The 109,044-nt window shown below is 38.2% G+C and overlaps 4 protein-coding genes across 9 annotated transcripts; 1 reads left to right on the top strand and 3 right to left on the bottom strand.

Annotated features, from left to right (window-relative positions):
• Positions 1 to 2,617: 2,617 nt before the first annotated feature.
• Positions 2,618 to 6,678, bottom strand: LOC115925177 (zinc finger protein 236-like). Its single transcript, XM_030988596.1, has 2 exons — positions 4,368 to 6,678; positions 2,618 to 3,630 (listed from the first exon to the last, which is right to left on the bottom strand). The coding sequence occupies exons 1-2, from the start codon at positions 6,562 to 6,564 to the stop codon at positions 3,620 to 3,622; spliced, it is 2,208 nt and encodes a 735-aa protein (XP_030844456.1). The 5' UTR covers positions 6,565 to 6,678; the 3' UTR covers positions 2,618 to 3,619.
• Positions 6,679 to 10,194: 3,516 nt separating this feature from the next.
• On the bottom strand, positions 10,195 to 17,855 carry LOC105442538. The gene is made up of 6 exons (XM_030988594.1): positions 17,780 to 17,855; positions 15,049 to 15,437; positions 14,017 to 14,166; positions 13,386 to 13,444; positions 12,349 to 12,612; positions 10,195 to 10,496 (listed from the first exon to the last, which is right to left on the bottom strand). Exons 1-6 carry the CDS (start codon positions 17,797 to 17,799, stop codon positions 10,323 to 10,325), a joined length of 1,056 nt encoding a protein of 351 aa, XP_030844454.1. The 5' UTR covers positions 17,800 to 17,855; the 3' UTR covers positions 10,195 to 10,322.
• A 3,072-nt stretch (positions 17,856 to 20,927) lies between these two features.
• On the bottom strand, positions 20,928 to 84,433 carry LOC585734 (SAFB-like transcription modulator). 5 transcript variants are annotated; one of them, XM_030988592.1, is made up of 8 exons: positions 84,262 to 84,433; positions 59,526 to 59,611; positions 30,806 to 32,671; positions 30,182 to 30,367; positions 29,389 to 29,628; positions 28,548 to 28,612; positions 26,790 to 27,053; positions 20,928 to 23,981 (listed from the first exon to the last, which is right to left on the bottom strand). In XM_030988592.1, the coding sequence occupies exons 3-8, from the start codon at positions 32,601 to 32,603 to the stop codon at positions 23,922 to 23,924; spliced, it is 2,613 nt and encodes an 870-aa protein (XP_030844452.1). In that variant the 5' UTR covers positions 32,604 to 32,671; positions 59,526 to 59,611; positions 84,262 to 84,433; the 3' UTR covers positions 20,928 to 23,921. The 5 variants fall into 5 exon arrangements, with proteins under 5 accessions (XP_030844452.1, XP_030844453.1, XP_003730787.3 ...); XM_030988593.1 differs by lacking the exon at positions 84,262 to 84,433 and adding an exon at positions 61,395 to 61,892; XM_003730739.3 differs by lacking the exons at positions 59,526 to 59,611; positions 84,262 to 84,433 and adding exons at positions 26,160 to 26,218; positions 48,127 to 48,435.
• Positions 84,434 to 86,326: 1,893 nt separating this feature from the next.
• On the top strand, positions 86,327 to 101,918 carry LOC100890150 (fructose-2,6-bisphosphatase TIGAR). Of its 2 annotated transcripts, XM_030988589.1 has the most exons (6): positions 86,327 to 86,434; positions 88,098 to 88,254; positions 89,093 to 89,167; positions 89,901 to 89,987; positions 90,319 to 90,405; positions 100,048 to 100,272. In XM_030988589.1, exons 1-6 carry the CDS (start codon positions 86,403 to 86,405, stop codon positions 100,069 to 100,071), a joined length of 462 nt encoding a protein of 153 aa, XP_030844449.1. In that variant the 5' UTR covers positions 86,327 to 86,402; the 3' UTR covers positions 100,072 to 100,272. The 2 variants fall into 2 exon arrangements, with proteins under 2 accessions (XP_030844449.1, XP_030844448.1); XM_030988588.1 differs by lacking the exons at positions 90,319 to 90,405; positions 100,048 to 100,272 and adding an exon at positions 100,526 to 101,918.
• Positions 101,919 to 109,044: the final 7,126 nt, after the last annotated feature.

Below are 109,044 nucleotides of genomic sequence, written 5' to 3'. Positions count from 1 at the left end.
GCGTGGGGTCCACAGTTTTCAAGGGGCCATAAACCCCCGAAAGCTCGGGGGTTTTAGGTGTTTAATTAGGGTCAGATGAGCATATTTTTTTTCATACTTTATTTGTGACACTTGCGGGTCACTAATTGGCGTGGGGTTAATACGTAGAGTTGCGTAGTGTTGCGTACCAACTACGCTGGCCTTCGTTACTATATGCTGAGGGACGGAAAGGGGTATGCAAGATGAACGAAAACAATTCAACATGTTTAATTTTTTTTCGCGTACTTTCGGCATAGAAACTTGACGCAGAAAGTACGCCTTTTTACGCAACACTACGCTACATGACTACGCAGCAGTACGCTACCCTACGCCAGATCGACAAAGCAGTAAAAGCTTTCCACACAGTAAGCAACCATAAGCAAACCTGTACGCCAGCCTACGCATAACCTACGCAGGGACTATTTTCCCATTAATACGCAGCCTAATTTCTGCGTATTCGGTACGCCACACTACGGAACTTAAAGCTTAAAGAATAACTACCGGTACAGTTGGATCGTTTTTTAAATTTTTATATAAGGCCAAATTAAAAAAAAAACATGTTTAGCATCCTGTTTTTTTCGATAAATGGGAAGGAGGAGGCCCTTTTTTTTTTTTTTCCTTTCAAAATGGCCACTCCGTACATTTTCCCATGACATTCGGGCTATTTTTCAAGATGGCGGCCGACAATTTTTTTTTTTTCATGTTTTTTTTTCTTTCAAAAAATAAAAAATTCAAAATTCAAAAAAAATTAAAAATTAAAAAAAAATTAAAAAAAAAATAAATATAGGAGGCGGCCCCCATAAAGGAAGCGGACAGGACGCTGTTTTATTTTCTTTCAAAAAAAAAAAAATCAAAAAAATTTCAAAAAATAAATAAATAGGAGGCGGCCCCCAAAAAGGAAGCGGGCGGGGACGCTAAACATGTATATTTTTTAAATGGCCTGAATGGCAAATAAAGTTCTTGGTGGTTTTAATTTAAACACTCTCTATATATCTATTTACACCCCCGCCCCCCTCTAAAATCCCGCGGATTTCCGTCCTGCTAGTGTTTATTATATACTTTTTACCAAATTGATACAATTACATTTACATGCAGACATTTGGAAGCCAATGCATACGGTATGCAGGTAATGAACTCCAAATATCAGAGTCGCACCACCTAATTAACTCAACTTCGACACCAAACCAACCAATTCATGGCCATTGGGGGGCAATATAAATTGTTGTTCTGATACTTTATTATGTAGTACTCAAATACTTTTACTTGTATGTAAATATATATGCATATTTTAATGACCAAGTTGACAACATATTCTTAACATCAAAAGCTAGTGTATTTTTCATTCATTCCATTACAGTGGAAGTAAATTATTCAGAAGATCATGTAATAAAAATTGTTCCCCTCTTGAATGACTGATTTGGGAAAATGGGTAATGGTTGGCTTAATGATGTGATATCTAGCATACAAAATTTCTCACATAATAATATCAACAAAAATAAAGCTTTGGTGGCAGATGAATTGTCTCATACAGAACAAAATTAAAAAAAGTTATGGCAAGACTGAAAATTACCCATTTTATTTTAACAATGAAAATAATATCACCCAAACCCTTTATCTTTCTATCTCAATCTGAGTTTCAAGGCACAATTTCTTGGATAACTAAACACAAAATCAGATCATTTTATGTACATATTTACAATAAACTTACAGATTTTATCATGAAATAACAAAACAGAGACATCAATTTAAAAAAAAACTTAAGTACTTTCAAAGCTTGAAAATATGGGGAGGGGTATTGATTGAATCAATCAAAGCACAGGAATATCTTGGCAAGCACATGAAGCAAAGAAACAGTAAAAGCGATTGCAAATAAGTGTACGGCCATAACTGTTACTGAAGCCATTACAAACATCAGATAAACATGTTTTTTATTGTAGGGTAAAATGTCCCAAGGTTAACATGCAGCAGTCAGAATGGAATGATAAGGAGGTGTTATTTACATTTTTCAAACATGACGTGATACATGCATTGATGGAAGATGGCACCCATGAAAAATTACTGGGTGAAAAGAGGACATGAAAATGACTGAAAACATCAACATGGAAGTTCTATTACAGTAAATAAATATATACATGTACTTTATATCTTATCTTATCTTAACTCACAGGTTGTACATTCATAACATTTTGAATGGTTTCACTCATCGGAAGCCATTTTGCTTTCATACAACATTACTTGAATTTCCTTGTAACAGCAAAGTGTTCGAAAGAGAAAAATAATGTATTCCTGTCATCAAATTAACAATATCTGTCTAAATCAGAGGATAATAAAATGGAAATTCTTTAAAAATGAAAAATTAAGCACAGGGGAAGAATTCTTTCCCACACGTGCCTAAGTTCAGTTCACTTATTAACAAAATGAACTTATTCTTTTTAAAGCAGGGTGGCAGTAACAACTCTACAAACTAATGGTTAGTGAAATGCAATGAAATGTATTGAAGCCATGTGAATCACACTGAATGTCCAATGAAGCTGAGGGTACAAAACAAGAATTAAGAATGATGAAATGACAAATATTCTGAAAAAGGCTTAGGCACAAGGAAGATCCATAACAAGGACTTCCTTTGAGAAGAATATGGTGGAAAAAATGCAGTGAAACAACTTGTTTAGGTTGGTTAACTGTGAATATGACAGAAAGCTATACAACGAAAGGAGGACTTCTTTTGTCAAGGATATGGACAAAGAAAAAACTAGCGGTGACACAAACACAAAGAAAGAAGAACAGTGTCTATGAAACAGAGCTGTACAACGAAAGGAAGCACATATTTTGCAACAAGACATGCCACTAAAGACAATGAAGGATGCATACCCCATCCCAGTCCCGTTCATCTTCACATATTTACAGTATATTATCTGTTCGGAGCCAGAATGGCGTTAAATTTGTGTCAAACGTTGTGGACTTTAATGCCCTTCTCGCTCCAAGCAGGTGATAAGTACAACCTTGTGCAAGTCTGTCAATATACATGTAGTTCCATTCAACATGAAAAACTGGTAGGTACGGTGTAGGCCCAACTGCACAATAATCTTTTGACAAAAGATTAATTCTACTTGAAATGCTATTTCATTTCATAGATTCTCCATTGAAAATAAGGGAAATGGAATGTAGACTCCTTGTTTACAGGGTTAAAGAGGTGTCTTCAAACATCCTTTTGAATTCCCCTGTGCATATTACAAGACCGGACAAAATAATTGTAAGTAAATTCCTGCTACGCCAGCATTTGTAACGTGAATGGAAAATCTTAACAGAATCACAGAGAGGTTGTCCAAATTCTTCTTGATTACCCAATATCAAAGACCCATGGAGTCCTGAGAAAAACTCTTAGCAAATAAAACAATTACTGTCTTTTGGTTCTCTCTCAGGCATCATGCATCCATGGGATTTCACCATTCTTTGTTTCATATCTATGCTACAACAACACAAGACGTTTTGCAACAAATATGTGTATGGCTAGGATACCCCCTTATCAGCATCAGCCAGGTCCAACATTACAGACTGGATGTATTCATATAAATCTCCTTCCGCTGATCAATTTAAAGCTACTTTAACATGTAGCTGTAGAGGGAGATATAAAAAAGGAAGAGAAGAAAAAAGGGGGATGGGGTAGATAGAATGAAAAACTGTTATAGAATGAAAGTGAAAAAAATACATGTATGTTGCACCTCGAAATATGAGCAGTGTAAAGTGACACTATTAGATAACCATGACATGGAAACATAATAACATATGAACATAAACCCCAAGCTTGAATTTTGTACAAAAACACAATTATTATAGTATTTTTTTAATATAAATATAATTAGATGCTGAATGATGTTAAATTCTCTAGTCCCTCTAAATAATATTTTATTATTAAATATATATATATATATATATATATATATATATATATATATATATATATACATCTCTCTGAAAGACAAACTTGAAGTTAATTACCGCCTTCTTGCAAGCAACCCATATGATTTAAAGCAGAAGTATAATAAGTATACCCATTCAGTGATAAGAAACATATGGCAAATAAAAGACTGCTGAGAATAAACATTTATAATGTAAATACATGTGTACATAAGAAATAAGACAAAATATAAAAATATCTCTCTGAAATAATGCCCTTTAAAAATTAAGAAAAAATGTATGAGAATAAGATGAATTAACTTATTCAGGCCAAATCATGCGGTGTCTTCTTTCATGACGTTGCCATTCTTCAGCTACCCTAAAACTATGACTACAAAACTGACACTGGTAAATGGGCAAGCGATTAGCTACAGGACCAAAGGTGGAGGACTTACTGCTCTGACTCTTCCTCTGGCTCTTCTGGACATCGCTCTCACTGCCAGAGCTTCCACTTGCACCCACAGAGTGACTCTTCCGACCGTTCTTTCGGATGGCTGTCAGGGATTTGGGTTTGCTGGCATGGCGATGGATGGAGAGGTGGCGTTGAATGGACGCCTTGGTGAAGCAGGAAAAGACACAGTGGCGACACTTGAAGGGGTAGCGATCCGTGTGGAGCTGGAGGTGCCTCAAGGCATCGCGTCGATTCATCAGCTTCAAAGGACACATGTTGCAAAGGAATGGATTCTTGACAGAGATGGTTGTATCCTTGAGATGCATCTCCGTGTGCTGCTTCAAATCTTCTGCGTTCCAGAAGCGCATGTTGCACATCTTGCATATCTGGGTGGGGGCCAGTTTGACCTTGTGCTTCTGCTGCACATGCTCATCCACTTCTCCCTGGCTGCCAGCTTTGAAGAGGCATTGGTCGCAGTTGAAGAACTCCCCACTGTCGTGTATCTGCATGTGAGCTTTCATCTGCTCTTTCCCAGTCAGGTAACCACACTGCGGACACTGCGCTGTGGAGCAAACATCCCCCAAGACCTCCTTGATCTGACTGCTAAAATGTATTTTCCTAAGATGTATGGTCAGTTCATTCTGATCATCCGTCTGATACTTGCACAGGTTACAAGGATGCTTGAGGACAACTGGCTCTGAAGGCTCTTCTGAACTGGCAAGACTTTCAATTTCTTTTCCTTCCGTCATCGACTCAGATGATTCAATGACACTAGATGAAGAATGGCTTTTGTCACGGCTGGATTTCTTGCTTTTCTTCTTCTTGTGGTGAACAATCTGCTTGTGAGCTTTAAAGAGCTTACTGCTGTTGAACACCATAGGACAAAGCTTACACTGATAGACTTTAGGTTCTGGGTGTGAAACGCTGTGACTCTTCAGCTTTGAGGCTTCATCAGTGGTAAACTCACAAAGGTTACAGGTCAAAAGAGGTCGTTGGTGACGTTTGGTGTGATGGCGCTTCAGGTGATGCTTATAAGCAGAAGAATAGTTGCACAGCTTGCATTTGTATGGCTTCTGCTTTTCGTGAATGGTGAGTACATGCCTTAACATGAGTCTCTTTTCTGGTGTCCTGTAACTGCAGGCATGACAAGCCAAGGTGCGGAACTTGCGATGCTTCGTTTCATGTCGTTCCATCGAGTCTTTGAAGTCAGTGGCATACTGGCACATCGAACACTTGTAATTTCTTGCCTTCTTGGGTGATTTACCACCGAGCTCACCTTCTCCTTCCCCACTCCTCGCCGGAGATTCTTGACCAGCTGATGTAGGAACATCTGGTGAAATATCACTGTCAGTATCCATCAAATCTGTGACAACACTGTATTTGTTTTCCAAGCTAGCCACATCGACATCAATGGCTCCTACAAGTCTGATGCTGTTCTTGGGCTTTCTGACATGTGTAAGCTTTCCCGATATTAGTGGGATGGGGGATGAAGTAGGTTCTTCTGGGACATCAAGCTGCTGCACGACTTGGCACACATCTGGCAAACTTACAGCCTGACTTTCCTCTGGATCGCTCTTAACTGTCATATCAAGTGAACTTTCTACATCTGGACTCTCTGCTCTGTCTGTAAAACTCCTTGAACCCATGCTCAAGTCAAGCACCTCATCAACAGAAGTATCAACAACTGGTTTAACAGTTAGATCAAGGGCTTCGGTCTGCTCTCCAGTAGGTTTCACAAGAGAAAGAGGCTCAGGGGTCACCTCACTAAAGCATGTTACAGGAACAAGAATACTTCTTGGTATCTTCCTGGACTCATTTCTCCTCTCTGATATGCTGTTGTAGTTAGCAGAATGAAGGACCATGTGTGCCTTTAGACCCTTCATGTTTACAAAGGACCGCTGACAGATGTGACAGGTTGCAACAGCTCTAGGTGCCGCTCCTTTGTCGGAGTTAGAAGAATATCCCGGTGGCTTTGGTCTTACCCTTCTGATTTTCTTGGAGATCTGACCGTCATGAAGCTGACAGTGCAACTGGTAATCTTTCTCTGAGTAAGTTGCATATCCACACTGCAAGCAGGTGTAGGCCAGGTGGTTATGCTCTGCAAGATGGCTCATGAGGAAATTGTAGTGTAGGAATGTTGACTTACAAGTATTACACACATAACGCGTTTGCCCCTCCAACATCTCCGCTCGGTAGAGCATCTCATTGAATGGTGTTTGACTGATTGTTTTTGCTGTTGGTGTCGAGGTTGGAGCTACTTTTGGCCTAGGTCCTGCGTAGGGGAGCCCTGGGGGTTGACCAGTACTAGCTGGGAATCTAGTATATATATATTTGGCTCACATGATTTCAAATTTGCCCCCCCCCCCCCCCCCCAAGAAATCCTGGATCCGCGCCTGCAACCAATCAAGTAATTACCAATCAAACAACTCTGTAACAAATGAATATATTGGCTGATATTTAACAAACAAGCAGTTCTATAACCATCAACCAAATATCTTTTTGCACCGCACTTCACTTCCTTTCATGAAATCCTTAACAAAAGAACGAAGGAAACTAAAATTCATGAAATGTCAAATAACTTTACTTTGATAATCATTTACTACAAAATTACCTATTTTGTAATTTCCTTTTTTCACCAAGTAAAGGAATAAATACTAGTGACTTTATGATCATAAGTACTCTAGAATTATTTCAAGAAAAAGAAACAAATCATCATCAATCATAATTTGTTTGATAAATTGTCCTGTTTCTACATGAAGGTACAAACGGTAGACCATTGAAAATTACATGAAAGCTTATACGTGTGACTTTGTACATATACACAGAAAACAATCGCTGTCATAAATTTTTACACTTGTACAATATTTACAAACACTGTCTTTGCACTACATGGTTTGTATATTTTACATAACTAAATTTCAAATGGAAAACATAATTGAGTTAAAGCAATAGCCAGACATTTGTCAAATGTGACATTATTTGTTATTGACAGTATGAATGCAGACACATTGCACAAATGATATGTTTAAAGCCCATCAGTACAATTGTAGAGGAGGGATTAGACCACACTGCAAGGTCACTGGCCAGGTGGCTATCTCATCAAATCAGCTCTCAAATAACATAAGAAAAAGAGGATCATGGGGGACCAATGATCACCGATTATGCATTGTCTGTTATATAGAGGGCGCAAGTAGCTATAACTAGTGCAGTGGGCCTTTAAAGGCTTGTTCACATGATACGTTAAAACGTTGCAATTTACTGTGTCATGAGAAAAAGGAGACGAGAAAGAGAGAGAGAGAGCATCGAGGCAAAGACAGGGAGAGAGATATCGAGAGGGCAACGTACTGATAACAACAGCTTTGCAATAGAGCGTGAAGTGTGACATTAAAAAAAAATATCTATTTTTGGAATTTCTCAATTTTTTTTCTTCATTTTCTGAAAGAGCATAATGTCCACATGTTGAAAACCTATTGAATATGTTAAGTATTGGCTGAGATATGACCATCTGAATAAATAGATTTCCTATAGGAACTTAGTGTTATATTGCTCTGGTTCGTAACATTATGAGCCAGAGCAATATAACTCCGAGTTCCTATAGGAAATCTAATTATTCAGATGGTCATATCTCAGCCAATACTTAACATATTCTATTGTCTTTCCACATTTGGACATTATGCTCTTTCAGAAAATGAAGAAAAAAATGAAGAAATTCCAAAAATAGATTTTTATGATGTCACAGCGATCGGTACTCTATAAATGCAGCAACTAAGAAGTCAAAGTCAACAAATCATTTTTGATTGATTGTGATTAAGCGAGAAAAAATGTCGGCCTGAAGGTAAATTTGAATTTTAATGGGATATGTGTGCATTCCTAAGAAGAAATTAGTTCCCTTATTTTCACCATTATCTTTTAAACTAATGGTGAAAAAAAATTAACATCCAGCGAATAAATCTGATTTGACTGCTGTAACATGATTAAAATACCTTTCCCGGTATTTCATGTGTTGAAAGAGTGTATGACAAAAAAACAAAAAAAAGTCAATCAAATGCAATAGAAGAGCTCCCTTGCTTGAATTTCCTAAAAATAGACAGAATCTCAAAACTTCTTTTTAGATTACTTCAATGAATGAAAATATATGCATTCATTTCAGAAATAACTGATTTTTATCCAGTGAAAAACAATGGGTGACTGTTAATAAAGTACCATTTTAAAATTAGTATTAGTAAATTTCAACAACGAAAACTCTCAAAAAGTATTTATTCTAATACAGTTCGCCTCCACACATATTTCATGAACAAAGTGACCTTAGAATTTCTCTTACATCATATCTACCTTTTCTTCTTTTGTTCTATCCTAGTTACAAGAAACATTAGTTTCATTTACAAGACTTGTTGAATACCAAAGTGACAAAAGTGATACCAAACTTTTAAAAAGTTATACAAAATACAAGGCCATATAATAAAAAAATATGCAATAGGCATTCAAGGGGCCTTCTGAAGTGACAAATTTATTTAAGTACAAACTTCAGAAACACAAAATATTCATGAAAGTTAGCACCTAATGGTGCAGTTAAAGACAGCACTTAGTTAAAATGTTACAGATATAAAGAGGGAGAGTGGGAAAACGACATTGTGGACCAAGGGATGGTCATGGATTTTTTTAATGAATTTTATAGTAATACAGTAATATTTGCCCTTTGTCTACAACAATGCCATTTGTGTACAATCACTAACTATATTGATCTCTACCTGCACATGAGAGGATCTCGGCGTGCAGCTCAGCTGGGCTCCAAAGTTCAAGGCCGCCCTCTAGAGGTGAGGGCACATGTATCTCATTTAGGATAGACAGCACCAAATAGTTTGCTTTTTCTCCATTTTATGAAGTCCATGTACAGTTTGGAAAGGCTAAATAGCCTGAAATGGGGAGGTGTCACACCAGGGGGGGGGGGGGGGGGGGGGAGGGGGGGGGGGGGTCACAAAGATCCAAAATTAAAATTATCTCTAGGTTAGACTTAACAATTATGGAAAGCCATTAGCATCTATGAAAATATTTTGTACAAGTTATTTCAAAAGGCATAAAATGTCGATTCAAATCATTTATATTTTCTATTATCAAAGAGATTTCATGTTCTTGATGTGGAATTTATGAAAAGTCCAAAATACTTTTTGCTTTTGAATATATTTTATTTTTAGGCTACAAATTGCTCCCCATAACCTTTAAGTCTAACTTAGAGTTAAGTTCGACTTGGGACCTTTGTGAACCCCCCCCCCCCCCCCCAGGTGTCAGTGTTGAGGAGTTAACAACAAGCGTTCAAATGTATAACTTTTTATTTTTTTGCTCGTTGGTCTCTACATGGGACTGCTTGGGTGACAATTAGTACATCTTCAATTTTACCCCACCCCTAATATCAATCTTGACAAAATCAATGGCTACTATAGAACTTCTAATGGCCGAAACGCCAATAAGTGTCTTATTAGTGTCCTAGTACGTGGTTTGGCATCCTTAGCTACTACAAATCTAGGGCAAAGACTGATATAGTTGCGTACAGTGGTTGCCATTCCTGACCAGTACACCCAGTGCCCCTAACCATTCTGAGAGCCCTCCAATACTTGAGATTGGAGCCCCGCCCCCCCCCCCCCACTCAGTGTTATTTAGGGTACGCGTATGCATGTTCCCTTTTTTCGAAAACACCCAAGTCTGGTGTGTAAAGTTAATACAGGCCAGATTTTTGTGTAGTGCGAGCCGGACTTTGGTGCATGAAAAGTACCCCTTTACTGGACATTTGGGAACACGCATGTGGTCCCTCCGACCCCGAAGTGGCGGGGGGGGGGGCCTGGGATTGGAGACACTCGGGTAACATATACATTGAAAAATTATCTCACCATATATTGGATCATTACTAGGCAATAGCATAACTTTACAAATGAGCATGTGCAGTCCATATCCTTCATTTTTGTGGTTATTTGTTCAGATTTCCAAAGTCACTAGCCAGCATAAATCTGGGTGGCACATACACTTTCGATCTGTTGTTCATCATTGCTTGGGATCTTTGCTCTTCCTTCTTCCTTTGCTCTTCCTTCTTTCTCATTCTTTCTTCTTCAAAATCGGAATCATCAGTCGTCACTACAGAGCCCTGGAGAGCAAAACGAAAAAGAGAAGAAAAACGGCACATTGTCATTTCTTATATATTTGTTTCTAGAACGACAAAGAACATGTTTATGTTTGGTCTAAAAAACGCCCAAGGGCACGCACTTTGTCCCCACAGAATTATTACACAGTTATTGACTGGCAGGGGGTGTTATATAACATTATTTGGACTGCTGAAGGGAGTTATATTTCCCAAGTGGTTATATTTTCCCAAAGCGCTGAGGGAAAATATGGTCACGAGGGAAAATATAACTCCCTTCAGGTCCAAAAAATGTTATATACCCCCTGCCAGTCAATAACTGTTATATTAGATAGTCTTGGTTTGATTTTTTTTTGGTGGGGGGGGGGGAGGGATCGGGGGGTTCCATATGAACAAATTTCGGGCATCTGCTCACGCGGTCTCGCTCTGCGGTCTACAACACGTGAAATCGTCTTTGAAAATGCGCTAAGTGTGCAAAGAAATGCTCCTACGAGGTAAACAAACTTTTATTACACACCATCTTGGGTGGAAATCACATATTCAAATACTGTTCTTTCCACTGATACCAATTTCGAACTGATTTATAGACTGGAAAATAGGGCTTTTTCGTCTTCAAAAATGGACAACAATCGTTCAATTTGTGATTTCTCTATGGAGGTCACAGGAAAATTCGCCTTTTTCACTGGGTGTTGTGAGTTTAAGAAGATAATGCTCTCAACTACTACTTGTTAATGGGTGGTCTCGGCCGCCAAAACATAGAGTATATAATCCCCTTTCGTCTGATGTAACACATAATTTGATTGGTTGTCGAGAAAGTAGGGCCAATTTCAATCCAATAAATATTGCTTTTATAAACTTACGCATCGACCTCTATAATTTATGCAGGTGCGTAAGCAAAGTCTTTAGACAGCGGACAATGAGGCTTACACACCGTGCTCACAGCCGTGCGTATTTCTACCTACAAATTTGACTCAGCTCCGGCGATGGAAAAGACACATTTTACGTGATTTCAGCAATTTACTGAAGGGAATTTAGATATTATGGACGATCTTTTACGAAAAAAGGTGTGTAGGGATTACATTATATCTCTCACGAGTCACGAGACACTGGATTCTTTAGTTTTCCTGAAATTTAGCAAATTAATGGCACATGAACTCGCTGCAAGTGCAGATCTAAATATTCATGATCGATCTGCTAGTGAAGGAATCAAGTATTCATATTGCAGGGTGATCCCGCCCATCTTAGACGGAGGGATGACAATGACATCTACTAGACATACATATATATTTTCCTGATTTGTTTTCCTTTTTTCGGGAGAAGAAGAGGGGAGAGAGACAGAGAGTTGACAAGTCACGCACGCACAGCGGTGTTGCATTCACACTCTCCCCAGTTTTATACGATAAACCCCTATTTCATAAAAATCAACGAGTCTGGTACCTTGGTGTTACGCTAGTGCACCGGAACGTTCGTCGTCTGTGTGGGAGGTACACATTTGACTCATTGAGCTTTTGGCCGAATGTGGGTCAAATTTGTTCATATGTATTTTTTTTGCCAGAAATTTTTTTCATTTTTTTTCGGGGACAATCAAAATTTTACTGAAAATAATTCAAAGAAAGAAAAAAAAATATTGAACAAAAAAAATGACCCTCGGTAATGGTGTAATGTGTGCAATCGGTGACATACAGTCCTCAAGAGGGCGACATGCATTGATTAAAATAGATTCATTTCACCAGCTGGGAAAATATAACCGGCCAGGAAAATATAACAGGCCAGGAAAATATAACAGACTTAGGAAGACGGCTACAAAATTAAGTTTGGCATATATGTCAATAAAAAGGGTTAAGACCCCTTGACCTACCCATCCTCCTTGGCTGTCCAGCCAGTCGGCGAAGTGATCGCTGATGAACCTGACGCTGTAATTCTTGATCCTGCTGGCATTCTGGCTCATGGAGGGGGCGGCCATGAAGGCAACCTGTGTGAACTTGAAGACGATGGCGAGCTGCGACAAGCCAACGTCTTGACCGACGATGAATTCAATGGCGTTGCAGAATGACTTGTAGGTGGCCTTCTTGATGACATACCTGGCCACGCCGTCGAGGATGGCGGCTTGGCTTGTAAAGTCCTGTAGCAATAAGAGGAGGATCAAAAACAGACAATTTCACATGGAAACATTTTTCTAGGAACTTCGGTGCCCTTCAGGGGTGATAGTGAGCACTAAAAACAAAATAGGTTTTTTGTTTTCCCCTTAACCACGCCCCTCTTGAGTAAAAAAAAAAAGAAGAGGATTCGCGGGGAAAAATGGCATCTAACAACATTCTCCCCTTTACGAGTAAGAAAATTAGGAAAAATTGGGAAAAAATAGGGCAAAATAGGGATGAATAGAGAAAATAAGGGGGAAATCAGGGATCGGTATAAAATAGGGAAGAAGAAAAAAAAAAAAAAAAAATCTGGATTTTTTTTTTTTTTTTTTTTTTTTACCGGTAATCGGGAAGAAGAAGAAAAAAATCAGGAAAACGATTTAAATCAGGTTTTTATGAGGCCTGGCCCTTAGAGAAAGTGAAATCATTACTTCAAGAGAGCTCCGATCTGGGATCTGTTTTATAAAACATATTTATCAATAACAACTGCCAAAGAACTATGACATATCTGCTCAATACAGTGATTTAAGTAGCTTTTATGAAAGGGTGTTTAGGAATCTATGCAATCTATAGTATTGTGTAATGGGGGCTCTCCCTCCCTCCCTCCTTACCTCCTTCCCTCAATGCTGCATTTCCTTTTTTTTTTGGTCCACAGAAAAAGGGAAACTCCTTTCAAAGATTTCCATAGCTAATTTAGAGCTTTCCAGAGGTAAGTCGCTTTTTCACAGGGTAAATGTGATCAATATTGTTTGCTTACCACCAAATGCATGTCATCTAAATCAGTCTGGATTTTTTTGCCTATCTCCTCATAGTTAGCTGCATGAAAGCAAAGAGAAGAGCACAATAAGTAGTTTATATTGCGGGAAACGTTTAAGTTATAACAGTAAATTTAATTAGGTTTTTTTCTTAAAAATGGCAACAATTGTATTGACCTCGTGGCAAATTGTTCAACATAAAATATCATTTATCTGGAAGGAATATACAGGTACATGGATAGACACTGCATCAAATAGCATATATTTTCAACTGTTAAAGATCTTGAGAATTTAAGAACTCCAATGCTTTTTTTCCTTTCGAATTTCCCAATGCTATATGTCATAAGACAATGCCACAAAATCCTGGGGGGGGGGGGGGGGATACTCAGATTTGGTTTGGATGGGGTGTGCAGCTCAAGCCTTGTGCCCCCATCCTATTTATAAGGGTCATTTGGGGGGATTTTTCTTGAAGTAAAGCCCTTTTTCATAATTTGTGGGTTTTTGCCATGCAATTTTTGGAAATTTTGACAAACGGACCCATGTTTACAGATTTGTTTGTGAAAAAGTGACCGATTAGAGTGGCACACGCCCTTGTATGTCTTACAATTTTAGGGCTAAATAAAATAGACTCACCACCAATGCTGACATCCCGAGCCGGTCCTTCCGCAACAAAGGTTAAGGTTTCTATGTCGCATGTGTCATAGTCCTCCAACGCCTGGTCTCCGATCCTGGCAAGCCTGTCAGCGATGCGCTTGAAGTATTCCTCCCGCTCTGCTTGATTATCTACAAATAGCAAAGAAAAGAAAAGATCATATCGCTTTTAAAGCAAATTCGAAGTTTTTTTGTTTTTTTTTTAGGGTGGGGGGGGGGGGGGGGGAGTCTTTAAATCATCACAAAACTGATCCTTTCATTTTGATAAAATATATCATAGAATAACATTCTTATTTAAGACAAAACTACGTGTTGATTAAAAGCTGGTCTCACAAAATTGTATACAGACCACAGGTTGTTTTTGGCAACGTTAGGTTCATTTGGCACTTGTGTTTGACCATGCTATCAAAAAAATGTTCAAGACAATTAAAGGTAATACAAAGTTTTGGTATGGGGTCATGAATTTGGTTCAAATGAACATATTGGAAGCATAATTATGCGACAATATCCGGTGATCGTTGTCCCAGTTGAAATCGAGTCTAAAGTTATAAAATTGTAAATAATACACTCTTTATGTTGTATAGCTTCCTCTCAAGGTCAAGATATTAATGAAGCTATAAACAATGTTTCTTGACTAAAATCGACCGATTAGCTATTCCCGTTTGGAAATTCTATATCACAACTACATATTCTGAAATTTTCATGGTCGCAGCTACCATTGTACGGCCGTAGGCTCTATTTGAAATTTACCAAAATTTACCGGGAGCGCCGGTAAATTTGTATATTCAATTTTTCTCAAAAGCAGAAGTGTTTTAGGGGCTAAATTTTCTCGTGCTTATAATACATCCACAGGGGCATCCAAATATATCAAAATTGTAAAGAATCACTTTCCACCCAATTTTCAAAATTTCCCAAAACTTTGTAATACCTTTAATTCAAGCAATCACTCAATGCTCCTGCATCATCTCTCATTTTCATTTGTTTTTGTTCCTCAAAATAATGCCCCACACTGACCTCCACGCTCCTTCTGCACCTTCGCTGGCTCCTCTGTTGGAGCTTCCGTCCCTTGGGAGAGCGACTGATGCCTTCTGAGGTACATCTCCAGAACCTTAGCAGTGTCCTTTTCCACTACAGGAACCCCTTTACCTCTGTTCTTTCGGCTTCCATTCTTGCGCTGAGGCCTTTGCGTCCCTTTCGCTTTCAGGGTGTCGCTCTGCGATTCCGGAGGCTTGTCCTCCGGGACCTCGAAGTGGGCCATGTGGGGGAAGGTGCCCCCTTGTTTCTTCTGCCCAATGTCCCCCTCCATGGAGGTGGTTGCTAGGGTGGCCAGAGGTGCGGTGTGGTCTGGACCCTCCTGTATGACCACTTCAGACTCCGGCAGACCTTCTCGTTCTTCTTGATCGCTGGAAAAAAAGAGACAGAGAAGAAAATATTTTAATGCATTTTATATTCTGCCATTTCATGCAGGATATAAAAACAGGAGTAACAATGCTTTCAATTTCTCTAACACATAATCCAACTAAGAGTAAGAATACATCAATCACCGTCCAATTACTTTACGGAACAGGCAAACAAAAATAAGAGAATCATGAAAATGTCACGCATCGCCGATCTTCGAACTTGGCGTCTCCGAGTATCATCGATAATAATCTATGGTAGATGTGGACCTGTTACCCTGACTGTGCAAATGGCTTGCTAAGCTATTCCAAGCCGACGAGATTTCGTCCAGCAGAATATGATTTTTATTTCGCCGATGGCGATGCTTGCTACGTGTAGCTGGCTGTATACATTAACCACCGAGGAAATTACTAGACTGCGTTCGATCCTTGAGCTAGGCAGGGCTTGTAATAAATGGATTCCGCATCTAAGAGGGCCCTTTGAAGCAGTCCGTTGCACCGAGAGTCTTTTTTCCCCCTATCATAATCCCGTTAATCCCCCACCCGGACCGCACAGCTCGTAAATCTCACTCCCGAAACTGAGTGACATAGGGCTCGCGAAATGCATTGTTGGAAATACACATCGGCTGCTATCGACAAAAATGGCGGCGTACAGTAGGGAAGAGTATTTGGTAGGCGACGATTTAGACTTTCTGACTGATTTTGAGGAAGATTTTCTTGAGCCTGGTGTATGGGAAGTTGGAGACCAATACAAGTTATGCACGTGTGAAATTCCATCAACGGAAAATCTTATTCGTTGCAGCGAACCAGAATGTACGGTTAAATGGTTTCATCGTGAATGCGTAGGCCGCTCCATGTAAATAGGCAGCATTTGAATACATGAATAGTCAATACACTCACAACATACAGTACAAATGCACATAATCATCCCGATGCGGTTGATCGGCAAGTTTGACAGTAGACTCACAATTTTAATTTTTAAATTATTCTTTCTAACATCAGAAAGTTGAACAAATTGTATTTTAATGCTCTTTAGGTGTCATCAATCGTCACTATAGTACTGCCTTTGAATGAAATCAGTTGAGTTTTGTACAGTGGTGTTTGAAATGTTGAGAATCAATAGCACAACTTTCAATACACGGCCAGGGTAGAAATGCAGCTATGTGTGTTTCCACCAACAACATCCAGCATGTACAGCCCAGCGAGCACGGCGGCTTTCGCGTCGCCGGCCCGTACTCGGGGTGAAAAGTGGTGATGAATTGACAACTTCTAACCCTCATTAAACCAAATGCGCAATTATACAACACAGTTTCATTTAGTTATTTTAAGAGATAAACTTATGGACTACCTTCCTAGCTATGTAAAAATTTCGGAAACTTTCGGAAAATGTCAATAATTAGAAGAGAACGTGATGATGATGAGAAACTTGCATTCACTCTAACTCACGATTTCCTTGGTCGATTTCGCTGGTTCAGATGGCTACGTCTTCAGAAGAGTTATCCGAGCACAGCGAAAGCATTTGATAACCAATAGCAGGTTGCCTTGTGCCATAAGTTGTCGATTTTGTATTTTTGTCTGTTATAGCTATATACATCTTCAATGAGTATGACGTCATTTTCTCGGTGACTCGCATGGCTTCAAAGCCTTTTTTTACGACCAAGTGTTTGGAGAGCTTAGGGAAGCAGGCCGCGTTGCGTAACACTTCGTAACATTTGGATCGCCAGAGGGCATCTGTGGTCTGATAAGGGCGGCTGTTGATGGATTTGATGGCTGAAGAGGGTTACATTACTTGCTGTTAAGCCAAGTTAATCTTGAATATCTTTCCCTCGGGAAATTCTTTCGAGACGAAATCTCCATTTAAAGTCTCACCTCCCTGAGCTAGGCGAGCTGGCGCGGCATGCTAAACTTTGCATATGACCCATCTCACGACTGTTGCAATAGCTAGATTCTAGACCTAGAATATGTCTAACTACATGCATGTAAATCTAGATCTAAAAAGTTAGATCTAACGTTAGATCTAGGTTTGCTTTTCCCATGGCCATGCTCAACTTTTCGGGTATTATCAGAAAGCTTTAAAAAATTAACTGAATATTTTTTGAAGACCTGAAGACCCGCGGGCATATATTATAAGACAAAGCTCCCGCCCACAAGTCAAAGTAGGTCTAAAGTCAACATCGGTCTACATCGAAGCGGGAAAGCGGGAGAACGGGAGTGGTGGGACGTACGTACGGCGGGAGAATGAGCGTGGGATCGGAGGGAGGGTTGACAGCCCTGAATAGTAATGTGATTATAAATCTATCTAGATCTACTGCTTTTGTTGGCAAAGGAAAAAACAAAACAAACCTTACCTTAAAACCTCACTTGTCATCTCGAAAACACCAAAGATATGAGAATTTTTTTCACGGCTTATTGACCCTCGGATCGGTAGGTCAGGGATATGTGAGTTTAAACTCACATATCCCTGGGTAGGTATGACTCGACTGTGTCGGCTAGCTCAGATGATCGATAACAAGTAACGCATGTTTACGCAATTATCAAATTAGTCTAGTTATAAGCACACGCAGACCGCTGATCAAGTGCACCTACCCCAACTGACCATATACCTACATGTAAGCCTATACACCTGTCCATAGGCGCCATAAGTTGGGGGGGGGGGGGGGGAGGGGGCAGGGGAAGGGCAGTCGCTCCCCCCAAAAAAAAATGGGGTGGGGGGGTGGAAAAGCATTTTCGCCCCCCCCCCCCCCCCATGACAAAAAATCAGCAGTAAAGGAATTTTTTTTTTTTTTAAAGCCAAAAAAAAAATAATAATAATATGAACCTGAATGAAATCACTTGACAATTATTTTCCATTCAAGAAAAGGAGAGTAAACAGGAATTAAATTCCCTATACATTCTACATGCCCCTATATTTATCAATGTAATTGTTTATGTCTCCTTGTTTTCAGTCATTACGTGTTTCAATAAATGCTAATCTTCTTTGATTGTTTATGTATTCAATACTCTTTTCACACTCATTATTATCTGAGGGGTCCACAATTTACAAGCTTTGCTTTTCAGTGGACCTCTCCATTTCCTCAAAATATAAAGTTATAAATTTATAATTTAATTTTTGTCTTCCTCAAATGAATAAATTACTATGAAGATTTTTTTATTACAAATGTAACTATGTTTTGTATACATTTTACATTGTCTTCGTTATTATTAATGTATTTTGTTAGAAATGAAAATATAATAATCAAATGAAATGGACATTTTATAATAGCGATACGCGCATATCGTGGATAGGTTGTGAGAGGATGGGAAAGCCATGTATTTTGTTAATTATAGGGGTGACGGAGAAGACACAAACCTCTGAACTGCCTGTACTGAAGGGGGGGGGCTGGGGGTGCAGTTGCCCCCAAATAAAATCCAAACATGATTTATTTCTAATTCGATACCAGTGATTTACAAATGTTGCTGACATGACATAATTTTCCAGGATTTTTGCTCAATTATTTTTTGTAAATTTTACTATTTTATGCATTTGTTTGAAAATTACAAATCCCCAAATTTACAGTCAGGCAAAAATGAAATATGCTTATTTAGAAGCCTTCGTGTCAGACTCGAGCCCCCCACCCTTACTTTTAATTAGTCAACTAACCAAATTCTGGTGGTTCTCCCAATCAACTAATCATATAAAAAATAAATATTTTTCCAAACGGTTGAAAAATCAAACATTAAACCAATCACTGAACCGATTGCTCAATTATATAACTAATAGACAAAATTATCAACTCACATACTGTCCAACCAATCAACCATTTATGTAATCACTCAATACATCAGATAAATTACCAATCAAATATTCATTTAAAAAATAGCCTATTGCCAAATGTTTTCTGACAAATCAACCACTCAATCAATCACTGAACCAGTCAAGCAACTATTAAACTAATTTAACAAAATCATCAACTCGTCTAGTAGTGTTCAACCAATCAATGATTCAAGTAATCACTAAACAATTCTATAACGGATGAATCTATTGGCTAATATTAAAAAAATCATCCATTCAAACAAGCACGTCTATAACCATCAACCAAATCTCAATATTCACCTCACTGCACTTCCTTAGAACCTTCAAGAACTCCTTAACAAAAGAACAAAAGAAACTAAATTTCATGAAATTTCAAATAACTTTACTTTGATAATTATCTACTACAAAATTACCTATTCTGTATTTCTCTTTTTTTCATCAAGTATAGGAATAAATACTAGTGACTTTATGATCATAAGTACTCTAGAATTATTTCAAGAAAAAGAAACGAATCATCATCAATCATAATTGGTTTGATAACTGGTCCTGTTTCTAGGTACAAATGGTAGACCATTGGAAATGACATGAAAGATTATACTTGTGACTTTGTACATATACACAGAAAACAATTGCTGCCATAAATTATTACACTTGTACAATATTTACAAACACAAACTTTGCACTACATGATTCATATATTATAAAAACATAAATGAATTAAAAAAGGAAAACATAATTGAGTTAAAGCAATAACCGGACATGTGTCAAATGTGACATTATTTGTTAATGACAATATGAATGCAAACACATTGATATGTTTAAAGGTTTGTTCACCTGATGCGATTTACTGTGTCATGTGTAGACGTGCCAGGAGAATATGAAGACGAGAAAGAGAGAAAGTGAGAGAGAGAGAGAAAGAACGAGACAAAAAGAGAGAGAGAAAGAGAGAGCGCATCGAAGCAAAGACAAGGAGAGGGATTTCAAGAGGGCAACGTACTGTTAACAAGAGCTTTGCCGTAAATATAGTAACTAAACTAAAAGTCAAACAAAGTTTTAAAAAACTGTTTTGGCTTGATTGTGATTATAACTTGCCAAAGTCAAAGAAATTTAGTACTACCTGAAGTAATGATAAAAACAACAAACAGTATCAAAGAAAGTGGCAGCTACCAGTGATCTCTCTATTAAGGAAGTATATATGTATTTTAATGAGAAATGTATCCATTCCTGAGAGGAAATAAGTTAATTCCTTTTACCATTTTTACCATTATCATTTAACTAAAGGTGAAAAAGAATAAAACCTAGCAAATATATCTTTCAATATCAAATGTTATAACATCCCTAGTTTCAATGTATGTCATTTTTTTTAAAAATGTACGACACAAAGCCAAATAAAAGTCATTTAAATGCAATAGAAGAACCTCCTGACTGAAATTGCCTACTTGGTAGATTACTTCAATGAATGAAAAAACGACTGATTGCATATATTTCAGAAATAAGTGATAATTATCCAGTGAAAAACAATGAGTGACTGTTCATAAAGTACTAATTTGTAATATGTAGAGGTTAATTTTCACCCCAAAAATCCTCTAAAACAGTAAAGTATGTTCGAATACAGTATGCTTCCACCCCTTTTACATGAACACAGTGACCTTAGATCTACATGTGGTAAAGAATTTCTAACTTTTCTCTTTTTTTTTCTATCCTAGTTACAGCAAATATTTCATTTGCAAGACTTGTTGAATACCAAAGTGATAAATGTGAATACTGTTTTGAGTACATCTAAGTGAATAAGTTAAATTTCTCAATCTCAAAAAATAAGACAATGAAATGCTGCTATTTAAGAGTGAGATGATCAAAAAAATGTGCTGAGGTTTGCTGCTTTGATAGACTTGAAATAAACAGAAATTGAATATAAATTCTAATACACGTATGTGTATCTGCACCTTCAAGAGAAATGAAGATTTATATTTAAGATTTGTAAATATTAATTTTCCCTGAAATTCCATATCACATAGGAGACGATATATATATCGACTGGAAAGCGAAATACAGAATATTCAGTTGAATTGAATAAAAAATATGAATATTAATTAATAATATTTAAAAAACTTGAAAAAAATACAAAAATTACTAATAAATTCTTTTGAAAATGAGACAGGATTGATATCAGATGTTACACAAGAATAAAGAACAAACAGAAATAAAGTAATACTCAAATGCTGATGGATCAAACTATTGCGCAAAATTATTTGAGTAGATTAAATAAAGATTTAACAATTTTGCAAGGTGATTTTCAATCACATACTTTTACATAGCACAAATAATGCAATGCACAATACACTGCTTGCTTAACTTATTCATGCGAAAAGACCGTCGTACTCAGCCTACAGTTCTTAACAAATTCTGAGGTAAAAAGAAATAGAAACTAAGTTAAACATACACTACATAGCCAAGTATAGCAATATGTTATTACACAGAATTCACACACGTCCAAATCCATTGCAGTTTGTCCAAATGGGATCTACTCACTATTTTTATCACATCTTTTCTTTCCTTCATTTTCTTCAAACAATTTACACGATCGCAACTACTTTTGAAACATCAACTCGATGGCAATTTCAATACCCTATTCATTGTACATGTACGTCCCATAGAACTCATATTCAGTTTATGTATAATGCCGGCATTGTAATTTTCGCATATACAGTCAAACCTGCTTTAGTGACCACCTGTCTACAAAGACCACCGTTTTTGTTTCCCTTGAAACTGGTTTCTCATTGAAACATGTACTAAAGGAACCTGTTCTCAAAGACCACATTTTGTGTTTCCCTTGGGCGGTCGCTATAGACAGGTTTCACTGTATCCAAAGGTGACGTACAAGGCCATTCAAATTGCCTTCGGTTGATTTTTCGAAAAATAGTTGCAGCTGTGTTTATAATCAATATTATGTATTAAAAGTGGAATGACCTAGAACATACATAAAATGCCTCATGCAATCTTGTAAACCTTTTTTAAAACATCAACAGTGATGGTCTATCACTTTCAATGCAAAAAACAGACACAATCTTTAAGTATTACACATAAAAGAAAGACAAATGTCATCAAATCATTTGCAAACAATTTATATAAGTTCATCATGAGAATGATTTACGATGCAATTTCCAGTTGAACTGGAATTCTCACAGAGAACAATGCCAGGTGAATGTCAAGATTACCCAACAATTACCAGAATTGTCGAGAAATATCTTTCAAAGTCAATAAAATGCAAACGATTAACCAAGTTAATGCAGAAATCGTTACATTGCATGGATTCATTACTCGACGGGCTTGAATGTAACGTTCTTAGACTTCGAACAAGGTTTAAAAAAAAAGAAGATAAAAAATGAATTTGTGACTGCTCTCGAATGTTCACTGAATTCGAAGCCCATTCCAGTTCCTTTTCCTACAGTAAGAATGAAAACCTCTAGATAGTGTCAGGCTACAGAACTTGAACAAAACCAACCAAAATGCTCTCTCTTTTTTCATTACCTGACCAATAGCCTAAAAACTTTAAAAACAAAGAAGTTATAAAAATGAAAATACAAGGCCATGAAATGAAAAGACAACCCTTTCACTCGTAATAATATGCAGCATAGCTGTTACCTTAGAGGCATTCATTCAAAAGGCCTTCTTAAATGATGAAATGATGATTTGAAGTACAAAATTCAGAAATACAAAATAAATATAAAAACCTAGCACAGTGGTGCAGTATTAAGACAGCACTTAGTTAAAATGTAACAGAGTTTGAGAGGGTGGGAGAGGTAAAGAGACTAAGGGATGGTAATTGATGGGTTTATTGGTTTCACATTAAAACAGTGATATGTGTTTACTATTTAAAACAATAGCATTTGTGTACAATCAGTAATTTTCTATTCATCTCTACATATGTATCTCATTTATTAAATACAGCATCAAACATACTTCATTAAAGCGTAGGTCCATGATTAAAGACTGCCACAGAAGTCTTAAGAAACAACATTTTTTTTTTTCATTTGAAAGAAACCATGTACAATTTTGAAAGGTCCATAAAGTAATTTGTCAGATCTATTAATGGTACAACACTGATAATACCAATCTACCCTAATATAAAAGGTCTTCTTAAACAATTAATTAATGTAAAGCAAATGAGAGGTGAAAAATATATGAGATCATATGTAGGTTTTTAACAACCTCTTATACAGTGTATATTCATTTAGTTTTGGTATTCCCTAAAAGAAAATTAAATGATGCAATGGACTTCAAACAGAGAACTATTTTATTTTTCCTATACCAACAAATGATTACTTTATGATTAGTATTGTTACCCTTCCCTGTGTAGTGTACTCAATCTTTTAATAATTTTGTATGATTAATCAGAAGAATAAAAACAGCTCAAGAACAGATTAAAAGTTTACAAGGGGGTACCAAGCTGAATCTGAGTTTGGGTCTGCTGCCCTCATTGCTCATAGCAGAGGCAGTGGATGACACACACAGAAACTGTCGCTGTATCAGGAAAGCGCCACCATTTGCTTGTCGCAGCTTGGGAATGTATATGTACGCTGATGAGTTGAATCTTGCAGCATTCAATACTGTATGCATTACAACCTTTGCTCTTCCTTCTTTCTCCTTCTTCCTTTTCTTTCCTCTCCTTCTTGTGATCTTCTTTTCATGTCTGGCCTTCAGTCTATCTCTGATTCTTCGTGCAGCGAATCGGAATCATCGCTCGTAACAACAGAGCCCTGTAGAGCAAAGCAAAAAAAGAGAAGAAAAACAGCACATTAATATCATGTACATTATGTAGAAGCAGTTTTAAAGCCAGTCTGCACTAGTTTGACCAGGAGGGATTAGACCTCCCAGCATGGTCACTGACAGGTGGTTATCTCATCAAATCAGCTCTCAATTAACATAAGAAAAAGAGGATTATGGGGGACCAACGGGCACCGCTAAGACATTGTTTTTTATATAGAGGGAGCAAGTAGCTACAAGTAGTGCAGTGGGGCTTTAATTGTATTGTTCTAGTTTGTTTATAGAACGACAAAGTGGCAAAAATGTACCCATAAATCTGTAATGATTTTGTATAGCAGATCTGCATTATATTTCGCGAGGAGTGCAAATGTTACTCAATGTTTTGTACACCCTTCTGCAAAAGAACTAGCTAACAAAAAAATTATATCAAAGGCAATACAGACAGGGAGTTAGAATCTCAGACAACATCAAGATTGACGGACCACAGAAAAATACATTTTCACCAAGTTCTTGAAGTCGGCCAATGACTTTGTCGGGATAATTCTAATCTGGACTAAGTGGAAAGTACCTGTAGTCCCGTTTGACATTGAAATGTGTGCAAAGTAGGTGTAAACACACACCATGTATCAAATGTGCCTGTTCTGGAAAATGGAGGCCAAGAAAACAAACTGAAAAAAAATTGTGCCACCACAAACTGATCTGTGTGCAAACTTGCAGAGTTGTGCACTCGTAAATGGGTATCCGTTGGGAAGAAAATTCCTTGAATGTTTTAGCGCCTTATTATGGCGGCTCAGCTACAGCCGATCTACAGTAGATCTCATATGGTAGCCGCGATGTATATCATTTGGTCTAAAAACACCAAGGAGAGCATGCATCTTGTCCCTACAGAAGTATCACTTGCATGTATGGCCGAACAACAAAGATAGCATGAATAAATTGAATATATTTCTAGGAATGGGTGAGTTAAAAGATGAGTCTATTTATGAAAGGCTATGTACATAATTATGATGGATGTAAACGTAAATGTATCTATGAGTTGGGGGATCCCCCTATTAATGTCCAGTTAATTCATGAAATCATTGCTGTGCACACGTCACAGAACTCTAGAGGGTGAAAGTTAGTAGCATGCTTAATATGGGTGTCAATCCTCAAAAGGGGGGGGGGGGGTATATCAGATCTCCTCCAACAGCACCTTTTATAAATCCATATCATACGTTTTAAAGCCCCTCTGCACTAGTTTGGCATGGAGGTATTAGACCTCCCTGCAAGGTCACTGGCAGGTGGTAATCTCATCAAATCAGCTCTCAATTAACATATTAAGAAAAAGGGCATCATGGGGGATCAACGGGTACCGCTTAGGTATTGTTGGCTGTATAGAGGGTGCAAGTAGCTATAAGTAGTGCAGTGGGGCTTTAAATGGTCTAAAGGATATTCCAACAGACTGTGGATTAGGTGGTTAGCGGTTCGAGTCCCATTGCAGCACTGATGTCCTTTGCCAAGACATTACTCTGAATTTGCCACTCTCCACCCAGGTGGAGAAAAGGGTACCTGGTAGGTTGTTATTCTGTGAAAGCCTTCACCATGTTAGGGCAACCGAGCTATAGCCATGGAAATAATACTACTCTGTACACACCTAAAGCATCCCCTAAGATGGATATGTTAACGATATATAGGCAGCTGTTATTATTGCTATCTAAAAAGAGTTCCTTGGGCCTACGGTATTCAAAATTGCATTTAGTAAGTATTAATTACCAGTTTGTAAAAATAACACCAATTTGTATTAAGGTAAAACAGTGCTGAAGGAAGCACTGTGTACATGCGAACTTAAACACTGTTTGGGATCATGTATAAGAAGTTGGATAAGAAGGCATACCAGCCCTCCCCCCCCCCCCACCCCCACCTGGGGGGGGGGGGGTGTTTCACAAAGCCTTTTTTCAATGATAAATGACAAAAATTAGTGACAAATCTGCCCAGAAGCAAGGATTTCAGTAGCTTATAACAAATACTGTCATTTGTCACTGATGACAAGTTTTGTGAAACGGGCCCCTGGACACATAAGTGAATTGACACCCATGGTTAGTAGTAGTAGAACCAGAAGCCAGATGACTACAAAGGAAAGCTGTCAAACTGGCAGCAAGAGAAAATCTGTATATATTTTTTTTTTTTTTTACCAGGAGACATTGTTTCAAACATCTGTTTCTGGAGTCTTGTTCTGCTCTTCAACCTTCGGCTGTTATAAAATGCAAAGTTACAGAGAGCACATGAAACAAGATGGGACATTTTGACACACAAGTAGCTTGTTTGAAGATTGTTAGGAGAAATTCATTCAGAGTCTGGCTCCAGACAGACGCTATACTGCAAGGAGTGGGACAGGTTGGAACTCTGATCCTTGAGGTGGCCACTGCATTTCATTTCACCATGCCAAAGTTGCAAACTTTTATCTGCTTTGATTTAAAGGCACAGAAAAGTGTATTGGGTGTCACTAATTACCAAAACTACTGTGAAGTCAGATGATACACCTGTTATTATATGACGATATTGAAATACCGTAAAAGCCAATATTTTTGCTGATGCTATAAGAAAGATATTTTGGCGGGTTGCTGTTTTCATGATAACTATTAGACAAACACAGGCTAATGTTTGCACATGCATTGCCAGCTCTCTTTTCTTTTCTTTTTTCAATTTGCAATCCTTCATGAAGTTCATTTGAAGTCAGTTTGGCACTGTGACTTAGGAAGTAGGCTACAAAGTCAAGTTCCCGATGTTTTGCGATAAAAAAGGGTTATGACCCCTTGACCTACCCATCCTCCTTGGCTGTCCAGCCAGCCGGCGAAACGATCGCTGATGAACCGGACACTGTTATCCTTGATGCTGCTAGCATGCTTCCCCATGGAGTTGGCGGCCCTGACGGCGACCTTGGTGAACTTGAAGACGATGGCGAGCTGCTCCATCCCAACGTCCTGGCCGACGATGGATTGCATGGCGCTGCAGAACGACTGGTAGGTGTCGTTCACGATGACTCCCATGACCATGCTGGCGGGGAAGTAGGCTTGGCTTCTACGTCTCTGTAGCAACAGGAGGGGGGGGGGGGGGGTGGATAAAAACAGACAATTTTACATGAGAACATTTTCTATAAAAGAGCTTTGGCAGACCTGCCATCCTCTGGAGTTCAAAAGCTGTATTCTTTTAATCTCAAAAGTTGTATTTTACTGACAAAAATTATATTCTAAAAAAAGGCATGGATCAATGCCTCTTACAGTTCCTACATACAGGAAGAATTTTTTTCTGGATCTTTGCTTGAATATGCATGATTTCGTCATGACTGGTGTGTTCGATGAACAAATGAACATACCCAAATTGCCGATGTGATATGCGTGTAGGATACTTTACAGGACATAATGGGCATTTTGCCATTGAAAATGTCACACACACACACACACACACAAAAAAAAGATTTCTGACAAGTTCTTATGATATGAACATGAACATTATATTCATGAGGAGGTTTTAATGAGAATCACTCGAGAAATACTTAATTAAATTATTGTTAATTCTGTACGTTTGTACAAATAGTGTACATTACCATCGGGACATCATGTACATGTACAGGATATAATCCTTGATCAATTAAAATATTAGCTGTCTGGTTTGGAGACTAGAGACACTCAGTATGTCTATAAAAAAACAAGTCCATTGCCTAAAGGCTTCATCTTCTACGATAATAAAACTGAAAAAAGTGGTTCCTACTGCCTCCAAGGTAGATGGTCACTTTGCACGGCAAAAATAGGTCAGGAAGTAGTGATATCAAATTACATGTAATGTAGGAAGGTAACTATTAATAACACCTCATCTTAGAAACTGGAGTATTCTTTCTTCAAGCTATGGATGTCAGGGGGTATTGAATATTGTGTGCCAAGTAGTTCAGCAATGTGTTTTCTTTCATTCATCATTTATTGTAGCGATGGCTATCTTTCCTGATTCTATATATATCATCCATCCTCATTATCATAATGAACAATGACAGATCATGACATGTATGATGGTATTTTATCTGATTTTATCTCTTAAAGGTCCCGATCATTTCTTTTATTTCATAATCATCAATCAAAAATTAATATCATCATGAAGTTTACTTCTGCAATCTAGAGTATTGTTTAATGTGGTGGTGGTGGTTATTTTACCTGACTGCTAAGAAAGCATAAATGCTTGTTAGTAAGCAACCACACGGTCGATGGATGTAGGTCCTCTCTGAGAGACCTGGTAATGAGGATAAATGCCTTACCAAAGGGCACTAGCGCATCGCCTTGGTTTCGAACCCAGGTCACCAAATTACGAGACCACTGCTCTACCAGCTGAGCTGTCATATTAATGTGGGCTCTCCCTCCCTCCCTCCCTCCCTCCCTCCCTCCCTCGATGCTACATTTTTTGTATTCATCTATTTTGTTTTGCTATCCACAGAAAATGGGAAATTCCTTTCGGAGATTTCAAGAGCTAATTTGGAGCTTTCCAGAGGTAAATCGCTTTTTCCCGGGTAAATGTGATCAATACTATTTTCTTACCAGCTGCATACCATCTACATCGGTCTGTATCCGTTGGCCTATCTCCATATACTCAGCTGCATGATCTACGAGCAAAGAGAAGAGAACGATGAGTAGTTGATCGAGCAGGAATATACCGGCTAATTTGATCAGGCTTTCTTCTTCAAATTGTCAACAGTTGTATTGACTTCATGGTAAGTTTGTCAACATAAAATATCCTGTATCTGAAAGGAATTAACATGAATAGACACTACGTCAAAATAATTGCAAATAACTAATTTGTGGGGAAATAGAAAATTTCAACTCTTAAAGATCTTGAGCATTTAAGAAGTCCAATGCTTCTTTTCCTTCCATCTTTGCAACAAGATTGGACAAGGTGTTTATAAATCATATCTCTTCTTTCTATTCATGCATCAATGCATCTAAGGCTCTGAATCAAAAGTATACTTAGCCTTACCACACCAAAAATCAGGTCCTGGGGGGGGGGGGGGGTGGGGTTTCACAAAGACTAAGAACAACTTTAAGTTGGACTTAACTATGGCAGACCGTTCATGCCACTGTTTGCTTTCACCATTTGCTGGCAGTGGTCTCTCAAGGGAGGTACAAATCATGGTCACAAATCTACAGAATTTACATTTGTTGATAATTCATTATTGAAGATAAAGATATTATCTAAAGATCATAATTGAGAGACCAATGGTGAGAGCAACCAGTGGCATGAACGGCCTGCCATAGTTAATTCCAACTTAAAGTCGATCTTAGTCTTTGTGAAAGTCTTTGTCTATAGAATTCACCAAATTTTAGTGATAAATGTTTACATTGAACACTGATACGATTGTAGTCGTACATAAAATATACTTACTATGACTGATACCCGGTGCCGCTGTAGCTCCCACAGACACCGAACATGAAGCGTAGGTTTCTGCGGTGCATGTGCTCTGTACCGGTCTCTGCTGCGTTCTGGCGGCGCCAGCGGCACCGTCGTTGAACTCGTAGTCCTCCAACGCTTGATCTCCAATCATGGCAAGCCTGTCGGCGATACGCTTGAAGTATTCCTCCCGCTCAGCTTGGTTACGTTGCTCGAATGGAATGTCACTGCCATCTACAAATAGCAAAGAAAAGAAAAAATATTGAAAATAATGTCGCTAGTGATATTTGTTTGTCTCGCAATGTATGGTCAACAAGGGATCTAAAAGATTACGACGTTTCGAGCACCGCTGCAGCACCTCGTCAGGTGATAAATGATAATGTAAAGCAAGCGTGTTTTATACTCTACGGGCAGACCGGCGTTCGATACTACATCTGCAATGAGTGATATATTTAGCAAAAGAAAAGATCTTATCAATTCTAAATCAAATTCAAAGGGTTTCCTTTCTTTTCTTTTTTTGGGGGGAGGGGGGTCTTTCATCATCATTCATTTTGAAATAAGATATTATAGAATAACATTCTTATTGGAGATGAATTATCAAAAACGAAGCTACATGTTTGATAAAAAGATAAAGATGCAGGTAGTTTTGGGCACTATTAGGTACTAGGGTTTAATTGGCACTTGTGTTTGAACATGCTATGGAAAACTGTTCAAGACAACTCAATGCTCCTGCATCATCTCTCATCGTCATTGGTCGTTGTTGCTCAAGATTTTACGCCGTACTAACCTCCGCTCTCCGTCCACGAGTCTGTCACGTTTCGGTCTGCTCCTTCTCCACCTCCGTTAGCTCCTCTGTCGGTTCCTCCGTCCCTCACAAGGTCGTCCGCCAGCAACGCTGCCGGGAGCACGGGGAAGGAAGTATCCACGTCTCTCCTAACGTGACCTGGCGTGGTGCTATCTAGTCTGATCACATCTATGATGATCATGAGAACAAGAATAATAATAGTTATTTCCTTTCACAAGAGCCTGATGAGGAAACAACTGTTATCTAAAATTTGTCAAAAATTAGAGGGAGATATAGTCATCATTGTTTATCATCTGTTTTTGCTACACTTTTTGCAGACAATTTTAGAATATATTTACGTAAAAGAGCACGTTTTCCTTGCATTTAAAAAATCTTGATTTGAGAAATATTTGTTATCTTGCTTAAAGAGACTCTATAACATTGGTCAGATTTCCATTTTTTGTTCCGCAGATCGGCGCAGGAATCTCATCCTTGGTTTTAACTAATAAAAGTTGAGTTGCATCTACATCAACACCCCTCTGGCTCTCAATAGATGACATATCATAGATTTGACTGCTTGAGTACAGCACTTATTCTTCGGAAATGCTTGACTAATTCTGAACTTACTATTTAATCCTCTCTGTGCTCTTTCAGCTCTAGTCCGTCTGAACGCCAAGGTTCGAGGCCTCTCCGGTCTCTCTGATCCCTCCGACGATGCGAATGACCCGAAGGAATCGTGGGACGTGGCTTCCGAGAGCGGCGGATGCGCTCCAGCGACGCGGTCCAATATCTGAGAATCACTGGCATTTCCTGAGTTTTCCCGCCTCGCTTGACGCATTTCGATTGTCAGTCTCCTCCGCTCCGCATCATTGAGCGATCGTGTATGGTCCACACGTGATGCAAAGTATTCAAAGTCCATAGAGGCAGTGTCCGAAGGAGTCGTTGCGCCTGTGCCGCTTTCGTCTGTGGGTGTCGACGCGCTTTTCCGCGACTTGCGTTTGAATTGGAAGCTGGGCCATCGTTTGGGTTTGACATCTTTGGGTTGCTGGAGTTCGGGAGGTCGTGGAGGGAGTTCTGGTGGTTTGGAGGGTATGTGGTCTTTGGTGCGATGGTGATTATGATGATGACGGTCTCGCGATGACCGTCTAAAGGATTCCTTGAGCCTGGCAGTGAAGCCAGTCTTTTTCATTTCTGAATGGACTACAGTTCTGGCATGATGCCTCGTATGTGACCTCTCCATTTCTTCCTTTTCCTTCTTCTCCCTTTCCTTCTTCAACCTTTCCCTTTCCTTCTCCCATTCTTTTTCCCTTTCTTTTTCTTCCTTCCTCCTCCTTTCCATTTCTTTCAATTTCTCCTTTTCCCTTTCCTTATATTCCTTCAATTTCTTATCTAGCAGTTCTTTTTCCTCTTTCTCTTTCCTCTGTTTTTCCTTTTCCCTTTCTTTTTCCTCCCTTAGTCTCTCTTTCTCCTTTTCTTTTTCTTCCCTAAGTCTTTCTTTCTCGTTTTCCTCTTGCCTTTGCACAGCACTGGGTGTCCTGATAATTTTACGAGAAGTACTTGGTGATCTCATGATGTTTTTGGCTTTGTCTAAGAAACTACGCTTACGTCTCGGTTCCTTCTTACTATCACGCTTGTAGCCATCTCTCGTGAGAGTGGCCGTTCCGTTCTCCTTGTCTTTAAGCTTGAGCGTATCCGTCCCTTCCTTGTTTTCTCTGTTGACTTGCATTCGTAACGTAGAGGGCGCCGAACGCGACCTTGGTGACTGCTCATCGGATGACGACAGTTCATCGTCCGCACTTTGCTCCATGGCTGAACCTTCCTCCATAATCGAACACTTCATTGCTTCATGGAAACTCTGCTGCGTCACGCTTGCTCTTGAAAACACTGTCCTATCCGCTGCATCCGATGTTGTTTGCACAGTCACTGTGGCTTGAACGTGGGCCTCACTGGCTGTGGAGTCCGTACTGAGCGTCGAACAGATCGACACTGTATTGTTCCTTGCGGACCTCCCCCGCTTCTTCTTCTCCTGAGCAAAATATTCCCTGGTGAGAACCGCATCGTTGAGACTCTTGCTTCTCCTTTTGAGGTACATCTCCAGAACCTTGGCAGTGTCCTCTTTCACTACAGGAACCCCTTTACCTCTGTTCTTCCGGTTCCAAGGTCCCTTGAGGCTTCCGTTCTGGCGCTGAGGCCGATGTGTCCCATTGGCCTTCAGCGTCCCATTCTGCGATCCCGGAGGGGTGTCCTCCGGGAGGTCGAAGTGGGCCATGCGGGGGAAGGTGCCCCCTCGTTTCTTTTGCCCCCTGCTCTCAAAAATGATGTCCTCCAAGATGGGGGTGGTTGCTAGGGTGGCCAGAGGCGCGGTGTGGTTCATGTCTTCGGTTTCCATGGCTACCTCTGTTATTGTTGAGTCCTCTCGCGTCATGAGGGCGCTCTTAACTCGCCTGGATGACCGCTTCAGACTCCGGCGGACCTTCTGGATCTTCTCGATCGCTAAACGCGAGAGAGAGAAGACAGAAAAAAAAGATAAAATTAATTTGATGCATTTTAAATTATCATTGCAATAATGCTTTTTCATGCAGAATAAGAAAACACAAGTAATAATGCTTTAAGCCTGTCTGGACTAGTTTGGCCAGGAGGGATGGACCTCCCTGCTGGGCACTGACAGATGGTTATCTCATCAACTCAGCTCTCAATTAACATACGAAGAAGGGACCATGGGGGATCAACAGTCACCACTTAGGCATTGTTGGCTATATAGAGGGCGCAAGTAGTGCAGACAGGCTTTAACCTTCTCTAACACACACTCTAACCAAGAATATTTCAATCAAAGTCTAATTGCTTCACAGTCAGGCATAGAAAGAAGATTTCTTCAGAACATACTTCATGGACACAAATAATTTTGCCTGCGCCCTTCGTAAAGGTACAAATACAAAAATGTATACAGACTGTACATGTTCAAGACTCCATACTGGGGCAAATAAAACAAGGATACCCCCCACTGAAATATTGCATACACTGTATGTCTGTCAGAGGTTTCGACTAGACTGGGAGTCATGCACTGCAGTATACTCAGGCATGGTCGTCAATCATACATGCATGTGCACCATGTAACTCTGCATTCTAATTAGACAGGACTTTCACCAACATGGCATCTTAGGCACACTATACACAAAATGATCCTGCCGCAATCCGATTTTTCAAGAAATAGCACTTGCATTATTTAGATGTGGAAAACTAAACAAATATCATCTTCCTGATTTAGGTTCTAATCTAAATAATGACAAGAATTCTAACAACCTGAATTTTAGTGCATGCCAGGCCTTCTAGAAAGAAAACAGAATGGGCTTCAGATCGTAAACAGTCGCATTACTTTTCTGACGTCACTATGATTATGAGCCAATTTAGCTTGAAATTTGATTGAAATTTCAATGTTATTAATCATGCGACTTTTCATATCCTCGACCATTGATGTTTCACAACTTTGACATACACTGTATGTATATGAAATGATATTCCAAATTCTTTCCTAATGGATCGTAGTCAGATTGTATGGTGTGCAGTGGACTTTTACAGTCTATTTTTTACAATACATTTACAATATAGACTGTATATGTACATGTACATGGCTTGGTTGATGAGATCACAAAAAAATATTCCTGCAGCTTTGATTTGTGAGTTTATATACCATATGTGTGTTGTATTTACATATTTACAAGATCGAAATATGAGTAATGAATGGAATCAAATGAAGTAATTGTTAAAAGCCTTCCAAATAATTTGTGGTTTCGACTCGAGATGGGGGTTATCAAATCAAATGAAGCTTTGTTTCAAATCAGAAGAGGTCGAAAGCAAATGCACCAGGTTCAATATTCCAAAAATTGCTTTCTGATTGGAACGACGTTACGGTGGAGCTCGGACGATTATATTTGCAAATAAAATCTTGCAGATCATTTGTATGTGAGTCGTGGATTCATGTGTAAGATCTATGAGTCACCAATGTTTATCAAATGCAACGGGTCTAACAGACTGAGAGAGAAAAGTAGAGAGAGAGAGAGAGAAATAGAGAGAGAGACACACACAGAGAGGGGGAGAGGGGGGGGGGAAGAAGAAAAAGAGGAAGAAATAGCCAGCCAGACAGACAGACAGAGAGACAGAGACAGAGACAGACAGACATAAAAACCAAAAGAGAGAAATGAAGCACATGAACAAACAGATATAAAGAATACATGTACATTGTTACTAGCTAATAGAAGAGTATAGATATCATTTTCTTTTAATGCTGCAGTTTAGAGATCATTTTAGAGCCAGAGAAATATACTTTTAATTACATGTAGGCATAAATATGACCATACACTATATGAAAATCTAGAGAGAAAGAGATGGAGGAGAGAGAGAGAGAGAGAGAGAGAGAGACAAAATATGTGAAGGAGGGCTACAAGCATGTACATTGTAGACTGCAAGAGAAATAGGAGAGAAGAGAATATGAGAATGAGGGGAGAGGATGGGCGAAAATATAAAAATTGACATTTTAAAGGGACAATCCAAGGCAAATCTAATGAATGCAATCACTGTCTCAAAGCTCTTAATGTATTTTTGTTTTCTTTTTAAAAAAAACTACGCATGAACATATGAATTTTTTGACTTTTCTTTTACACATGGTGGCAAATATGAAAGAGAGATATTGTGTTACAGTATGGGGTTTGCAATGGGGCGGGTACGTGATAGCAAGTCGGAGAGAGTACCGTAAAGCAACTGCAAGGACGGGGCAACTATTCCAAATTCAATTTCTGAAAGTCTAAAAAATGCACTCGGCACATTTGCAGGCTCAAATACACGAGAGGGATTTCGTTATCCCTCAATATACGCTCTTAGCTGTAGTGCATTGATGTAATGCAATCAATAAATTTAGATGTTCACCAGTTCATCCATGGTGCAATGTACAAGTATGGCTCTATAAATCTCTCAGTCTTTTTGGTTTCACGCTCTTTTGCTTCTCTCTCTCTCTCTTTCTCTCTCTCTGTATCTCTCTCTCTATCTCACTTACCTCAGTCAAACTGCACCATGCAACTCCAAACCAACTAATTTTGGGCCATTTGTGGTAATGTAATTGTCTGTCTGGTACCGGTCTGGTGTTGGTCTAGTGTCGACCTGGTGTCGGTCTGGTGTCCGTCTGGTGTCGGTCTGGTGTCGGTCTAGTGTCAGTCTAGTATTAGTTTTGTTAATGTGACTGAGGTATCTCTCACTCTGTCCCTCTCCTACTCTCTCTCTCTCTTCTATCTATCTCTCCCCCCCCCCCCCCCCCCCCTCCTCCCCTCTCTCTCTCTCTCTCTCCCCCCTCTCTCTCTCTCCCCCTCTCTCTCTCTCCCCCTCTCTCTCTCTCCCCCTCTCTCTTCTTCTCCCTCCCTCCCTCCATCTCCCTATGTTCATGCATGTACGTCTACTCTTTCCTTCTCCATTTCCGTCCACATCTTTCTTAATTACAACAGGAAATATTTCAAGTTTTAAATATAAAGCTCTAGAACTGGATTAATAAACAATAAAATCCCCAAGATTCCAATTGTATAGAGAAAATCAAATGTATTTACTTACAAAACATGAAGTTGAGACCTCAAGATCAAATGGTGACAATCTATGTGCACATGTATACATCTATGTATTGGTCTATGTTGAAATTTGAGTAATAGAGACACAACACAGTTTGACGTACATGAACTGTCAACATACATTGCCGGGTATGCTCGGTATGATATCATTGGTCATTCAATTATGAATACATGACGTTCGTGCAAGTCCCAACAAGTTTGTACCCAGCGTCGACTTTAATAAAGAGAAGGTCTAGTTCTGGAAAGGTGAACAATAATTTGTGAGCTTTTTCATTTTTTTGTTGTTGCAAGTCTGGAAGAATATCAGAGGAAAAGATTTCTCCTTAAAAGGGATGGCTATTCAAATCCCCTATGTAACATATGACAAGCAATAGCTCGAGTAAGAAAATATTTAGCATTAAGCAGGGGGGGGGGGGGGGGGAGCAAAATTATTTTTACTCAACAGGGGGAGGGGGTAGGGGGTAGTGAACAACCCCCCCCCCCCCCTCCTTCCTTTAGCAAAAAACAAAAAGGTAAAATTGTAGTTACCATCTGTTTTTAAAACCTTATTTTTGCAAGGGTTGGGGGACCGGGCCCCCGTGCCTCCACCCTGGATCCGCCACTGGTTTGTGTAGTCCCATATACGCATTTCTGTGTACAGTGCACATGACTTTCAGCAAGTCACTGTCAATTTCTTATCATTTTGATGATTCCAAATCCTCCCAGTATTATTATTAGTGCACTACAAAATACGCATGAATAAAAATTGCTAAATAATCAAACATTTTCAAAATGCTAAAGACTATTTCTGTCAATTAAACTCCAATTCATGCCCAGAAGTCGACATTAACTTTAACGCCCCAAGGTGTAACATCGCACTAGGGGGTTGTCGCAGGTGAAAATAACATCAGCTCCAACGCAGCTCCAGTGCACCACCAGCTCACCATCATCCCCCCTCTTTGTTTTCAAATCACTCCCATTTGCTGGGTAACACTGATAAGGCGATGAAAAATTAATGAGGGATTTTGGGAGGGAAAAAAGAGTGAAATGGATGGGAATACCATAAGCGCAATTTGAAAGCGATGTTTGCGATGAAAGATTGAGTGATTGAACATAAATATTGCCTGTCTGGGAGATTTGGAAGGGGCTGAGACGTGAGAGAATGGGTAGTACATATTAATGGTGACAATGGGTGGGTGAATTGAAGTTTCTGTTATAATAAATTACAAAAGAAAAGGGAAAAGAAAGGGTGATTTTAATTGAGCGGGGAGAGGAAATTATATACTAAAGGATGTGAACAAAAATTTGTGGAATACAAAATAAGAAAAGAAAAATTGTTGGAAAGGGAATTCTCACAAGGGGCAGAAAAGTTGAAAAGGAAAATTAAAAAATGATCAAAATGACGATGGTGAAAAGATAAGTTCTACATTGATTTGAATAGAAATATGTTCTACAAGCTGCATATAAAATTGAGTTCATGTGTGTTAAGGCATGGATGTACTAGATAAAGACCAGTTATGGTCATGCAATTGCATTGTGAAAGAAACGTTGTGGAATCGATCAGAAAAGGTTGATCATCTAGCATATAAGTATTGGTGTGTACTGCAAAGTTCTGGAATCATCAAAATTATAAGAAATTTGGCCCAGTCTTGGTAAAGTTACATGTACAAGCACTGTACACAGAAAGATGTATATGGGACTAGGCACACGTGTGCGACATGTGCGTTATATCTATCAGGCCCAAATAGATATAATAATTTACCAAATATATCAATTAGTAGGCGGTTTCTTGGCAAAATTTGTATGATCACGTGTTAGTCAAAACATATTCTTTCACATTATTGGTAATAAGAGCTTCCATTTAATTTTTTGAGAGTGGGGCGTTTCCAAAACTGGTCGTTACCTTTAAGGTTTACAATGTCACCTACAGGACCTCACATACGATGTACATGATATGCCTAGGGGGCTTGATACGAGCGTTCCAATAAAGGACATTCCATTTACGGTCTATTGCACACAAAAAGTTGCATATTAATGACACAAATTCATACATATTTTATTCCAGATCCTATCAGAGGACAGTCCAAATACCAGTCTCTCTTTTGAAACGACAAACATCTCCCTGAAACTTCGCACACCTCTCGCAAGGCCCTGGGAGTAGTAGTCTACAGGAACAGACTCTGATTGGACACTAAAACATAATTCCATAAGCTTCAAACCAAGCCTAGCTCTTTCTGTCTCTGACTGTGTCAGGAGCCGCTAAAGTACAGAGGCTATGGTGTGCAGTATACATTGCAGTCTACATAGTCTTACAGATCAGAAACTGTCTTACGCACAACCAATGAAAAAGGTCTGCACCTCCCAGACTAAATGGAAGTAGCCGGGCCTCGGAATGAATTTAGTGCACTCTGAAGCAAACATCTTCACCCGGCAGTTGCTATGGAAATCCCATCCGCACGCAAAGAGCAATTTCGAGAGCAGGTTGTCCAACGAATGACTAAGCCGTGAGTCATCGCCGACGTGCACCGGTGACTGACGAATGCGGCAGAATTCAGTTTTCCCGGTAACAGCCTCTCTCGTTTCTTTGGACGCCCGCGGTCCGGGATGAATCCACGCTCCGGATTAATTAAGTTGATCCCGGCCCAATTTAGCATTTAGGTGGTTTCTTTATGCCCCTCTACCATCTGAATATTTCTATTGATTTATGATTTAAGGAGGGTTAAGTGTTTAACTTAATCAGACCTTTTAAGTCCCGTATCGGGAGTGCTCATCAACAATTGCTCTGTGTGCAGTTTCATGACCTCTGCGATCCACTACCATTAATTAATGAGAAAGTGATTGGATTAAACTAATTATGTTCAGCCTGCAATATCCAGGGTTGTTTAAATGACTGGTAATACTGACAAGGGCAGAGTAAAACATACACACTTGATACATTCAACAACAGTCACCAAGACCTTTTCAAATACATGTAATAAAAAATTATATATTGTGTAGTTCATGGTATATTATACCATTTTACAATCAATTCAACTTAAGATTTCGAAAAAGATGTCTTAATTTCTACAATTATTAAAAAAAACAATATATATTTGATACACTCAACGACAGTCAACAGGACCTTTTGAAATAGATGTACAGTTCATAGTATATTATACCATTTTACAATCAATTCAACTTAAGATTTCGAAAAAAATGTCTTAATTTCTACAATTTAAAAAAAAAAATGCATATATGTCTTTAAATACAATAAACTGACCATAAAATCTGGGGCCCATTTCACAAAACTTGTCATCATTGACAAATGACAGTTTTTGTTATAAGCTATTGAAACTCTTGCTTCTGATTGGTTATCAGCAGATTTGTAACTGATTTTTGTCATTTATCATTGCAATAAGGCTTTGTGAAACGGGTCCCAGATCTCAATGTACACATTTATAATCATTTATGTACTATTATGGTTGGGCAATACAATGGTAAAAATGCAGGAAAGAAGAAAAAGGGAAAGGAATAACTAAAGAGGGATGAGAAGCAACATAAAAAGAAATGACACACCCTCCCCCACACCCACACACTCTCCTTCCTCACCACATTCAAATGTACAGTAGCATTGTTCTCTCGTACATGTATTTCATCGACCTTGTGATACAGATGCCCGCCCCCATAAAACCAGAGCCCCTTTAATGTCTACACTACGCCACTGCTATAATGCATAAGGTACATTCATGACCAGACAAAATCTCACCCTGCCTTGAGTCCTACTCTACGCAGTCCTTGCTTCATTAAACTATGGATGAGACAAGAGTTGAAGAGAAAATAGGCCTGTCCTCATCAGCTCAAGATTGGCCAATATCCCGCTATTTGAACTATCCTGATCGCAAATTATCATCCTGAAGTTGCAATTAGCGGGATATTTGGTTGAGATAATCATCCCAAGATATCTTGGGCTATAGTTTGCAAAATATCCTGCTACATGTATTTGTCTGGTGCGGCTTCACCAGCCCGAAGACTTGCACTATATGCACGAACATTGAGCATAATATCTCGAGCTAATTTCTTGAGCTCGAGTTTCAAGTTTTGAGGTCGAGTCTTGAGGACGCGATTTGTAACTTCAGGATTATTTCGCAAATCAGAAATAGCGGGCTATTTGGCAATCTCGAGCTGATGAGGACAGGCCTACTGAGAATTTTGATTCCTTCCCCTCCGCAGGTATGAGTAGAGAGAGGGCTTCTAGCCACTCTCGACCCCTCCTCCGGCCCTCTACTTGCACCTTTCTCAGGGGGTCCTTCACAAATGGAATTATCAAGCGCAGGTAAGCGTGAATGATTTCTGCTTAGCCGTGAGGCCTTGAGGTTTGTGCAAGGTCTCATTCGCACTAGAGATTCTCAATCTCAAAATATTTAAACTTTTTTTCTTCTTCATAACTACTGAAGCGCATCATACAGTGGCAGTAGCAGGTTTTTGGAAGGTGAAAAGGGGGCACCCGGCCAGGCAAGTTGCTCAAGAAAAAGTGTGTGAATGATTTTTGTTTTGATGCAAGGCCTCAAGGTTTACAGGACCCCATTCCCACTTGAGCGGATTTGAGATTCTCAAACTGAAAATAAAATCGCTTTTTGCTTTGTTAAACATGTATAAGTGTTAGTGTAAGTGCTGAAATGCTTCATACCGCACAGCAGCAAGATTCTTAAGGAAGGGGGGGGGGGTGGGGCTGAGACTGAGTGCAAGAAAAAATGTGTGAAAGGTATATATGCTTTTAGTAGTAGCCAAAAGTCCTTGAGGTTTACAAGACCCCTTTCACACCGTAGGATTGTATTATAAATATACTGGGCAGTAGCATGATTTTGAAAGTGGGGGGGGGGGGCAAGAGAAAGGCATGATTCATTACTAGTTAGGCCTTCTTCACATGTAGCTTGATGTACAAGGCATTGTTTACCCACCAGTATACACTGAAAGATTCACAAAATTCAAGCTGAAAATATTTTCACTATTTTTACTCATTTCATACCGCGCTAATGTGGATACAACAGTAGCAGCAGAGTTAAACAAATCAAGCCCCCCCCCCCCCCATACATGTGATACACAAAATACATGTACTTTGCTGAAAAAAGGGGGGAAAGGGAAAAATCCCAGACTTTTCCTCCCCCCTTCCCCCCCACCCCTTTCCACACACACACAGTGCCCCTATTGTGTGTAGAAGTAACAATCCATAGCCCAAATCAAGAGAATCCTCCCTGTCATTCATTAAAAATACCTGAATATATCTCATGAACTATTCAAAGTTCCTGAGAACAACAATTTCCAGAAGACTCGCGAACATGAACCGATCAAATGACATCTCCAGATAATTGAGAGGACGATCGCTTTAGCATGAAATATTCTTTGGTTTCTCGGTAAGCCACAATGTGCGCAAAGCTTCCTTGTTTTGTGCGAAGCGTTAACGATGCATGAAGAAATCCTGGAATACCGCAAATTGCATGGAGCGAAATGAACCAGAAGTCGGATAAGGTTCAATCAAGAAGATAATGATGCGACATTTAAAGCCTATCTGTACTAGTTTGGCCAGGGGGGGGGGGGGGGGGGCCTCCCTCCCTACAAGATCACTGACAGGTGGTTATCTCATCAAATCAGCTCTCAATTAACATAAAAAAACAGGGGATCATGGGGGACTAACCGGCACCGATTAGGCATTTTTGCTATATAGAGGGCGCAAGTAGCTATAAGTAGTGCAGTGGGGCTTTAATAAAGAACCAATACTGTATCACAATGTGCACATGTACACGTAGACACTCTAGCTGGCACACATACACATTGTATGTTTTGAGACTGGAATTTACACCTTGGGTAAATATTGCTACCGACATGTATTCAATGGATATGTTTTTCTTTTACTTTTTCTTTTTCCTGATACAGTACTTGCTATTGCCAAAATGCAGGTACTGTACATGTACATGTGCACTAATATTTGTTGACAATAATATTTGTACTGTATTTCGCAAATAATATCATTTATTTATTTATTCACACAATCTGTACCAATTTTACTCTTTTTAAATACACTAAACACAATATACTAGCTAAAAAGTAAAAGGCTAGGACATGCAATCTGTTACAAGGCAAAATGCTACATGAACTCATAAAGGAATTATTGTTTTTAAATCTCTTTCGGACAGGCTTAACATTTCAGCACAAATGATCCCAATTTTACATGCATATTCTAATATAAATGAAAAACAACTATTACATGTTATTATTTATCATCTTCTAAGTTTTCTTTAAAAAGTACTAGCATAGAGCCAACCATTTAATGATAAAATCACAATACATTTGTACCCGTAGTTATATATAGAACTCTTCCTCTCAAATATACTTCAATTTAAAAAATATAGATAAATAAAAGCAGTAAGGCTTACCAAACATCATGCCAAACATCATGACAAACAGCTAAGAAGTTCCCAAAATTCATCCAGAGTAATATTAAACAAAAATGTTCCAGCCCTCAGAGGCAAGATTTTAGAATGTGCACATTAGCAATATCTTCTCCTTTTAAATACTGCAATTTGCGAACGGTAATTGAATTTCTTTGAAACCTTGATGTCATCAATTGTTTAGTAGGGCGTGTAATCTAAAGATAATGCGTGTGTGCGTGTGCGAGGATCCTGTCACAATGATAGGGCACTGAACTTGTAATAGTGTTGCAAATTGGCAACACGGGTTAATCCATTTTTCTTTCAGGGGTGTTCAGAAAAAAGACTTAAAAATGAGACTTTCAAACTCATCCAACATCTACATGTTGTACTTGTACACAAAATAAATGTCATGCTTGCAGATATCTTGCAATTGTTCATCAATCTGGTAAAAAAAAATATAGTCTTGAGATTGTAATGAATAGTTTGCTACACTTCCCCCCCCCCCCCTCCCCCCCCCCCCCAAAAAAAAAAAAAAAAAACTGTACATGTAATCACTAATAATCACTAATAACATTGTTTTTTAAACAGTAATATTTTGAAAAGAAAGGGTGCCTGATGTGACAATAATCATTACATGAATTATATGAATATTACAGGAAAAACATCCCAAAATAATAAATGTACCATTGGTCCAGTGTTTCATTCAATATGTGAATAGTTTTAATACAAAATAAGATTGGTCTTGTGTTTAATAGATTGATTGTATTAGTTTTGTTTGTATTAGTTAGTATATGAAGTACATGTGCATGTACATGTAGGCTACTTGGAAATATGTGTTTACATTGCGAGTAAACAGGTTACCTTTTTTCCCCTTTCACCCTTTGAAATCATTCTCTGAACCTCTCTCTCTGAAAAGGCGGTACATAATGAACTCAAAGATAGGAAGTGACTTGTTCCAAGTTATGCGCAGCAATAGTATATCAATTATGATCGCTTAATGAGGCAAGAAATGCTTTCATTTTGAAAAAGGAAGCAAAATTTGAACTTCTGAAAAACAAACAGTAAGAAGATTTGTAATCTGTTTATCTTGCAAAATTAAACACGGATCGGGCCTTTATCTACAGGTAGGGAAAATCCAGAATATAGCCGCGAGCGCTGTTTTTCATAGAAATGTTTTCCAAATTAATTTTCAATCTATGATGTGGGTGATTTGGGTGTTGAATGATGCGTCAATTTGTTTAACTTCCCGAAGATTATTTAACGGAAGTGTGCATTAATTGTGAAGCCTAATTGAGAAGCCTAATTTGAACTAATTTGTGTAAAAAATGTGATGTACATGTAAATCACTATTGTTATTATGTTTCCTAATACTTCTTCATACAATCCATGGAATACATATTCTTTCTAATTTCACAAATTGAGCAAAATTAAATCAGTGCATTGTACATTGGCAAGTATAAATGAAATAAAAATTGAACCCCTCTCCCCCCCCCCCCCTGAATGAAAGGTAAAACAAGGGGCCATATTTGAATTCAAATTCTTAAACTGTGATGACCTGTTAAATTTGTCTCTAAAGTTTAATATGTATATCCCTTCCCCGGGTCCCCCCCCCCCCCCCCAAAAAAAAAAAAGAAAAAAGAAAAAAAAAGGAATTTAATATATTTGCAATGTCAAAATCTATTTTTAAGGAGAATTCATGTGCAATAACATTAATCTGGAGTACAACATTTACATGTACATTTAGGCCTACAAGTAAAACGTATTAATGTACAACTACAAGAAATATCTGTCTGGCAGTCTAGTTCTGTAATTGTAAATTCCAATAGAAAAAGTGGTCTTGGGAAAAAATTACAATTTCTATGGAACAAGATTTCTCACATATGCTAAAATAAAATTTGAGAGTAGGCTGACATTGTTAATGAGTGATGTAATACCAATGGAATTTCTTGAACTTCTTAAAATATAAATCAGTAATTGATACCATCCTCATGTTGATATGGTCTTCACCTCTGACCACTGGTCAACATTCCATTCAAATGACTTCATGCCACTGATGACACATGACTGACCATACGAGCCACAATCTGGCTGACCACATCCATAGACAATACATTAGACTGGTAAAAGAGACTAGCAATTAGCAAAGGTAAAAAAAATGGTCAAAAAAGGTCAAGACATGTAGATGTATGTTATGTTAGACAATATTGGTAAAGACCAGTATTGGAAACGCCCCAATTTCAAAAAATGAAATGGAAGCTCTTATTACCAATCATGTAAAAGAATATGTTTTGACTAATATATGATGATAACAAATTTGCCGGGAAAACACCTACTAATTCATATATTTGGTAAATTTGTTTCTCTCATGGTCTGTGAGAGATATAGGGTAGTCCCATATACATCTTTCTGTGTATAGTGCTTGTAACTTTACGAAGAATGGGCCAAATTTCTTATTATTTTGATGATTCCAGAACCTTGCAGATGCTAGATGCTACATTAGATGATCAACCTTTTCTGATCGATTCCACAGCGTTTCTTTCACAATGCAATCGCATGACCATAACTGGTCTTTACCTTTAATAGAGGACAAATATTAACGATCGCTACTTGCAACTTGCAAGTGCTATTTTGATGAATACTTTTTGTAACAATCCAAAGGACAAGGGAAGAAGTGATGGCTTTATTTTTGGTTGAACGTCCAGACATAACATGTACATGTACAATCCCCCATCATGTCCGTAATTTGGTAGTTTCAAGACTCTTTGAGGATTTGGAAGCTACCTTGCCAGAAGAAGTACAATTAAAGTGACTTGGTAACATTGTTGAAGGTTGATGAAAAAATTGCTTAATTTTTGTATAAAATGTTACTTACTATATTCCTTCTACTGTACTAACCCTCTGACATGCAAAAAAACCCTGATTTTTTCTTCAAACCACGAAGATATCTATAGTTTTCTTTGAATGAGTCGATGTATGACACCCTCTGACCGTGATTATCATTAAATTCTCCCAACCATTTTTTAATTTTCCCAACCATTTTTCCATGAAAAAAAAGACATAAAACAGGCTATAAAAAATCTGTCAACACTTAAATGTCTGGAATGGAATGTAGAGCCATTTTATTGCTTTGTGACGATTTCCATTCACCTAAAATGTAATTAAATTGTAATAATATAGTTGGGAGAATTAAGGAATCGATCAGATCAGTTTTTCTTGATTTGTACTATGAATAATGGTCCGTTTTCACTCAAATTTTCAGATTATCTTTAATTGTACATCTAGCATTGAAGTCACTACCTTAGCACCACTATCTCTCATCTGAACAATGTTACCAAGTCCCTTTAAACCAGATTCTATTTTCTCAACCAAGAATAGGATTCACTACATCTACATCTTCTACACACCTTACCCACAACCTTGCCATAACACCTGATGCAACAGTCTCACTTTAATAGTCTGCACGCACAGACTCTAGTTTGTCAGTTTGACAGAATCCCATGGAGCCTCAAAGCTGTCTGTCACAACTTTACATTTCAACTTTTGTTTTCATTCATATTTTTCTCATGATGGCACGAATGAAAATATGATGGTAACCTCAACTCTCAAGAGGTTTTACTTCACAATGTTTATACATGTACATAGAAAATTTTAGGGAAAACAATGAAAAAACGTAAATAAGAACAGCTACGGCTGTGTCACTGTCACGAGCAGCTACTGTACATGTATAGTACAGAGGCCTATGGTGTGCAGTAGACCGTGCAGTCTGCAAAGTCTCCCCACTAAAGACACTACCGGTATCTTACGCATAGAGACGGACAAAGGTTTGCGCCTCTAGAATAGGACTTAGGTCTGATTACTCCAACTAAATATTGATTTGAGGTTTCAGACTGACTGAGCATACAAAAAGTAAACAAAACCAGACAAAAACTGATATAACTAGACAATTAGTACATGTAGGCTGTGGAAGGTAGTGGCTTATGTGTTTGACCTTGAAAATGACAGTACAGTTCTTCCTGGATATTGTGTACATGTACATGTACAATGTACCTGTACATAATAATTGCACTTTGATTGTATGTTTCACTTTTACAAACCAAACATTAACAATTGTTCATATGTACAAATACCACTACACCGCAATGTACACATAATATTAACTTTATTTGGTGACATTCACACCTGTATTGAAAAGTGACTGAGGGTGTGATGAGCGGTCTACAGTTTAGTAGAGACTAGAGTGGATACATTTATATGACATTTATATGACATATATTGCCAGTGCAACTTAGAGCTTGGAGAAAAATTCAGAGAGGGATAAATACATGTACATAGAGAGAGAGAGAGAGACAGACAGAGACAGAGACAGAGAGAGAGACACACACACGCACAGACAGAGAGAGACGGACAGAGACAGACAGAAAGAGACAGACAGACGGATAGAGAACGGGTACATATACGTGTAGGAGGAGGCCTTTTAATATGTACAACAAACTATTAAATAACAGCACACATATACATGTACATGTATGCATACAATTTAGGCAAATACGCCTACATTTTCTTATCACTATATTTTATCTTGGGATAATTGTTTTGCAAAACAAGCCAGCTCTAAAAATAGTGTGACTCCCTTGTTTTCAAACAGACCAAATATGACCAAACAGATCATTCAACAAATGCCCCAAGATTGCAGAGACTATGTGCATGTCTATTACAAAATCTACAAAGTGATAACAACAACGCAAAATACACTCATAAACCCCCTGCTGCTTGTACATTCCATTGAGGTGACTACTGTTATCAACAAGAAGACAATGCTTCTACAAAGCCTATAATTGATTGACAGTTTTAGATTAAGCTGTGATAAATTAAAGCTATTATTAAAAATGATTGATTGACAAAATAATTGTTGACAAGGAAAATCAGTCATCATTCAATCATTGTAATGGCTTTTTTGAAGAAAAACAATTGTTTTGTTTGTTTGTTCGTGTTTTTTCGTTATTATTATTATTATTGTCATTATGAAACAAGCTACATGAAAGCTACATGACCAGTTCTTCTTGCTTGAAAATAAGTTAATGTTTTTTTTTTATTTTCATACAATTCTTCTTGACTGATAAGCTGTTATTTGTGGATATTTTACCCAAGAGGTGACATATTGATGAACTAATTATATTTTTACCCACAAGAACTCAGAAAAGTGCAGCAACATTCAAATACATAACCTGTATGTGCACTTTTTTCTCTCCTTATTTTGTTTTTCTTTCTGTTTGTTTGATGTGTGTTTTGTTTGTTTTTGGAATTACCTCTAGACTGTTAACACCTGCTATGAAGCCCAAGTTGCGCAATACCTATCAAACTCACTTAAAAAAACAGGAAGGACAACTGCATTTTGCAATTCAACAACATGTACAAGAACTATCAAAAAATTATAGTTGGCAACAAATCGCCCTCAATAACATGTTTTGTTAATAACATGTTTTGTTATTAGAGATCTGTACAATAATAGAATGATGTACATGTAATAGTACTCAGTTTTTCTTTTCTTTTCGAAAGAAGATGAAGTGGAAGAGAATGACAGTGGAAGAATGAAAATGAAAATGATGGAATGAGGGAAAGAGAGAAAAAGAGAGAAAAAAAGAGAAATAAAGAGAAAAAAAAAAAAAAAAAAGAGAAAAAAAGACAGAGAGACTATACAGTGAAACTTGAGAGTGAAATAAAAGTAGAAAGTGTGAGAGAGTGGGAGAGAGAGAGAGAGAGTCTGAGAGACAGAACAGACAAGAGAAGGAGTGAAGGTGAAAGAGGCTACAGAGAATATAATTCCAATTAAAACTGAAGAAAACATAATTAGTGCCATAAATCAAGTACAAAGAGATTAAGAGACAGAAACAAAAAGTATGAAACTCGCATCTTCAGATGAAAAACGTACGCCACTGCTGATATCCCTGTTTCCTACCTTGAGGTTCTGCCGTTGACACGATATACTGGAAATGGAGTTTATCCGTAAGACTGAGACCGAGGAACGTCCCCGGAGTCTCGGTCACCTTCAACAGCTCCTTCGGTCTCAACGACCCGCACCACGAGGGGAGCGTGGTGTTGTACACGTACGCCACATTCGCTAACATGATGATCAAGAGTTTCTAGCTCACTTGAAGAATAAGGTGTCCGTGTATTTGTATGTGTAGGCTATAGCCCACCTGTAACTTAAGTCTTGGCAGATCAAGTCTGCAAGAAACGATACTGTGATGGCAAGATTCTTGTCTTCTTGCGTTTTCAAACGACATGTGATGTGCCAAAGTATGTTCCGGTGACTATTTCCAGATTAAATCAAAACCAAAGACATTGTCAAACCCCAACAGAGTATGGATTCAGAAGTATCTCCACACTTCCATTGAACAGGGTAACCCAATATGTGAGCCATGCTCAAACGCTCAAAGTTGCAGAAGTTTGAGTCATGTCTATCACACTAACATTCAAAGTAAACCGGATCAATTACATGTAGGAACAAGAATTAATCCAGTATTTCACTTAGCATTTGGTTTGGCAAAGCTCATCCAATTGTAAGCACAGTCTCAATTTTCAGAGGAGTATATATCGATGTAACTTCCTTATATCACAGACAGGTCCGCATGATGACGTCCACTCCGGAATCCTTCCTCCGTTATAATGCAAGAAGAAGGTGCTGGTCTCTGCAAAAAGTGCTATTCAACATGTACATGCAATACACAAACACGATCTGACATTGCTGTATTGATCGCTAAGCCGTTTTAAGGACATTAAACAATGAAGCTGTGTCTTTCATTCTTAACGGAAGGAGACGGACAATAAAAGACCATTGGAGATCCACCTTTTCAGAGAGATAATTCTTTATGAGGAATGATAATTTGTTCACCCTTCAAGGTACAATATGAGGCAAGGAAGAGTTTATTTACATAGTCCTCGGCACAAAATAAATGTTTAGGAGGTTTAGCGATGTCAGCAACAATGAGATCTGTATCACAAATGTGAATCAAATCGTATTTCTTAAATTTAAAAAAATCACATCCTCAAAATTCTGCTTTCAGTATAAAACTTCTAAATATCAGAGAACTCTTGATAAATGTCACTTTGTCTTGGAAGAAAGTTTCCTCTTAAAGTGTTTTCACTTTCCCCTTTGAGCCTAGAGGGGTGAAGATCTATCCTCACAATTCAATGGATGATACTGGTGCCTGGTGGAAAGTTAAGATGTTCAAATCTGATTCAAAGTGGCTCATTTACAGAGATGTAGATGACTAGAGGTGTATCTCCCGAGTTCTCCTCATCACTAAAGCATTAGAAATGGCCATGCCCTCAAAGCAAGAGGATGCTTTAAAAAATCACTGGACAGTTTGGTAACTGATAAACAGTGAAGCTATTGATAGCCTCAACAGTGCGTATGTGAAAGACGAAACACGAAAGATGTATGGAGGATGGACGATAAAATTCTGGGCAACAGTTATGTGCAGTAGCATGCAGGCTCTGAACGGCTTCTACGAGTGAATATCGTCTTCTGCCATACACTGAAAACTGTTCTCAACAAATTCCGCTCTGTGAGTTTCTAGATCAAGAACTTCTGTTGAATCACTGCCTCACAGAGCAAGCATCTTTGAAGAACTGTTACCTCTTCTTCTGCTTCATAACGAACAGTCCTCTGATGTTTTCTCATACAGATATACCTTTGTTACGTATCAGTATTGCTATGTCAAAGGTATTCGTAGCGTACTGCATGTACGGTATATCATTCCAATATCTGAGCTACAGAACATCCCACATCTATAACCACTGTAACTACATGTACATAATCAACTGACCATTAGAAACAGATGTTCTAATTATTCATGTATCTGGAGCAAGGGGAAACTGTATCACGCACACAGCTTTATAATTTACTAACACATCAGCGATTCAAGGTCACTTTTAACGAACATACAAGTCGTTCCCGTCTTGGCTCGTGGCAATAAATCAATACCGGTACGGAGAGAGCGCACACGTTTGTCTCCCCTGGCCAGCCTCCCTGTAACGATGATGATGGTGGAGGCCTTGAGCGATTACATAACAAACAAATTAGCAATAGACTGGAGTGCGAGTGCGCTAGACTAGCTATCTTGAAATAGTCTTAATCACAGACCTTTGCTTTTATGAAGCAATATGTACCGAGTGCATGTACATTTGCAAGAGCAAGTTAATAACTCTTTAGATACATGTAATAAAAATAATAATAATAATAATCTTTTAAAGTCCACTCCAAATTGTATTAAGTTAAACCGAAAGTGGAAATTCTTTTTGCCCAATTAAATTGATTGTGAGCCCGGCAGCCACTGAGCAGCGCCAGATCGAAGTTGCTCTAGAGATTTTGAATAAAAAAGAATGTAATCTCAATGGAGATTGGACTTTTTAACAAAGTTTGGGGACAAATTTGAAAAAAATCTATGGCTATTTTTTTCCATTCTTGCAGCCCAAATATCTTGCACTGTTGAAGGGATACAAAGAAAAAGAAAAGAAAAAGGGTTGGTAAAGAATCAAGTGTCCCCAAATCACTCAACTTTAAAAAGAACTCTTAAATGAAAATGAGAGCCCAAGTTCCCCCCCCCCCCAAAAAAAAAAAAAAACAACAACAACAACAACAACAATATAATGAATATATGAATTCAAATAATTCCACCAATTTATGGGGCTTTGTGTCAAATTTCAAGTTTCAAAATCATTCCTGAAATTTGAAAGCTATTTGCCCTACTATCAGACCTGTCAAAATTTTTGTTCATCTGCCACAGAATTACGACTGCGACTCAGAACTAGCCGAGAATCTCACGACATGTTCACATGCAAACTACTTATTAAAAATGATAATTAGCCGGCTCTGACCAGCCAACCTCATTTATAAGAATCAAGAAGAGGACGAGAAGAACGCAAACGAGTCTTGACCATCTCGAGCCCCCCTGCTGGCCGTCTTCTATTTTTGACACTGAGGTCACTCATGCGATTGAAGTGCCCACTGCATCACGTACGCAGACACTTCTGTATGAATCCATCTAGTCTTGCCGCCAGCCACTGATAATAATTTTTATTGATGATATTCAGTATTCCCAAGTGAAAAATTATAGATTTTAATTATATTTGTAAAATGATGTGGAAGGCATTGAAATCTTGCTTCATACATGTAGGTGCTGGTGGTACAGATGTACATGTACACTCTATTAAAAAACAATCAATTCTGCATTTGCAATTTTGCGATTGGTTGATATTCGTTTAAAAAGTTTCATGCCGCAAAATTATTGTATCACAATTGACACAACGTAAAATTTTTGCCGCAGTTTCTTGCCATGGAAATAGTTGTCCACAATTCACGAAAGTTTCAAGTCACAAAAGTTTTCTAGTTTTAAGGTGGTGTGCTAAAAACGTCAAAACTAATAGTGAAAGCCTTGGTGCAAAGACTACACATGATGGGGAGTATTGCATAATAAAGCCCAGACATCCATCACGATCCCTTTCAACCGGTCTCTGAAGAGCCACTACGGAGACAAAAACTACGGTAGTCAAAGAGGATGATTCAAGGTCCTACGTGACAATGAACAGTTACGTGACAATAGTCTTGGGACATACGCCCCCATTGTTTGGCCAGAGATAAGTGTATCATCTTCGCTGCTTCTGGCTATCTAAAGCCCTTTCAATGCTAGATGAGGACTTCTTCTTGCTAAGAGCAGTATTGTGGAGGGTTGATTAGGAACAAGAGGGTTAACGTGATCGACATCTCTGAAAGTGTATCAGCGTATGTTCTGATTTCTCTCTCTCTCTCTCTCTCTCTCTCTTTCTCTCTCTCTCTCTCTCTCGTTAAGTACATGATCACTGGAATGTTAGTATCTCACGTCATGATTTATTAGCAATTTCCGTTATAGCTTACAACTTCATACAATGTACCTCTTTCATTCAAGGAAAACGTGACAAGTTGCAAGCCATTGAATCCAACTTCATCGATAACCATTTACCTATTAATCATCATGGAGCATAATGCCAACCAAAAATATTTGGCAGGTGGTGTTCGAGCAAGAGAATATGTGCAGGTATGCCCTATCTGTCAACCTGAACTTTTCTGCGTCAAATGAGGATAAAATTGGCAGACCCCATGTTCGTAACCTACATTTCATATGTATGTTCACAGAGCTCAAAAGATACAGGGTCTTAAAGATGAAGTTGAGTTCTGGTCATGCGATTGCATTGTGAAAGAAACGGTGTGGAATTGACTAAAAAGGTTGATCATCTAGCATATAAGAATTTGTGTGTATTGCAAGGTTCTAGAATCATCAAAATGATAAGAAATTTGGCCAAGTCTTGGTAAAGTTACAAACACTGTACACAGAAAGATGTATATGGGACTACACGAACACGTGGTGTAAAAATCCTACCCCCCGAGTTTTACGATGTTACTGAAATATTTCGAATATAAAGGCATTTGAAGAGCCATGTTTTTCAGGGAACATGTCTTATCTGATGATCTTCCACACTTGCATAATAAGAATTATTACGCTCACAAATTATTTTTCACCTCTTCCCAGAACTCAACCTTCTCTTTAAAGTTATCTATTTGTGGATTTCACTTTTCAAAGCAAAATACACATACACTTGTAGCAGGCTGACAAGATTGGAACAGAGTAAAGGAGAAGGGGGAAGCAAGAGGAAATAAAACTTGTGATAGAAGATAGAGAATGCTAAAGATAGAAATCATAACACTGCAGACTGTCTGTAGGCGAGGAACTGCATTTACCACAGAAATAGGTCAGTGACCTTCAAATGTGGGAAAACCTACAAAATTCATGTAGGCCTCCAGTTATTCAGTAACACAGTAAACAAGCAGATAACAAATGCAAAAACTCGAACTACTGCAGGTATACAGCATTAGTTTCAATGCTTTGTTATATATTTATATGTTTATTTAGGTAAACTATGTACTGTATGACTTTGGAAAATACAGGGTGAAAATTGAAATAAAACAATTAATGAATCCAAAAAGGAAAGCAGGATTTTACATGAAAAATGGTGTTAATAATCGTAAATGTAATCAAGGTATGGAATTCCTTTGAATGAACTAAAAAAATATGATTTTAGTGGAGGGGAAATAAAGTAATGATGAAATAATTATTTCCCTCTGTTCAACACTCACCATTGATATTGTTCTTGAATATCCAACACAAATCAACGGATGGCTAAAATACATTCGCATTTTGCAATATGACAAATTGTTTGATTGTTCCCTTTAAGTTCGTGAACAGATTTGTACACTTGACATTGTGAGCAGATGGTCTGTCTGTGCTAGTTAAAAACCAGTTGAGTACTTCCCCATTCATATAGATGATTAGCATTATGACTCATTAGTAATTAGCAAAAAAACTGACATCCCAAAACCCATTAATGTTGGATGATTTGTGGCACCGAGGATGGTCTCGAAATCAAGGCAATACAGGGAACAGAGAGAGAGAGAGAGAAAGGGAGAAGGGTAGAGAGAGAGAGAGAGGGAGACAGAGAGACAGAGGGAGAGGGGGTACAGAGAGGGGGGTAGAGAGAGAGGGGGTAGAAAGAGAGGGGTTGGTAGAGAGAAAGGGGTAGAGAGAGAGGGGGAGAGAGAGAGGGGTAGAGGGAGACAGAGACAGAGAAAGAGAGAGAGAGAGACAGGAATAGAGAGAGAGGGAGAGAGAGAGGGAGAGACAGAGTTAAAAGACATAGTGAGAGAGCAAGGAGGAGAAAGTGGAGAGATGCAGAGAAGAAAGGAAATAAAAAACAAAAAGCGAGGTCGAGGAGAGTTAGAAAGACAGAGACAGGAGGGTGGCGAAGAGACAGAGAAAGAAAACAGAGTGATAGAATGAGGGGGAAAATAAAAGTAAGAGGAAAAGAAAGAATTTGGGCAAGAAAATGGTACAATAAGAGCAGACAGAAAGCAGGGAAATAACGTAGAGACATATTTGTCTTGGACTAACCAAAGCCAAAGGCCTATCACATTGATGGATAGGTTTGAGAAAGCAAAACAATTTCTATTTTGTGTTATCAAAATTAATGATCACAACCACAAAAAAAGATTTGGCAAAATTTCAGAATTGGAAACTATATTAATAGACACAAAGAAATAATTGCCAAATTACAAACAGACCTACATAATACAAAGAGCTTGCTACCAACAATCGCTGACAGAGTGCATGTAATGACTCGTTAACAAGAAATAACCCTTCCTCAAACAAACACACCAGCTCCAGACAATAGGCATTCCATTCCAATGACATCATCCCATGGTCAACCAGGCCAAGCCAAGTTGATGGCTATAGCTTGTTAATTAGTTCATTGGTGGTGGTAATGAATGACCAGTCATTCAATGACCTTACTTGACCTTTTGTCTATCCCTCTTGTTGTTGATAATGGTTGTACAACTTCGAGTGCTTTCGTGGTAACCCATTTGGCCTGCAGCAGTTGTTTTCTCAACAAAGTATGCGTACTTGAGAAGGGAGTGTGTAGATGAATTCCCCTTCTTCCTCCTACCTCTCTCTGTTGTGGTATTTTTCTTCTTAAACTGAGATGGGAGGGGGCATAAGTGGGGTCTAAAGCCCGGCTAATATTGCGTCCTTCCCCCCTTACCTCTTTCCTCTGACTTTTTCATTTCAGGCTAGCTTGAAAATGTCAACTACCATGAATTCATTCCCCTTCCCCTACTTTTCATTTCTCCTTCTTTCTTTTTTTTCTTTGAATGTTTTATTAAAGCAAAACATGAGATTCACATGTTTACAAGGTCCGATATTATGGAGGGAAAAAAAACTAAGATACAAAATACCCCCAAAATACCAAAATAAATATAAGAATAATTTATGACAGGGTGCTTTTGCCCCCTTTCTTCTGCCCTCTATTCACATTTTATTTTTAGAAAGGAGTAAGAACGTCACCTATTGTAGTTGAACTGCTCTTCATCCAACCAATGTACTGGTAATATACAACTGTTTTCTCTTTTTTCTGCCCCCCCCTCCCCCCTCCCCCCTCCCCCCCCCCCCCCCCCCTTTGCTCCTGCCCCTTTCCCTGAGAGCATGTACCGTTATTGCATCATGAATTAACCCTTTTTAATCCCTCTCTTTTTTTATAGCTACCCTCCTACCCAAGCCCCTTCTCCTCTCCCCTAGTGTACTGGGTTACCCCCTTTTTTCTGAGAATATTTTTCCACATCACTCATCATTCCTCCTATTCCTCCTTACACATCAGAAATCCACAAAACCCCTCTTTCGTCTTTGCTGCTCCTGCACCCTTCTCCTAACTTAAAGATAAAGTTGAGTTCTGGTCATGCGATTGCATTGTGGAAGAAACGTTATGGAATCGATAAAAAAAAGTTGATTATCTAGCATACACATGTAAGTATTGGTGTGTACTGCAAGGTTCTGGAATCATCAAAATGATAAGAAATTTGGCCCAGTCTTGGTTAAGTTACAAGTACTGTACACAGACAGATGTATATGGGACTACACGAACACATGGCGTAAAAATCTGTCCCGCTTTGTATGATGTTACATGCCATATTTAGAATAAAGGCATTTGAATAGCCATGCTTTTCAGGGAACATTTGTTGTCTGATGTTCTTCCACACGTGCATAATACAATGCTGACGCTCACAAATTATTTTTCACGTCCTCCTAGAACTCAACCTTCTCTTTACATAGTTTCCACACCCTTTCCTCCATTTTCTGAGAAAGTGCGTGCGAAGGAACTACAGTCAAGGTCACTTCCCAAGAGTCTTGGGGTTTCTTTCCAAGAAACCCTCTCTCTGGTAGACGTTGACATTGGCATTGGCAAGGAGAGCCAGAGGGAGCAAGTAATACGGATTGGACTTTAGCAATAGTTTTCCACCGACCAGCTCCGGTCTAGCGGCTGTAGATGTTTTTCTTGGTTTGGCTTGGCTGAGCTTTTGCTTCTCATTTCTCATGCATGGCTGGTTCAGAAAGTGCAGATCATCACCTTTCTTTCTCCCTCTCTCTCTCTCCATCTATCTATCTACATGTACATGTATATCTCGCTCGATCTCTCTCTTCCCTTTCCCTCTCTCTCTCTCTCTTTATATCCCTCTCTCTTTCTCCCCTCCCTTCCTCATTCTCATTCTCTTTCTTTCTCCTCTTCCCTCTTCCACCCCCCCCCCCCTCTCTCTCTCTCCTTCCATCTAACTTCATCTCTCTCTCTCTCTCTCTCTCTATCTATTTATCTCTCCGTCTCTCTTCTCTTTTCTTTTTCTCTCTCCCTCTCTCTCCATCTATCTTTCTCTCTCTTTCTCTCTCTCTGCTCTTTCCTTATCTTTCCCCCTCTCTTTATCAGAATCTCCCTGAGCCTGGTTCCCACATTAACCTACATCCATCCTTTTATAAACATGAAGGGAAACCCCCTTCTGACTCTCATGCCTTATTTCCTCTCTCTCTCTTCACATAAAAGTTCGTTATATATTTACCATATTATCTATTGAGAGCAAGAAGGGCATAATTTAAGACACAGAGTTAACCCCCTTCTGGCTCTGAACTAACAATATATCTCTCATTGGACCCACTCATTTAAATACAAACAAAACAAAACAAAAATGGATAAACCAATATTTAACATCAAACCTTATTAATAATGCCAACCCCATCACAACACATGGTCAACAAATGTGCAATATTTGCAGGACGAATCATCAATCATCTCCCCGCAGCTAATGCCACTTGCGGTCAAATCTGACCGGTCGCGCATCGTCCCCTAGGTTTGATGATAAGCGATTAATGATATTAACAATCCCATTAATTAATGGGATGACTACCATGAAAGCTCGTTGGGACAAAGGATGAGATCATGGAGTGGAATGCCAATTAGTCGATGGGGGATTATGGTTTGGGTTATTTTTTCAATTTAATTGTTTTTGTCTTTTTTTAGATTGTTGGTGGGGTAATGTTTCCTTGTGAGGGTCAAGTACCTCTGCAGTCCGTCTGTCTGTCTGTCCGTCTGTCTGGCTGTATGTCTGTACTGCATGTATGTCTGTCTGTCCATCACCTCTGGTCTGCTCTGTCTCTCTTTCCCGCTCTCTCCTTCTATCTACCAGGTAGTAGTCTCTAGGCTTTTCATAATCCTTATACATCTCTTTCTCTCATTTTCTTCAAGTTTTCTGTTTGACTATCTCAAATCTCTTTCTCCCTCCCTCCCTCCGTCCAGAGTCTCTCCCTCGCTTTCTATCACTCCCTCTTTCTCTCTCTCTCTCTCTCCCTCTCTCTCTCTCTCTCTCTCTCTCTCTCTCTCTCTCTCTCTTTCTCTTTCTCTCTCTAACTCTCAATCACACACTTTCACAATCACACACACATTCCCCTCCCTCCATTTCTTTCAAATTACCACAAATTCGTCACCTTCCATCCACAACTGACAATGACATCCAATCAGACAGTCACTACTGCATTTGTTCCGATCCACCCATATCCAGACAAATGCAAATTATATTTTCTCAACAAAAAGATTTGAAAAATACAAGTGTAGCCCTGGTGTCAATCTTTGCATTTAAAATGATATTTCACGGTTGATATCCAGTGAAAATCAAGAACTCGGCCCAATCTCCTGTACATCGCTGGATTCACTGCATATATATAACTTATCCAGAAACCCTGCTTGTCATGGCTTCGCAAAATAACAAAATACATTGTTCAAAATTACAAAAGAAGGCTCTACGTATTTGTACAGGTAGTGATTATTATGCCCACTCTGCTCCGTTATTTCTTCGTTTAAAAACCCTAAATGTTTTTGATTTGTTCAAATACCATACTGCACTAATTGGTTTTTATTTTTTTCAAAATATACTTCCAAAAAGAATATCCTCCATATTTTTGATCAATAACCAAATTCATACTCACAATACTCGGCTTTGTAACACGTTTCATTTATGGAAAGTAAAAAGTTCATTTTCTAAAAAATCAGTAAGAAATACTTTGCCAAACATATGGAACACTCTTCCTCAAGTCCTCCGCTTTTATAAAAACAGTTCAATATTTAAAACAAAAATGAAACAGACCTTTTATTCTGAGTACCGTTAAATTTACCTTCCAAACCTTTTTGCCCCCCCCCCCCCCCCGCCTCCAATTTTAGATTATTTCATACATATGTTTGTAGTTTTTTGTCTTTATATTGTATTTATTGCTGTATTTTGTGTTTATCGCTATATTTTGTGATATCTCGAACTCATATATGCTCAATAATATAAATAATATAAATTATAATATTCGGGGAACTTTTTATACAAAGCCACCATGGGCCTTTCCTATGTTCTCCAATTTCATTTTAAACTATTGTAATAACTGACCATTCCTTGTATGTATTTATACTTGTATGTTTATTTGCATTTGCTGTGTTTTTTATGGAAATGAAATAAATAAACGAACTAAATAAACGAACTTGAACTTGAAGGTCAAGTTGGAGAGCCATTATACCCAAGACCTTACACCTTCTACACTAAATTTGCATCTGGGCCATTCCATGGTAACTCGCGTTACACCTAATGGGTACATTGACACGATAATGTGCCTATATCTTTAGAACTGCTAGGATCTGCAAGATACTTTTTTCAAACATGGACAGGGTAGATATAGAACAACTGAATGAAACAAAAAAGAAAATTGAAGAACAAACATTTTTAGATTCTTGGATTATTGAATTTTGGTAACTCGCGTTACAAAAAAAGGACATGGTCAATTCTATGAGACCCTCTTTTGGCAAAGTCTCCTCATACTAGACAATCTTGACAAAATCTTTCCTACGTTGATAGTAGGTGGAGACTTACTAGTATAAGATCACAATATTAAAGATAAGAAACAATGGACTAGTAAAATGCAGGAAGCAAATATGTCGGTAACTCACGCTACGGTAACTCGCGTTACATTTTGTCCGGAGGCCATTTTCACCCCTATGTAATAGATTAAATATCCCAGGACCCCTTAGAAAAGGCTTAAAATATGGAAATATATTCATCTTTTTCAATTTAGCGAAATTTTCAGGAAAAAATATTACAAGAATCCTGCGTAATCTGCAATAAATTGTTTTTTTTTCCATCTACAGTCCCACATGTACGTTTTTGATGATGGTTTGAGATCTTAGGAAATCAACAAAAATGAAAAATAAATTGTATTGAATTTGAAAGGCCCTAATGTTTTATGAACATCCATGGCATAAGGTTAGTGATAAATCAAAGAATTAACATAAGAGGTACATTTCTTTTTTTGATGTCATGTCCTTCTTCTCATGGAATGGCCCATCTACATGTACATGTACATATTCCAAATTAGTCAAGCATACAATTATTACGTATAATTATGTACTTACATTTGTTTGAAATTTGTTTCTCTTGTCCTTAACTAAAGTTGTCAATCCACGCCAAACGGCAATTGGATGGTAACATCATCTTGGCTCTGGAAAGAGGAAAAAAAACAGATTGCAAAACTATGAATAAAATACATCAAACAATCCAATTGAAATAGAAACTGAAGTTTGTTAAGATGGAGAAAAAAGTTACATTGATGCAAATGTAGCAACATATTTATGAATATATAATACATTATCATAAAATATGTATTCCTTTGTAAAGTAAAAATTTGAAGGTAACATCATCTTGGCTCTAGAAAAAAAAAACATATCGTAAAACTTTGAATGAAATGTATAGAAAATCTGATCTAAAAAAGAAATTGAAGTTCATTTCGATTTGGAAAAAATGTACATGTTTTCTTCAAATTTTCTGTTTGACTATCTCGACTCTCTTTCTCCCTCCCTCCCTCCCTCCAGAGTCTCTCCCTCCCTTTCTATCACTCCCCCTTTCTCTCTCTCTCTCTCTCTCTCAATTTCACCTTCAGTCCCTCTCTCTCTCTCTCTCTCTCTCTCTCTCAATCTTTCTCTCTCTCTCTCTCTCTCTGTAACTCACACATTTACATTGATGCAAATGTAGCAATGGATAAAAAATATCATATCCTCAAATATATATTTCTTTGTGAAGTAAAGATGGTTCTAAGTTTTTTATAGTGAAATATGAATGCCTACCCATTATCCAGTACATTATTGTCAAAGACAGACATGTAAACATGTCCTGTCAAGTACCGGTATAACACAATCTCAACTACCGGTAAAGCAATTTCAATAGCCTTGCAATGACTGTCACCTATTGCAATACGTGTGAACTTGACAATGAAGTATTACATGTATGTACATTTCTGATCATGATAGAGGTGTCTTGGTCGAGTGGATATGTCACCGTACTGTGGATCACAAGGTCTGTGGTTCGAGTCCTGCCGCGGCACTAATGTCCTTTGGTATCTACATTTGCCACACACGACCCAGGTGAGGTACATGTAAATGGATACCTGGTAGGGTTATTCCTTAAAATGCACTGTCCGCTGATAACATTTGCCGGAGCTAAAGGCAAAGCTAGGGTTACTATTTCCAAAGCTCTTTGGAAGCGCATAGGGACACCATATGATGTGATATGCGCTATACAAGAACTGAATGTCATTATGATTTGTATTGGAGTTTAGCTGTATGATAGCTGCCATCGGGATTATCTCTACAAGTAATTGGAAATGGTATTGAAACTGCCCCTGACTGTCCTTTAGTTGATTTGAGTTGATTTAAAAAATAGGTGCAATCGTGTAGTATATTGAGACTAGTACAGTGAAACATGTAAGGCCAAATAACAAAAATGAAGTGTTTCTGTTTCCCGCTGCCTCCTTTTTGGCCGCCGCTTCCTTTTTGTTTTTACTATCGTATTTACTATTCAGAAGATGAAACAAAAAAACAAAACAAAAAGCCAAAAAGAAGAAGAAAAAAAAAGCCTGTGATATACATTTTGTTTAAATAGCTTCTAAAGTGGTACAAATCATTTGTTTTGTCATACATATTACATAATTGCATCAGTATACTCACATAGCACAATATCTGTGAATAAATAGGCTTGGCCAGCTATAATTAGCATGCAGCCATCTTGGAAAAAAATGGCAAAGAAATTGCAGAATAGTAAATAGTGATGCTTTGCCTCCTCCTTTTTTTTTTAAAGTCTGGACGAGAAACACATTATTTTTGTAATTTGGCCTATTAAAGATAACCATGTCATCCTTCATGAAAGTACAACTTACATGTCCAAAGTAATATCATCCCAAACATATTTACATATATCAAAATGTAAATAAAGTGATTTCATATTCTTACCATAACTTTGAGGTGTATGAATAATAATCCAATTACAATTCATCCAGTTTCCAGGTCACCACAACCAAAAATACAATTTGAACAGAAATGTTAATTAATCACAACCATCAAGATAAAATTTTCTAGTTTCTGCTGCTCAAATTGGCCACGAAAATCAATACTCGTTGTAAATCAGGTACTTCAATACGTCTATAATATATCTCCTTTGCTTGTTTGCAAATAAATTCCAAATCAGAAAATGCAGGCTTGTACACATCTGCTCCACAAAGCCAAGTTCACTGTTTAATACTCCTCACACTGAGTCACTCAGTGTATAACCATGGAGTATAAGAGGTATAACCATCCAGTTGCGGTGGTATCGTAGTGGTATATGAGCGTCTCGGTGCGTCTACACTTGTTTATATCGGCGACCAAGTTTACGTTTGGGAACCCCTACCAATTAATCAGCCAGGGAATAATGACACACGAGCTCCCTGTATTGAAGGCGCCTATGGGCAGCTTGGAGATTGCGTAGGGGTTATGAACGGAGTAATCTGTGTGTGTGTATCTGTGTACAGAAAGGTGTGTGTCATTTGGGTTTATTATTAACCCAATAGGGGTGACATGTATTCTGTAGTTTCAGACCCTTTGTGTGTCTTACAAAATTGCTTTTGTTGTAATACTACTTTACTAATACTAGGCATGGAGAGTCATATAGAGTGGTGAAGTGTGATGTCATCAAAATTCTATTTTTAGAATTTCTCAATTTTTTCTACATTTCCCGAAAAAGCATAAAAAACAATTTAATAAGTTAAGTATTGGCTGAGATATGACCATCTGAATAAATATATTTCCTATAGGAACTCAGTGTTATAAATATGCTCTGGCTCCCAACCATTAGAATAGATTTTTATGACATCACAGCTTTGGTACTCTATGCTTTAGCAAAAGAATTACCAATGTAATCATAACTGATGCCTACCTATACGGTAGAAAGACAGGAATAGTACATTAGCTTTACCGGTAAGAGCAAGAAGGACACTAACTCTGTTTTAAATTATATGAGTTAATGCCTTTCTGGCTGGAACAGACGATACCAAGTTCTAATGTTATACAGGAGGATTAGCAGAATTTTCAAAAGTATTATGCATTGAGTACAATGCGGATATGTTAATTTTAAGACTTAAAACATAAACAAATCATTTCCAAACAGAATGAATGCAAATAATCATGAAAAATAATTCACTTGCATTGAAGGTACTCTACTTTTCATACATACATGTACATAAAAGTTAGCAATTAAACATCCAGATTCCATGAGTCCATGAGTTTCTTTAATGAGACACTGTTTGGCTTTAACTGGTCAAACACATTCTTAATTAATGATAAACCAGTTTTTAACAAAGCACCCCCCCCCCCACCAAAAAAAGGTAATAATAATTATAAATAAATAAATAAATAAATAAAGATTGGAATCATTATTGACATTGGACTACATGTAAACCATTTTGAACACCCCACTAATAAATGAAAAAAAGGTCTGGATTGATAAGACTATCTCACGAGTCTATTTTCTGAAAGCGTGCATGGGCGCTCGGACATGCTTCAGTGCACACAAATGTGTCATCCCTGGTAGCGTTATTATCATCATGCTAGCTTGTTATTGACATGGGTTGTTATTGCCCCCTTTGGCAATCACAAATTATTGGCCTATAGAAATCTTGCATTGAGGGGAAAATATGGATGTCATTATGCAATTATGCATCAATGGTATTTATAATCTGTAATGAGTTTACATGTACGTGAAGATTTGGGGCATTCACCTTTTATTATAGGAGATTTATTTTTGTCCATTTTATTGGGAAATGTGTTTGGGTTCAAAGGAAGTTGTTTTTGACAAATTTGGATATGGCCTCGATTTCAACATGACCTTACATGTATGTACATGTACTTCTGTATATAGACATGTACATGTACAGATTAGAAATGAACATAAACACATAAGGCTAATGATGTATATTAGATATGAAGCACCCACCTACATGTACATGTATACAGGTTATTAATTATTATTATATAGGTTGTTAATTTCACATCATCTAATATCTGCTATTGTTGATTAACATCATTGTTCATAATACTGGTAATGTCTCTAAACTTACCCCTTGTAAATTCCTATTTATAGCAGCAATTGGTATTATGGAACACAAAGACATCATTTTTTTTGGCGATAAATATATATATATATATATATTTTTTTTTTTTTACAGCAGCTTTGAATGCCATTTCCTAACCAAAATGGTCATACATCAACATTACAGCTAGGGTATTCCCCTGCAAAACCAGCTTGACACCAACAATGAGGTGACATATAAAACGACAGATGGGTTGAAATACATGCAGGAAGTCTCTTCAAATTATGCAACAACTTGCACAATGACTTTTGTTAGAGTGTACAATGAAACAATAGGATGATGCGGATTACTCATACAAAGCCTATCACTGATGTGTTGCAATTATTGATTTGGAATCTTCAAGAATAGACCCATATGCAATGCAGTACGAACATCATGGTTTTACTAGCATCAACATGCTTGGTGATAGTTGCTAAGCAACCAGCGACTGCACAAAATGTGTTTATAGCAATATTAAAAACAAAATTCAGTTGAACATGTCTATTACGGTCACCCAAGGGAAACACAAAAAGTTGCCACTGTAGACAGGTTGCCCTTATAGACAGGTGATTCCACACGTTTCCTTCTAAAGGGTGGCAATACAGGGGATCACTATAGACAGGTAGCCTTTATAAAGAGATGGCTGCTAAATAAAGACAGGTTTGATAAGTACCGGTATGAATTTCTGTGAAGGAAGAATCTCCTCCACCCCCCCCCCCCCAAAAAAAACAGATCGACTAAATATTTGTTGACATTCCAAGCAGGCTGACAAGGACAATACCTGGTAATAAAATTGGGCTTTCTAAACCCAGAACTCTGTATAACAATGGCAACAAAGGAGGCTGGAATGTCAATAGAAAGCTTGGAAAACCGGGGATTGCATGATTTGGGGTAGTTGAGTGATTATCTCATGGGTATTTTTTTTAATTGAGGTTTATGATGAAAGTGATGTACATGTAAATACATGTTAATAATGGGAATCCAGATGTGTGGCAAGGGAGTGCGTGGATGATGAATCCAATCTGTTTGTCACATTTTAGCAGTGTTGACATTTGGGGATTTAAACTACAAAGCAAACACCTCGTAGATTACAGGGGATTCCCCATTGTCCCTCTTACACCATGGCATGTACACTGGCAAATAACACGAGTGACACATACTCATGTGACGATTGCTTTGCAGTTACCAGTAATTCCTACACTAACCCACGACCCAACACCATTCAGTCTCAACCGTAAACCTATAAACCTGAAACCGAATTGCAACCTATAACCATAACCCTTAATTAAATTTGAAGTTACATAATGCCTCCAGCAAACCTTCGCCAAAGTAAAGGCCAGAACACCAGTCTGGCCCACGCTTAGCCCTAAAACTTAGATTAGGCCTTTTTTTTTCTTCATGTTTAGCGTCCTTGCCCACTTCTTTTTGGGGGCCGCCTGCTTTTTTTTTCTTTTCTTTTTTATCCATTTTTTTTTTCCTTTTTTTTTTTTTATGAAAAAACATGAAAAACATACTGCTAAAATGATCTTTTCCTGAAGTTTAAAAAAAATGCTGGCAGCCATCTTGAAAAATAGCCTGACTGTCAGGGAAATATGGACCGAGCGGCCATTTTGAAGAAGAAGAAGGAAAAAAAAGGCATCCTCCTTCCTATTTTTCAAAAGGGCTGGACGCTAAACATGTTTTGTTTTTTATTTGGCCTTGTGTCACTGACCCCTTGATTTCTATAGATTATATGATAAAATTGAGCCAATACTCCAGTGGCAACCCTACCCTAGCCTTGCCGAAAACCATATTGCGATACTAACAGATGCCTAGTATACTTTTGATGAAACAGCGATCACCAAAGCAAATGTCAGAGCACGCCACGTACCACTCTGGCCGACACTTACTCCTAAATTGCAGATCATGTTGTGAATCTCTTGAAATCCATACTGTATGTTACAAAAGCATGATACCAGTGGCAGTGGTATGTCTGTTAAAGGTAATACAAAGTTTTGGTATGTGGTCATTTGGTTCAAATGAACATAGTGGAAGCAGATGCAGTCTTACAACATTCAGTGATCGTTGTCGCGGTCGAAATGGAGGCTTAAGTTATGAAATTGTAAATAATAAACTCTTTATGTTGTATAGCTCCCTCTCAAGGTCAAGATATTAATTAAGCTATAAAACAATGTTTTTTTGACTGTGATCGACAGATTAGCTATTCCCGTTTGGAAAGTACATATCACAAATACATATTCTGAGATTTTCATGGTCGCAGCTACCAATGTACGGCCGTAGGCGCTATTTGAAATTTATAAAAATTTACCAGGAGCACCGGTAAATTTTTATATTCAATTTTTCTCAAAAGCGGAAGTATTTTAGGGCCTAAGTTTTCTTGTGCTTATAATACATCCAAAGGGGCATCATACTATATCAAAATTGTAAAGAATCACTATCTACCCAATTTTCAAAATTTCCCAAAACTTTGTATTACCTTTAACACTAAGCCTAACTTAGAGCCTGAGCCCCGTTTAACCATGGACCATGGTTTAACACTTCAGTCGCTTTCTTCGCTTCTCTGCGTGGTCACTCATGTGCCATACATGCAATTTTGGACAAACAATAGGCAGGCATCAATAGACGAAAGGATTACTTTGAGCAACACAATGGCTTGGCAAATTTACCAGTATCCTGTCTTGATTAGCTCCATAACAACCCTTAAAACACCAGGGGGGTGTTTCACAAAGATCCGAAGTCAAACTTAACTCTAAGTTGGGCTTAAATATTATGGAGAGCCATTTGTAGCCTTAAAATGAAATATACTCATAAGTGGCAATTCCAAGTATTTAAGACTTTTTATAAATTCCGCATCAAAAACATGAAATCTCCTTGATAATAGAAGATTTGAATGATTTGAATCAACATGTTATGCTTTTTAAACTAACTTTTACAAAATATTTTCATAGATGCTAACGGCTTTCCATATTTTTTTAAGTCCAACTTAGAGATAGGTTCAACTTAATAGGATCTTTGTAAAACACCCCCCCCCCCCCAGTATACCTTAATAGATTAATCTTACACTGGAAACAGTTAAAGGTAAAGACCAGTTATGGTCATGCGATTGCATTGTGAAAGAAACGTTGTGGAATCGATCAGAAAAGGTTGATCATCTAGCATCTAGCATCTGCAAGGTTCTGGAATCATCAAAATGATAAGAAATTTGGCCCATTCTTCGTAAAGTTACAAGCACTATACACAGAAAGACGTATATGGGACTACCCTATATCTCTCACAGACCATGAGAGAAACAAATTTACCAAATATATGAATTAGTAGGCGGTTTCCCGGCAAATTTAGTATCATCATGTAGTCAAAACATATTCTTTCACATGATTGGTAATGAGAGCTTCCATTTCATTTTTTGAAATTGGGGCGTTTCCAATACTGGTCTTTACCTTTAATAGATTAATCTTGCACTGGATAAAGTTAAAGTAATCATCTACGGTAGTCTTTGCCTATCCCATGATAAATACAATGTGGCACAAGGGGATTATCTGTGAAGCATATTAAAGATAAACTTGAGTTCTGGTAAAAAAAGAAAATTAATTCTCACAGAATCTAACGAAACTTACACTGAATGTTCAAGATTACAAATAAATGTCATGTGCCAAACAATTTTGGAAGAAAATGTATACTGGCTGAGTAATGAGCATAGAAAGATAAGGAAATCAGGGTAGTACTAGCCCCGACACCATGTGTGTTGTCCCATATACACCTTTCTGTGTAAGTGATTGTTACTTTACCAAGACTCTGCCAAATTTATGATGATTTTGATGACTCCAGAACCTTGCATTACACACCATTACTTACATGCTATATGATCAACTTTTCTGATCCATTCCACACCTTTTCTTTCACAATGCAATCGCATGACCATAACTCAACTTTATCTTTAATCTTACACTGGAAACAGTTAAAGTAATCATCTACGGTAGTCTTTGCCTATCCCATGATACATACAATGTGGCACAAGGGGATTATCTGTGTGGCATATTAAGAGTTCAATAATATCCAAGACAATGCCCCTATATTATTGGTATTCCTCTTCCCTTTTCTCGAGGCTGTTTTAAAAACAAGATTGTTTACGCTTCCGAGCCAGAGACAATAGGCGTCCGCCTGATTGGTATTTGATTCGCGATGTCCAAAAATACCCTCGTGAGTAGGCGCATCTTCATAATCTCGAGATTGGCAAATGGCCCGCTATTTCTGTTTTGGGAAATAATCCCGAAGCTCCAAATTCGCGTCTTCATCAGCTCAAGATTCGGCCTCCAAACTTGAAACTCGACCTTGAGAAATTAGCTCGAGATATTTGCTCAGCGTTAGCGCATAGTGCGAGTCTTCGGTCTGGTGAAGACACACCGGACAAATAGCTGGATATTTTGCCAAATAGTAGGATGTTTTGCAAACTACCCCAAGATATCTTGGGATGACAATCCCGACCAAATATCCAGCTAATTGCTACTTCGGTCTGATGAAGACGCAAATTAGCTGGATAGTTTGCGATCGGGATATTTGGCAATCTCGAGATAGTGAAGACAGGCCTATTGTCCCACGATTGACCATCATCGGGGTAGGAAGGTTTGCGGACGCTCATCAATCAATTTAGCCATCTCAATCTTCAATAATGCAAGACACGGAGCCCCCTATCCAGACTGATTCTATTAACCTTTTCAGAGCGGGCAACAGGGGCGTAGGGGAGGTTCTACCCCAGGGGAAGGGGGGGGGCAGAGAAAGGGGGCTAACTTGCTATTAACTTGGTCAAGCAGAGCTATGGCAGAAGAGAGTCATAAAATATAGACCTGCTGGTGAGAGGTTAACAATTATGGAAGCATAATTAAACTTGATCCGCTGCGACTCGAGGCATAAGGACTTTAAACTCACATCATAATACACAGAGTCAACACCTTTTAGCTCTGAACGGATGATACATGTATGTAATCATTAACGCCCTACATGTAGCCATACAGTCCTGCTGATACTAATTTCAGTTGCCCTAAATACTGTACATACTGGTACACAATAAAATATTGGCCTGGATATTAGAAAAGGAAAGAAAGCTTGAAGTATTTTGCTACTTGGGCAAGTATTATTTCAATATGCTTGCCCATTAACAATATGACTGCCCAAGGGCGAGCAGACTTTTAGGGTCATTATTTGCTTCTTCAAAGAAATATAAAGAAAACTTGAAGTATTTTGCTAATTTGGCAAGTATTATGTCCATATGCTTGCCCATTAACAATATGATTGCCCAAAATGCTAGTAGACTTGTAGGGTCATTATATTAATACCTCATAGGCCCATAGGCAGACAATTTTCTTTCAAACTACATCTTGGAGAAAAACATTTTGGAGGGGGCGGTAAATCCGACGGGCTACCCCCTTAGAAAAAAATTCATCGGTCATCCCTATGGGTCATCTAGAGGGCATGAAGATATTGCTGAGACCGGTCTGGAATAACATTGGATGATAAGGGGCCATTATCTTGAGAAGGGATGAACAAAAAAATGTCATGTTATGCATGATCCATCACAAGCGTTGGCTTTCAAAACCATTCAATTCTGCAATTTTTTTATTTTGGGGTTGGCTTTTGTTTCGTTTTTTTGTCTGTCTGTATGATTGTTTTGGGTTGTTGTGTTTTCAGTAGTCTAGTTCGTTGTTGTGATTGTTGCCTCTCTGATAAAACATATATACAATACATGTACATTTAAACATATTTGTGGCTTACACCCAGTACATAAATAATTGAAATTTCTCCCAGAAAGCATTACATTTATAATACATGTACATTTTCAAAATTGCGTTTTGAAGACAGAGTTTCATTCATTCTTTCATTTTTGTATTTTTTCTTTCTTATGTAAATGTACACGATTCCTTTGTCATGATGTAATGTGTTCCCTAATATTTTGAAGCGCCTTGAGCATTTGATTAGAATGGATAATGGGGCTATATAAATCTTGTGTATTATTATTATTATTATTATTATTATATAATATAAGGATATTTGTTACCAAACAGTGTTTCGAGAGCCAGGGATTGTTGGCATTTTGTAAAAGAACAAGATTTAATTAAGACCCTCCTGGCTCTAAAAGACAATAACGTCACTGGAGTATTCCAAAGGATAACACTAGGAAGAGGCTTCATTTAGATAAAGAAAGTTAAGAAACTATTATATAAAAGGCAAAACTTTAATAACAAGGAAATACCGTGTAGAGTGTGGTCATGAGACATCACTCTGACAGAATTTACAAAAGAAAAGAAAATACAAACGGACTGTCAACAGTATGGCCAGGTGGTAAAAAAAATGAGTCATCTCTTATTTGCATATACTGTAATGTACATGTACATACACATAGCTTTCTATTTGCAACAAAAAATAGTAATAAAGATATGAAAAGATATGCAGTTGTTCTGTAAATATGTTGCTGAAATTTATCAGCTAAAACAAAAAGACCTTTTTGGGGGCGTAATGGTATTTGGGGCTTATGATACAAGCTGGTAAAATAATAGATGGAAGAGATGTTGTGGAAAAAAGAACCTGTAAAATTTATAGTTCAATACAATTTTATTGTACCAAATGTAAGGTGAAAATTTGGAAGAATTAACAGTGTCTCTAATTTGACGCTTTTTTGTAATTCAAATTTCAAAATGTACCGAATTTTTTCTATTTTACATTACAATAATTAAAGAGCTTGAAATTAACATTTCATTTTTAGTCTGAGTCTGTATTATTCAGACCTGCATTACAACAGACCTGTAGAAATTGACTACAGAAGTCTGTGAGCAAGACTACCACAGGTCGATGATTCAATGCCAACCTTATCGTGCTACTTGAGGCCAAGGCTAATCAAGGAAAATTATTATTAGATACAAATGTGAACGGCCCTAGCTTACTGCACGGGCATTCACCTATCGATGCACATCCAATCATCGTCCAAGGAATACCAATCAGTTACGAGAACAATAGAATATGGCCTTATCGCAGGTCACCGACTCCACATAATGTACGACAGTGGGGTTTCGATGATTACTTACGGAAAGTGCCATTTTCCATCACAAACAAAAGATAGGGAATGTGAAATTGGCAGTTACGATGAAAACATCCAATCCATTATTTGTTATTGGAGTGAAGTGCTTCAAGTTCGTCGATATGCTTGAGCCTTGATGTTAATAAATGATTGGGTTTTATTGCTGCTGCCAAGATAATGCATCATCACTTTCAACTCTAGATCAAAACAATGCATCATTAAAAAGTAAACTACATTTCACTTCTAGTTTCGAATGAACTTGGATTTTATTTTCATTTATCGATAACAAATGTGTTAAGTTTTCTTTTAAGGTTAAAACACTGCAGGATATTTTTTTTTTCAAATTTTGCTATGATTTTAGGCAAACACTTGACATAGTTCAGAACTGCATAATTTGTCACATTTTCATGATTTGTCAAAAACACTTAATATTCTGTTAAAAAAATTCTCTTATTTCTGAATTTGATTTTATAAGCGGAAAACACAATTTTTTCAAACAGCAAGCATGTTAATATTCATAAACAAAAGGGATTTTATATATGTTGAATAAAAATTACCAGTATACATAGATTTTGTATCTCCAAGTCCAAGTAGCTAATGATTGTTCTCTCCAATATCATTAGGATAATTTTACAAAATATCTCACACTATCAATCCTAAAAAAGTTTCCATCTTACATCATAAAACGCCTAAAAGTGACAGGTGCTGACTCATCCTTCAATTTAAAAAAAAATTAGAAGCACTTCTCCATTAATTAGTATACACCGATAAATAGAAGCTTAAAGAGGCTCGAAATAGAAACCGCTAGTTTCTTACCAGTCTCTACTTTAAAAATCGCGAGTACTATCCAGGCTGCAGTTCCAAAAATTCATAGGCATTTTCCTGGAAACCATTTCTAATGTGAGACTGACTCACCAATACAGACGTGTTTCAAAAGTGTGTAACACAACAATAAACGCAGAGGTTAACGACCTCCCGGTCATTGTCCTCAGTCAGACACAGTGTAGGGCCATGGATGAATGGAAGGTCATATTTTTTGTGGAGGAGTGAAGAGTTTTTTGGCTCATCCCCAGGTGAAGGAAAGTAGAATAAAAAGTGGCAGCTGCCGGATTTAATGAAGTTTCATTGATTCAATAGTTTTTCTCTTCAAGGTAAATGTGTGCATATGTGTGAACTAATGGATGTTATTCATCCAGTTTTCTGTGATGGAGAAATTGCTCTTTTCGGAGCAATTATAAATATATATCTGCCAGCTAGGATCTGATTGTGAATAGATAGTGGATCCATGTCTTGTATGGATGTTTCAAGGCCTTTAATATTTTCTTTGTATTGCTCCGACTGTACTTAAATACTGAATTTATGTAAATCAAATAAATTGATCTCTCTTTCTCTCTCTGTCTGTCTCCCAATCACCTCCCCCCCCCCCCCCCCCCGACAACAACCATTTCTCTCCCTCTCTCTCTATCTTTTTTCTATATCCCTTCCTTTCATCCTCTTTGCCCCCCCCCCCCTTCCCCACCCCCAATCCTTTCTGTCACTCGTTTTCTGTATCTCCCCTCCTCATTTATTCTTTCTAATTCTCTCTTTCTGTTTTACTCCCCTTATCCCCCTCCCCTCTCTCTCTCTCCCTCCCTCTCTCTCTCTCTCTCTCTCTCTCTCTTTCTCTCTCCCCCTCCCCCCCCCTCTCTCTCTCTCTCTCCCTTCCCCCTCCATCTCCCTCCCTCTCTCTCTCTCTCCCTTGCATCACCATTTTCCTCCAAACTATCCATTTCACTCTTGGCACGATATTGACATCACAAGAGGACGAAAAAATATCCAATTTGCTCATTCCAAGAACCAATTTGCATCCTCGACAATCAAGGCCAAGTATACGACACAATCTAATAAGGAAGGAGCCAATTTCTAAAAGTCTTTTTTATTATTTTTTTCACGAGACGCTGGATTTTGATGAGGTATTGTGTCTGAACCAGACTCCACGACATGTGTCCCCCATATGTAACAGCTCTTTTCTATGGAGATTGTATTTATATGGGTGATTGATAACGTCAGTCGTCAGAGTTGTTGTTTTTATACTTTCAAGTATTATAATGAAGTATTGTTTTCCAGATGACTCTTGATATAGCTGATACTTTGTCCTTGTCATGAGGTTTGTCATAGAAAAATAAAATATGTTTTTGTTTTTCGTCTCATTTCATTGACAATAATTCTTTTTTTCTTCAATTTTTTGCATTGTGCCTTTACCACAAAAATTCACTTATTACTTTATGACAGGAATTAATGATATCTCTTTGTTGCCATTTATGGTTTTCCAAACAAAATTATAGAAAACGACTGATTATAGACATTTCATCTTTAAGTTGGTGTTCATACATGTAAATATGGTGTATCTGTAAGATTGATAATATTGATAATCATTCAGCAGCCATGACGCTGGGTCTACTAAACTTTGCCACTAACTTTACCATTTCTCTTTCAAATTCACTTTGTATAAAAATTGCAACATGTACATGTACATTTATAAGGATATCAAATCCACATATAATTCCGTTTTTCATGAAGGCAATGATTGTATGCTCTAGGTTGCATGACTATTATGCATAGTATATGATCTACATCTAAACCTTATTTTGATACACATGTCTTGATGTATTCACAAACCCAAGGTCTGAACGTTTCTCTTGCTTTAAATCTTTATCTTCAGAAGATGTGAACGCATTTTGATGCACTTTCCTTTCAAATGTAAACAGACCTACATATTTAGTAACACATGCATAGTGTACACATGTATAGCTCATGGGGGTGTTTCACAAAGATCCTAAGTTGAACCTATCTTTAAGTTGGACTTAACAATTATGGAAAGCAGTTAGCATCCTTTGAAATATTTTGTAAAAGTTATTTTAAAAGGCATAACATTTGATTCAAATCATTCATATTTTCTATTATCATGGGAGATTTCATGCTCTTGATGTGGAATTTATGATAAGTCTAAAATACTTGAATTTTTTGCTTTTGAATATATTTCATTATAAGGCTCAGTGGCTGCAAATGGCTCTCCATAATATTTAAGTCCAACTTAGAGTTAAGTCCGACTTAGAATCTTTGTGAAACACCCCCCAGATTTACAAATTTAGTTACACATGTATGGTGTACACACGTATAGCTCTAAACTATTTGAAGAATATTTAATCAAGTTATGATTATGGATACCTTCAATTACAATTGTACGGTGGACATCAAATACATGCATGAAATTCTGAAAGTCAGTTTAACCTAGTTATATCTCTCTCTCTCTCTCTCTTATTCTCAATTGTTACCATAATTTAATTCTTTAATTGAATTATATATCTAGTATCTACCCTCTTTTGATGTATCCTTAAATTGCTGAAGGACTTGTGGAATCCATACCACGAGTTCTATACAAACAATATTGATGCAAAGACGCTTAGACTACAGAAAATCTACAATGTGACTCCATACTTTAATACGTGGCATTTTACACTATGAACGAATGAGTCATCTGAATCATTTGCCATATTGGCTTTGCCGCATAACATGACCCACTATAATATTTCAAACGTGTAGTCCTGCCGAGCCAGACTTTCATGAAACAAGACGTGAGCATGTACGGAGACTATGGTAGGCTCTTTGAATCTCTCTTCATCTCCCCCCCCCCCTCTCTCTCTCTCTCTCTCTCTTTCTTTCTCTCTCCAGTAGTACCCCCTTTTTAGTGTTTGATTTAAAAAGAACCTTTGCCATGTCCTTGTTATGCCCCACTTTTATCCCTGCCCACCCCCCCTTTTATCTTTCTCTCCCTCTCTCTCTCTTTAGTAATCAAAGTAAATATCTTCTTCGTTTAAAAATCCAAATCACCCCGTAGCCACAATCTTCCAGCTTTTCCTTATCTTACAATGTACATGTACCTTCCTCCCAACCCCCCCCCCCCTTCTCTCTCTCTCTCTCTCTCTCTCTCTCTCTCTCTCTCTCTCATTCACTGTCTTTCCTTCTTATTCTCTGATGACACATATCCCACTCTCACTCTCAACTCTACGTAGCAATGGAGTCAGGAATAAAGGGGCATGTAATGATGTGCATTCTGCAGTAGATCATTTGTCTGAGTAGCGGTAATTGTTTGTTTTAATAAGCAAACTAATTCACACGACAATACTGTGCTAATTCACATAAAGATATCGATTAAATGATTAGGCACTTGCTGTTTTGAAACGCAACTGGATCAAGAGTACATGTACATACTCTATCATCTGTTTGGAAGCTTTTACCCTTCCTGGGGGGGGGGGGGGGTTTCACAAAGATCCCAAGTCGGACTTAACTCTATTAAAGTTGGACTTAAAGCCATGGAGAGCCATTTGTAGCCTTAAAATAAAATAAATTCAAAAGCGAAAATTGAAGTATTTTAGACTTTTTATAAATTCCAAATCAAGAACATGTAATCCCCTTGATAATAGAAAATATGAGTGATTTGTATAAACATTTTATGCCTTTTTAAAATAAATTTTACAAGATCTTTTCATAGATGCTCACAGCTTTCCATAATTGTTAAGTCCAACTTAGAGATAAGCTCAACTTAGGAACTTTGTGAAACACCACCCAGGACACCATTTATTTTTAGGGCTCAATTGATCTCCTGTTGTTCTTCAAATTGGCAACAACTATATTATCTGTTATTGCTACATGGTAAGAACTAAATGTAATGTCTCTGAAAATAATACAATTTATGTGGGTAAGACTGATGTCTAAAAGTTGAGATAAAGAAATGCCAATTTTGTTTTATTGCAAAACAATGTTTTTGAATCTCTCAATGTGTTTCCAATTAAAGGATCTAAAGCTTATTTTCTTTTTTTAATTCCTGGCATCAAATGCTATGAAGTCATGAAAAAAAGAATTTGGTGGGGTGTGTGCAGAAATATTGCCCTTTCTATTAACTTGCATCTACATGTAGCATATTTTGTAGGGCTCAAACCACAACTTTTAATACCCATAGAGTGTTGGTCCTTTGAACCCAGAATATTGAATACATGTAAATGTAGTAATATTGAGGATAATCAGAAAGGGAACATCTAAATTGCGCATTATAAGTGTGTATGGCCTATCTTGCTAAATCATATTCTAGCTAGATGTGTGTATGTACATAAAATAAAAAATTCATCCAAAATCGAATAGCACTGTTCATCCACTTTGTACATCACAAACTAACAAATATTGCACAAGTCTTGTGATATTTGCACAAGGAAGACAATTAACCTTGTCAAAACATGTGCAAACACATCAAATCAAGACAAATAACATCTAATCCTTCCTGTTAGCCTTAACTTTGGCAGTAATTCAATAAAGTATTTCATCATCCTCCTCTCTTTTTGTAAGTATGCCAAAAATATTGTGATATGCCAGCATAAATATTATGGAATCTTGTTTATGTATTTCGGATACCAACCTTCAAACTTCAACTTCCGAAACGACACTATCTGTGCAGCGGCGATACTACCCGCACATTCATAGCTCATCAAAAATAACGATTATTGCCAATCTCGAATTTTCAAGCGCTTAGTCATCAAAGGGTAAGGAATATCGTGACTGTAATCACGAGCATATTGCTGCAAGCCTGCAACAAACTTTCACGTTTATTTGACCTCAATCGCTGCATAACATACCCACAGGATGCAGGTATATGTTTACATGTTGTTCAAGGTCACAGTGTACCTGTATAATTTGTAAGGTTCTTTGATTTCTCACTAGGCCTGTCCTCATCAGCACGAGATTGCCAACAAATAGTCTAGCCCGCTATTTCTGATTTGGGAAATAATCCTGAAGTTACAAATCGTGTCTTTTTCAGCTCAAGACTTGACCTCGAAACTTGAAAATCGAGCTCGAGATATTTTCCTCAGCGTTCGCCCATAGTGCGAGTCTTTGGGCTGGTGAAGACGCACCGGACAAAGAGTGGGATATTTTGCAAACTACATGTAGCCCAAGTTATCTTGGGATGATTATCTCAACCAAATATCCCGCTAATTGCAACTGAAGACGCAAATAAACTAGAAAATTTGCGATCCGGATATTTCAAATAGCAGGATATTTGGCATTCTCGAGCTGATGAAGACAGGCCTACTGATTTGCCCCAAATCAAAGGACATTGTCAAATTAAAGACGGTGTTCTGCTATTTCTAACGATGGAATAACTTTGACGGTTTCAGGGTCATTTTAATTCTACCAGTCATTCAGCCTTAGCCTCTCTTCCTATTTTTGCAGTGCATGTGCATGCCTACGAGTGGCATTTTGTTTTAAAAAGTCATGCTTAAATATCCTTAATCATTTGGGCTTGTCAGAGGCTTTTCCAATACAGCAGAAGCTATATATAGCATCACAATGCAAGCTTAGTAGCCTACAGTAACAAATTTAAAGGGCCACTCTAACCAAAACGGGCTAAAAAATGAAAAAAAGACATGTATCAGTAGTCAGTACATGTAGAATAATTTTTGATGGAGATTTTGAATATGACAACGATTTTTCTTGAAAATCATCAATACATGTAATTCTGGAATCTAGCTATAAAAATGACGACTCAGAACGTTCAGAAAAAGTTTCGGAGCTGTAAAGCGCAACTATTTATGACGTCACTGCAGGAGCCACTCCGGTGAAAAGGAGAAGATTTACATGTAGGCATTAAATGTCTTTAAAAAGGCAAACAATGATATTAATTGGGGAAAAAAAGACAAATATATGTCCTATGGGAACTCAGTGTTATAGTGCTCTGGTTTCTAATGTTTTGAACCAGAGCACTATAACACTGAGTTCCCATAGGACATACATAAATGTATATATATTCAGATGGTCATATCTCAGCCAATATTATTCAATTGGTTTTCGACATTTGGACATTATTTTTGATGCTCTTTCGGAAAATGAAGAAAAGATTGAGAAATTCTAAAAATAGATTTGGTATGACGTTACACTTCACCACTCTATTGTATTTCAGTATAATGACTGACCTGTCTTCTGCACTGCTACATATACATTAACAATCTATCCATGAATGAAATATAAACTCAGAAATACAAGATGCAAAATTTGTATCCTGCATTTCTTGAAAGTTACTCACGGTGGGTAACATCACTTCCGTATCCAGATTGAGTTATGAAAATACGAGATGCATAATTTGCATTTGGCCTTTTATGGAAGAAAGAGAGAGAGAGAGAGGAAGAGGGAGAGGGATGGTGACGCTGGCGGGTGACGTGGCCATCGGGGTCGCGATGTAGCGCCTTGATCCACCTCCTCCAAGATTAGCCTCTCCCTAGGGGTTACACTCCCACTCAAAGAGAATGATGTCATCGGGTCATTATGAGGTCATATCTCTAGCGATCTTCAAGCACTTACATGTACATGTGGCCGTGGGTCTACATGGATTATGGTAAAGGCCAGAATGATTTATTTCAGATTTTACCTGTAGGACTTGCATTTAATGATTGAACCAATTTGCTAATGGCATTTCCTCTCCAAGTTTACATAAATTTCATTTCCATAATCTCTTTAATAGTCTTATACTGTACCGTACTCAGTGTTATCCAGAGTTCAGAGAGTATGAAGTGTATGGAGATTTGAAGCAAAGGAGATAGATGAAAGCCTATGGAGGGCTGCAATGTCCTCAATTTATATTCCTGTTGCAACCCCCCCCCCCCCCTCTCCCTACTTCCCCTCTCGCTCTCCCAAATTCTCCTCCCCTCCCCAATTCAAGGATTGCAGGGGCTTCAACAATACTGATTGAAAAATAAATGGATAAAGTGTATTCCTTCATACAAATTGTTCATAAAAACTTATTTTTAAACAATCAGGAAAAAAAATTTCATGAACCTTCTGGTCAAAGTCAAAACAGCATTTTCTGCATTCACCTTATTCCTTGAACTAGTCAAGAACCAACACATTTACTCCTGCTTTAATTGATCATGACTCCTGAATTCACTGAGTCACGCCGTTTTTCAAGAACATCGGCAGCAAGCAAGGGTTCATCAACCACGAGAGTTCATCATAACCTTTTCATTAAAGATAAAGTTGAGTTCTGGTCATGCGATTGTATCGTGAAAAAAACGTTGTAGAATCGATCAAAAAAGGTTGATCATCTAGTATATAAGTATTGATGTGTACTGCAAGGTTCTGGAATCATCAAAATAATAAGAAATTTGGCCCAGTCTTGGTAAAGTTACAAGCACTGTACACATAAAGATATATATGGGACTACACGAATATGTGACATAAAGATCTGTCCCGATTTTTATGATGTTACATGCCATATTTAGAACATTAAGACATTTGAAGAGCCATGCTTTTCAGGGAATTTTTTTCATCTGATATTTTTCCACACTTGCATAATAACAATAACGCTCACAAATTATTGTTCACCTCTTCCCAGAACTCAACCTTCTCTTTAAAAACTTGCTTCACCGTGGATCGGAGGTCGACTCAAGTTCACAGCATCTCTGCATGCCTTGAACTTGGAAAGGCAACGGCATGGTGGATAAATGTTGCGCAATCAATGACAGCTGACAGTGTGAAACACCAAGGTGAACAAACAATTGGCCCCTCCCATCCATATACCACGGGCAGAGTTCACACGGAAGTCATGCACTTTTATTTGTATGCTGTAACCACGGTAACAAATGTTGGCAAACTTCCAAGCATGACTTGTGTTGACAATTGGCAATAATTTTGGCTTCTTACAGAGGGGCTTTTAGATTGATATTCTCATATCATCTACACTATTTAAAGACAGAAGTAGATTTACTCTCTAATATTGTACCAAGGACTTGGAAGGAATTAATGCCCTCCTGGCTCCAAACAGATAATACTGATTCCGTTAGCTGCCTGCAAGAACGCTGTAAAAGCTACATGTACAGTATGTATTGTCAATAATGTCAATGGCAGTTAGGGCCTTCTTGCAGGCAGTTGATGATATGTACTGTATACATTACATGTACAGTAAGTTGCATACATTTTTCAGACTTCCACAGAAGAAAGGATACTACTGGTCTTTGTAAATAGAAGATAATCAATGCACTGTTTACATGTATTAGATCACGTAAAATTGTAGCTTTACAAAGCTAATAAGTAGAAGGAATAGAAAGGGAAAGAAGGGAAAAGATTACAAGACAAACACAAAGTTTAAGAAAATAATTTTCAATACTGTGAAGGAGGTAGAATGGATGAATAAAATTCATTTAAAGCAAATCTCCCTTGTTTACGATTCTAAAAAAATAGCTCAAGGGAACCACACAAAAAGTCTCTGAGGCACAGCATTATTTCCTTTAAAGGCACACTGTCCTACTTGTAGCTACTTGCTCCCTCTATATAGAAAACTTCCCAAATCGGTGCCTGTTGGTCCCCCATGATCCTCTTTTTCTTATGTTAAATGAGAGCTGAGTTAATGAGATAGCCACCTGTCACAGTGACCTCGTTGGCTCGCTGTGTGGTCTAATCCCTTCTAGCTGCAGTAGTAACGCCTACCTTTAACTTTAGATACTTCTGCCCTTTCTTTTCTCACCCTACCAAGGCCGATATATTCCACATCAGACATCAGCAAATTTTAAAATTTGTCTTTTAGTATGAAAAGGCTTGTTTTAACAGTCAGTCAACAATGTACTGCATGCACACTCTACAGTAGCCTGTGCCAAATTTGACATTCTTATTTTACAAAAAAACATAACCCATTCCCTTCACAACTTTCTGAGAATTCATTTGTAGGATAAAGCTTTCTTATCAGTATTCAATGTTTATTCTACAATACAAACCAACAGGCGGCAAAGTATTACACAGGTTCATCTTGAAAACTATTTTTAGAAATATCTTTCCGCAAATACTACAAAACAATCAAATGGCATGGCACACTATAGTTGTTTACTAAGAGGGTACACGGCACGCCCACTAAAACAGCTCCAGCGACCATATTTGGACCACTTGTGGTGAGAGAGCAGGCCCTCGTTGGGGGAGGCTTGCACAATGAATCACAAGTGCGTGACATCATAAATTACAGGTCATGCCAACTGACATTCTTTGTGTTTCAATTTAAAAACAAATCCAGCGTTGTTTTTGCATCGGATTTAAATAAACACAGCTGGATGACCACATATATATAAAGATTAAGGAGATCATTATACTGTTTGTAAGATGATACTGAATCTGTGTATAAACATTATGTCAGTCATAGATAAGAAAAATAGGTTTAAAAAAACAAAAATATTATTGGGAGAAAAATCAATTCTACATGTATGTTGACTCATTGTTGATCTTGTATTTTCATCTGATGACAGTTACCCTTTTATAACATTGACATGGGCATTCGTTTGGCTCACAGATATTGGCATCAGTTCAATTTACTTGGAGCATATATAGTAAGCAGTGGCAGAACTAACCAGGGTCACCGAGACAAGCCCCCCCCCCCCCCCCAAAAAAAGGGGGAAGAAAGAAAGAAAAGAAAGAGCATGTGCTATAAAAAAAAATTGCTTGTTTGTTTTCTTTTGCTTTTGCATTTTTGCCCCCCCCCCCCCCCCACCAAAAAAAAAAAATTGTCAAAAAAGAGAGAAGGGGCAGGAAGAAAGAACGAGATAGAGGAGGCAACATGGCTATGTTCTCTTATATTTCATCTGCATGTGTGTTATTCAGGAGCCCCCCCCCCCCCAAAAAAAAAGGAGGACCAGTGCCCCTTTAATGACTGGGCCCACACTACGCCAATGTTACAACATTATTTCATGTACGTTGTAGTGACTACAGGGTTTAATACTTGAGAGATAAGAAGATGTGCAACCGACCCCTAAGGCCATTCAGATTGAAGTCGACATGTCGCCTCACCAGCAGGCGACACGAAGCACAGAACTGCCTCCGAGCATAATGATAGGGGAATTATGCCCTATTCATTAAGCATCCACAAAAGTTCTGAGTGTCTACCGCACAGGGATGACTGCGGGAGAAGTAGGCTCCAGCGCAATATTAGCATTCTGTATGGATGTTGCTAACAGAGTATGACCATGTTGGAGGAACACTGTGAAGTTAGCTGTATTCAAGTGCTGTAAATTGGGCACCATATGGTGATCAATTTTAGCATCCTTGTCGAGCCTACTTTCTGTGTCCCTAGACCTTCTCCTGGGAATAACGAAAATGGTTTACCACCAAAAAAAGTGATATGATTTTATGAAAATATATCCATGAAAATCATTTACAAATTAATATATGTACATGTACAGTGTAGTAAGAAAAGGCTGAATATTATCTCGGCCCTTTTATTAGCAAAATATGACATCAACTGGCACTATACAATTTGTATACATTTATGTAAAAATGGTTCTTACAATACGGATTGTTAATGTACAATGTAGAATAAGTAATAATCTATTCCATGAATTGGGGCTACATTAAAACCAATTTTGCATTTTTTTTTTCTGCAGAATTTATGAAGCAATACATTGTATTTTTTTTCTATTGATAAATGAAAATTATGTTGGATGTTTATTATGGTTTTCAGTGATTTTCCACTATGTAAATAACCCGGGTAACTTTCTGGCAGACCATTTATCAGAAAAATGTTTTAAAGTAAAGAAAACATTGCTTGGGTAAAAAAAGGGTGATATTGCTTGGGTAAAAAAGGGTGATATTGCATTTAATTTATCCATGACATATTATGATTTTTCTTATTTCTTATACAAACAAAGTCAAACAAATATGATAGGGTATTCACATGTCAAAGGTGCCACCTTTTCCAAGTTTGGTCAGATAAAAGGGTGAAAATTGGTGTTTCAGCTTTAATACATGTGAAAGCATTCACATAATGTGTTTTTTTTTTTAAGGTGGTTTCGTGGTCTAGTTGATAAGTCACCGGACTGTGAACCAAAGCGCTACTGTCATTTGGCACAAGTTCTATCTAATTACTATCTACATTTGCCACATTCAGCCTTGGTGGGGTAAATACACTGTAGGTACCTGGCAGGAATTAATTCCTTGAAATGCCATAATGGGGGGGGGGGGGGGGGGGGGGGGGTAAGAGGACACTTTTCTTCATCTTTTTTTGGTCTCGAAATTTGAAAATTTGACATTTTGTTCCGTTAGACGGGGGGGGGGGGGTAAGGTCACCTTTTTTAGGTCAGCCATTGGCATAATTTTTTTTTTTTTAATATAACAAAAAAAAAAAAAAAAAACTCAAAAGGGGGGGGGGGTTCACAAAAAACATACACATACAAAAAAAATCAAGGGGGGTTTAACCACAAGACCCCCCCCGTGTACGCGTCTGCGTACATGTACCATAGAGTGCAATTTTAATAATCATCATTTTTTTTCTTCCCCTTACATTATCAACAACAAAAAAAGTGCACATGCAAGGAGTTCACTAAATTTAGCTTACTAAACAAATTATTATTATCGTAAAATAAGTATCAAACTGGCTAAGCAAAAACATTTGATACATGTACATGTATGCAGTATATTTGCTTTGCATGCATACTTTTTCTTTGCCATGTTGAAGGCCAAAATACAACATGTGATGAATTGGGTTACTAGGACAAGGAATCCCCCTTTTTTCCCATCAAAGACATCTTCAAATTATAATTTCAAGTGGTTGAATAGATGATAACCAGAGCTCAGGAGTCGGAAACAAATTGTAAGTGAAAATTTAAATAAGGTCTACTACTTCTTTAGATCTACATTTCTAAAAAAAGTGACCTAACCCGCTGTTTAAATCATTTTCTATGCAGGCTCCCAGTGTTTTTTGTACTGTACATGTAAATCGCACCTTCACTAATCATCATCAGGAACACGTGGAAGGAAAGCATATCACTCCAGTAGCAAAATCTCCTATTTTCTTTTAATTACTTGACCAATTTCAAGTTACATATACTTATACTTGGCCCCTGCGAAACTCCGAATCCTAGAGTGCAATGTTCGTCAGTCATGGGAATGGGAGATGGATTACAAACGCATTTTGGGTTTAGTTAAATCTTCACACAGCGGTATGGCCTGGGTGCCAATTAAGGCTTGGTGATATATTCTTCTTCTTCTTCTTCTTCTTCATCCGCTCTATCGGAGATCAGCAGCTACCAGGGTACTGCAGTTTGTCATAGCAGGCAGGATTGTCATGTCAGGTAGAAAGTGTATTAGCGATTGCATTAGCACGAGCAGAGTGGATATTTCATATTTCATATTTCATATTTCATATTTTCACCTAGCCCTTATTGAGGCTATATTTTGTACATGCAAACACGGCAAAGGTGGGTTTTTTTACAACTGTCAATCCCAACCTTATTCTTTTAATAAATACTATATCATCTAGCTAGTCAAGACCAAAAATTCAATTTATTTCGTAGATTCTCAGATTCTCTCTTCCAATTATACGACATTTTTAAAACACAAGTTCTCCAGAGATACATGTAGATTTTCTGTCTACCACGACCACGATCTACCATACATCATAATGTACGCTACGCCCTAGCAAAGTTCCAACCCACCAACCCATCGCTCGTCCCTCGAATTGCCTTGGCGCCCGCGCCGCCCGGCTCTAGCTCTTGCAGGCTCATAACCATCTTACCGGTGCCGCAGCTCGCACAAAACTGACTGCTGTCATGAAGAGAAATTCAAAAATCAGTAAGAATGGTTTACTACATACCCGGATCAAAATGATGGAGAACAGTTCTGGCACAGTTCTTTCAACAGCTTGTCAGAGATGTCTAGTACCTCAATGTCCTTCAACAGCTTTGAGTTTTGTCGGAAACCAACGACAACTCTGTGGTTTTTATTTCGGGATGCGGGATTTCTTCTCTATTCGCGAGCTTCCGGTATTTTTGTTAGTGGGTGGTTAATACAAACATTAACGCAGATGGCGCTAGATAATTTAAGTGACTCGGTAACATTGCCTCAGATTCCTGAACGAAATTCTGGATTTAGCTCATGCTGCAATCATAATTATAAACCTTTGGGTCAGTCGGGAATCCCATGACTTTTACAAACCGATCGCCTGTTTGATTATCAAGATATTGATGATTGGAAATCGAAATTTCACTTTCGTTTTCCTAACGGTTTTTATAACACTACAGTCGTGTGGGGAAAATGAATATGGTAAAACCGGTCACTCAAAGATTTTTACTTTTTCGAGGCACTTCATGATCAATATGAGGCGCATTTAAATATTACACGGGCCATGCATCTCAGATTTAACACTTTTATGTTTAACGATCCCTTTAAGACAAAAAGTTCGTAAATTTTGCTCTGACAGAAATACAGGGACACCAATAAAGAAATAGTATATAGTGAGAGAGAGAAGTCAATTGATTTTCAAATTTAAAGTTTATATTAAATATAGATAAACTTAGTTCATGATAATATTAAAAATTGACTAAATGTCATAAAGCGTCGTCTAACAATTTTCTTTAGGAAGTAGGAGGAGCCAGAATTATCGGTTTATCAAAAGTGGATTTATCTAAACTGGTGGGTTTTCTCATGGGAGCACATCTGGCCCGTTTGTTTGTTTTTGTTTTTAATCGGAATGTGTCCGTCTTAAACAACAAAATTGCTTGATAATCTCGAAGAAATTGTTTTCTTCGTAAAGATGAGTGTTTAAATAATTTGTTTTATGGTTTTTGTTGTCACTCAGCTTAAATGAGCTTGCTTTTTCTGTGTATGTCTTTGTCGGCCTATTTAATTTTCATTCATATGGCTTCATTGTTAGGAGTACATAATGCTAACAGGGATCTAAGAATTTGTTTTTATTTTTTTTAAGCAAACAAATAAGAAGCAGATTGGGGCAAATTCCTGGCCATGGCCATCCTTTTTAATTTGTGACCCCCGCAATCAGGGGCGGCGATTTCATTTCATGACCGGGACGAACTGCGAGGAACCAGTGGCGTAATGAGCAAAAACATATTCTTTGCCTGACTGTAAATTGGGGAATTTGTCATTTTCCAATAAACGCATACAAAACTATAATTTACAAAACTAGTGAGAAAAATCCCGAAAATCATGTTATTACAGCAACATTGTCATTTACATGTATATTGATATCGCTATAGGAGTTCAAATGGCAAATATCAGCCTGGTAAATATGGAATATGTTGAAGTGACTCTTAATCTTGTAAACATACTGTGTAAACTGTGCTTACGTGATACCAACGGAATACAGATTTCCTACAATATTTACTTGTACATTTTGGAGGATATCATGCACGGGACATTAGCGACCGAGGAAGAAGATTTTTGAATTTGTGTTAGTCTAAACGCTGCACTCTTGGGCCCTCCAGAGCCTAAAATAGTGTTGCAGTCTGTAGTCAGTAATTACTGTACTTTTTAGTTTGCACTTTTTCAAATTTTCCGGGGGGACGACCCCCCCCCCCCCCCCCCCCCCCCCCCCCCCCCCCCCCCCCCCCCGGGATCGCGATTGCGGGGGGGGTGGTAATTTCCTGATTTGTGAGTTTAGGCCTACATTTAAATGAAATGTTTACCATACGATTTGAGTTAGTATTTGATTAATGATTGAACGAACGAAATTCTGCATGGATATTGGGGCTCATTTTCATCTCGAACCCCCCCCCCCCCCCCCCCCCCCTCCCCCCTTCTCACACGGTGCAACCGTATTTTGGTCTACTGTATTACAATAACAGTGTGATAAGATAAGGGAAATCCCCTTCTGTAGCTAGGCGTGGCTTCTACACCAATGACGACATGTTTTGTCATGTCATTTCATGTCCTACGGCTACGTACGTGTGGAACGTCTTGATTCTTGAATGCAGGCGGAAAGCTAGCAATCAACGACAGATGGGGAAGTTTTTATTGACATTCGTGCGACAGTAAGTATTGCTGACTAATATCAATCTTCTTTGTATGTGCCTCGTGTCACATAACAAGCGTATTTCATATAGATTAATGGTGAGAAAGTTATTGTGTAGTCCCATGCGTGGTCTTCAATGTAAGTAATGCTGTACATTCAGGCCCGGCCCAAATTCACAAAGGAGGCCGGAGGTTTGTCGACAAACCTAGGTTTATGTCCGTCATATGATACGTTGCGACGCGTTTCAAACCAAGCAGGAGATTCACTCATAAAACAATTAAATGGGGGAATAACAAAATCGAAGTGCCATCAAGTTTAAATATGTGCAACTAATGCAGTTTTATTAGTGCTTCAAGCCTTTGCCAATATTTTCTCTGTTCGCTTGTGTGTGTTTGTTTCATTTAAAAAAAAAAATTTATTTGCTTTTCTTTTCCTTTGTTGTTCTTGTTTTTTTCTTGTCTTGATATTCTGATACAAGCAATTGGTCCTTGAAATCCATACATGTAACGTCCCAATTCAAGACACCATGTAATGAATTTTAATGTGAATGGCAAGCTATAATTTGTATGGTTAAAATCATTGAAGGATATGCCACTGAAAGTTTAAAATGTCACAACTGCATTGTTTAATGAAATAGTGTGTCTATCAACTTGTTTATGTTTATCAGAATTTCCCCCTTGGAGTGTGTTTTTTTAAACGCCTGTACACATTGTTGTTGTTCATTTAAATGTGTATTTTTGTGTACTTCTCCATAAGCGTCGAACACATTAGTCATGTAGAGTTGGCGCATTACAAATACTTGATATTATTATTATTATTATTTAATCGCCCAAAATCAGATTGAGGAAACACCAACAATTTTTTAATGTGTTTTTTTCCAGTACGGTAAATGGCAGTCCAAAAAATTGATGATTTTTTAAATCAGTGTTTGGGATGTTTAAATGGGCCTATCATGAAAAATGTCTTTTCTTTCTTCATCAGGAGTGGTGGGCGGAAATCCTCCGTGCTGGTCGGGCCAACCCAGTGCCAACTACCGTAACTATAGCAGAGTGTACAGAGTGTATAGTGTGGTTTTGCCCAGGGAATGTATACACGACCCTAGTGAGACCAGTGTTAGAATACGCAAGCTGTGCCTGGGACCCATACAGGATAGGGCAGATTAATAAACTGGATGCAGTTCAAAGGAGGGCGGCACGCTTCGTAACAGGAAACTACCAAAGGGACAGCAGTGTCACACAAATGCAGACCTGCCTTGAATGGGAATCACTTGAACGCAGGAGGGAAAAGAGTCGTTTGGTTATGCTGTACAAAATCTACAAGGGAAAGGTGGGCCTAAAGCAAGAGGACTACATACAAGTATCAACAGGGTCAAGGTTAAGAAGAAACCACCATCAATTAATAGAAATCCCCTTTGCCAGAAAGGACGTATACAAATACTCCTTTTTTCCAAGAACTGGACGAGCATGGAATACCCTCGACCAGCAGTCTGTAATAGCTACATCAGTTGATAATTTCAGAAACACACTCTAGCATGCATCACCTGCCATACAAGTTAGCGACATGCGGAATACCGCCCTGCTGACTCCAATTTCAGAAGGTTCAGAAGGTACATGTATGGGACAAAATACTTAGGACATTCCCAAATCAATTCAAATATTGTCTTTCTTATCTTTCTGCTTCAGTGGAGAGACTGAATACAACAAGAAAGGGTTACTTCAGGGTCAAATTGACATTCCACTCAACGAGACCGGACTGAAACAGGCCGATGCCCTTGGACGATACTTGGCAAAAGAAAGATTTGATCGAGTGTACTCGAGTGATTTGAGTCGGTGTGTACAGGTGAGAGTCTAAGGGTGTATTCAAGCGACGCTTTTTAACCCTAGAAACTCTGTTTTGAAAGATGTTTAGTTTAAAACACGGTTGTGTTCAAGCGATTTTGCTTTGGTCATAAAATTAAACATGAAAACCCTGAAAAATATGCGTTTTTTATCGTGATTAATTCTGCAGAATCACGGTCGCTAAAAATTGCTTGAACGAGCAGAGATCTCACTCATGATTCTATAACGTCATTATCGTGGCCTGCTTCCGGTTTGGCTGACAGTCGACTGTAAACAAATTCAGAGAGCACGCAACTTCAAGATTTTACGAAAGATAAATACTGTAATAAGTGAAACTAATATATCACCAACATCCTCTTTGATGGATAAATTTGAGGTTACTAATTCTAAGTTAATCTTCCAGTTGGTTTAATTTGAATCATATTACAGTGCGTCAGAAGAAAAAAAAGATGGCAATCACATTGATCTGATTTTATTAGCCCCCCCCCCCCCCCCCCCATCACAAGTGATGCCAAGTGATTGACATCAATCATTACATCTCAGATTTAAAAGAAAAAAGATATATTGCCGTAAGTTCATCTTCCAGTTTTGATAGCTTTAATATACCGTGTATTGGAAAAACAGGTCAAACACCATTGATCTGGGTCCTGTTTCCTAAAATTTGTTCTCAATATCGGTAATGCTAAATTTCTATGACAAATTAGCTCTCAGCCAATCGGATGCTACGATGTCAGTAGCTTACAACAGTTATTGTAACTTGTTATTGTAACAAACAGGGCCCCTACATTGAACCATTGATCTGATTTCCTTTACCCATTTATTTATGCTTTGAATTCTAGACGACTGAAGGCGTCATAAGAAATGCAACAGTCCCACGACCAAACATGGTCAAAGATGCAAGACTCAGAGAAAGGGTGAGTGAGGTTAAAGAGAAGGTTGAGTTCTGGGAAAAGTACTTATAAGTGTAACTTTACCTAGACTGGGCTAAATTTCTAAACATTTTGATGATTCCAAGACCTTGCAGTACACACCAATACTTATATTCTAAATGATCATTCTTTACTGATCGATTCCACAACGTTTCTTTCACAATGCAATCGCATGACCAGAACTCAACTTTATAATAATAATAATAATAATAATAATCTGTTTTTTTTATATAGCGCTCAATACACCGATCCAAAGATGTGCCTAAGCGCTTTACAGATATATTATTACCCTGGTCATCGGATTCAGGCTTACCCACACACAATGTGTGCACATTTTCCACTCCCTGGGGAGCATTCCAGCCAGTCGCCATTTTACAAGCGCACACTTGCTCGTTCAACCACATGAACGTTCGCATCCTACCGGGTACCCATTTAACACCTGGGTGGAGAGTAGCAAGTGCAGCTTAATATCTTGCCAAAGGATATAAGTGCAATGGCTCAGTGGTAGAGCAGTGGTCTCTTTATCAGGAGGTCCTAGGTTGGAAACCCAAGTCAATGCACCTGTGCCCTTTGGTTAAGGCATTAATCTGTTAATTAATTGATCATTAATACTGTGATAAAGTGTCAATTTAGATAATGTGCTTGCAGACTAATCTTTATGCTTGGTGAATAAATAAAACAAGGCATTGTTATAAATTTCTCTTTTATTTTCTTCCAGAGCTTTGGTGAAGGAGAAGGGCTGTCTAGAGAGGAGAGAGCAAGCAAGGGATCATTTGACCCAGAGGGCGCAGAAACACGCAAACAGGTGACCTTTGACCTTCTGTTCTAAAACCGAATGCCTCCAACTATGTGTACACACAACCACCATCCTTATACCAGGGGGGCGTTTCACAAAACTTGTCATCAGTGACAAATGACATTTTTTGTTATAAGCTACTGTAATCCTTGCTTCTGATTGGTTATCAGCAGATTTGTCACTGACTTTTGTCTTTTGTTTCACATGCATATTCACCTGTTCTACACATTTTTACATTAATAGCAGTGAAGGGATGTTCCTTTGTCTACCACAGCAATTGTTGAGGGTAGAATGAGGAACTCTATATTTTGTCCTCTTTCTTTGTCCGTCATGTATATAGTGTATCAATCATAGAACATGTCTACTGGGCTGCCTCCATGTTCAGAGTGCTAGGAATTATGTGAGAACCGCAACCCTACATTCGGAGGTATGCCTTTTTTCCAGTCAATGAATTTTGAAGGATTCTTTTGACCTATACTTTGCTCCATTGTTAAGTGGGGCATAATATTTATTAATTGGATGCAAAATTCATAATAAAGCGACATAATTTTTTTCCCCGGAAGAAAAATGTAGGAATTCCTAATAGTCCAAATATATTATACAACAATCAAATATTTGGATTGCATTCGCCTCCCACAATGTAGAAAGGAATTATTTTATAATGTATTGTAAGGATCAAGATATAAGAAGCCAAATTTAGTTTTTGTTTTGAGGATACCGTAGATTGACTGGAATTGTTGTACAAACGTAGCTAGGCTTGTCACATGGAAACTACAGATATGATATGATGTGGGCACGGATTCAAGGAAGGAAAACTTTGTTTTACCTACTAAACTACTACTATTATTGCTACTTTGTACATTCCGGTGTATGGAATTGATTGGAGTTCAGTTGAGTGTTAATAAACAAAGAACCATGAAATTACCACATTGTCTCAAGGATCATATGTAGATATCTCTACATTAGTAAAACAAAGTCGATTCTTCAACGGATACTGCATGGATGAAGGAATTCGACACGGCAAAGCCCCCGGGCGTGATACTCGCGAACACTGCACAAGTACTAAAGTCTCTGACGTGACGTGACACAGTGAGTAATTCAATGAAATGAAACTCAGAAGTGAAATCGGCTGAATGAAATGAAACTTTGAAGTGAAATCGGCTAGACTCTATAGCTCTACACGTTACTGCTGATTTGAAAGGAATGTTTATCAAGTAAATTGCAATTATGCTGGATGGGAATACTACTCCCAAATCCCCAGGTGGGAAAGATAAGGAACTGAGCAATGCCAATGGCAATGATATCGATCATGTCGTGAAAGATAAGGAACTGAGCAATGCCAGTGGCAATGATATTGATCATGTTGATGATAAGGAGAGTGGTGCAACAAGGAGCTTTACTAGAGAAAGAGATCTAGAGAATGGGAAAGAAGATCAAGATGACTCAGAATCCACATTGTCATTATGTGGATCATCGGCCTCTTCTGCCAGTACTGCAAAGAGGAGAGAAAGAGAGAGAAAGAAGGAAAGACAACTTAAAGCAAAGTTGATAGCCTTACATCAAACGAGTGAACTTGAGAAGAAACTGAGAACACTTCAAAAACAACATGAAATGGAACAAGCCGAACAAGAAATACGAATTGCAAAAGAAAAGGCTGAGAATTTGAGAAAGAGTCAGCTTTTGAAGGATGAAGAAGCGGAGATTGAAAGACAAAAGACTGCTATTCTCTTGCAAGCAGAATTGAAGCTTCTACAACAAGACTCAGAGGAAGAGCTACAGAAATGGAAAGTGGAAGGTGATTCTTTCCGTGATCGTGGACAAGAACGAGAACGAGTTAGAGATGATTTTGTCGGTGATCATGGACAAGAACGAGATCAAGTTAGAGGTGACTCTTTCCGTGATCGTGGACAAGAACGAGAACGAGTTAGAGATGATTTTGTCGGTGATCATGGACAAGAACGAGATCAAGTTAGAGGTGACTCTTTCCGTGATCGTGGACAAGAACGAGAACGAGTTAGAGATGATTTTGTCGGTGATCGTGGACAAGAACGAGATCAAGTTAGAGGTGACTCTTTCCGTGATCGTGGACAAGAACGAGTTAGAGGTGATTTTGTCGGTGGTCGTAGACAAGAACAAGAACAAGCCTTTCGCAAGGAACCTGTGAGCAATGAAGAAGGAGCCACCAAACAGATGCTTAGGGAGATGATTAGATTCACTGCAGAAAACAGTCTACCATCGCCAGATCTCGAGCCATTCAATGGGGATCCACTTGATTACCTTACCTTTATAAGGAATTTTGAATATGTGGTTGAAAAGAGAACTGATGAACCTTTCAGAAGACTAGAGCTTCTACTAAAATACACACGAGGAGAAGCGCATGAGCTTATTCGAGAATGCCCCCACATACAACCAAGTAAGAGGGCATATGAGACTGCCAAGTCCATGCTACACAGAGACTATGGAAAGCAGAGTAACATAATAAATGCATACAAGGAAAGGGCAATTGCCTGGGAGCAGATACGATCAGGAGATAGGCAAGGATTGCGAAAATTCGCAATATACCTCAATAATTGCTCACATGTTAGAGCAGCAGGGGACTTAGGAGGCATGGATAGTGCAAGTTTTCTGAGAGTTCTGGCAAGCAAACTACCCTTGTATCTCCAACAGAAGTGGATCTCACGAGTAGGCCTGACTCGTGATATTGCCAATAGGAATCCCACCCTGGACGACCTTGCACAGTTCGTCATACAGACTGAAAGAAACATTAACGATCCCATGGTACAGGGATTGGGATATCAGAGGACTGAGAAAAATGCTTCCTACAATAAAGATGAGAAAGAAAAACTACAAAAATCAAGAAGCACAAAGGCATTTGGTACAGCTACACAACAGGATAGGGAGCAGAAGGAAAAGAGGGAACCAAGTTGTACTTTCTGTGGCACCAACTCAAGGCATGTTATTGACGAGTGCCGAAAATTTGAAGCCTTGACAGTTGAAGAAAGATCAGAGCAATGTAAAAGGAAAGGCCTCTGCTTCCGATGCCTGAAACCAAAACATCTGAAAAAGGAATGCAAGAGTAAGATCAAGTGTGATGTCTGCGACAGGATGCACAACACTTTAATGCATGATCCCAGGTGGATGAAAGACGGAGAAGGAAATACAAGGAAAACCACCAATGATGCTTCAACATCTACCGATGTGCAAAGTGAAGCTGGAAGGATCTCTTCAGGGTCTACCAATGTGAAGAAAAGTGTTGGAGGAAAACCCCAGACATCGACGTGCATGACGATAGTTCCAGTCATCGTGAAGCACAAAGGAAATGACAGATGCATATCAACTTATGCATTCATAGATAATGGATGTGGAACAGTCTTCTGTGACACAGAACTTACCCAAAGGCTGCATGCAAGAACCAGGAAAACCAAGCTAATAGTCAAGACATTGAATCTTGAAGAAGTGATAGATACAGAAGTCACTGTAGATGAGCTGCAGATCGCAGGAGTAAAGGAGAAGGAATTCATCAATCTTCCGCCCATCTATGTCAAAGATGGTATACCAGTGACAGTTTCAGATGCTCCAACTCAAAAGGATCTGAAACGATGGAAACATCTGAAGGACATAGAATTGCCCGAAATAAGTAACAGCAACTCTATTCCAAGGGTAACTCTCATGATTGGAGCCAACGTTCCGTCAGCATCGATGCCTCTAGAAATCAAAGCTGGTGACATCGAGGAACCATATGCTATCCGCTCAAGGCTAGGTTGGCTCGTGTATGGTATACAAGCTCAAGAGCAAGCAGATATTCACAAAGTCTGTTTTTGTAAACAGGAGGAAGTTTCCATCATTCCTAGACAAGAGGAATTAGAACGGAAATTCAAAGACTTCTGCAATATGGAATTTACAGAGAGACTAAGTGATCACAGAGAGGGCCTGTCAGTTGACGACAAGAATTTCTTGGACATAATGGAGAAATCTATCACTAAGAAAGACAATCATTATCAGATAGATCTGCCCTTAAAGCAGAGAGATGTGGCTATGCCTAACAACAAGGACCAAGCTGAAAGATTTCTGGAAAGACAAGGACAGAAGTTATCAAAGAACAAGGAAATCCATGAACAGTACACCACATTCATGAATGATCTGGAAAAGCAAGGCTATGCAGAGAAGGTTCCAGAAGCAGACTTGGACAGACATGATGGGAAGGTATGGTATATCCCTCACCATGGGGTGTATCATCCCCAAAAGCCAGGAAAGATTAGAGTAGTCTTCAATTGTCCTATCAGCTACAAAGGAAAGTCTCTTAATCAGGAACTCCTACAAGGACCAGATCTAACCAACAGATTACTTGGTGTTCTCCTCAGATGGAGGAAAGAGAAAGTGGCTATAATGGCAGATATACAGTCTATGTTCTATCAGGTGAAAGTTACACCAGACCAATGCGACATGCTGCGTTACTTGTGGTGGCCTGAGGGGGATATCACCAAAGAGCCAGTAGCCTACAGAATGCTAGTCCATCTTTTTGGGGCTACATCTTCTCCCAGTTGTTCGAATTATGCCCTGAAAAGAACAGCAAAGGACAATGAAGGTTGTGCAAAGGAAGAAGTCCTAGATGCCATACAGAAAGACTTTTACGTTGATGATTTTCTGAAGTCAGTATCAACACCCCAAGAAGGCATTGATCTAGCTGAATCATTAAGACAAGTGTTGTCCAAGGGAGGCTTCAAGTTAACCAAATGGTCAAGCAACAGACGAGAGGTCTTGGATTCCATTCCAAAGGAGGAACATGCCGTTGAATTGAAGGATTTGGACTTACAAAGGGAAGTTCTTCCAACTGAACGAGCTCTTGGTGTAAGATGGGATCCAGAAAATGACCAGTTAGGCTTCAAATTGAAAGAAATGTCAAGAAAGGCTACTCGCCGAAACATCCTATCAGTAATGAGCTCAGTCTATGATCCCTTCGGGCTAGCAGCACCATTCGTTCTGAAGGCTAAGATAATTCTGCAAGAATTGTGCCAAGCTAAATTGGACTGGGACCAGTCAATCCCTGAAAAGCAGAAAATGGAATGGGAACATTGGATGAATGAGCTACAAAATCTTGACCAGGTGAAGACTGAAAGATGTTTAAAACCAAAGAACTTTGGTATAGTGACAAACAGACAGCTGCACCACTTTGCCGATGCTAGCATGGATGGCTATGGTGTTGTGACCTACTTGAGACAGACAGATGAGAATGAAGAGGTTCATGTGGCATTTTTGACAGCCAAAGCAAGGGTTGCCCCACTGAAGCCTCACACTATTGTTAAGATGGAGTTAACTGCTGCAACACTGGCAGTAAAGCAAGACAGTATGATCAAGAGGGAAATGAATATGGAGTTGGATGAGACAGTATTTTGGACGGACAGTCAAACAGTTCTGAAATACATTGCCAACGAAACTGCCAGATATCCAGTATTTGTGACAAACAGACTGAGTATCATCCGAGATGGATCAGAGACAAATCAGTGGAAGTACATTCCTACCAAATTAAACCCGGCAGATCATGCATCCAGGGGATTGGATGCCAGTGAACTAACCAAGAAGAAGGAATGGTTTGAAGGCCCAGAATTCCTAAAGCGGTCTGAAGAAATATGGCCATCTGAGGGTGTGAAAGCTCCAGCAAGAATGGAGAAAGCTGATGATACTATGTCAGGAGATTTGGATGAGACTCACATTCATGCCACAATGATAAACAAGGAGGATCCAATAAGTGCACTCCTGTCGTACTATTCTGATTGGGATAAGCTGAAACGAGGAGTTGCCTGGATATTGAAGTTCAAGAAAATGCTACAAGGAAAGGGGAAAGGAATAGATGGCAATTCCAGTGAAATGTTCAGCCTGACAAATAAGGACATTGAAGATGCCGAAGTCGCAATTGTTAAACAATTGCAACTTGAATCATTCCCAGAGGAAATGAAACGACTGGCTGGTCACGGAGAAGAGAAAGGAGTACCAAAACGCTCTACCCTTAGTAACCTTGATCCAGAATTGAGCAATGGGTTACTTCAAGTAGGTGGAAGGTTGCAGAATGCCCAGATTCCAAGCAGTGCTAAACATCAATACATCCTACCAAAGAAGCATCATGTAACCACTCTTTTAATGCAATACATCCATAGGAGAGTTGGTCATCAGGGACAAAATCACATGGTAGCTGAATTACGACAGAAATTCTGGGTGGTAGGAGCTGGAGTTTTAGCACGAAACATAGCAAGGAAATGCATCATTTGCAGAAAGAACCAAGGAAAGGCTGGTCATCAGAAAATGGCAGAACTTCCAAGAAGTCGAGTTCAGAGTGACGAGCCGGCGTTCACAAGAGTTGGCATGGACTATTTTGGTCCTTTTGAAATAAAGTGTGGAAGAAGCATAAGGAAAAGATATGGCGTAATCTTCACATGCCTGTCCTGCAGAGGGGTGCACATTGAAGTTGCATCGAGTCTAGACACAAGCTCCTGTATTGAGGCTATTCGTCGCTTCATCAGCCGCCGAGGACCTATGAAAGAGATGTTCTCGGATAATGGTACAAATTTAGTAGGAGCTGAGAGGGAACTGAAGCAGGCATTAAAGGAGCTGAATCAAGACCAGCTGATCAACTTTCATGCAAACCATGGCATGAAATGGCATTTCAATCCTCCTGCTGCTTCCCATCAGGGGGGAGTATGGGAACGCCAAATTAGAACAGTCCGAAAGATACTGTGTGCAGTCATGAGAGAGCAGTATCTAAAGTCCTACCAGAATGAGGAGCAGCTCCATACATTCATGTGTGAAGTGGAGGCCGTCGTAAATAGTAGGCCTCTTACCCGATGTTCAGACAACCCAAATGATCTGGATGTAATCTCACCAAACAGCTTGCTGACTATGAAGGGTTCAACGACGCTACCTCCAGGGATCTTCGACGACAAGGACATCTACGCAAAGAAGCGGTGGAAACAGATGCAGTACTTGGCAGACCTATTCTGGAAGAGGTGGGTGCGAGAATACCTGCCTTCCCTACAACGCCGACAAAAGTGGCTGCAGCCAAGTCGTAACCTTCAGGTGGGGGACATTGTACTCGTCATAGACGAAACAGCGCACAGATGTTCCTGGTCCATGGCCCGAGTGCAAGAGGTTATGCCAGACAACAAGGGGTTCGTCCGCAGAGCGAAAGTGAAAACTGCAACAACATCGCTAGTAAGACCAGTAACCAAGTTGTGTATTCTACTGGAGCAGGAAATTTGAATGGAGTTTGTCTCAAATTTATGAAAGGATCTATATGTATAATATGTGAAAGTGCCTTTAAGTGGATTGCTTTGAATCATTATTGGAGGAGGATATCAAGCAAATGAAGCAATTTGTGTTTGGATCAAGCGAACAAGTGGAATTTTGTGTTTGTGTTAGAGTGAAATATTAATAGCCCTTTGGCTAATAATTGGTAATCATTTGTGATAATGAGCCAATACAGGATCAAATCATGTTTAATCGCGAATTTGCATTGGATCAACACATCTTTAATCGCGAATTTGCATTGGATCAACACATGTTTAATCGCGAATTTGCATTGGATCAACACATGTTTAATCGCGAATTTGTATTGGATTAACATATGTTTTATCGCGAATTTGCATTGGATCAACATATGTCAAGTCGCGAATTTACACAGGATGATTTTGTCAACACGCGAATTGCAAGAGAGCAAAGTTTTACGCGATTTCAAGAGAGGACGCTTCCATAAAAGGATGTCAATTTAAGACATTTAATTATGATAAGTCAGCACCGAATATTGTTTATGCTTTGCAAGAACGATAAAGGATATGAACATGAACTGGAACGAACTATTGAACTTTCAAACTGTTTAAGTTGAACTCTGTGAAATGCTATTCATGACTGAAATGTTTGTTTTGAAATTTGATGTTTTATACTCATACATGTACATGTATATATGTAAGTTTGTTGAGTTTCAATATTTCTTTGTGTTATCACAATTGGGATGTTTAAATTGAGGATGATTGAACATACATGTACACAAATAATTAAAAGAGAATATTTTGTTAAAAATTTGTTCAAGGTAATGATTGAATTAGCCTCAGAGTTAAAATCAGATACATTTTGTTAATATAAAACATACCAGAAAGAGAGAACTCAAATAGGGTTAAAGGGGGAAAGTGTTTTGAAAACAGTGTATTTGTTGACATAGAAAGTTAGAAATTTCATTTTATTAGATGTTCAGAACATTAACATGAATGAAAAGATTTAAATATATGTGTCTGCACTCTGCAGTGTAGAGCATTATAAGGAAGTTCAGATTGTGTTATATTTAAATTGAGGATTAACATGTTTAAGTGAAGTAAGGAATGTTATTTAGTTTTATGTGCAAATGGCAAGGATATTTGCATGTGCTTAGTAGTCAATCCACAATGTGACTTCAGTCATGCAGGTAAACTTCGGACAGATTGATATATGCAAATAGAAAGAACAAGGTTAATGTTCAAGCGAAAGTACAAGTATTACATGTATGAAGATGGTATTATGCACAATGCTAAATATTTCCTTTTCTCTATTGTTTGAAAGTACATGTGCATCTACGTTATTTCAATGTTCCTTTTATGTTGATGTACATGTACATCAGTTCAGTTCAATTGAAGGTGTTCAGAAATTGTTTTATGTTTAAGTAAAAACAAAAGGAAAAATGTTAAAGGTAGTGAATACAGCCACTAATTATTCTTGTTTTGGAAGAACAATTCTTGTGTTTGGATTTCATATTACTGGTCTATTTCCAGAGTTATTTTTTGAAAGGCAATTATAACGAAAATTGTGTTTTTGATAATTTAATTACCATAGGTATTACATTTTGACAAAAGTTTGACAGCTATGAGTAAACATTGAACATATTTTGATTTAAAGTTATCATTGATTCATGATTATTTTGTATTGGATGCTTTTGTTGAGTTGATACAGGAATGTTTATAGTAATCCAGGGATAAAGCTCGATTTTGCAGAATTTAGTGTATTCTGTGCATGTAGATAGTAGAAATTGGCAGAGTAAGGAGATATAAGTGTTACATCTCATTGTGATTATGATTTGTGTTGGAAACAGCTAGGTATTATATAAATAGAAAGTGTTTGAATTTAATTTTACCTAGGTTATGAGACAATATGTAGAAAATGGTTGTAAACATTTGATAATACATGTACATGTAGATAACAGTTGATATTTTGTTAATTTACATCAGTGGTGGACAATTAAGTTTTGGTTAAATAGATGTTAATCGTATGTAAATCGTTGCATCCTCTAGCTGCAACTGGGGGGAGGAATGTAAGGATCAAGATATAAGAAGCCAAATTTAGTTTTTGTTTTGAGGATACCGTAGATTGACTGGAATTGTTGTACAAACGTAGCTAGGCTTGTCACATGGAAACTACAGATATGATATGATGTGGGCACGGATTCAAGGAAGGAAAACTTTGTTTTACCTACTAAACTACTACTATTATTGCTACTTTGTACATTCCGGTGTATGGAATTGATTGGAGTTCAGTTGAGTGTTAATAAACAAAGAACCATGAAATTACCACATTGTCTCAAGGATCATATGTAGATATCTCTACATGTATAAAATGAACTAAATTGAGATATTGAGTGTTATACCAAGTGTAAAATCAGCTTTGATTCATATTATTCTTATTCCAGTTATTGATTCCTTTCTCTATTCATGATATATTTTTTCTCTTTACTTTCTGTATATTGTTGTAATTCCAAATATTTTGTGTAAAGAAATATTTTTGTTTTATCTTGCCAGAACTGCTATTTTATAATACTGTCATACTTTTTCTTTATTTTTCCCCATCCTCCTTTATGATAAATCAAGTTTTTAGGCTTGCAAGCCCCTTGACCTCTATATTTCAGGCTTCTTCTTTACGATCAATTGGGCAAAAAGAATTTCCGTTTTGGTTTAATAAAATTTGGAGTGGACTAAAAGATTATTATTATCATTATTATTATTATTATTATTTATAGCATAGATATGTATCATCAACATATTTTGTGTTTTTTTTTCAGGCAAATTGGTTAAAAAACAACTGACATTTCTGCTCTATTCACGCACAATATCTAGTCTATGATACATCCACTTTTATTAATGCATTTGTTATTAAAACAAATAATCCATGATCTGATGTGTATATAGTTAAACCTTGGTCAACTTCTTCTGTATTTGAAACCAATAATTTGTACAGGGACTCTCATTAAAACAGTTTTAATACTGAGAGAATCACCCTGTTTAAAGCTCATCTGTACTAGTTTATAGGAGGGATTAGACCACCATGCAAGGTCACTGGACAGGTGGTAATCTCATCAACTCAGCTCTCAATTAACATAAGAAAAGAGGATCATGGGGCCCAATGGTCCCCGAATAGGCATTGTTTTCCTATATAGAGGGAGCAAGTAGCTACAAGTAGTACAGTGTGGCTTTAAATAAAAATAAATATATATATATTTTTGTTTTTAAACAGTTTCTTTCCACTTTTCTGTTCATTAGGTAGTTGACAGAGGACTGTCTTTTCTTCATGACCTTTGCCTTGATGTCCACAAAGAGTACGGACAACGGATGGACGACTGCAGCGAAATCATGACAGGCTCCTCCCCCGTTGAAGAAGAAGAAGGAGAAATAGAGGACGATTCCTTTGAGGTTGTCTTTGCCGTGGACAACAATGATGCATCAACGGGCGATGCCTGCTCCAGTGACATCACACAAAATTCAACACATGGGACTGTTGTAAGTCAAAGGGAGACCTGTGTAGCTATCAAGACTCAAAAAGAAGTCAGTGGGACTGAACATGCAACAAAAACTACAGATGGGACATCAAAGGAATATGACCAAGACTCGCAACATGGCACTACCTCAGAACCAACACGTGGGACTACAACACTAGGTTCTACTGGGAAATTAGGACGTCATCCTATTTTCAAATCGGATATAACGGGGATCAACGACACTCCCCCAAACTGCCCTCACATTTTTGTATCGGCGCATGGGTATATACTCCGTGCCTTGTTCCAAACTCTGCAGAAACAGTACAAAATGATTGATTTTGCAGGTGGAAAATCAATACTCAAAGCAATACTCAGGGGTAGATGCCCCAACACGGGGCTTAGTACTTTTGTATTTACACTTGACAGTGATGGACTCCTGAGTGATGTAGAATGCTATTTCGTGTATGCCATAGATCATTTGGAAGGCATTGAGTATATACATACATAAGAGGGGGAGGGAGGGGGAGATATCAAGAGAGAGTGAGAGAGAGAGAGAGAGAGAGGGGGGGGGGGGGGGGAGTCTGTTGCACTTACATGTATATGTTTATATTTTAACAGAAGCTGAAAGGCATGGAGGTTATACATGTCAAAGAGAAAGAGAAAGAAAGAGAGAGTGAAAGGTTAACCTAAGCCTAATGGCACATATTTTTGTAACATATTCTACCTCTATTAAAAATTATATTCATTTATATATATGATATTTACAATCTTAAGCCTTCAGGGGTTGTCTTAAAGCATCCTGCTCATTGCCTACAATGGGACAATTATTTCCCAGGGGAGATATGTTGACTGCCCTCTAAATGTTGAGTGTCCTTGCACTGCCAGGTTTTCAGTGACATTTGATGTAATTCAATTTGTAATTTGTATGTAATAATGCAATTATCTATAATTTGTATGTAATAATGTAGGCCTGATATGTAATTTGTATAATTATGATCATGGAAGTTGTTTGAATGTAATAATGTTATGCACATAGAGGATTGTCACTAATGATTATTATGTGCTAGATAAGTCACATTTATTATTAATTACTATAATAAGCTACTGAAATTGTTGCATTTGTTTGGCTGAAAACAAATTTGTCGTAAAAATGTGACACTTGTTACTGATAAAAAAAATTAATGAAACAAGGCCCTAGAGGGTGTTTCACAAAGATCCCAAGTCGAACTTATCTCTAAGTTTGACTTAAACATTATGGAGAGCCATTTGTAGCCTTAAAATAAAATATACTCAAAAGCAAATATCAAAGTAAATTAGACTTTTCATAAATTCAAGAACATGAAATCTCCATGGAAAAAAAAACTATGAATGATTTGAATCAACATGCTGTGCCTTTTAAAATAACTTCTACAAAATATTTTCAAAGATGCTAACGGCTTTCCATGATTGTTAAGTCCAACTTAGAGTTAAGTTCGACTTAGGATCTTTGTGAAACACCCCCCAGGTCATGCAATATGATTGTGAAAGGAAGAGAGATTTTTAACAGAGAATAGGGGTGGAGAAGTATATTTTAATCCTTGACTTTGCCAAATTGCCCAGACAACTTCGCCCGGACAACTACCCCCCAGACAACAACCCCTAGGATAGTTTTCCTAGAGGATGGTTGTCATAGGGGGTAGCTGTCCGGGGGGGGGGGGGGTAGTTGACTGGGGATGGTTATCCGAGGGTAGTTGTCCAGGGGGTAGGTGTCCTAGAGGGTGGTTGCCCAGGCCCCTAGGGGATAGTTGACTGGGGGTGGTTATCAAGGGGTAGTTGTCCAGGGGGTAGGTATCCTAGAACCCTTGAAATGAGGGCATTTGAAGAGCAAGGCTTTTCAGCTAGGGGACATTCTACTGTGTTTCTCTTACTAAGAATAATACCGCATTAGTCTTACATTTTTCCTCACCATGAGATCTAACGGAGAACAAACCATAATGTTATGCAAGATGCGTGACTTAAGATTGTAATATGATGAAATATATATTTATATCCTTTAGAATCTGCCTGAAAATATTATCTTAATAAAAATAACAATCCACAAACATTTTCGGTGTGATCATTTTTTATTGAGTGCCATCTTTTTCTTGAATTTCACCCAAAGCTTGCTCGAATTTTATAATTTTGTTTCTTATTAAAGATCTTTTCAGTCTTTCATGATTAGGATTGTTTTTTCTTCTTTATAAAATGTAATTTTTCGCACTGCAGCTTCACAAATCTTTTAAAATGTTGCTCGCTCGCATATGGAAACGTTGTATCATCCGCTCAATCTGACTTGCGTGCATAGAACAAATAAACATTTTTCCATGAAAAGGTGAAGTTTTCTAAAAATGTGCGTTTCTTTCCAGCATTGGGGCGCCCGGGAGTCACTCGGGTAACATTTCATAAAGTATAATATAAAAAGACCATATGCAAATTTTCTGTACTTTTGTCGGAAAAAATAGATTTACCCAGCACAATCTCGTCTCTTTTTGCGTTGGAGAAGAGCAAAAAGCGAGTTTCAATCATACTTTGGCCGCTCTCGCAAGCTCTCATTCGTTTCACTGTGGTCAAGCGACTTTGGGGCAAGCGGTTAATGAAAATACTAATCGTTAGCTTTCTTCTGGTATTAACCTTGTTTTGATTGATTGTATAATTTTGTCGGAATAAAGGAAACAAGCTTGACCAATAACTTATCAGCGTCTGAATTGACCTTTTGACCTTGAATTCCCTGATGTAAGCGCACATAAACAGGTTCTAATGACGTCATCTTCGCTCAATCGGTGTCTTTTATCGTAAAATGCTACACTTTCACAATGTGTATACATCTTTTTTAATTATTAGTAAGATATAACATATTTTGTCTGATACCACTGAAGTTTTGGGTTTTATTTAACGAGTAATTTTAAAATAAGAGCCATTTACTGTTTTAATTTACTGGATCGTACCATTAAAGTCGCTGGGTAGTAGAAGCATTTTCCAACCGCGCCAAATTTAATTTACGTTCCGACATTCTGTCAAATGGGTTCGTGTTGTTAAGAATCCACTGCTTTCTGCTCCACCAAACGTCCACATGCGGAATCGTTTATCAACTAAATGATTCAAATTTATGGATGCTTCCTTCCCAGGTGTTTGTGTTGTTGAAGCATTTCATTCACCTACTATCATTCTTTGTACTCCAATTGCCAGAACGCAAATTACATTTTGGTTTTATAGTTTCATGCGGAGTCGTTTATCAACTCTATGTATTCAAATTTATGAATGCTTCCTTCCCAGGGGTAGCCTTTATACAAGGCCACATGTGTGATAGACGCCGAGCGACTAAAAAGAGACTAATCGCGAAAACCTGAGTAAACGCCAGTGCGAATTGCCCAGACCAGTGGCCTTTATCAATCTGGTTTGGATTTCTGATGTTAACCTTTGTTTCCGACAGGAACTCGCTTCAGAAAAGGTAGTGTCCAATCAGCGAACGTATCTCCGCATGACGTCAGCTTATACACACAGACACACACACACACACACACACACACACAGTAAACTCTACGTAGTACGAACATGGACCTACTATGAATTATTACGTACGTGCTAAGACCACTGACCTATACATGGAACGAATCACGAACGAAGCCAACTGGGAGATCGCCGTTATGATTGGTCAATAAATCCAAAGTAGGCGTATTGGCATGCTAATATGTATCTATGAATAATTCATGCGGAGCAGTGAAACCTACATTGCAAAAGGGCCTCGTGACATTCGTCACTCGGTCCCGTGTTCACCCCGGGTATCTAGACTCATCTCAGCCGCTTAGCCAGAGTCACGAGGCCTTGTCAAAAGGCTATCCCAGGGGTGGTGTTTATGTATTTCATTCACCTGTTATTATTCTTTTTACTCGAATTGTTAGAATACAAAATGTATTTTGTTTTTATAGTTTCATTCAATAAGTAAGTCAATAAAAGAGTATGTTCTGCACAATAAAAAACAATGTGTGTCCCTATTGTACAATGTAATGTGTAATTACATTTTGTAATAGTTAATTTACCCATTCACATAATGGAACTACCTTCCCGGTGAAGCCAGTGGCCCGTGACCCCTGAGCACTCAACACCGTGTGGGAGTCAGTTTGTTGTCAACTTCTGTTATGAGACAAATCAAACCAAACGTTTCCATATGTTCGCTTGTTCACAAAAAAAAAAATTCAGACCAGCACACCCAAGTGCAAAGTATGATGCTTAAGCAGTATCTTGGACTATGTAAAGAGAGAAACAAACTATGAAATCATCCCTGCTAATCTAATCACAATGTAGGGGAAATGAGGGCCTATACCAATAACTAAAAATGGTATAGGCCTATTTTATCTTTGAGGTTTTCCTTTGTAGGTGCCCTTTTTCCAGAAAGTGCCGTTTTTTGTTGGTGCCCCCCCCCCCTTACTTTGAAAGACGCTCCACTGCCCCTGGTCCACAGGTAGAGGTGATTGTTAAATCTCGAAGAACAAAACATTATTTCCTCATGGCTATACTCCTAATGTCAATAATTTGGTATTTTTAAATTTATGATGAATTGCTTGTAAATTGATTAATGAAAAAATGTCATCAAACGCACTAGTTTAAAATAAGGCTGACATTGCACCACAGAGCATCTAGAATCCCTGACCTTCCAGGGCCCAAGAAACTGTGTCCAGACCCACGAAAAACTTTGCTTTTTAAAACTTGTAAAATGTAAATGACGTGTTCAAGGAACTGGGGCCCGTTTCACAAAGCCTTTTTTCAATGACAAATGACAAAAATCAGTGACAAATCAGCTGATAACCAATCAGAAGTAAGGATTGTTGTAGCTTATAACAAAAAACTGTCATTTGTCACTGATGACAAGTTTTGTGAAATGTCCCCTGGGGGTCGATCTGGCATGGACTGAAAAGAAAATTCTCCCGAAATAACACGTAAATTACACCAAATATTCCGAACAAAAAATTGGTTTCCGCCATAAAGAAAATAGCTTCCTAATTTAATATCTTAACAGCTTCGAAACCAATGAAAACAAACATACAGATAAACACACACACACACACACACACATTTGTAGCATTCAAATTAGCACTTTGTGCACTTAAATTGATAGTCAATATACATTTCTCGTTTATTACACATGTTTTATAGCTCATTCTTTTTATTTCAAGATTGTTTTTTCCATGTGTATTTCATCATATTTTATTTTCTTGCATTTATACACTTTATATACTTTTAGATTTATCTGATATTCTTTTTTTTTTTAAACGACTTACATCTACGGACTTGATGGTCTCAATAATTTCGTAAATTTTAATGTAAGGAAGTTGTTTGTCTTGTGTTCCATCATAAATTTATCACAATTTCATTATGGAGGAAGGGTACAATATTGGACTGGGGTGGGTATTCTTGTATCCCCACTTTCCCGGGGTATATGAACATGTCCGTGCAGAAATGCCATATCCCTTGAATTCGCCCCTTCTTTACCTAATGTCTGACTACACCCATATGCATTGTCCTCAAAATAAATAAATGTAATAACAGAAAAGACCCTAAAGGCAAATCATGCATTTAGTTGCATTTTTTTAAACTGTAAACGTGTGTTGCATTTCTTCCCCCTAACATTCCTAACTTGAATAAACATAATTCGAACACGAATGACAGGTGTTAATTTGAATGAAAAAATGACGCCTCGACAAGTGACGATTAATTTGAATGCTAGTTGAGCAGTTTCTAAATTAAATGACAGATCTATGAAACCCTTCGACCAAAATTCTAAATTGAATACCAAAACGGGAAAATTAAATGATAATTGGCATGGCAGAGCCGATCTGCGCTAACTTAAATGCAAAGTAAATGAATTCGAATGACAAACTCGCTAATTTCGCCGGGAAATCCTATAAATTACCTTAATCATGTAGTGGTATCAATCGACTTTCGTGGTATTTCTATTCATCTATTTTTATTTTATCTACAATCCAAGGGTTGATCCTTACCAGGCACTAACGTCCTTCGGCAACACATTAATCATTACTCTTCACCTAGGTGTCACTGTGTAACCTGGAAATAGCTGGGCTAATAATAAGTGCAGGGCCCTCCCTGGGCCAACAAAATAATCTTGTTTATTTCATTTTATTTTATCGTATATGAAGAATGGCAAGATGGTTTCGTTATCACGCTTTCTCGCAGCACTTCAACCTTTGCCATAGGTCTCGTGCCCTGTGACGGAGTTTAGCACATGTCGACATGTAGATCGGAACATTCCACCAGCAGCTGCAGATTAGAACCGCATTAGTCGTAAAGAAAAAGGCGTCATAGCCCTGCCGACTGAGTGAAGATGTCGGCAGGAGCATAAGACATAAAAACACGAAAGACGGAACGATAGAAAGGTAAAAGAGACCCGTAATTATGAGAACAGTCCGAAGTCCCTTTAGTCCCGGTGTGCTTACATTGGCGTTAACTGCTTCCGCGTCATGTTGTACAGGTACAACGTTTCTTTGCCGACCCACACGCCTTGCTATAATCAAGAGACGGATGTTGATGTAGGTAAGGACCACCAGTGGAATAGTATACAGCAACCCGAACATGGCGTAGAAAATAGAGATGTTACTGCCATCGATCTTGCTGGAAATGATTGTCTTGTGACGACACCAGCTTCTAACGAGTTCATTAAACGGCATATTTGGAGCTGGCAAAAAGGGAGAAGAAATGACAATAAACATGAGATCCATGACCAAGTAGAGCACGTTAAGTCGCTTGACTGTCGCGAAACGGATAAACCAGAATGGGTAAGAAATGGCCAAATAACGCTGAAGATTCATAAGCGTGACGTGATATATAGAACTGAACGACGTGAAGGTTCCTACGGATGGTAGTAGCCAGCAGAACCGTTCAAAAACATGCCCTTGGTCGAGGTAAAAAAACATACCTTGAAAGACTCCTGTAAACACGCCATTTGCCATGTTTAAGATCGCGAGATTGAAAAATAATGTTCGACTAATGTCGTCGAACTCGTGGCGCCATCGATGCAGGACGACCAAGGCGAACGAGTTAAAGACCACTGTAAGAACTGTCATCAGACCGAAAAAAGTTGTAGACATGTACACCGACCAGCCAAGATGGAAAGAACTTGTGTCATTCATTGCAGGAAACGAAGATGACAAGTTGAGATTCATTGCGACGCGTGATCTCTCACACGTTTTAAGTGAGATAGGATGCCTGCTGTCCGAGAAAACAGTAGTTAAAGAACGAACAAATTGTACAGGAAGCAGAGGGCCAAATGTAGCTATCGGCCTCAAGATATCATCAAGTTCTGCAGTGGCATTGCTTGAATATTCCGATTCTAGAGACACAAATGATAGTAATATTTCTCAAAGTTATGGTGATCAAGCTCCAGTGCTGAATAGTAGGGTGGTCCCTTTAAATCTATCAGAGTGTTCCCAAAAAATGCAGATGTTGTGATAATCTGACGTTACAAGGCTCCATGTCCTACAGACGAAATTGGGTTTTGATCAGTCATACAGATAAAAGCAATGAGGTAAAATGGAAACTTTAGACCTGTCAATTCTTTTGCGTCGGACAAACAAGTTGGTCAACTGAAAATATAATCAGTTTTCTGCACACTTAAAAGAAGACATTAACCCAATGTAATGTCAGTGGCAGCGATGTCCTTTTTAGCGGTGAGGTGACGACAATTTTCATATCCGCCCCACTAATCAAACTCCCTTACGTATCAAGTTATTTGTGGCAACATGACCTGTTGCAGAAAGATACGTCCAATAATTTCGAATGTGTTGCAGACCTAATTTCTATAATCATATCCAGCATTGAGATCAGTACAGTCCAGTAAGTCAACCATAGACGAAGGTATAGATCTGAAGACGTCAAATACATGTAGTGAGGCTATCGTCAAGAACCTGATGGTTTTATAGAACCTCTTCTCCGGTGTCTAAGATTTCTTTTTTGTTGTGCCCTAAAATAAAACACTATGCACTCTCTCCGCACTGATTCAGTATGATTTCCTTTTGCATCGTTCTCCAGCAGCCTACACCAATCATGTCAATAGGAGTACATTAAAATGCGATTTGACAGATGATGGATGGTACGTCTATACAGCAACACGCCATATTATTGCTACTTTAGGATATTAGTTTTGAGTACAAAGAAGAACGGGTGCACGTTTTCCCATAATAATTTGATTAGAAATTGGCTTTCTATTTACTCCAACTTAAAAGCCGGAGACGTCATCATTATTTTCAGAGATGGGGCAGGCTCTGCTAATTTGTG

The sequence above is a fragment of the Strongylocentrotus purpuratus genome, unplaced genomic scaffold, assembly GCF_000002235.5.
Source record: "Strongylocentrotus purpuratus isolate Spur 01 unplaced genomic scaffold, Spur_5.0 spur5_scaffold_17, whole genome shotgun sequence".
Lineage (NCBI taxonomy): Eukaryota > Metazoa > Echinodermata > Echinoidea > Camarodonta > Strongylocentrotidae > Strongylocentrotus > Strongylocentrotus purpuratus.
The sequence above is the reverse complement of the archived record's forward strand: the minus strand, read 5'-3'. Positions and strand labels throughout refer to the sequence as shown.

Excerpts from the sequence above, each read along its gene's own strand:
- LOC115925177 (XM_030988596.1), bottom strand. The coding sequence starts at position 6,564 with ATGCTCTACCGAGCGGAGATGTTGGAGGGGCAAACGCGTTATGTGTGT.
- LOC105442538 (XM_030988594.1), bottom strand. The coding sequence starts at position 17,799 with ATGACAAGTGAGGTTTTAAG. Across the intron at positions 15,438-17,779 it reads ATGACAAGTGAGGTTTTAAG|CGATCAAGAAGAACGAGAAG; the intron begins GTAAGGTTTGTT and ends CTTTTTTTCCAG. Across the intron at positions 10,497-12,348 it reads TGGACAGCCAAGGAGGATGG|GGCTCTGTAGTGACGACTGA; the intron begins GTAGGTCAAGGG and ends TTTGCTCTCCAG.
- LOC585734 (XM_030988590.1), bottom strand. The coding sequence starts at position 48,295 with ATGTTAGCGAATGTGGCGTACGTGTACAACACCACGCTCCCCTCGTGG. Across the intron at positions 30,368-30,805 it reads AGCACAGAGAGGATTAAATA|ATGTGATCAGACTAGATAGC; the intron begins GTAAGTTCAGAA and ends TGATCATCATAG. Across the intron at positions 29,629-30,181 it reads CTCGTGGACGGAGAGCGGAG|ATGGCAGTGACATTCCATTC; the intron begins GTTAGTACGGCG and ends TGCTATTTGTAG.
- LOC100890150 (XM_030988588.1), top strand. The coding sequence starts at position 86,403 with ATGGGGAAGTTTTTATTGACATTCGTGCGACA. Across the intron at positions 86,435-88,097 it reads TTATTGACATTCGTGCGACA|TGGAGAGACTGAATACAACA; the intron begins GTAAGTATTGCT and ends TTTCTGCTTCAG. Across the intron at positions 88,255-89,092 it reads ATTTGAGTCGGTGTGTACAG|ACGACTGAAGGCGTCATAAG; the intron begins GTGAGAGTCTAA and ends TTTGAATTCTAG.